The 144,179-nt window shown below is 41.6% G+C and overlaps 2 protein-coding genes across 3 annotated transcripts; one reads left to right on the top strand and one right to left on the bottom strand.

The window, feature by feature from the left end:
- The first annotated feature begins 17,434 nt into the window (after window positions 1-17,434).
- pck1 (phosphoenolpyruvate carboxykinase 1 (soluble)) lies at window positions 17,435-21,861 on the top strand. The gene is made up of 8 exons (NM_001140449.1): window positions 17,435-17,510; window positions 17,985-18,247; window positions 18,636-18,820; window positions 19,072-19,275; window positions 19,461-19,648; window positions 19,834-20,221; window positions 20,361-20,588; window positions 20,733-21,861. The coding sequence occupies exons 2-8, from the start codon at window positions 18,024-18,026 to the stop codon at window positions 21,191-21,193; spliced, it is 1,878 nt and encodes a 625-aa protein (NP_001133921.1). The 5' UTR covers window positions 17,435-17,510; window positions 17,985-18,023; the 3' UTR covers window positions 21,194-21,861.
- Window positions 21,862-40,434: 18,573 nt separating this feature from the next.
- pmepa1 (prostate transmembrane protein, androgen induced 1) lies at window positions 40,435-133,590 on the bottom strand. 2 transcript variants are annotated; one of them, XM_014131694.3, is made up of 4 exons: window positions 133,194-133,590; window positions 67,202-67,356; window positions 48,358-48,411; window positions 40,435-47,896 (listed from the first exon to the last, which is right to left on the bottom strand). In XM_014131694.3, the coding sequence occupies exons 1-4, from the start codon at window positions 133,297-133,299 to the stop codon at window positions 47,306-47,308; spliced, it is 906 nt and encodes a 301-aa protein (XP_013987169.1). In that variant the 5' UTR covers window positions 133,300-133,590; the 3' UTR covers window positions 40,435-47,305. The 2 variants fall into 2 exon arrangements, with proteins under 2 accessions (XP_013987169.1, XP_082815120.1); XM_082958994.1 differs by lacking the exon at window positions 133,194-133,590 and adding an exon at window positions 73,906-74,223.
- Between the last annotated feature and the right edge of the window lie 10,589 nt (window positions 133,591-144,179).

Here is a 144,179-nt window from a genome sequence, read left to right as displayed (position 1 = left end):
AAAAACGAGCTACATATGGACAGTACCAAAATAAATGATCTAATGACTCTGCCGCAAAATCTGCAGAGCTGGGAAGATTATATCCCCCATATATATAGAATGTTACCAATAGAATGTTATATATATATATATATATATATATATATATATATATAAAACATTCTATTGGTTGCAAGAATTTTGTATAATTTGAAGTTTTGAATCCGGTGTTTTGCGTGTCAATTCATAAACCATGTGCCATGGAATAGGTACAGCACAAATCTCCCAACTATTTAGCAATTTATGTGGCACAGCTGTCAATTTTTCGGTCTTTAAATGAAATTGGTATGTTTTTATTTAACACAATTTTCTTTAACCATTTATGATCTTTAATGCAGGGCCGAAAGACAAGTTCCTTACTTTTCCCCCTTCTACCTGCCTCTTCCATTTTTGTGGTAATGCTGCAATTAGTTGGTTGTAATTTTGGGTAGAGCAGACATGTCTGTGTTAGCTGCATGTGTGACATAACTCCACCAGTCCTATTTATGATATAATTTAAAAAAATTATACCTTTTAAAAAGAAGAATTTGAAAAATACAATTTTTTTATCAATTAGTATATTTGAGTTTAACCACAATATTTGTTGTACTATTTGTTCTGTCTTTTCAGGTGGATTCAATTGAAATTGCAACCAACTTTATATGTCTTGTTTAAAAAAAATATAGATATTTTGGAGATTTCATTTTCAAACAACCGAAAGTGCGCAATTTTAATCTGAATAAAGGGGAAAAACCCAGTTCTTGAACATGGAGTGAGACATTGCTACCAATTTACTAGAGAACCATTTCGGATTTAGGTATAACTTTTGCATGAGTGATGCCTTTAGTGAGAGGGCTAATACTTTAATATTTAATCATTTCTGCCCTCTGAATTCATATTCGTTATAAAAATAGGCCCTTTCAATTTTGTCTGGCTTGCCATTCCAAATAAAATGTACATTTTTTTTGGTTCATATAATTAAAAACAGGTCACTAGGTGTAGGCAAAACCATAAGCAAATAGGTAAACTGTGATATGACTAAAGAGTTAATCAGGGTGATTTATCCACACATAAACAGGTATTTTCCTTTCCATGGTAGCAAGTTCTTATCTATTTTTGCTAACTTTCTATAAAAATTGATTGGAGTGAGATCATTTCTTTCTTTCTGGATTTGTATACCGAGTATGTCGACATACCTGTCAGACCATTTTTATTGGTAAACTACAACGTAATGTAGAAGTTGCATTTGTTTTGTGATCCAATACACTTATCATAATTTGGTTTTAATCTAGAGAGGTTAGCAAAAGTATCTAGATCCTCTATGAGGCTGTGGAGGGATTCTAATTGTGGTTTTAAAAGAACATGAATCAGTGTACAATGACACCTTTGATTTTAAGCCACAGATTTCTGATCGCTTAATATTGTTGTTGGATTTCATTTTAACAGGTAACATTTCGATGGCAATAATAAATAGATATGCCGACACTAGACAACCCTGTTTTACTCCTCTTGACAGTTTAAAACTTTCTGAGATGTAAGACCGTATTTACTATTTTACATCTAAGGCTACTATACATAACTTTAACCCATTTTATAAGAGATTCTCCAAAATGGAAATATTCTAGGCATTTATATATAAACTCCAGTCGTACTTTATCAAAAGCCTTTTCAAAATCAGCTATGAAAACCAGGCCTAGTGTCCCCGGTATTTCATAGTATTCTATTGTTTCCAGTACTTATTTCATCTCCAATGTATTGTCAGAGTAAAATAAAAACCTATCTGATTAGGATGAATAATATCTGACAATACCTTTTTAATTCTATGCGCCAAGCATTTAGATAGATTTTTTGCATTACAACATTGAAGTGTACAATGAGGGAAAAAAGTATTTGATCCCCTGCTGATTTTGTACGTTTACCCACTGACAAAGAAATGATCAGTCTATAATTTTAATGGTAGGTTTATTTGAACAGTGAGAGACAGAATAACAACAAAAAAATCCAGAAAAACACATGTCAAAAATGTTAGAAAGATTTGATCAGAAAGATTTCTGGCTCCCAGGTGTCTTTTATACAGGTAACGAGCTGAGATTAGGAGCACACTCTTAAAGGGAGTGCTCCTAATCTCAGTTTGTTACCTGTATAAAAGACACCTGTCCACAGAAGTAATCAATCAATTAGATTCCAAACTCTCCACCATGGCCAAGACCAAAGAGCTCTCCAAGGATGTCAGGGACAAGATTGTAGACCTACACAAGGCTGGAATGGGCTACAAGACCATCGCCAAGCAGCTTGGTGAGAACGTGACAACAGTTGGTGCGATTATTCGCAAATAGAAGAAACCCAAAAGAACTGTCAATCTCCCTCGGCCTGGGGCTCCATGCAAGATCTCACCTCGTGGAGTTGCAATGATCATGAGAATGGTGAGGAATCAGCCCAGAACTACACGGGAGGATCTTGTCAATGATCTCAAGGCAGCTGGGACCATAGTCACCAAGAAAACAATTGGTAACACACTACGCTGTGAAGGACTGAAATCCTGCAGCGCCCTCAAGGTCCCCCTGCTCAAGAAAGCACATATACATGCCCGTCTGAAGTTTGCCAATGAACATCTGAATGATTCAGAGGACAACTGGGTGAAAGTGTTGTGGTCAGATGAGACCAAAATGGAGCTCTTTGGCATCAACTCAACTCGCCGTGTTTGGAGGAGGAGGAATGCGGCCTATGACCCCAAGAACACCATCCCCACCGTCAAACATGGAGGTGGAAACATTATGCTTTGGGGGTGTTTTTCTACTAAGGGGACAGGACAACTTCACCGCATCAAAGGGACGATGGACGGGGCCGTGTACTGTCAAATCTTGGGTGAGAACCTCCTTCCCTCAGCCAGGGCATTGAAAATGGGTCATGGATGGGTATTCCAGCATGACAATGACCCAAAACACACGGCCAAGGCAACAAAGGAGTGGCTCAAGAAGAAGCACATTAAGGTCCTGGAGTGGCCTAGCCAGTCTCCAGACCTTAATCCCATAGAAAATCTGTGGAGGGAGCTGATGGTTTGAGTTGCCAAACATCAGCCTCGAAACCTTAATGACTTGGAGAAGATCTGCAAAGAGGAGTGGGACAAAATCCCTCCTGAGATGTGTGCAAACCTGGTGAGCAACTACAAGAAACATCTGACCTCTGCGATTGCCAACAAGGGTTTTGCCACCAAGTATTAAGTCATGTTTTGCTGAGGGGTCAAATACTTATTTCCCTCATTAAAATGCAAATCACTTTATAAAATTTTTGACATGCATTTTTCTGGATTTTTTTGTTGTTTTTCTGTCTCTCACTGTTCAAATAAACCTACCATTAAAATTATAGACTGATCATTTCTTTGTCAGTGGGAAAACGTACAAAATCAGCAGGGGATCAAATACTTTTTTCCCTCACTGTAAGAGGCCTCCGATTTTTTTAAATGGACTGGATCTTTATATATGCCACTTGGATCCTGTTTCAGTAATAATGAAATCAAACCTTGTTGTGTGTCCGATAATCTACCGCTTATATAGGAGTGGTTAAAACATGCTCATAATGGTTCTCTGGGTATATCAAAAAAAAGTTTGGTATACTTCCACTGGTATGATATCCAGCCCTGGACTTTTCCCAGCCTTAAAGGCTTGAATTGCATCAAGAAGTTCCTCCTCTGTAATTTGGCCTTCACATGAACCTTCCTGTACAGATGTTAATTTTACATTATTAATAGGAAAAAAATCCATACAATTTGCTTCGGTTAGTGGAGATGGAGGAGACTGAAACGAAAACATATGCTTCAAGTACTTTACTTCCTCTTTCAAAATATCATTCAGTGAATCATGCGTGACTCCATCATTTGTAACAAGTTTCAATACATTTTTTTGGTAGCATTTCTATGTTGAAGATTGAAAAGGAATTTAGTGATTTTTTTCCCATATTCCATCCAGTTCGCTTTATTTTTTATAATATATTACACTGGATCTTTCTTGAATAAGTTCCTCCATTTCTTTTAGTTTTTCCTCTAACTTATTCTGTGCCTCTATGGTTGTAATGAACATGATGGGAGACAGAGAGCTGGTTTCAAGCACAGAGCGCAGCAGGTGTTTATTTATAGAGGACCACAGGAGGAGGCAGGTAGCTGGGTCCAGGGGCAGGCAGAAGGTCATACACAGGGGGTCCAAAAAGGCAACAGTGCAGGCAGGGAAAAGGCTAGTAATGTCATCCGGGAGATCAGGCAATAGGCTGATAACAGGAAATCCGATAGGCTAAAGTACAGGCAGGGAATAGGCAAAAGGCGTCGTTAGTGATGCAGGCAAACTATCATACACGGGAGGATTAAATTAAGGGAAAAACAGAGCTCTGAATAGAAGTGTCACAAAACAAACAATACCTCACAATGATGGGGTGCAAGGAACTGAACTACATAGTGTGATAATGACATACAGGTGATTGTGATCTGGAGAGTGAGCTGCGTTCAGGGATCTACGTGTTTGAGAGTGTGAGTTGGAAGCAGACGTTAGTGGTACAGTTTTTATTGCTATCTAACTGTACTGTTAGTCCTTCAACTTCCTTTTGTTAATATGGACTCTTTTGATCTAAATTGCTTTTGTTTTATAAACGAGTACTGAATTGCATGGCCCCTAAAGGCACATTTAAAACTGTCCCATACAATAAGGGGATCTGCTGTACCTATGTTATGTCTGGGATTTAAAAAAATATTATATATAATATTTTTTTTAAATTATATTATATATTATAAATTCTTCTGTCCTAGTTATAAACAAGTTATCATCCAGTAGGCTTTGATAAAATTTCCATTATCCTTTCCCATGTGGAAATTCTGTAAGAGTTATATATATAATTATATATATATATAATATATATATATATATATAATATTATATATATATATATATATATGCCAATTATGTGATGATCCAACCGCATTCTGTCCCCTATCAACACTTTAACTTTTGGTGCCAGAGAGAATGACATAAAGTAATCAAGACGACTAGCTTGATTAAGCTTCCGCCATGTATATCTCACTAGGTCAGGGTATTTAAGCCTCCATATATCCACTAATTCCAATATATCCATGACATTCATGATTTCCTTAAGTGCCTGAGGGTGATAGTTTGTAGTGTGATTTCCTTTACGGTCCATAGAGGTATTTAAAACCATATTAAAATCCCCCACCATAATAATTGAGTCTAGTGTTGCTTGTAGAGTTGATAAATTCTTATATATTTTCAAAGAAGCTTGGATCATCATTATTTGGACCTTATAAGTTAATAAGACATATCTGTTTATTGTCCAATAATATATATAAAATAATCCATCTACCTTGATGATCTGTTTGGACAATTTGCACATTTAGATCACCCCTTTTGAATTTCTTTGTCCATGGGAGAAATATATTTCGCCCCACCCAGTCCTTTTTCCATAACTTCATCTAAAATTGTTGAATGAGTTTCCTTCTCTTTTAGCCAGGTAAATACTGATCGTCTTTTCTTATTATCTGCTAAGCAATTACAATTATAACAGGCTATACTTATTTCACCACTTACCATAATGAGACACAAGTTTCAATTCTATTTATCAAAATATACGTTTGTAAACGTACCATTAAAAAGTAACATTATGATGTGTCGATGTAGCTGTGCCATGATATTTGCATTGCTACTAAGTAAACCTCCAATTGGTCCCCACTATTCCATCTGCTAAAAGCAGAACCTCATCCCGAATTGGGTTGTCATCCCAACGCCCGGATTACCCCCCCCCCCCCCCCCCCCACTGCTCCAAAAAATAAAGGGAACACTTAAACAACACATCCTAGATCTGAATGAAATAAATAATCTTATTAAATACTTTTTTCTTTACATAGTTGAATGTGCTGACAACAAAATCACACAAAAATAATCATGCCTGGGCATGCTCCTAATGAGGCGGCAGATGGTCTCCTGAGGGATCTCCTCCCAGACCTGGACTAAAGCATCCGCCAACTCCTGGACAGTCTGTGGTGCAACGTGGCGTTGGTGGATGGAGCGAGACATGATGTCCCAGATGTGCTCAATTGGATTCAGGTCTGGGGAACGGGCGGGCCTGTCCATAGCATCAATGCCTTCCTCTTGCAGGAACTGCTGACACACTCCAGCCACATGAGGTCTAGCATTGTCTTGCATTAGGAGGAACCCAGGGCCAACCGCACCAGCATATGGTCTCACAAGGGGTCTGAGGATCTCATCTCGGTACCTAATGGCAGTCAGGCTACCTCTGGAGAGCACATGGAGGGCTGTGCGGCCCCCAAAGAAATGCCACCCCAGACCATGACTGACCCACCGCCAAACCGGTCATGCTGGAGGATGTTGCAGGCAGCAGAACGTTCTCCACGGCATCCCCAGACTCTGTCACGTCTGTCACGTGCTCAGTGTGAACCTGCTTTCATCTGTGAAGAGCACAGGGCGCCAGTGGCGAATTTGCCAATCTTGGTGTTCTCTGGCAAATGCCAAATGTCCTGCACGGTGTTGGGCTATAAGCACAACCCCCACCTGTGGACGTCGGGCCCTCATACCACCCTCATACCACCCCCAAAACAACCCCTACTAGTCTGTTTCTGATCATTTGAGCAGACACATGCACATTTGTGGCCTGCTGGAGGTCATTTTGCAGGGCTCTGGCAGTGCTCCTCCTGCTCCTCCTTGCACAAAGGCGGAGGTAGCGGTCCTGCTGCTGGGTTGTTGCCCTCCTACGGCCTCCTCCACGTCTCCTGATGTACTGGCCTGTCTCCTGGTAGCGCCTCCATGCTCTGGACACTACGCTGACAGACACAGCAAACCTTCTTGCCACAGCTCGCATTGATGTGCCATCCTGGATGAGCTGCACTACCTGAGCCACTTGTGTGGGTTGTAGACTCCGTCTCATGCTACCACTAAAGTGAAAGCACCGCCAGTATTCAAAAGTGACCAAAACATCAGCCAGGAAGCATAGGAACTGAGAAGTGGTCTGTGGTTACCACCTGCACAACCACTCCTTTATTGGGGGTGTCTTGCTAATTGCCTATAATTTCCACCTGTTGTCTATTCCATTTGCACAACAGCATGTGAAATTTATTGTCAATCAGTGTTGCTTCCTAAGTGGACAGTTTGATTTCACAGAAGTGTGATTGACTTGGAGTTACATTGTGTTGTTTAAGTGTTCCCTTTATTTTTTTGAGCAGTATATATATATTTTAAAAATCATGTATCTTATTTTCCATAAAAATAGCTATTCATATTTGTAGTAATGTAGTCAATTTATGCAAAGGATTTTTACCTCTCGCCATTAACAAAATTACATTATGGCAAGCAATTATTATATTAGCAAACAATTATTGTGAATCATCCTATATTGTCCCTAACATCTTTTACTCCCTCAAAACAGTTGTGGGATACACACTCAACCCCTTTCCCCCACAACAACCATAGACTCAGATTCTCAACTGCTGCACCATCCCAGGGCCCTACGAATGCATATACAGTTGCAGCTGTATGAGAAGGCCTGTAAAAACGGTGCAAAAACAAATGGGCAGAAATGGGGAGATTTGATTAACCATTGTCACGTCCTAGATGATGGAGATCAGATATACCCCCTTCCCCTGAAACACCCACAACATGGTCCCCCGTATTGGCCATATTCCCAAGCATCTCCGTGCAGTCAGACCTTTGATTTTGTGCCACCAGGGCCACAATAATATGCCCCCTCTCTGAATGTCTGAGTGTGACGCCCTCCCTATCTGCATTTGAAAGTTGGCTCACCAATAGGATATTATTTCAGAACCAATATTCTTAAAAACAAAGTGTTTTTATACAATGTCCCGATTATTCCATATATAATGGTCCCGTGTGACTCAGTTGGTAGAGCATTGTGTTTGCAATGCCAGGGTTGTGGGTTCGATTCCCACGGGGGACCAGTGGGGGGGAAAGAAGAAAAAAATGTATGCATTCACTACTGTAAGTTGCTCTGGATAAGAGTGTCTGCTAAATGTAAAAAATGTAATATGTCTGGAGAAAAATTATGCTTATAAATTAAGGACCATGACAAGAACCTGCCAATGAAAAGCAGAGTTTCATTGGAACTTTGTCTGTCACACCCTGATCTGTTTCTCCTGTCCTTGTGCTTGTCTCCACCCCCCTCCAGGTGTCACCCATCTTTCCCACTTATCCCCTGGGTATTTATACCTGTTTTCTGTCTTGTTTTCTAAGTCAACCAGCAGTTTTCTCTGAGCTCCTGTTTTTCCCAGTCTCTTTTTCTCTTCCTCCTGGTTTTGACCCTTGCCTGTCCTGAGTCCGCCTACCTGACCACTCTGCCTGCCCCTGACCTCGAGCCTGCCTGCCGCCCTGTACCGTTTTGGACTCTGCCCTGGCTATGAACGCTTGCCTGTCCCCGACCTTCATTTTGTTTATCCCTTGGATTATAATAAATACCAGAACTCAAACCATCTGCCTCCTGTGTCTGCATCTGGGTCTCGCCTTGTGTCGTAATATTGTCAATATTATAATTGCAAACCAACATGAGGTTGAGGCCACCAAAAGTAAAGACATGATGAGGAATAAAGTTCCACATAGAAGTGGGTCTTCTTAGGAATTGTTTTATCCAATTAATCTTAAAAGTATTATTTAAGGTTGTAAACTCCAGAAAATTCAGCCAACCATACTCATAAGTGTTCATTTCAACAGTTTTCCTAATGTAATGGGTACGGTTTCTCCACATAATGTTGAAAGCATCTGTTCTCTCTTTGATAATTTTATCATCGAGATATAAAGAAATAGCGGCATATGTTAGTCTAGAGATACCTTCAGCCTCGGTTATTAGGACTCTTCCCTTTTAAAGATTAACTTAACTTCCAGTGTTGTGAGAGCGGCTTTCTCAATGCTACGTCATACCGGCTGAATTTCTGCCTGCTTGAACAGCAATATCTCAGATGCACATTAACACATGAATTGACCCATGAAATCGATAGAACATTGCTCAGAGATGCACAAAAACAATAACATTCAAAATGGGTGACTCTTTACTTTAAGTATTAAAAGTAAAAGTATAAAAAAATTCAAATTACTTATATTAAGCAAACCAGACAGCACCATTTGTATTTTTTTTTTTCTCAATTTACGGATAGCCAGGGGCACACGCCAACACTCAGACATCATTTGTGTGTTTAGTGAGTCCATCAGATCAGAGGAAGTACAAATGACCAGGGATGTTCTCATGATAAGTCTGTGAATTGGACTATTTTCCTGTCCTGCTAAGCATTCAAAACGTAATGACTACTTTTGGGTGTACATTATTTTCTTAAGGAATGTAGTAAATTATCAGTTGTAAAAAATATAAATAGTTGTAACGTCCGTTGTTGGAATGAGACTAAGGCGCAGCGTGGATTGGGTTCATCATACTTTAATATCAATGGTGAACCAGCAAAAACCAAAACAAGAAGCAACACAACGAACTAACAGTTTCGCAGGCTTCTCACAGCAATGCAAAAACAACTTCCCACACCAGACAGGTGGAAAAAAGGGCTACCTAAATATGGCTCCCAATCAGCGACAACGATGTACAGCTGTCCCTGACTGAGAGCCATACCAGGCCAAAACACAGAAATACAAAACATAGATAGGGAACATAGAATGCCCACCCCATCTCACGCCCTGGCCAAACCAAAATAGAGACATAAATAGGAACCCGTAAGGCCAGGGCGTGACAATAGTAAAGTAAAGATACCCCACAAAAAATGACTGAAGTAATACTTAAAAGTATTTTACTTAAGTACTTCACACCACTGACTCCTAAACAACACCATTGTTTGAAACTGTTAGTAACAGATTCTAGTTTTGGGAACAGGAATCTGTATTGAGATCAAATGTTTCATCAATGAGAAAATGTGCAGAATGTCGGCCAAAATCCATCTCGCTCCATCTTCTCCCACTGCGGGCCAGTGGGCTTCTCTCATCACATATTTGGTGGTGAGAGGAAATGCCAACCGGATGCTTCAGATGTCTATATCCGGTGAAACATGTAGCTCATTGTTCTTTCTGTGATTGTGTCTTTCAGGAGTTCTACCTGAAGCTTCATGAAGACTTTTTTACTTTTTATTTGACTTTTATCAGGCATCATGGGCAATTAAACATAAAATGATGTAGTTTAAAGAGAGAGTTTTACTTTTGACAATTGAAATTACTTAGGCTATTTGAAAATAGTAGAATATTATATTCACGCTATCGTAACGGCTTGCATGTAACGTTCACATGTTGCACACTATCAACCTTCATCATTAACTTTCCACACCATCAATCATCACAATACAACACTTTCATGTATGTTTCCCTTACATATTTGTAAATATAGAGAAGTAATATTATTAGTATCCCAGGCTTTTAAGACTAAGACTGAACTTGGCATAACCAGAGGTGATGGTTTTGTGAGTTGCAAAGCCCAGACCTACGTCATCGTTGACACTTGACACTTTGACTCCAGCCTTCTATCAAAGGGCATGTTTGCTGTTTGAGGTGCACTTCCATGACGTGCATGCTCAATACCTCACTTCTGTCCAGTTACACAAACCCAAACTCTCAGGTCAAAAAAAACGTGTTTTAATAGCAAAACACCCTCAAGGTGTTTTTTAACCTGTGGAACAAAGAGATAATAGACACAGAGATTCTCAGAGAACAGTTAATGTTTACTGCTGCGCTTCAAATTCAAACCCATATACTTATCCTCGTGGATATCTTTACTTTGCAGAGTCCGTAAAGTTCTTCAACCATAAACTTTAGGAGGAAAATAATTTACTGAGATGATATGGATAACATGTACTTTATGTAATAAACAAGAAACTAAAAGCACTGCATTGAATACTATTGGACGTTCCTCTGCCACGTTTGTTCTTGTTGTAATGACAGCGAAGTTTATGATAGGTGAGAGAAAAAGCTAGATTTTTTATGTGAATTTAGAATCGGTTTGTAAAGAGATGATCAAACAGTCAAGACATTATTTGTTTATATATGATATATATATGTTATATTGTAGGCCTATTTGATGTACACCGTACACAGTATTGCTAGTGTGGTTGTGTATGGGTCGCTCTTAATTTTAAGCAAAAAAGTGTCATTTTTGGTCATGTTACAATCCACAGTCTAAATTTGACTTGGGTTAAAAATGTTGACACCTAAAAAGAAGAAAACTATGCATCCAGCACACAAACAATACATAATCAGTAGTTGTTGAGCAAATAGTCATGAAACCCATCCGGTTAACTTATTATCAGCTGTTAATGTTCTGTAACATCTGTAACACAGTAACAAGGATGTGTAAGGTTTATCCCTTTCCGAATGATAACAATAGGGTTTCTTGTTTTTATTTTCTTGATTGCACGGCATTGTGAGTTTGAAATAAATATGTTGTGTAGGTTTTAATGTCAGATAACTGTTCCTGGAAATCTAACGTCAACATGTACATGTAGTGGAGCAGCTGAGATGAAATTTCTAGAACAATTGTTTGTTTAGTGATAAAATCATCAAATTTGGCAGATGTAGATTTAGATGTCATGAAAAGATTTAGATATCAGGCCATCACAGATTTGGCTCATGGAGGGCGTGGCACCCATTTTACAAAATAAAGGTCGAACAAAATAAATAAAAATGTAATAAAATAAACACTTCCAGGAAGGAGCAGCATTACCCTTGATGCACAGGACTGACCGGAATGACTCCTGGTTAAATTTTCTGATATGGGGAAATGTTTTGATGGTATGTGATGAAGACATTGACACTGCACTAGCTAAAGCATGTGAGCTGCTAGATAACGACACTGATACATTTCACTTAGCACATGCTGCAAATATTGTTCATTTGTAACAGAGTCAGATTGTATCGGATAAACTTACCCACAGCTTTAAATGGCGCAAGTGAATAGTATCCTTTTCAGTGTCCCAACAGGTTAGTACATTATCAAGCAGGGTGGTCATGTGTGTTGGCGAGGCAGAGGGCACGATATCAAGTACTGTAGGGTAACAATGTTGTGAGTGAGGAAGCAATACTGCTAAGCAGCACATTGACACCTGTTGTAGTGGTGTCGTAAAGACCCAGATTAATTCATTTACATCTGTGCCAAATTTGGTACTCATATAAAAAAATATGATGTTTAGCCACCTAAATAATATGACAGACTCATTGTCTTTAATTTTAGAATAAATCAACTTCATTTTCAGAATAGTCATGGGGCATAGTTTTGTCGAGATACTGACTTGGTAGCATTTTGTGATATGTGCAATTTACCTAGTTGACATCAAATCATGGAAATGACTCCAGTACCATAAATGCCAAGAACAATCATCTTTAATCATGATGCAATTGGTGCAGAATAAATGTACAAAATGTCTGTTTACCACTTTTGTTTGTTTTTAATTGTGAACAATTTGATTGATCCACATTAGCTGTACAGGCAACATTTCCCTATTTGATTTATTCCTACCAAAATCATAATTTTTAACAAGAATAGGCCCAACGGCAGGGCACTGATGCAAAAACAGGCACATCTGTGTGAATAGCCTGGGTTATAAAACATACATATTTTTATACTGTACTTGATGTTAAACATAACACTCTCTCAGATATTCACTCAGATAGTTTGCCTACCAATTCCTTTGAAATGATGATGTCAATATAAAATAAATGTATCATCTACTATTCTTAAAACATATATTATCCTAAAAATACATTTTTCAGCTGTTGTCTAGCCTAGTGTATTGTCACGCCCTGACCATAGAGAGCCATTGTTTCTCTAGGGTGAAGTAGGTCAGTGCGTGACTGGGGGGTATTCTAGTTTATTATTTCTATATGGGGTTCTAGGTTACTATTTCTATGTTGGTGATTTGTATGATTCCCAATTAGAGGCAGCTGGTAATCGTTGTCTCTAATTGGGGATCATATTTAATTTGTTCTTAAATTACTTGCCTAAAGGTAAAAAATATATATAATTAACGGCACACATTCACATACGCTGCTGCTACTGTTTATTATCTTTCCTGACTGCCTACACGCTTACAATTTTTTTTGTTATAGAACCAAAAAGGTTTCTATTGCTTGATTCATATATGAAACTCCTAAAAGTTATATTTAGAACCTTTGTATAGGGTTCTTTGATCAGAGCCCTAGAGGTTCTTCTTCACTGAACCAAAATGGTTCCATATAGAACCATGCATGGTGCCATTTATGACATATGGCTATTACTATTAAATAGTCATATTTTGAGCTAAGAATATACACTGAACAAAAACATAAACGCAACATGCAACAATTTTAAAGATTTTACTGTTACAGTTCATTTAAGGAAATCAGTCAATTGAAATAAATTCATTAGTCCCTAATCTATGGATTTCACATGACTGCGAATACAGATATGCATCTGTTGGTCACAGATACCTAAAAGAAAAATAGGGCATCATGCAGTGCGACACATTTCCTTCGCATAGAGTTGATCAGGCTGTTGACTGTGGCCTGTGGAATGTTGTCCCACTCTGTGGCCTGTGGAATGTTATCCCATCGACCAGAGTATCCCAAACATGCTCAATGGGTGACATATCTGGTGAGTATGCAGGTCATAGAAGAACTGGGACATTTTCAGCTTCCAGGAATTGTGTACAGATCCTTGCGACATGGGGCCGTGCATTATCATGCTGAAACGTGAGATGATGGCGGTGGATGAATGGCACAATAATGGGCCTCAGGATTTCGTCACAGTATCTCTGGGCATTCAAATTGACATCAATAAATTGCAATTGTGTTTGTTTTTATGTGTTCTATTTATAGCTTATAACCACTGGTATAGGGTATGTGTGTGCACTGCTGAGGCCCGTTGGAGGCTTGACCACTTTGGCCAATCAGAATGTAGAAAATAAATCTAAATTCACAGTGTGTCTCTGCCTTAATGTTTATAAAACTCCATGGACTAACTCCCTCTAGTACAGTGGAACCCAGAACTATAGTCTATTCAGACCCCTTTAATTTTCCACATTTTGATACTTTACAGCCTTATTCTAAAATGTATTAAATAGTTGATTTCCCTCATCAATCTACAAACAATACCACATAATGACATTTTAGAAATGTTGGCAAAAAAAAAATAACGGAAATATCACATTTACATAGGTATTCAGACCGTTTACTCAGTATTTTGTTGAAACACATTTGGCAACGATTACAGCCTCGAGTCTTCTTGGGTATGACGCTACAAGCTTGGCAGACCTGTATTTGGGGAGTTTCTCCCATTCTTCTCTGCAGATCCTCTCAAGCTCTGTTAGGTTGGATGGGGAACGTCACTGCACAGCTATTTTCAGGTCTCACCAGAGATGTTTGATATGGTTCAAGTCCAGGCTCTGGCTTGGCCACTCAAGGACATTCAGAGATTCGTCCCGAAGCCACTCCTGTGTTGTCTTGGCTGTGTGCTTAGGGTCATTGTCCTGATGGAAGGTGAACCTTCACCCCAGTCTGAGGTCCTGAGTGTTCTGGAGCAGGTTTTCATCAAAGATCTCGCTGTACTTTGCTCCGTTCATCTTTGCCTCAATCCTGACTAGTCTGCCAGTCCCTGCCGCTGGAAAACATCCCCACAGCATGAATCTGCCACCACCATGCTTCACCGTTGGGATGGTGCCAGATTTCCTCTAGATGTGATGCTTAGCAAACAGGCCAAAGAGTTCAATCTTTGTTTCATCAGACCAGAGAATCTTGTTTCTCATGGTCTGAAAGTCCTTTAGATGCCTTTTGGCCAACTCTAAGCGGGCTGTCATGTGCCTTTTATTGAGGAGTGGCTTCCATCTGGCCACTCTACCATAAAGGCCTGATTGGTGGAGTGCTGCAGAGATGGTTGTCCTTCTGGAAGATTCTCCCATCTCCACAGACAAACTCTGGAGCTCTGTCAGAGTGACCATTGGGTTCTTGGTCACCTACCAGACCAAGGCCCTACTCCCCCGATTGCTCAGTTTGGCTGGGCAGCCAGCTTTAGGAAGAGTCTTGGTGGTTCCAAATCTTTTCCATTCTTAAATGGAAGGCCACTATGTTCTTGGAGACCTTCAATGCTGCAGAGAGTTTTTGGTACCCTTCTCCAGATATCAAGTTGTAGAAACATCAAGGATGATCAATCGAAACAGAATGCACCTGAGCACAATTTCAAGTATCATAGCAAAGGGTCTGAATACTTGTGTAAATAAGGTATTTTTGTCTTTTATTTTTAATACATTTGATGAAAATTCTAAAAACCTGTTTTCGCTTTGTCATTTTTGGGTATTGTGTGTAGATTGATGAGGAAAAAAATGTATTTAATCCATTTTATAATAAGGCTGTAACATAACAAAATGTGGAAAAAGTCAAGGGGTATAAATACTTTCAGAATGCACTGTATTTGGAATTTACATTAGGCTATAGCATACAAATAGCTATACCACATAGTTGTAAGCTTATTAGGCTATACTGCAAATTATTGTTACTTGTTCCTTAACTGTCTGAATGTCAGCACTGTCCTTCAGCACCACAACACCATCCCATCCTTTCAGTACCACGACGGGAGCTCCAATTGCTTAAACTGTCATTAAGATCTGTTGCCTACGCCTAATAGTCATACTCATCTCTTAATACTATTATTACAAGTAGAAGATTTGTGCTTTTTTAGTAAAGTTAGATCAAAGCTGAATCAATGTCTCGCAAGATAACATAATGATTAATTTGCATTTTACATAACAGAACCGAAAATAATACCATAGCATTGTCAGCCTATAACATTACTGAATATCTAAATGCATGTCCCCATAAAACTGATTGAGATCAAGCAATTGATTGGCATGGAGATGCAGTTTGGACGTTTCATTGGTAAAACGTGAAGCATTATCATCTAAGATTGACAGTGATGATGGCCTATTTTGAAATTAGGTAGACTATGCCTAACTTGGTGTTTGAGGATATTAAAAATCTAACATTTTCTTTAGTCAATGTGTGTGGGCATAGGCAGAAGTTGCAATTGGAGGATGCCTTTTATGCATGTTCTATAATTCAACGGTCAGTGCAAACTTCGACATCATAAAAAAATGTATTGCGCTCCCTCACCTAAACAAATAGCACTATACCACTGGGCATATCCCATAATAAAAAATAACATTTATTTTGTAAAATGTTGAATTAAGGTAGCCTAACATTTTCTGTTTAGCTAGCTAAGCTAGCAAGTTTACAAACGTGCTCAAATTCTAATAACGTTTCAACTTTAATTACCTACCCTTACCATGGTGAAGTTATTAATTACACTTTGGATGGTGTATCAATACACCCATCAATTCAAAGATACAGGCGTCTTTTCTGAGGAAGGAAACCACTCAGGGACATTTGTGACTTTAAAACAGTTACAGAGTTGAATGGCTGTGGTTCAACAATATTGTAGTTACTCCACAATACTAACCTAAATGACAGAGTGACAAGAAGGAAGCCTGTACAGAATACAAATATTCCAAAACATACATCCTGTTTGCAATAAGGCACTAAAGTGAAACTGCAAAAAATGTGGGAAAGAAATGACCTTTTTGTAATGAATACAAAGCGTTCTGTTTAGGGCAAATCCAGCACATCATGTTAACATGGCTGCATCATGTTATGGGTATGCTTGTCATCGGCAAGACTAGGGCATTTATTAGGATAAAAAGAAAAAGAATAGAGCTAAGCACAGGTGAAATCCTAAAAGAAACCTGGTTCAGTCTGCTTTCCAACAGACAATCTTTCTTATTTTTTAACTCTGCATTGTTGGGAAAGGGCTCGTAAATAAGCATTTCACGGTAAAGTCTACACCTGTTGTATTCGGCGCACGTGAAAAACAATTTTTATTAAATGTTTCATATTTACATCCACAATTATAAGTTACATTTATTTTGACATGTCAAAAATATGCAGAATTTTTAGAACTTCAAGGATCGGCACGTTCCTTTATAGTCTTGCAGTGTCAGCATTTAGATCATTGTCCATCTTTGGCAAACATCCACAATGTGCCAATCGCAAGAGTCAGCCAAAGATCAGCACACCAAATGATGCTCAGAGCAAAACTGTTGAATCACTTGCAATATGGATCAAAGTTCAACTCGAGAGATGCACGGTTGTGTGCAACTATCACTTTGAAAGAACAAGATGCTCAGTTGAATGATTAACTCCCCCAACTACGTATTTTCTTAGGATTAATGATTCACTGAGGACTGTCAAAGAGTTTTCCAAGAGCTGAACATAAGGTATTATAAGTTCATGCAAATAACTTTGAGGACGGGCCACCTTTGGTCATCCCTTCCCCCAAAACATTCCCAAAGTATAAAAAGACAGACTTCTCCTAACAGCCCATCAGGGAACAGCAAGCATCAAAACCTCATCATCAAGACTAAGCTGATGAGGCAAAGCTAACTCCTTCTTTATAACAAAGAAGAAAAGGTACTGCAATATTATACATCATATTTTTTGTAGGATTTCATTATCCTGTTTCCATGCATTTCATTTGTGAAGAGACGTGGTGCAAGGAGATGTTGTCATCTTGTTTTGCTACAAAATAGTTCTATTAGTTTTAGAGGAATATTTTATTAAAATGCAAACACATGTAAAATAAATCATCCACTTATATATTTGTTTATTAATATTATGCAGTCTCTATTCAGGACCATGGGTTCATAATCTACACTCTACTCTGAATACATATGAGGAAATTAAAAATCATACTTCATTGTAACATTATGGAATTGTGATCGTACCATTGAACAGATAAAAATGAATCTTGGACAATATGTTTTCCTGACAAACACTCAATACCAGTATTTTTGTGGTGTGTGGCTTATTTGGCAACTGTACACCAACCAGAAAGGTCAAACTGCCAATTTTTTTGTTCAACATATCCCTTCCTCTCTCCTCTAGTTCTCCAGTGACATCCACTTCCAGCCAACAGAACCAACCATGCCTCCTCAGCTGCAGTCCCAGAACAAGGCAGGCGTCCGGGTTGTCCAGGGGGACCTGGGGGCACTGAGCCCGGCCGTCAAGGAGTTTGTGGAGACTAACATCAACCTGTGTCAGCCCGAATCACTGCACATCTGTGACGGCTCTGAAGAGGAGAACCACACCATCCTGGCCAAACTGGAGGAGCAGGGCATGATCAAGAAGCTGACCAAATATGAGAACTGGTAGGTCACCTCACCATCCAGTTTCAGTGGACAGATGTCATGTTGAGTTGGGGACCCTGAGATATTTGAATGTTTCTGATAACTGTGGTTGTGTAGTGTGCTGGTCTGAGCATGATGAAGAGGCAGACAAAGTTTAAGACCTGTTATAATATTTAATGGATGTTGCAAATGTTGCTCTAGTATTATAATGGCATATGACCACATATATACAAGGATATGTACGATATACTTTGATATTATTTCTAATAACTTATGGGCTGACCACTCCACATATAGTTATAGCTACAGCCTCCATTTCAAACTTTGAAAAAAACAATGTGACAATGGTGAGAGGTGGCCATATTATGAGTCTTGATCCAATGTTCTGTTTTATTCTTCTCTCCTTCAGCTGGCTTGCCCGGACAGACCCCAGAGACGTGGCCCGCGTGGAGAGCAAGACGGTCATCGTGACCCAGGAGCAGAGGGACACGGTTCCGTCTCCACGAGCAGGTGGGATCAGCCAGCTTGGGCGCTGGATGTCTCAGGAGGAGTTGGACAAGGCTATGGACCTGCGCTTCCCAGGCTGCATGAAAGGTAGTCTAAAATCAACTGGGATGTTTTGCTGTATTACTGGTACATTGACACAAAACAATGTTAAGACTGAGAGTAGCATTATCTTCTCTTGTATTTACATGTTAATGGTGTTTATATTTTTGGGAGCATATTTATATGATGACTATCTTTATTTATTTATTTTTACACAATGCTTTACCAGAAGGACATACACTAGCTGCACCTGCACCATGTGTCCTAAAATCACTTCTGTTCACTCCTCTTTATTTTAGGTTGTACTATGTACGTGATCCCCTACAGCATGGGGCCTGTGGGCTCCCCCCTGTCTAAGATCGGAGTGGAGCTGACTGACTCACCTTATGTGGTGGCCAGTATGAGGGTGATGACCCGCATGGGCAAGGCTGTGCTGACCGCATTGGGAAACAGAGACTTTGTGCGCTGCCTTCACTCTGTTGGCTGCCCCCTGCCACTCAAAAGTAAGTCAGGCACAAGGGTATGCTTTCAACATGTATGGAAAACTCTGAAAACTAAGAAACAAATTACATAATTTTTATGTTCAATGCCAGTTATATTTAAATGTAAAATGTACGTAAGCATAAAGTCCTACAATACTACCGTTATCCATTCAAATCTAAGATATCTCTCTCTCTCTTTCTCTCAGAGCCCCTGGTCAATAACTGGCCATGCAACCCTGAGCTCACCCTGATCGCCCACATTCCTGACCGTAGAACAATTGTGTCCTTTGGCAGTGGCTACGGAGGGAACTCCCTGTTGGGAAAGAAATGCTTCGCACTCCGCATTGCCTCCCGCATCGCCATGGAGGAGGGCTGGCTGGCCGAACACATGTTGGTAAGGGCAGAGTAACAATAAACATAACCCAATAGGTGCATAGTGTACCGTGAGAACAGCTGAGGTGCACAAGTACAGCATGGTTTCACTTGATTGTTTTAATTCCACATTGCAAAAAATCTATACATTTGTCAGTTACTTCTGGAATGGAAATGTAAAATGCACTATTCTTTGTTGTTGTTCAGATCCTGGGCATTACTAACCCTGCTGGTCAAAAGAAGTATATTGCAGCTGCGTTCCCCAGTGCCTGTGGCAAAACCAACCTGGCCATGCTCAGTCCCACACTCCCTGGCTGGAAGGTGGAGTGTGTTGGGGACGACATTGCCTGGATGAAGTTCGATGACGAAGGCAACCTGAGAGCCATTAACCCAGAGAACGGCTTCTTTGGCGTGGCACCTGGAACCTCAGCAAAGACCAACCCCAACGCCATGGAAACCATTTGCAAGAACACCGTCTTCACCAATGTGGCCGAGACTAGCGATGGTGGTGTCTACTGGGAGGGCATGGACCAGGAACTCCCTGAGGGAGTCACGGTGACCTCCTGGAAGAACAACCCCTGGACATCCCAGGATGGTAAGTCTCCGCAAGGCTGGTCATCACAAGGCTGGCTGTTCCCCACAAGGCTGGTTCTTCATTAAACACACTACTTGAAACACACTTCCCTTGATTTGTATACTGATGTTTTCTCCACTCTTGTTTTGTCTTCCCATAGGAGAGCCCTGCGCACATCCCAACTCCCGCTTCTGCACTCCAGCTAGTCAGTGTCCCATCATTGACCCCCAGTGGGAGTCCCCTGAGGGCGTCCCAATTGAGGCAATCATCTTTGGGGGACGTAGACCTGAAGGTGTCCCCCTGGTTTACGAGGCCTTTAGCTGGCAACACGGCGTGTTTGTCGGAGCTACCATGAGATCAGAAGCCACAGCTGCCGCAGAGCACAAAGGTAAGTTAAACTCCCGAGTGTAACCTGCTGCATTGATGACTAAAGCAACTTTTAGAAACGTATGTCAAGACGACAGCGGAAATGACATGGAGCTGAATTGAAGAATGATATTTACCAAACTCTCTTCTTCTTCCGATCCACTAGGCAAGTTGATCATGAATGACCCCTTCGCCATGCGGCCCTTCTTCGGCTACAACTTTGGCCGTTACCTGTCCCACTGGCTGAGCATGGCCGGGCGGCCCAAAGCCAAGCTGCCGAAGATCTTTCACGTCAACTGGTTCCGCAAGAGCCAGTCCGGCAGCTTCCTGTGGCCTGGCTTCGGGGACAACATCCGCGTGCTGGAGTGGATGTTCCGCAGGCTGGATGGAGAAGCCGGAGCCATGCCCTCCGCCGTGGGCTACCTGCCCTGCAAGGGCTCCCTGAACCTGGAGGGCCTGGGGGAGAACCAGGTGAACCTGGAGGAGCTGTTTGGTCTGTCTAAGGACTTCTGGCAAAAGGAGGTGGAGGATATCAGGGCCTACTTTGACATCCAGGTCAATGACGATCTTCCCAATGAGGTGGCCAAGCAGCTAGAGTGTCTTGAGCACAGGGTGAGGCAGATGTAGGGAGAGATAGAGACGGAGAGAGATAAAGAGAAATGTGGCACTTCTGAGCCCAAAAGCCCTTAGACCTCCACAGACTAGAGAATAGAGATCATTCTAGAATATTTAACAGAGCTAGTTAGCCATTTTCAAAAGACACTTTAGAAACCTGCTGTGTAGAGAACTTAAATTTTCCTCAAAGTTGTTTTCTAAATCTCTTGTAAAACAGAAATCCTCCACTGTCACATTAGCATATTTACCTAGTTAAAATAGAGGTGAATTACACTTGAAACAGATTAGCGATGAATTTAAGAATATCTGGGAACAGTCTTTGTAGTCCCAATTGATCAGTTGCTCATCTCTGTTTTCAAAGCATATGATGCAGTCCAAACAACTGATGTCTGTGTTATTTAACAATAACTTATTAACGCACAATATCCAAAGCCATATGCTTATATGGTAAATCCATGTTGGTACAGCGGGTTAAAGGTGAACATTGCTGTACCATGGATCCAACCATCTACATGTACTTCACCCCTTCACATCTCAAATGTGTGTAGGTCTTCACTGTTTCTGTTTTGTTATGTCCTAATTTATTTTTGTACTCTATCGTATTGCCTTGTTGTTTCTTTGTTGTAATCTGAAATCTCAAAAGGAAGACAACAATAAACTTTATTTAAACTTTAAATTCACTCATGATTCTTCTGGTTTTTACACGTGGGATTTCTTATGATAGAAGTGGTTGAAGTATGACTGTCTTGCCTGATTTATACGGTGGGATTATATGCATGGTAATGATAACTACAAGCGCATGTACTGAAACAAAACCCTACTGTACCTCACACACAAATCCCCCCAAAAATGAACCATGACCCAAAATCTAATTCTCCTGCCACAAGATAGTAAATTAGAAGTTGATACTGGGTGCATGCTGGGTGGACAACTGAGCAAAAGGACAAGTACATTAGAGTGACTAGTTTGAGAAAGAGACGCCTCACAAGTCCTCAACTGGCAGCTTCATTAAATAGTACCTGAAACATCAGTCTCAACGTCAACAGTGAAGAGGCGACTCCGGGATGCTGTCTGTGTTCTTTTGCCCATCTTAATCTTTTATTTTTATTGGCCAGTCTGAGATATGGCTTTTTCTTTGCAACTCTGCCTAAAAGGCCAGCATCCCAGAGAAGCCTCTTCACAATTGACGCGGAGAGTGGTGTTTTCCAGGTACTATTTAATGAAGCTGCCAGTTGAGGACTTGTGAGGCGTCTGTTTCTCAAACTAGACACTCTAATGTACTCTGTATGTAGATATTGCATGAAAAATCTGCTGTTTCCAGCTACAATAGTCATTTACAACGTTAACAATGTCTACACTGTATTTCTGATCAATTTGATGTTATTTTAATGGACAAAAAAATGCTTTTCTTTCTAAAACAAGGACATTTCTAAGTGACCCCAAACTTTTGAACGTAGTGTATATATAATTTATAAATCCAAAAATGGATGTAGCAACTACAGATTGCCCCTTTAAGTCTATCAAAAGTGTGCAGGTTTGAGCATCTGTCCATTAGGCCTATGGATTTCTTTTTTTTTTTATCAGCATGAATTAGGTTGAGCAATAAAAGCCCCATTTTTATTCCATAGGCTTGGATCTGCACTATACAGCTGTTGCAAGAGCGCTGTAACGTCTGCGTCCAACTCATACTCCCAAACACCCTGGAACGCAGCCCACTTTCCAGCTCACTCTCCAGATTCCAATCACCGAATTCTAATCGCCTGGGGCCCGATTCACAAAACCTTCTTAATAAGAAGAAATTTCTTCTTAACTGCCATTTTTTCCTTAAAAGAAAGTTAAGCAAAGTTGCTATTCCTCAATAAAGTTATTGGAAATGTTCTTAAGGTTTTTTAAAGTTTTTTCCTAAGAAAGAAGTTAAGAAGAAATGGGATTCTTGAAAATAATGCTTTAGGATTTCTTCTTGGAAATTTACTAAACTTTAGGACAGCTAAACCCTTGTCTTGAGACGAATGAATACTTTTGTAAACATGAACGTTTTCTTACGCCACAGGCACAGTTGGTTACCGGATATTTAAATACATCAAGAAAACAAATAAAACGTGCATTATCTAGCTAGCTAGTAATGACCAATATATTACAATATTCTAGAAGTGTTAAATAGCTAGCGTTATCTCGTCAATTTGCAAAGAAGAACTTGGCTAATTTAGCTAACATTAACGTCGTTAGCTATGTTGTTGGCTATAAGGTCAGGACGCGTTGGCTAGCTACGGTAGCTACCCAACTTACCGGTTGCTCAGTCCCTCTACCACCATCTCTCCTATCATGTACGACACCTTCAACTCCAGCTGGTCCACATTAATGGTCTCTCAGCTCCCTTCTTCTTAGCAGCCGACTTGATGTCGGACCACTTATTTTTTACGGCGTCACTGTCCTTTGCCATACCCGCGATGGCAGAGACAGACTCGGCCACTCTCGCCCATCCTCTGCTTTTGGTGTCTGCGGTGACACCGCAGTTATCAAGTCTCCCCAACAGCAACCCTTTCCTGGCTGCTATTTCCTCCACCATCACTTCAAGCTCTTGTTTGCTGAAGTTTTTAATTGCGCTTTCCTTGGTTATCCATTTTTGATTTTGATGTACAGTAGCTAACGTTAGTCTGGCTATAATATGTGAAAAATACAGTTTTTTGTGTGTATAAAGGGTTCGCGAGCCAACTAAAACATTTTAATTATCGAGACATAAAGCAAAAAAATTAATGTAATAAAATGTAAATATCAACACTTTATTATAGTGGGCCAAATCCTATCATCCCTGTCACATAGGCTTATTTATTAGTTTCAAGCGCGTAACTAATGTCAATTCCACATAAGAAGATATTTACGAAGTTCCTAAGAAAACTACGAATTCCTAAGAACATTTTCAGGAATTGCATTTACGAACTAACTATCTTATGAACTTTTTTTTTTGTCTTAAGCAGCTTCTTAAGTTTTTTCGTAAGTAATGTTATGTGAATCCGGCCCCAGTTCTCACACCTGCATGTCATCATCCCGTCATTTAGTTCAGTTCCTTGCACCCCATCGCTGTGAGGTATTGTTTGTTTTTAGACACTTATTCGGAGCGCTGGTTTTTCCCGTCCTTCTTGGATGATAGTTTTTGCCTGCCTCACTCACGACGCCTTTTGCCTACTCCCTGCCTGTACTGTTGCCATTTTTGGACCTACCGTGTATGACCTTCTGCCTGCCCCTGGACTCAGCTACCTGCCTCCTCCTATGGTCCCTTTCATTAAACACCTGATGCGCCCTGCACTTGAAACCAGCTCTCTGTCTCCTTCGTGTTCAATACAAGCACATTTTTCACTGGCTGTCCACTGGTTTCAAAAACAATGATTGATAGGCAGCTTAAACTTCTTGAATTCAACCATTATTGGGTTCAAATACACATTTACATTTGTGAACAGCCATTCACAACAACCACAATCCGTACGGCGCAAATAGCTAAATGAGAGAGCAGCAGTGTGATTCACATCAATATAGATATCAATAATAAGTGATATCCGTATCGCCGTAGACTACACCACTACTGTCACTTTCTGGCCCTTGTAAGAGGTCATTTTCCATAGTAGAGTGGTCAGGGCGTGACAGGTGGTTGTTTTGGGTGGTTTTGGGTTTTCTGTTTATATGTGGGCTTTTTCTAGATTTCTATTTCTATGTTTTGTTTTCTATGTTTTGGCCGGGTATGGTTTCCAATCCGAGGCAGGTGTCTATCGTTGTCTCTGATTGGAAGCCATACATAGGCAGCCTGTTTTTCCTTTGGGTTTTGTGGGTAGTTGTTTTCCGTTTTGTCAGAGTGTACCTTACGGAACTGTTGTCAGTCCTTTCATTGTTTTGGTTCAAGTGTCTTCATTAAAAGTTTAAATATGAGCACTATACACGCTATGCCTTGGTCTACTCATTTCGACGCATGTGACAGAACTACCCAACACCAACGGACCAAGCAGCGTGCATTCTCCAGGAGGATGAGCAGGACCAAGCAGTATGGCTCAGAGGAGTGGACCTGGGAGGAGATCCTAGATGGGGCAGGAGCGTGGACAAGGCCGGGAGAATATCGCCGCCCGCCAGAGGAGATAGAGGCAGCGAGGGCGAAACGGCGATACTGGGAGGAATGGCTAGGCAAGCAACTGGAGGCCGAGAGGCAGTGGCAAAAAAAATGTTTTGGGGGCACATGGGTAGATTGGCTAAGGCGAGGTTAAGACCTGAGCCAACTCCCCGTGCTTACCGTGGGGAGCGAGTAACTGTAGAAGCACCGTGTGATGCGGTGGTGCGCACAGTGTCGCCCATGCGCACTCACAGCCTGGTGCACTCGGTGCAAGCTCCTTACCGCTGCCATGCTAGAGTTAGCATTCAGCCTGGAAGGAGTGCGCCGGCTCAGCGTTCCTGGTCTCCGGTGCGTCTCCTCGGCCCAGGTTATCCTGCGTCAGCTCTATGCACGGTAACCCCAGTTCGCCAGCTCAACCCAGTGCGGCCTATTCCAGCTCCCCACCCTTGCCGGGCTATGGTCAACATCGAGCCAGGACGGGTTGTGCCAGCCCTCCAGTGCGCCTCCAAGGCCCAGTACGTCCTGTGCCTGCTCCTCGCACTCTTCCTCCAGTGACGCTCCTCAGCTTGGAGACTCCAGCGACGCTCCTCAGCCCGGAGCCTCCAGCGACGCTCCTCAGCCCGGAGCCTCCAGCGACGCTCCTCAGCCCGGAGCCTCCAGCGACGGCCTGCAGCCCGGAGCCTCCAGCGGCGGCCTGCAGCCCGGAGCCTCCAGCGGCGGCCTGCAGCCCGGAGCCTCCAGCGGCGGCCTGCAGCCCGGAGCCTCCAGCGGCGGCCTGCAGCCCGGAGCCTCCAGCGGCGGCCTGCAGCCCGGAGCCTTCAGCGGCGGCCTGCAGCCCGGAGTTGTCAGCGGCGGTCGGCAGTTCAGAGCCTCCGGTGCTGATCCACGGTCTGGTTCCTCCGGCGACATAGAAGCGGGGGGATCAGTGGGCCGTGTGGGTGCTACGCCCCGAACCAGAGCCGCCACCATGAGTAGATGCCCACCCGGACCCTCCCCTATAGGTTCAGGGTTGCGGCCGGGAGTCCGCACCTTTGGGGGGGGGGGTACACGCCCTGACCTGAGAGAGTCGTTTTTCTCTGTTTGGTTAGGTCAGGGTGTGACATGGGGTGGGCATTCTATCTGTTGTATGTCTGTTGTTTTTGTATTTCTTTGTTTTGGGCCGAGTATGGTTCCTAATCAGAGGCAGCTGTTAATCGTTGTCTCTAATTAGGAATCATACTTAGGCAGCCTGTTCCCCACCTGTGTTTGTGGGTTATTGTTATTTCTGTGTGAACGGCACAGTGCGTTACGTTTCTTGCTGCGTACCTGTTTATTGTTTTGGTTTTGGTTTTCCTTCAATAAAGATGTGGAATTACCGGCACGCTGCGCCTTGGCTCCTACATGACAGGGAATTTGAAGATTCAGAACGTGACAACTATTTCTAATGTATCCATGATCTTTGTAATCTCCTTGAGGGTGATAGTTTGTAGAATGATTTCCTTTACGATCCATTGAGGTACTTAAAACCGTAATATAATCTCCCACCATAATAATAGATTATTTTGTTGCTTGTGAGCTCAAAAGATTATTATATATACTGCTCAAAAAAATAAAGGGAACACTAAAATAACACATCCTAGATCTGAATGAATGAAATAATCTTATTAAATACTTTTTTCTTTACATAGTTGAATGTGCTGACAACAAAATCACACAAAAATAATCAATGTAAATCCAATTTATCAACCCATGGAGGTCTGGATTTGGAGTCACACTCAAAATTAAAGTGGAAAACCACACTACAGGCTGATCCAACTTTGATGTAATGTCCTTAAAACAAGTCAAAATGAGGCTCAGTAGTGTGTGTGGCCTCCACGTGCCTGTATGACCTCCCTACAACACCTGGGCATGCTCCTGATGAGGTGGCGGATGGTCTCCTGAGGAATCTCCTCCCAGACCTGGACTAAAGCATCCGCCAACTCCTGGACAGTCTGTGGTGCAACGTGGCGTTGGTGGATGGAGCGAGACATGATGTCCCAGATGTGCTCAATTGGATTCAGGTCTGGGGAACGGGTGGGCCAGTCCATAGCATCAGTGCCTTCCTCTTGCAGGAACTGCTGACACACTCCAGCCACATGAGGTCTAGCATTGTCTTGCATTAAGAGGAACCCAGGGCCAACCGCACCAGCATATGGTCTCACAAGGGGTCTGAGGATCTCATCTCGGTACCTAATGGCAGTCAGGCTACCTCTGGCGAGCACATGGAGCACTGTGAGGCCCCCCAAAGAAATGCCACCCCACACCATGACTGACCCACCGCCAAACCGGTCATGCTGGAGGATGTTGCAGGCAGCAGAACGTTCTCCACGGCGTCTCCAGACTCTGTCACGTCTGTCACATGTGCTCAGTGTGAACCTGCTTTCATCTGTGAAGAGCACAGGGCGCCAGTGGCGAATTTGCCAATTTTGGTGTTCTCTGGAAAATGCCAAACGTCCAGCACAGTGTTGGGCTGTAAGCACAACCCCCACCTGTGGACGTCGGGCCCTCATACCACCCTCATGGAGTCTGTTTCTGACCGTTTGAGCAGACACATGCACATTTGTGGCCTGCTGGAGGTCATTTTGCAGGGCTCTGGCAGTGCTCCTCCTGCTCCTCCTTGCACAAACGCGGAGGTAGCGGTCCTGCTGCTGGGTTGTTGCCCTCCTACGGCCTCCTCCACGTCTCCTGATGTACTGGCCTGTCTCGGGTAGCGCCTCCATGCTCTGGACACTACTCTGACAGACACAGCAAACCTTCTTGCCACAGCTCGCATTGATGTGCCATCCTGGATGAGCTGCACTACCTGAGCCACTTGTGTGGGTTGTAGACTCCGTCTCATGCTACCACTAGAGTGAAAGCACCGCCAGCATTCAAAAGTGACCAAAACATCAGCCAGTAAGCATAGGAACTGAGAAGTGGTCTGTGGTCACCAACTGCAGAACCACTCCTTTATTGGGGGTGTCTTGCTAATTGCCTATAATTTCCACCTGCTGTCTATTCCATTTGCTCAAGAGCATGTGAAATTTATTGTCAATCAGTGTTGCTTCCTAAGTGGACAGCTTGATTTCACAGAAGTGTGATTGACTTGGAGTTACATTGTGTTGTTTAAGTGTTCCATTTATTTTTTTGAGCAGTGTATATTTCTTAATTCCATTTACTTTTAGATTTGAGTGTATTGTTGTAAATCATTTTAGATAAAACTGCACTAATTTCGATAGAGATGCAACAGAAGGACTACAAATTGTCAGACAGGCCAATTCCTGCTTGGAATCTTCTCAGGTTTTTGCCTGCCATATGAGTTCTGTTATACTCACAGACACCATTCAAACAGTTTTTGAAACTTTAGCGTGTTTTCTATCAAAATCTACTAATTATATGCATATTGTAGTTTCTGGGCAAGAGTAATAACCAGATTAAATCGGGTACGTTTTTTTCACCCGGCTGTGAAAATACTGCCCCCATCCACAACAGGTTAAGAGTATCATTGACCAATGCTTAGAAGACTGCTGGTGTGTTCGATAATCCGAATGGTATGACTAAGTACTCATAGTGGCCACTAGGGGTGTTAAAGGCAGTTTTTCATTCATCTCCCTCCCTGATTCTCACCAGATTGTAAGCGTTGTGGAGGTCCAGTTTGGTGAAGAATTGGGCCCCCTGGGCCAGCTCCAAGGCGGTGGATATCAGGGGTAGGAAGTAACGATTCTTAATCGTGATCCTGTTCAGCAAAGAAGAAACGTGCACCAGCTGGGGATGTTGAGGAGTGAATGAAACCTGCCTCCAGCGACTCCTGGATGTAATTGTCCATGACTGCATGTTCAGGGATCGAGAGGGAGTAAAGACAGCCCCGGGGAGAGCTGGAGCTGGGTATGAGTTCTATGGTGCAGTTGTATGGACGATGAGGAGGGAGAGTGGCTGCTTGCCTTTTACTGAAATCCTCCCGTAGTTCGAAGTATTCGGGAGGGAGAGAAGAGAAGTCTTGGTCTTCAATGAATGCAGGGGCACGTGGCGAGGCTCTAGATGTCCCAGTGGAGGGTTGCGGGTAGTGACAGATGATGACTGGTAGTAACTGCACAGCTTGGCAGGATCTCCCCTTGTCCAGGCGAAGACTCATCGCAGCTCAGCAGTGAAGGCTAATATGAAGCTGCAGGATGGTGGCTGCTATTCCTACACCGCCATTTCCCACGCCAGGACCTTGCCCGAGAGTAGAGATATGATGTTGGCGATCATGGCCCGATCGGTGTGGAACGAGGAAGACTGTAGCTCGAACACCAGAAAGCACTTGGTGAGGAACGCCTTGCATCTTCCCGGGTGTTCGCCATACCGCTCATGGGCTGTGATCTTGGGTTCCCGGTGCAGGTTCCCTGGAAGAACTATGGCGATGCCTGTAGCACTGGGTGATGAGACTTGGGCATTGGCTCCTCCTGGGTTGGGGTTGGACTGTGGTTGGAGGGAGTCGGTAAGTGCCCGGATGGTCTCTGATATCTGGAAGAGTTGTTCTTGCTGTCGCTCCAGCAGTGCTCCTTGGTGGATTACAACATTCTTGATCTGGATGATCTCTGCTGGGTCCATGTTGTTGGCAGAAGCTTGCTGTGACGTGGTGAGGTTGGACCCAGATGCAGAGAAGAGACCAGATGAGGAATCAGTGGTTAAGGATAAACATAATACTTTACTGAGAAACGGTATACCTTCTTTCTTTTCAAAACAATGGCGCGTGCTGTCTCTGACCAACTCTCTCGCTATTTCTCTCAGAACAATCTTCATGACCCTAACCAGTCAGGCTTCAAGACGGGTCACTCAACCAAGACTGCTCTACTCTGTTTTACGGAGGCTCTCCACATGGCCAAAGCTGACTTTCTCACCTCTGTTCTCATCGTCCTTGATCTATCTGCTGCATTTGACACCATGAACAATCAGATCCTTCTCTCCACCCTCTCGGGGCTGGGCATCTCAGACACTGCACACTCTTGGATTACATCCTACCTGGCAGGCCACTCCTACCAGGTGACATGGAGAAGATCTGTGTCTGCACCACATACTCTCTATTGGTGTCCACCAAGTCTCGGTTCTATGTACTCTCCTATTCTCTTCATACACCAAGTCACTCGGCTCTGTCATATCGGGTGACACTCAACAACTTGGGCGAAACGCATCTCTGCGTGCCTGGTAGATAACTCCGCACCTCAAACTTAACATTAATAAGACGGAGTTCCTCTTCCTCCTGGGGAAGGCCTGCCTGCTCCAAGACCTCTTCATCACGATTGACAACTCCATGGTGTCCCCCTCCCAGAGTGCTAAGAACCTTGGCGTGATCCAGGAAATAGGACAGACACCATTCAAACCTTACTCCTCTTTTTTTGCTATTTATGAATGTGTTATTCAATGCCTTTCTATGGGCCAAAGTAGTAAAGGACCAATTCAATATTTTATCAAATTATTTTATATACAGTGAGGGAAAAAAGTATTTGATCCCCTGCTGATTTTGTACGTTTGCCCACTGACAAAGAAATTATCAGTCTATAATTTTAATGGTAGGTTTATTTGAACAGTGAGAGACAGAATAACAACAACAAAATCCAGAAAAACGCATGCCAAAAATGTTAGAAATTGTTTTTCATTTTAATGAGGGAAATAAGTATTTGACCACCTTTCAATCAGAAAGATTTCTGGCTCCCAGGTGTCTTTTATACAGGTAACGAGCTGAGATTAGGAGCACACTCTTAAAGGGAGTGCTCCTAATCTCAGTTTGTTACCTGTATAAAAGACACCTGTCCACAGAAGCAATCAATCAATCAGATTCCAAACTCTCCACCATGGCCAAGACCAAAGAGCTCTCCAAGGATGTCAGGGACAAGATTGTAGACCTACACAAGGCTGGAATGGGCTACAAGACCATCGCCAAGCAGCTTGGTGAGAAGGTGACAACAGTTGATGTGATTATTCGCAAATGGAAGAAAGACAAAAGAACTGTCAATCACCCTCGGCCTGGGGCTCCATGCAAGATCTCACCTCGTGGAGTTGCAATGATCATGAGAACGGTGAGGAATCAGCCCAGAACTACACGGGAGGATCTTGTCAATGATCTCAAGGCAGCTGGGACCATAGTCACCAAGAAAACAATTGGTAACACACTACACCGTGAAGGACTGAAATCCTGCAGCGCCCACAAGGTCCCCCTGCTCAAGAAAGCACATATACATGCCCGTCTGAAGTTTGCCAATGAACATCTGAATGATTCAGAGGACAACTGGGTGAAAGTGTTGTGGTCAGATGAGACCAAGATGGAGCTCTTTGGCATCAACTCAATTCGCTGTGTTTGGAGGAGGAGGAATGCTGCCTATGACCCCAAGAACACCATCCCCACCGTCAAACATGGAGGTGGAAACATTATGCTTTGGGGGTGTTTTTCTGCTAAGGGGACAGGACAACTTCACCGCATCAAAGGGACGATGTACGGGGCCGTGTACCGTCAAATCTTGGGTGAGAACCTCCTTCTCTCAGCCAGGGCATTGAAAATGGGTCGTGGATGGGTATTCCAGCATGACAATGACCCAAAACACACGGCCAAGGCAACAAAGGAGGGGCTCAAGAAGAAGCACATTAAGGTCCTGGAGTGGCCTAGCCAGTCTCCAGACCTTAATCCCATAGAAAATCTGTGGAGGGAGCTGAAGGTTTGAGTTGCCAATCGTCAGCCTCGAAACCTTAATGACTTGGAGAAGATCTGCAAAAAGGAGTGGGACAAAATCCCTCCTGAGATGTGTGCAAACCTGGTGGGCAACTACAAGAAACGTCTGACCTCTGTGATTGCCAACAAGGGTTTTGACACCAAGTACTAAGTCATGTTTTGCAGAGGGGTCAAATACTTATTTCCCTCATTAAAATGCAAATCAATTTATAACATTTTTGACATGCGTTTTTCTGGATTTTTTTGTTGTTATTCTGTCTCTCACAGTTGAAATAAACCTACCATTAAAATTATAGACTGATAATTTCTTTGTCAGTGGGCAAGCGTACAAAATCAGCAGTGGATCAAATACTTTTTTCCCTCACTGTATATTTTTTATACCCAAAATCAAATAGCTAAATGATCCATGGTATGACCATCTTAAAACAATTCCATATGAGCCACAACAGCTTAGACTTGTGATTAGTGATGAAAATATAATTGTCCCTCAGGTATAAGGTCAACCCCGTAATGTGAACTGAACACAATTTTTTATATGGTAAAACTATTCTGTAGAAACAGGAGAGCTGGTTTTACTCTTTTGGACATTTTCTGGTGTTTTGTTGTGGAAAACTGAGCGAGTTGAGCATAACACATCAATGCTGTTACCCATGCATAGATAGGCTAGAAATGTTTAGCAAGTTAAAAAAAATGTATTAAGCTTTCCTTCAATTGCCCCTCCTTGTTGCATACATGGGGAATTATGGTTGATTTAAGATGAAACAGTCAACCCTGTTATGGTCAACCTTGTAACTTTAATTGTCACCTTTATAAGCGTCCCACTGGTCACAGACGTCAGTTCAACGTCTATTTTTATTTACATTTGATTGAGTTGTCAACTAGTGTGTATTCAAAGTGAAATCTACAAAAAAATGTCACCATGTCATTGGATTTAAGTTAAAAGTTGATTGAAAAGAAATACGAAATTCCCTTACATTGATGACTTTTTGCAAATCCAATCAGTTTTCTACGTTGTTTCAACATCATCACATTTAATTTTTTGGTTGAAATGATGTGGAAAAAAACGCTGATTCAACCAGTTTTTGCACAGTGGGATTTTGCTTAATTGAATCTTTTATCAGGTACCAAGGTAAGACCCAAGTGCAGACTGTGTGAAATAACAATGTTTATTGTAACAACAGGGGCGGGCAAACAACGGGTCAAGGCAGGCAGGGGTCGATAATCCAGAGTAGTGGGGCCAAGGTACAGGACGGTAGGCAGGGTCAGGTCAGGCAGGGGTCGGTAATCCAGAGTAGGGGCAAAGGCACAGGACGGCAGGCAGGCTCAGAGTCAGGACAGGCAAGGGTCAAAACAGGAGCACGAGAAAAAGAGAGACTTTGAAAAGCAGGCACTGAGACAAAACACTGGTTGACTTGAACAACAAGACGAACTGGCACAGACAGACAGAAAACACAGGCATAAATACACAGGGGATAATGAGGACGATGGGCGACACCTGAAGGGGGTGGAGACAATCACAAAGACAGGTGAAACAGATCAGGGCGTGACACCTCTTGAGATGAGAAAACATGTTTGTTATGCTCTTTATGACAGAAGGATACAATTACGTGAAAAAAATAGTTATTATAGAAAAAATTACACTACTCAAAAGGCACTCTATTCGTGGAATAACGGGAAATTAGTCTAGACAGCCTACCTAAAACTTGTAGTAATCGTGGACAAATTGCCGACCGGCACACAGAGCATATGGCCAGGGGCCCTGACCTCCACAGGGCCCCAATTCATTTCGTTAGTCACTTTCACTCATATAAACATGGCATAGTCATGTCAAAATGTGTAGAATTGCAGGAATGAAGGGAATGAATTGTAAGGGTTACTTAACTTTACAATGTATGATTGATTGGAATGATTTGTCTGGATGCTACAATGCTTATTGACTGATTTAAAGTAACAGTGCAAACTTTATTTTATGGACGAAATGAAAATAGGACATCCTTTTGTGTCAATCTTCTCAAAATGATACACAGTTGAAGTCGGAAGTTTACATACACCTTAGCCAAATACATTTTCACAATTCCTGACATTTAACTCTGGTAAAAATTCCCTGTTTTAGGTCAGTTAGGATCACCACTTTATTTTAAGAATGTGAAATGGCAGAATAATAGTAGAAAATGATTTATTTCAGCTTTTATTTATTTTATCACATTCCTACTGGGTCAGAAGTTCACATGCTACCAAATACTAATTGTGTGTATTTCCTTTAAATTGTTTAACTTGGGTCAAACGTTTCGGCTAGCCTTCCACAAGCTTCTCACAATAAGTTGTGTGAATTTTGGCCCATTCCTCCTGACAAAGCTGATGTAACTGAGTCAGGTTTGTAGGTCTCCTTGCTCGCATACGCTTTTTCAGTTCAGCCCACACATTTTCTATAGGATGGAGGTCAGGGCTTTGTGATGGCCACTCCAATACCTTGACTTTGTTGTCCTTAAGCCTTTTTGCCACAACTTTGGAAGTATGCTTGGGGTCATTATCCATTTGGAAGACCCATTTGCGACCAAGCTTTAACTTCCTGACTGATGTCTTGAGATGTTGCTTCAATATATCCACATCATTTTCCTCCCTCATGATGCCTTCTATTTTGTGAACTGCACCAGTCTCGCCTGCCGCAAAGCAACCCCACAACATGATGCTGCCACCCCGTGCTTCATGGTTGGGATGGTGTTCTTCGGCTTGCAAGCCTCCCCCTTTTTCCTCCAAACATAACAATGGTCATTATGGCCAAACAGTTCTATTTTTATTTCATCAGACCAGAGGACATTTTTCCAAAAAGTATGATCTTTGTCCCCATGTGCAGTTGCAAACCGTTGTCTGGCTTTTTTATGGAGGTTTTGGAGCAGTGGCTTCTTCCTTGCTGAGCGGCCTTTCAGGTTATGTCAATATAGGACTCGTTTTACTGTGGATATAGATACTTTTGTACCTGTTTCCTCCAGCATCTTCACAAGGTCCTTTGCTGTTGTTCTGGGATTGATATGCACTTTTCGCACCAAAGCACGTTCATCTCTAGGAGACAGAACGCGTCTCCTTCCTGAGTGGTATGACGGCTGCGTGGTCCCATGGTGTTTATACATGTGTACTATTGTTTGTACAGATGAACGTGGGACCTTCAGGCATTTGGAAATTGCTCCCAAGGATGAACCAGACTTGTGGAGGTCTACAATTGTTTTTCTGAGGTCTTGGCTGGTTTCTCTTGATTTCCCCATGATGTCAAGTGAAGAGGCACTGAGTTTGAAGGTAGGCCTTGAAATACATCCACAGGTACACCTCCAATTAACTCAAATGATGTCAATTAGTCTATCAGAAGCTTCTAAAGCATGACATCATTTTCTGGAAGTTTCCAAGCTGTTTAAAGGCACAGTCAACTTAGTGTATGTAAACTTCTGACCCATTGGAATTGCGATACAGTGAATTATAAGTGAAATAATCTGTCTGTAAAAAATTGTTGGAAAAATTACTTGTGTCATACACAAAGTAGATGTCCTAACCAACTTAACAAACTATAGTTTTGGCAAGAAATTTGTGGAGTGGTTGAAAAACAAGTTTTAATGACTCCAACCTAAGTGTATGTAAATGTCTGACTTCAACTGTAAGAACATTTAGCACCTCTAAAAAAACACGCTTATCAATTGACCTTATTGGACAGAAAGGAGCACACCTCCCCACATGTACGCCATGCAGCCAACATTCAACATATTTTCATAAATATGAATGCTGGCTGTATGGTGTGTTATCTAACATGAAAAGCAAAGGGGCACACCTCCCCACACTCATGAGAAACAGCATACAATGCTTGCATGAAACTGAAAATGTTTCATGAGATAAGAAATGTATTCAACAATCAAGTAAACATTTTATATAAACAATTAGCATCTAACCTTCCATAGTGTGTCTTTAAATCAGAACTTTGAATAAGAAAATACTTAATTAAGGCCTAATACATTGCTAATAACACAGAATAAAGACCTTATTAGCTACTTATATACAGATGTACAAACTAGTAATTAGTAGCTAATATGTGTAGTTTAAAATACAAATGTACCTAATAAGTCCCAGCAGATTCATGCAGGGTAGTAACGACATGATTTGGCACTATGTTCATTGTTGTTTACCTCGCTAACGTTAGCTGGCTGGCTCATTAGCTAATGTTATGTGATGTGTGTGATCTTACAAGTTTACCTAGCTAGGTTCATTGTTTACCTAGCTAGCTAGCTAACTAGCTACATGTCTTAAGCTAATGTGTACTGTTAGCCAGCTAGCTAGGTCTCCCTAGCTGACGTTATTATTCGTATCCCAGAGCCGTTTGATTTGCTAGTTAGAGTCTAATGTTAGCTTGAGCCTAATGTTGGTTAGCTCCCAGCAGATTCATGCAGGATAGTAACAACATGATTTGGCACTATGTTCATTGCTGTTTAACTAGCTAACATTAGCTGGCTGGCTCGCTAGCTAACATTTCGTGATGTGTGTGATCTTACACGTTGTTTACCTAGCTAGGTTCATTGTTTATCTAGCTAGCTACATGTCTTAAGCTAAAGTGTACAACACCCGATGAATATGGGCGGTGTCGGTAAATGTTGGCAAAAAAACGTAATGAAATTGTTGCCAGCAGAGGCTGTTTTTATGTTATCCAGAGGTAAACAAATCATTGGCCAGAGTGTCAAGTGTGCGCTCTGAATGCTCCGAGAGCGAAACGAGATGGGTGGGGCTAAAGCTTAAGAGGGTGTGAATGAAGCTGAATGGATGTAGACAAATTAGAGCTCTTCACTTGATACGAAAACATTCAAAGGCCATTTTCTCAAGTGTGAGTTTACAAGTTTATCAACTTTTAAAGCAGAATTACTTTTCCATTGTTCCTCAAAAATGCCGTGTGTGATATACCATTTTGCACCGGTGCGTCAATTTAAGTAACATATTAGAATGATTTGACTGGATGCTACAATCGTTATTGACAGATTTAAAGCAACAGTGAAAAGTTTATTTTTTGAAGGGAATGAAAATAGTACATCCTTTTGTGACAATATCATATAAATTATAGAAGTAAATTTAGCAACTCTATTGTGTACAATTGCCTTCTTGATTACAGGTATAAACTATTTAACACACAGCCCTATCATTCACTATCACCCAATATGTAAATATACTTTATAATATAACCTAAATGACCTTTGGGTGTAATCCAGTGCAATATTCAGCCTACATTTTATTCATAGGAGAAGTTTATTACTTTGCAACCCTGTCAACACAATGTTTTTTATGCAAAGTGAGCAATTAAATTATGTAAGAGCCTGCGGGATCCTAAATAATATTTGCTCAGGGGAGATAGCGTGGCGATAGCATTAGCCTGCGCACAGCTGAATTGCTCAATGCTAAAAACATACAATGTACGCACCAAAGTTGAGAGCTTATCTAAAAGGTTTGAATGGTTTGTATTGTAACTGATATGGCTTTTCGTTTGAATCATTCTTTAGCAGAGGTTTTGCAAGACACATTTGAGTTTATAACTCTTCGGTACCCTTTAACTACCGCATAAGATATGGCTGAACTACGGAACATGACGACAGGTTGCCATAAAAGGAAAACCAGGGTTGTATTAATTAGGCACCAAACTGAAATGGATGGAAAATGGACTGAAAAAGGGAGGGAACCTGGTTTTCCATTATAAAACATTTTCCTTTGCATGTCCTAATCTATATGATCAAAGTCTCATATTCTCTTCTCTTTTCTAGTCCCAATGTATTTCACGTTTTGAAAGCATTTGTTAAAAGAAAAGAGAGACCTGCAAACTGATCTTGCCAATATAATTTTGTTTATTAAGCTTTGAAGGAGCACATTTTGGGACTTTTAAATGCACGTTTTAAAGGCAATGTACCACGGAGACCATCATTCACGGTAAACGCTGCATAATATGGCTCAATTGGAATTAGTTTTAAATGGCACATTGTCTAAATCAGAGATCGGATTGAAATCCCGGTCCATGTTTTGAGGCTACAGTGTTTGTTTACAGTTACATTGTTAATAAACAACGGAGTAAAACAATCTTATATTTGGGGTTCTGATGGGGTATGAAAGTTTAACTAAACTCATGAGGCATTTATGTTATATTCGTCAAGAATCAATCGGTATACACAGAGAGGTGCAAAAGTATTTGGACAGACACATTTTTGTTGTTTTGGCTCTGTACTATAGCACTTTAGATTTGAAATGATACAATTACTATGACGTTAAAGTGCAGCTTTAATTGGAGGGTATTTTCATCCTTATCGGTTCAACCGTTTAGTAATTACAGCACCTTTTGTACATAGTCCCCCATTTTAGGGAACCAAAAGTTTACACTTATATGTGTATTAAAGTAGCCAAAAGTGTAGTATTTGGGTCCATGTTCTTAACATGCAATGACTATACCAAGCTTGTGACTCTACAAAATTGTTGGATGCATTTGCAGCTTGTTTTGGTTGTGTTTCAGATTATGTTGTGCCCAATTGAAATTAAATCGTAGATAATGTAGTGTCATTTGACAGTCACTTTTATTGCAAATAAGAATATAATATATTTCTGAACATTTCTACATTAGTATGGATGCTACCATGATTACGGATTATCCTGAATGAATCTTGAAAAAGGATGAGGGAAAAAGTTAGAGGCACAAAGATCATACCGCCAACACATGCTAACCTTTCATCATTACCAATATCAGGGGAGGTATGTTTGGGGGAGGAATGCCATTTATATCTCTGTAACTGTACAATTAATGTAGAAATCACAGATTTTACCTTTAAAATAGTTTAACATTATTTATTTGAACCTTATTTTCACAGACTGAAATGTGAAGTATTATTTGGATTCAGAGTTCTATTCTAATCAAGGACTTGCTTCAAAAACAAGTTAATACCATGGCATTTGTTGGTACCAAAACATAATTATTTTTGCCCATGTCATACAACATTACAAGAATACACCATCACCAGACAAAAAGGGAGAGCTGCTTCTAACAGACTATATTGTCGGAGGAAATGAATGCTAAATGTTGACCTATTTGATACTGTGATGTTTAATCATAAACTCAATTCCCTCGATTCCTCTATCAAGAACCGTTACATAAGTCTTGAGTGAGAGAACTGACTTGTAGGAAACAGTGTTCACTCTGTTCCACCCTTTGTATCATTCATTAAACAGGATAATGTGGGATTCCTTAAAGCCACAATCCTGAGTTTGTGTTTCACCTTAACAGCAGCCCCACCATTTTGTTTGGTATTAAGCTGAGGGATGGGTCTGGGAAACTCATATGCACAGAGCTATGCATGCAATGATTGACAGTCATTGAGATCAAAATGGGTTTTAAACATATTTTGAAGCTATTCATTTGACAACAAAAACATACAAATTTGAGTTATACAACTTTAGATTTAGGGTTACAATAGGGTGATAATCTTCTAAGACAAATTCCTTATAAAGTGAAATAATAAGTTATATTATTTAAGAATCAATGGTATATTGTCAATTGAAATGACCATTAACAACTGGAAATCTTGTGTATTGTGAATTTGAATATGCTGTAGGGCAGGGGTATTCAACTCTTACCTTACGAGGTCCGGAGCCTGCTGGTTTTATGTTCTACCTGATAATTAATTGCACACACCTGGTGTCCCAGGTCTAAATCAGTCCCTGATTAGAGGGGAACAATGAAAAAAAGCAGTGGAACTGGCTGCAATGTCCAGAGTTGAGTTTGAGGGCTATAGGGGGTCAGTTGGGGGTCAGTTGGGGGAATTCAAAACTTAACCTGTACTGCAGCTTAGTAAAATAAATCATATGCTTCTGTGTAACTGTAACTGCAAGTTTGTCACATTAAAAGATATAGTTCAGTGCAATTACATATTTATATATTTGTTTGGTTGGCTAGGGAGTAGGGGCTAGGGGTCGATTTGGAATATAGCATTAGTATATAGCTAGTACTCAGTTTCGTATACTGTGTGTGGTCTAGTAATAAGAATAAATTATAAAAGCCTACCTCCTGCTGGATACTGAGTGTCACTGCCTACAACTGGTATACACTAGCATGGGGGGAAAGCTGCAGCGGAGCTTTGCTCCAACAGTTGTGTACAACTGCCATCTTGTGGTAGTAACCAATATCACTGTCAAATAAGCAAGACTGATTAAACTGGTAAAGTATCAGTAACTGACCATATACAATGTTAGGACTTTACTTATATTGTACATCCTCAGAGCAGTGAAACCTGTGATTGTCAGTTATACACTTACAACATGCATCATAAGAAATTGTGTAGTTTCTAGTTTTATTTGTCATATGTACAGGATACACGTGGTATACATCATCCAACTAAATGCTAACTTGCAGGTTCTTGTCTAATTCTCGACAATGCAACAATGAGAAATAATAAACTAAATACGTTGTGTTTTAATGTCTATGTTTTATTCTTCAGGGTGAGTGAGTAAAAAGACAAAAAGCAGACAGTTTTTATAAAATCTTTTTACTTGTTTAATTGGGGGCTAATTGAAATGTATCAGATTCATAGCATGTTCTGTTATAGACATGGTCTCCTGTTCTTATCAAATAGAGATACAAACCCAGTAACACTTTAAGGATCCAATATAAATTTAAATAAACAATGTTGATACACATAAGCAATTATTGTCGACAACAGTAGGCATCTATATATTTACTGCAATACATCTCGGCATAGAACATGTTATAGAATAGAACTGATTTTATATAGACAGTACAACATTACCTCTTCATCAGTACACAAAGCGTCATAACAAAATAAGCACCAGGATAGTCGGTTTTTCTGTACAGTTAATAAATTGCTTAAGAGTTTGATAAATATGCTTATACTACAACCATATATTTTTTTTTATCATCGCTCATTTATTTATTTCAAAAAAGAAAAGACTCAAAGCAATGCTAATTTGAAGGGCAAAACAAGCAAAGCAACAGAACAGTAAAAAAAAACTGTCAAAACAAAGGAAAATAACAAAGTTCAAGTCATTTTGACTCTTGAGTCTTGACAGTCTAAAAGAGTCTGGTTAGGATGATTCCTTCTTTGGAAATGCTTTTTTCCCCCACACTGAAACCCTCAACAGTAACTTATTGAAAGAAATATCGGAATCTAAAGCAGACGATGATTACAATGCAGCAAAGTACGAACCCTTGTTTCATAATGCAGTAGTGGGACATGTACTGCATAATAGGACAGGTTCTGTTTGCTATGTTCTATATTCATAGACCTGGGCCTTTAGAAACCTCTCCATCCCATGCTTCACCCATTTGGTTTACTTTAGTGCTTCAAGGTTGATATTTACTCTTATCGGTATGCATGCAGCAAAGTTGGAAATTATCATCATATGATAGAACATGGGAGTCAATTCTCTATTGTATTTTTTTGGTATTGTAAATAACAAGGGCGATTTGTTTCATGTGAAAAAGGCAACAGAATCCAGAGGAAGAAAATTGCGCTATAACACATTACAAAAAAAGTCTCAACCACAAAATCCTCAAAGGCACACATCTAGAAACTGAGCATGTAGTGGTGAAGGGAATCTATAGTGATTTGGGTATATAGACCAATAGGTAATATGGCAGAATTTAACCCATCCAGGTCCACTCTACGGTGTCCATATTAGGATGGCTTTAATCTCAGCTGTCCTAATATGTTCTCCGTAAGGTTCACACTGGTCAAGGATGCTGAAGTTGGGAGGGTGGACGAAGGTAAAGAAGGTTCTTGCCCAGGGTGATGCCTTTGAGCCTGTCCCCATCTGGTTGCTCCTTGTACTCGTCTTCAAAATGGTTCCGCCAAAAGCTAGAGGCATATATTCCACATTAAGTACTATAGGGCATGTTGAAGATGACTAAAGGGTTCTCTAATAGTGAATAGGAGCAAAGGCATCGTTCTGGCACTTGGTCACCTAAAAGTACTTCCCATCAACTCTACCAGTTTAAATAAAGTGCAGAAACCTGTGGTACTGGCTGCATTGAAACAAAGTGATGCCCGACCTGGTTTGGGCTATTGTCTCCAAAGCCTGATTCACTATGGTTGACAATATCGTTAGTGAAGACACCTGGTGGTCAAACCATGGAATAAATGTTCTGTTATTCATACAGCAAAATCCTTATATGCGTGTACAATGAATTGGAGCAAAAATATATTTGTTTAAAGAAAAAAAAAGAAGAAAAAAAACCCATTACATTTCTCTAAGTTAAACAATTACTACATTATCAAAAGGCAAATAGTAGGTATATTGCAACACTCTCCGCGACACCTCTGTCAACATTATCATCCATATGTCTGTCATTTTGTGAGTCAGTCTAGGGCAAGTCTAGGCAGACTGACAGCACAGACGGAGCCTAATCTGTCATCACAGGTAGGCACACATAAACACTGAACATTTCCAAGGGGACCAACACCCAGCCAATGGCAGCACGAGGAAGGTCTATGTGGGTCTCCATCATTGGACACAGGCATCTCTCTGGAACAGTAGGAGCTCATTTCAGATGGGGACAGGGGGTGATGTAAGGTACCAACCCTAAGGGAACACCATTTGGAATATTCAGTATTATTTGTTTTGTCTGAGTGGTTCTGTTTGCTTTCATCTGAGCACCCAGTCTAGACGGTAAGAGGTCATTAGATGGGTAAGGTAGTGTACAAAAACAAAGCAACCAAATATGTTAGGGGAGAATGAGAATTATTGGAGCTTGCAATGCCTTCAATTTATGTACGAAGTGCATTGTATTAACAGAAATGTTGAAATGTTTAAAGTTTGGAGGAAAATGTAGCTCTTCACTTCATGCAAATTGACAGGATACCCACATTATGTAGTTGTCATTAGCATGTCTGTCGTCATTATACATGACATTTAATTTCAAGTACTGATTTGCTTTATTGTAATGAACAGTCATAAAATGTTACGACAGGCATAACGCCATGAAAGTGTTATGTCAAGGTTAAACAGCGACATGGTTTAGTACGGTATGCCAATAGTGGTTGCTTTTTTTTTGGTTCGTAATGTGCCACTTCCCCACCCTGCCTGCATTGCAATCAGTCAGCACTGGTTTCCCTGAAGCAAAGACTGAAATCGAACCAGGAAACCTGCGAAGCTCCCCTCTGAGGTCATCAAACTGCATCATGAGTCACTAGGGGTCAGAGGTCAAATGGCCACGCCACTTAGATCAATCCTTTGGCTGCTCGCTTATGAAGGGTCATTCATTTTTATTTTAATTCAGGTATTTGTCCTAAAATGAAATGTAAACAAAATAAATAAATAAATAAATAAAGTGGGGCCAACTGGAAGAAAGCGCAAGGGGCGAGCAGACATCCTTGTCAGGTGTCTTACACATATAGACATACACTACATGACCAAAAGTATGTGGGCAACTGCTTTTTGAACATCTCATTCCAAAATCATGGCATTAATATGGAGTTGGTCCCCCTTTTGCTGCATTAACAGCCTCCACTCTTCTGGGAAGGCTTTCCACTAAATGTTGGAACATGGCTGCGGGGTCTTGCTTCCATTCAGCCACAAGAGCATTAGTGAGGTCGGGCACTGATTTTGGACAATTAGGCCTGGCTCACAGTCAGAGTTAAAATTCATCCCAAAGGTTGAGGTGAGGGCTCTGTGCAGGCCAGTCAAGTTCTTCCACGCCGATCTTGACAAACCATTTTTGCATGGAGGCATTGTCATGCTGGAACATGAAATTGCTTTCCCCAAACTGTTGCCACAAAGTTGGAAGCACAGAATTGTCTAGAATGTAATTGCATGCTGTAGCGTTATGATTTCCCTTCACTGGAACTAAGGGGCCTAGCCCGACTATGAAAAACAGCCCCAGACCATTATTCCTCCTCCATCAAACTTTACAGTTGGCACTATGCATTAGGGCAGGTAGCGTTGTCCTGGCATCCGCCAAACCCAGATTCACCAAATGGTGAAGCGTGATTCATCATGCCAGAGAATGTGTTTCCACTGCTCCAGAGTACAATGGAGTCCAACACTTGGCATTGAGCATGGTGATCTAAGGCTTGTGTGCGGCTGCTTGGCCATGGAAACCCATTTAATGAAGCTCCCAAAGAACAGTTATTGTGCTGACGTTGCTTCCAGAGGCAGTTTGGAACTCGGTAGTGAGTGCTGCAAATGAGGACAGACACTTTTTTACTAACGATATGCCAATATACCTACGATATATTGACCAAGCAGGTGAGTGTTGGCGTGCTGCATCTGATGGTCTGGCCTCCACAATCACCTGACCTTAACCCAGTTGAGATGGTTTGGGATGAGTTGGACCGCAGAGTGAAGAAAAAACAGTCAACAAGTGCTCAGCATATGTGGGAACTCCTTCAAGACTGTTGGAAAAGCATTCCAGGTGAGGCTGGTTGAGAGAATGCCAAGAGTGTGGAAAGCTGTCATCAAGACAAAGGGTGGCTTCTTTGAAGAATCTAAAATACACTTTTTTGGTTACTACATGATTCCATGTGTTTTGACTATTATTCTACAATGTAGAAAATAGTAAACGTAAAGAAAAACCCTTGACTGATTAGATGTGTCCAAACTTTTTACTGGTACTGTATTTGTGAGCTCCAAATGTATTGGGACAGTGACACATTTTTGTTTTGTTTTAGCTCTGTACTCCAGCACTTACTCGGTATGGATGAAATTATCCTCAAATTAAAGATGACAATCTGCACTTTAACCTCATAGTCATTATTTAAATTCAAATCCAAATTGCTAGAGTACAGAGCCAAAATGTCACTGTATCAATTTTTGGAGCTCACTGTGTGTGCACGCGTATGTATGTATGTATGTATGTATGTATGTATGTATGTATGTATGTATGTATGTATGTATGCATGTATTATTTGTATTTTATTATTGTCACATACACATCACTCTTCTTTGCTGTGATACCATCTTAAGTTGGGCCCCTTGCAGTTTGAGTCTCACCTCAGAGGGAGCAGTTGCATAATATCAATATTGAAGTGAGACCAATGCTGACTGAGAGAGATTGCATCTCTCTCCTTCTTCATTAAAGTGCTAAGAGATGCCTGTTGGAGAAAAGCCCAGACGGTAGGAGGATGTGTGCAGCGTACAGTTGCCTGTTAAATGCTCAGTCATGCTCTCTATTGACAAAGCACTCTCGTGCTCTCACTCTCACCTGGCCGCTTCAAAGGCCTGACATTCAGATACAAAGCTTAGAGGAAAGTGGTGAAGGTCACCACTCCAACTTCAGTTTCCTGATTAATATTTTTCTGTTCCAAACCTACACATGGTGGAGGCTTGCATTAAAAACTAAAAATCTATGAGTTGAAATTCAATATGGGCACTAACCATGAAAATATCTGAAGGTAGGTGAGACTACGTGCTTCACGTGTTGCTTGTTGAGGTAGTTTGTCAAAATAAATGATTTGACAAATACATCTTGAGGTTAATGGAGTTGTGTTGATTTTGTCTTTCTAAAGGCCTAGAAAGGTGAAAGAGAGTTAAGCATATGGAATAGGGCCTACGAGCAGAATCCTGAATTAAAATCTGCAACTTTAACTCTAACGTTTGCCTAAAATCAATAGGAGATCAATTTGAAAGTCACGCACAAAATGTTTTAAGTCAGATTTTGACCCTACAGTACTGCTGTTTTGTGTAGTAGGCTACTGTACGCTGCAGTCCTATGAAATGGTGGTCAGATGCAGTTTCCCCTAGGTACAGATCTAGGATCAGCTTCTCTTCCCCAATCCTTACCTTAACCATTAGTAGGGAAAAAGCAAAACTGACCCAAGATCAGCGTCTAGGAGCAACTTCACCCTACTTCTGGTCAGACATCTGGGGGCTCTGCAGATAATAAACTTGAACTGGAGTTCAAAGTTGGGGGTTCAAAGGTTGAGGGCTCTGTCACTCATGATCACACATGCACGTAAAACGCCAGGTCTCTTTTTCCTCGTTCCATTTCGTTATATAAAAAAATAGTGCAATTATTTTCAACAATTATATAAATAACTCTAAAATCGTGCTTTGTAACTTTTTTTTCAGTTTCTATATACGTGTATATATGTTTACACACATACATTGATACATATACATACAGATGTATATGTATAGATAGCACAATGTTAAACACATTTGAGTTGGCACCCCAACAGATGACCGTTTTCACTTTTATTTCTAGAGCAAACAAAAAATAAAAAAAACAAAAATGTATTTTTCTCTTTAGAATCCATGTTTACAAAAATACCCCTGCTCACACTCTTCTCTCTTATGATACATATTGCAGACTTCTTTTCTTTTTCTCCAGATAAACAGTCTTGAATCTTGTGCAAACATCTCTTTAAAAAAGATCAAGAAAAAAATGAAGAGCATTTGCACACGGGAACTCCTGAACTTGTCTGTCCAAAGACCCAAAGACAGTACTAAAATCGACTGGACAAGACTCAAAGTACAGTACTAAACTCAGACGGGTCCAGATAGTACAGCAAGATAGCCATAAAGCACTACAGTGGGCAAAGTACTGTACTCAATTGACCTCAAAGGACTCTCTATTCCAGTGCTCATGATGATACACAGACCCAGTCAGCTGTCAATCATGTGTTTCCATGGATGCCAACACTGACCACCACATCGCTAAGCTTACTCACCGTCTGATGTGGATTGATGAGCGACGGGGGTGTCGGAACTGTGGCTAACTGGGTCATGAGCTTGGCTAACTAGGGCTAACATATGAGCTTCAATCTGGCAACCCGTGAGAGCCTGAATCTGGCAACCTGATACAAGATTGCTATCAATGCACTGTACAAGCCTGTACACGGACAGTACACAAAGCTAGACGGGGTTAGGTGGCGGCTCACTAAAAGAGCCATCTGCATCTAAAAAAAGGAAGACCTGGTCATTCTAAAAGACTCTCGGAGCAACTAAGGATAAACTACAAGGAGATAAGTGACTAGAAATGATGCAAAAGGGATACAAAAACAAAATAAACCTAAATACAAAATAAAATAAAAAAATGTAACTCTTTTTTTGTTTTCGCATTTGTCAGTATAGAAAAAAAGCTGTAAGCACGGAGACAACAAAGAACAAGTAAATATTTATACAAAGTAAGTCAGGGGCGACGGTTGTCAGTTAAGACGGTGACCGGGGGGCTAAAGTTCAGAGTGGAGGCATTTCTTTTTTTTGCGTCTGCCTCCCCCTGCCACCCCATGTCGACCTCCCCTCCCCAACCCTGCCTGACACCAACAGTTCAGCTGAAGTGCGCAGAGAAAGAAATAAACAGCCGACACCAACACCGCCGTCACACTTGCCGAGGCTTCTGCTTCTCCTTTTTGTTGCATGCGTTCCTGCTCTCCAAGCTGCCCAGGTGGGCCTGCTGGAGTATCCCGTGGAGCAGCGACGGACCCGGGCTTCCTAACCCGCCTCCGCCCCCCATGCCCCCACTGCCACTGGAAGTCTGGTGGTGGTGCCTGGGCAGGGAAGAGGGGTGGTAGTAGTGCCCTATAACCTCACTATAAGTCGGCGGCGCCCCTTCCACTCGGCTGGAGTAGGCCTGTGCGGATGTGGCTACCGTGGTAGCACTGATACCTGCATTGAGGCTGGGTGGCGGGCACAGGGAGGTATCGAGGAGGTGGCTGTCGTAGACAGTGCGGTTGGGGGGCGCGCGGACAGACTCCCTGTTAAGCTCCAGCTGCTGCTCGGGGTCGCGAAGCTGCAGGGTGCAGGGGCCCTGGTAGGGCGGGGGCTCCTCGCCGTCCGACAGCGATATGGTGGGCGGCAGGTCAATGATGGCATGGGGCAGGTAGGGGTAGGTGGGCTGGAAGCGAGCCAGACGCTCCCTCTGCAGGTAGGAGGGGCCGCGGTCCGGGGGCCGGGGAGTGTACACCTGCTGCTGTAAGGGAGGAGTAGAGGGAAAGTTAGCACAAACACACATATTTGGTCATTCATATTTGGTATTTAATTTGATGAAATTGACAACTTGTATTTGGATGCAACGCACTTAAAATAATTCAGGATAACACAAAAAAAGTTGAACAACTTATTTCCATTGTGGTCCTCTTGTTCAGAACACTCTTTTTATCCACAGTGACAAAAAGTGTGTGAAGGTATATTGAGTGAGGGTATGTTGACAGGGGGCCGAGCAACCATACAAAACAATACAGCACCATCTTTGTCATCTCTTTGCTATGAACATCCATAAACACTCATAGCCCCTCTGCTCTTATATCAGAGGACAAATCCATAATACATTTCCGTCCATTTGGGGATGAATTTTAGGTCCCTGGGTTTAGGGATGACCCCTATAGACGAAAGTCTTAATGGCTAAACAAGACTACCCATAATCCCCCTTACCTCGCTCATTCCACTGGTGGACCCTGGGCCATCTGAGGACCACAGACTCCCATCCTGAGAGAGCGATGGTGGGGTGCAAGGAGAGGGAGAGAGAAAGAGAGAGAAGAATGTATCATGTCACTGGATACCATGTTGTGCAACTAAGCGGAGTACTTACCTTTCCAGCCAAAGAGCCAACCACCTTAGAGCATAGGGTGAAGGTGATGAGATCAACCCCAGAGCCAGACAGAGTAAGGTATACTTGTATAGCATCTCTTAATAGGCAGAACCCAAGGACTAATACTGGAGTGCCTTTGTAAACTTCCTGTCCTTCTATCTGAGCCTTGTTCTCTACACCTAGATGGGCTGTGAATTGGACAAGAGCTACATGTACTGTTCAAGTGCTCTTCACACAAGCAATCCTAAACAAACACACAGCCAGACACTGACCGTGACACAGAAAGCTCTGTCATCTCTGACTCATACCCCCTCCTGCAGAGTACACAGACGTCTGCCTAGCCCAAAACACACACACGCACGGCATCATTCCCCATATCTCCTAACGAATGAATCACAGGCTAGGTGATTCAGAAAGCAGCAGTGTGTGTGGGTGATTCAGAAAGCAGCAGTGCAGTCATATGGTTTAGGAATCTTCAGATTACTGCACTGGGCGATGTGTCAGACATGTGGCAGACAACGTGTCTCCCATAAGCCTCTGACTGTCTCACAAAGACACACAAAGAAAGAAACACCAGACATTAAAACGCTGAGAATACAAAACATTACATAGACTGACCAGGTGAAAGCTATGATCCCTTATTCACTTGTTAAATCCACTTCAATAAAAAAAAGATTTTTAAGCCTTGAGACATGGATTGTGTTTGTGTGCCATTCAGTGGGTGAATGGGTGAGACAAAATATTTAAGTGCCTTTGAACGGAATATGGTAGTAGGTGCCAGGCGCACTGGTTTGTGTCAAGAACTGCAACGGTGCTGGGATTTTCACGCTCAACAGTTTCCTGAGTGTATCAACAAAGGTCCTGCAAACGAAGGACATCTAGCCAACTTGACACAACTGTGGGAAGCATTGGAGTCAACTAGGGCTGTCTACGACTAAAACAAATCTTGTTCAATTGTTCAAAATTTTAAAACGTGTATTTTTCCATATTGTTATGTTACAGCCTTATTCTAAAATGGATTAAATTGTTTTCCCCCCTCATCAATCTACACACAATGCCCCATAATGACGAAGCAAAACCTTTTTTTTTTTTATATACATTTTTGCAAATGTGTGAATATATATATAAATAAATAACGCTACAAACTATCATCACCATGCCCTTAAGGAAATCACAAATATTATGGACACATTAAAAATAATGGATATTTGAAAACTAAAAAACCCTGACCTAGTGAGATATACATGGACGAGACTTAATCTAGCCATGTCGTCTTGACTACTTTCTTTTCTCTTTCTTTCTTGCGTCAAATGTTAAAAAAGTATTGATAGGAGACAGAATGCAATCGGATCATCATCTAATTGGCCTTCACAATAACTGTTACAGAATTTCCACATGGACAGGAATATTGGAAATGTAATCAAAGTTTACTGGAGGACAATTTATTTTTAACTAAGACAAAATTACTTGTAACTGAATTTTCTTAGTATAATATAGGTTCAATAAATCTCCTTATTGTTTGGGATACCTTTAATTGTAGGTGCAGAGGTCATTCAATTCAAAATTGATCAATAATAAAAAAGTGGTTTCTGTCTAAAGGGCCAAGACTAACAAGGGAAATACATGAAATAATAGTACAGGTAGATCAAAATAAAAACGATACTAGAGATCAAAATAAGTTAGAGGAAAAACAAAAAGAACTGGAGGAACTTATTCAAGAACGATCTAATGTAATTTATTACAAAAATAAAACAAACTGGATGGAATATGGAGAAAAATGCACCAAATTCTTCCTGAATCTCCAACACAGGAATGCTACCGAAAAGAATTTGCAGAAACTCGTTATTATGATTCTCCAAATTATATTTTAAAAGAGGAAGCTAAATATTTGAAGCAGATGTTCTCTATTCCGTCTCATCCTCAACCTCTGAATGACGATTACTGTAAGGAATTATTTGCAAATACCAAAAAATGTAAATAAAAAAAAATGTACAAAAAGATCAGTGCGAAGACTAAATTATAGATGAAGAACTTTGAGGCTATAAAATCCTTTCAGTCTGGAAAAACCCCAGGGCCTTTTCTGATATTCTCAAAGCTTCATAGTTAGCTTGTTTTAACTACTCCTATAGAAATGGTAGTCTGTCAGGTACTCAGCAGAAAGGTCTGATTTCACTATTATTAAAACAAGACCCAGATGGAAAATATAAAGATCCAGTCTAAAAAACTGGAGGCCTGTTACCCTGCAATGTTGATGCAAAAATACTAGTGAAATGCATAGCACTCAGAATTAAGATTTTTTTTTTACCAGGTATTGTTCATCCTAATCAGACCGTTTTTTTACATGGACAATACATTGGAGATAATATACGACAACTACTAGACATAAAAGAAAAACATGAAACATCTAAGACGACAGGCCTGGTATTTATAGTGGATTTTGAAAAGGCCTTTGATAAAGTAAGAACTGAATTTATTTATAAATGCCTGGATTTCTTCAATTTTGGTGATTCTCTTATATAATGGGTAAAAGTAATGTATAACAACCCCAGATGTAGAATAGTAAATAGTGGCTACTTCTCAGAGAGTTTTGAATTATCAAGAGCAGTTAAACAAGGGTGTCCGCTGTCACCATATCTATTCGTTATGGCTATCGAAATGTTAGTTAATAAAATCAGATCAAATAACAACAACTCTCCTTCCATGGCCTCCAACTGCTCTTAAATGCAAGTAAAACTAAATGCATGCTCTTCAAACGATCGCTGCCCAAACCTGCATGCCCATCCAGCATCACTACTCTAGACGGTTCTGACTTAGAATATGTGGACAACTACAAATACCTAGGTGTCTGGTTAGATTGTAAACTCTCCTTCCAGACTCACATTAAGCATCTCCAATCCAAAATGAAATTTAGAATCGGCTTCCTATTTCGCAACAAAGCATCCTTCACTCATGCTGCCAAACATACCCTCGTAAAACTGACTATCCTACTGATCCTTGACTTCGGCCATGTCATTTACAAAATAGCCTCCAAAACTCTATTCAGCAAATTGGATGCAGTCTACCACAGAGCCATCCGTTTTGTCATCAAAGCCCCATATACTACCCACCACTGCGACCTGTATGCTTTCGTTGGCTGGCCCTCGCTTCATATTCGTCGCCAAACCCACTGGCTCCAGGTCATCAAAAGTCTTTGCTAGGTAAAGCCCCGCCTTATCTCAGCTCACTGGTCACCATAGCAGCACCCACATGTACAGTGGGGGGAAAAAAAGTATTTGATCCCCTGCTGATTTTGTACATTTGCACACTGACAAAGAAAGGATCAGTCTATAATTTTAATGGTAGGTTTATTTGAACAGTGAGAGATAGAATAACAACAAAAAATATCCAGATAAACGCATGTCAATAATGTTACAAATTGATTTGCATTTTAAATGAGGGAAATAAGTATTTGACCCCCTCTCTATCAGAAAGATTTCTGGCTCCCAGGTGTCTTTTATACAGGTAACGAGCTGAGATTAGGAGCACACTCTTGAAGGGAGTGCTCCTAACCGCAGCTTGTTACCTGTAAAAAAGACACCTGTCCACAGAAGCAATCAATCAATCAGATTCCAAACTCTCCACCATGGCCAAGACCAAAGAGCTCTCCAAGGATGTCAGGGACAAGATCGTAGACCTACACAAGGCTGGAATGGGCTACAAGACCATCGCCAAGCAGCTTGTGAGAAGGTGACAACAGTTGGTGCGATTATTCGCAAATGGAAGAAACACAAAAGAACTGTCAATCTCCCTCGGCCTGGGGCTCCATGCAAGATCTCACTCGTGGAGTTGCAATGATCATGAAAATGGTGAGGAATCAGCCCAGAAATACACGGGAGGATCTTGTCAATGATCTCAAGGCAGCTGGGACCATAGTCACCAAGAAAACAATTGGTAACACACTACACCGTGAAGGACTGAAATCCTGCAGCGCCCACAAGGTCCCCCTGCTCAAGAAAGCACATATACATGCCCATCTGAAGTTTGCCAATGAACATCTGAATGACTCAGAGGACAACTGGTGAAAGTGTTGTGGTCAGATGAGACCAAAATGGAGCTCTTTGACATCAACTCAACTTGCCGTGTTTGGAGGAGGAGGAATGCTGCCTATGACCCCAAGAACACCATCTCCACCGTCAAACATGGAGGTGGAAACATTATGCTTTGCGGGTGTTTTTCTGCGAAGGGGACAGGACAACTTCACCGCATCAAAGGGACGATGGATGGGGCCATGTACCGTCAAATCTTGGGTGAGAATCTCCTTCCCTCAACCAGGGCATTGAAAATGGGTCGTGGATGGGTATTCCAGCATGACAATGACCCAGAACACACAGCCAAGGCAACAAAGGAGGGGCTCAAGAAGAAGCACATTAACCTCTATGGGCTAGGTGGGACGCTAGCGTGCCACCCGTGGTGCACTCCATCAACAGCAGGTGCATTTCAAGAGCGGCAAATTTGAATCCAAATAAATGTCAAAATTCAAATTTTTCAAAAATACAACTATTTTACACCATTTGAAAGATAAACATCTCCTTAATCTAACCACGTTTTACGATTTCAAAAAGGTTTTACGGCGAAAGCATAAATTTAGAGTATGTTAGGACAGTACATTTACAAGAGTTGTGTGTAATGTTTTGTCAAGTCAAAGACAGGGTCACCAAAACCATAAAACCAGCTAAAATGATGCACTAACCTTTTACAATCTCCATCAGATGACACTCCTAGGACATTATGTTAGACAATGCATGCATTTTTAGTTCTATCAAGTTCATATTTATATCCAAAAACAGCGTTTTACTATGGCATTGATGTTGAGGAAATCGTTTCCCTCCAATAACCGGCAGTCAAGTCAGCGTCACAAATTAAATAATTAAAATTAGAAAACATTGGTAAAATATTATATTGTCATTTAAAGAATTATAGATTTACATCTCTTGAACGCAATCAACTTGCCAGATTTAAAAATAACCTTACTGGGAAATCACACTTTGCAATAATCTGAGCACTGCGCCCAGAAAAATACGCGTTGCGATACAGACTAGACGTCATGTTGGGGAGATCTAAAATCGAAAATACTATGTAAATAATCCATTACCTTTGATTCTCTTCATCAGATGTCACTTCCAGGTATCACAGGTCCATAACGAATGTAGTTTTGTTCAAAAAAGCTCATCATTTATGTCCAAAAATCTCCGTCTTGTTAGCACATGATCTAAGCCAGCCGGACTTCTCGTCATGAACGAGGGGAAAAAATATATTTACGTTCGTTCAAACATGTCAAACGTTGTATAGCATAAATCATTAGGGCCTTTTTTAAACAGAACATGAATAATATTCAAGGTGGACGAATGCATACTCTTTTATAACGTATTGGAACGAGGGTACCCAACATGAACTCGCGCGCCAGGTGTCTAATGGGACATCATCGTTCCATGGCTCTTGTTCGGTCAGATCTCCCTCCAGAAGACTCAAAACACTTTGTAAAGGCTGGTGACATCTAGTGGAAGCAATAGGAAGTGCCAAAATATTCCTCAGCCCCTGTGTTTTTCAATGGGATAGGTTTAAAGTCAATACAACACATCAGGTATCCACTTCCTGTCAGAAAATGTCTCAGGGTTTTGCCTGCCAAATGAGTTCTGTTATACTCACAGACACCATTCAAACAGTTTTAGAAACTTTAGAGTGTTTTCTATCCATATATAATAAGTATATGCATATTCTAGTTACTGGGTAGGATTAGTAACCAGATTAAATCGGGTACATTTTTTTTATCCAGACGTGCAAATGCTGCCCCCTAGCCCTAACAGGTTAAGGTCCTGGAGTGGCCTAGCCAGTCTCCAGACCTTAATCCCATAGAAAATCTGTGGAGGGAGCTGAAGGTTCGAGTTGCCAAACGTCAGCCTCGAAACCTTAATGACTTGGAGAAGATCTGCAAAGAGGAGTGGGACAAAATCCCTCCTGATATGTGTGCAAACCTGGTGGCAAACTACAACAAACGTCTGACCTCTGTGATTGCCAACAAGGGTTTTGCCACCAAGTACTAAGTCATGTTTTGCAGAGGGGTCAAATACTTATTTCCCTCATTAAAATGCAAATCATTTTATAACATTTTTGACATGCGTTTTTCTGGATTCTTTTGTTGTTATTCTGCCTCTCACTGTTCACATAAACCTACTATTAAAATTATAGACTGATCATTTCTTTGTAAGTGGGCAAACGTACAAAATCAGCAGGGGATCAAATACTTTTTTCCCCCACTGTAGCACGTGCTCCAGCAGGTATATTTCACTGGTCACCCCCAAAGCCAATTCCTCATTTGGCCGCCTTTCCTTCCAGTTCTCTGCTGCCAATGACTGGAACGAACTGCAAAAATCACTGAAGCTGGAGACTCATATCTCCCTCACTAGCTTTAAGCACCAGCTGTCAGAGCAGCTCACAGATCACTGCACCTGTACATAGGCCATCCAAATACCTCATCCCCATACTGTTATTTATTTTGCTCCTTTGTACCCCAGTATCTCTACCTGCACACTCATCTTCTGCACATCTATCACTCCAGTGTTTAATTGCTATGTTGTAATTTTTTCGCCACTATGGCCTATATATTGCCTTACCTCCCTTATTTGCACACACTGTATATAAACCTTTTCCATTGTATTAATGACTGTATGTTTGTTTATTCCATGTGTAACTAACTCTGTGTTGTTTGTGTCGCATTGCTTTGCTTTATCTTGGCCAGGTCGCAGTTGTAAATGAGAACTTGTTCTCAACTATCCTACCTGGTTAAATAAAGGTGAAATAAAAATAAATAAATTAGAGGATTAGAAATCCAAGGCATAAAAACAAAAGGTGTCCATGTATGCCAATGACTCAGGTTTTATATTAAGTCTGCAAACTAGATCGCTGCAATGTCTCATTGAAGATCTAGATAACTTTTCTGGACTCTCTGGAATAAAACCTAATTATGATAAGAGTACAATATTACACATTGGATCTATAAAAAATACAACTTTTACATTACCCTGCAGTTTACCTATAAAATGGGCTGACGGTGAAGTAGACACACTTGGTATTCATATAACAAAAGATATAAATGAGCTCTCTACAATGAATTTCAATAGAAAACTTGTAAAAATAGACAAGATCCTGCAATTATGGAGAAGTATATACCTCTCTATTTATGGAAAATTTGCCCTGATTAACTCCTTAGTCATATCTTAGTTTACTCACTTACCTATGGCGCTGCCTACTCCTGATGATTGATTTTTCAAATCATATGAGCAAAAAATATTACTCTTTATCTGGGATGCTAAACCAGGCAAAATAAAGCGTGCCTTATCTATATAATGAATATGAACTGAGTGGGTTGAGATGATTAAATATAAAAGCACTAAACCTCTCTCTAAAAGCTTCACTTATACAAAAGTTTTACTTGAACCCTAATTGGTATATTACTAAGAAAAGCCATGTATTGCCATGTCTCATTTTCGATTAATTGAAACATTTTTCAAAGTATCTCTCTTTTTCAAACAAGCATCGCAGAGCTGGCTACAATTCCAAATTAATTCCCTTGAAAAGATAGAACAAATATTACAACAAATATTATGGCTGACCTCAAATGTGCTGGTTGATAAAAGACGTGGGTTTATGAATGTTTGAAAAGGGTATTTTGTTTTTAAATTATATTGTAAATTGGAATGGTAGAGTTATGTCTTTCATGGAGTTATTAGAATTGTATGGGAAGGTCTGCTCAATCCAAGATTACAACCAATTGATTACATCATTACCCCAAAACTAGGTAGGTGCCAGCGGGAGGAGGGAGGGAATGCTCATCCAGAAGCGGCGCTCCTAGTGGCTGGGGATATTAATGCAGGCAAACTTAAGTAATTTCTAACAGCATGTCACTTGTGCAACCAGATAAAAAAAAAAACTGTAGACAACCTTTACTCCACACACAGGGAAGCATACAAAGCTCTCCCTCGTCCTCCATTTGGCAAATCTGACCATAATTCTATTCTCTTGATTCCTGCTTACAAGCAAAAACTAAAGCAGGAAGTACCAGTGACTCACACAATAAAGGAAGTGGTCAGATGACACGGATGCTAAGCTACAGGACTGTTTTGCTAGCACAGACTGGAATATGTTACGGGATTCATCCAAAGGCATTGAGGAGTAAACCACATCAGTCATCAGCTTCACCAATAAGTGCATTGACGATGTCGTCCCCACTGTGACCGTACCTACAAATCCCAACCAGAAGCCATAGATTACAGGAAACATCCGCATCGAACTAAAGCTGATGCTTTCAAGGAGCGGGACACTAATCCGGACGCTTAGAAGATATCCTGCTATGCCCTCAGATGAACCATCAAACAAGCAAAGTGTCAATACAGGATTAAGTTTGAATCCTACTACACCGGCTCTGATGATAGAAAAAAGCTTGGAGCACCTTAAATGAAATTCTGGGGAAAAAAGGCAAACTCAGCTCCATCATTCATTGAAACAGATGGCTAATTCATCACAAAACCAACTGATATTGCCAACTTCTTTAATGATTTTTTTTCATTGGATTAGCAAATTTAGGCATAACATGCCAGCAACAAATGCTGACACTACACATCCAAGTATAACTGACCATATTATGAAAGACAAGCAGTGTGGAAGAGGTGAAAAATGGATTGTTGTCTATCAACAATGACAAGCCACCGGGGTCTGACAACTTGGATGGAAAATTACTGAGGATAATAGCGGATGATATTGCCACTCCTATTTGCCACATCTTCAATTTAAGCCTACTAGAAAGTGTGTGCCCTCAGGCTTAGAGGGAAGCAAAAGTCATTCCACTACCTAAGAATAGCCCCCTTTACTGGAAAAAGACGTGTTTGACCAGATACAATGCTATTTTACAGTAAACAAATTGACAAACTTTCAGCATGCTTATAGAGAAGGACATTAACAAGCACAGCACTTACACAAATGACTGATGATTGGCTGAGACAAATTGACGATAAAAAGATTGTGGGGGCTGTTTTGTTTCAGTGCGGCCTTTGACATTATGGATCATAGTCTGCTGCTGGCAAACCTTGTGTTATGGCTTTACACCCCCTGCTATATTGTGGATAAAGAGTTACCTGTCTAACAGAACACAGAGGTTGTTCTTTAACCTGTTATGGATAGGGGGCAGTATTTTCACAGCCGGATAAAAAACGTACCCGATTTAATCTGATTATTACTCCTGCCCAGAAACTAGAATATGCATATAATTATTAGCTTTGGATAGAAAACACTCCAAAGTTTCTAAAACTGTTTGAATGGTGTCTGTGAGTATAACAGAACTCATTTGGCAGGCCAAAACCTGAGAAGATTCTGTACAGGAAGTACCCTGTCTGACCATTTCTTGGCCTTCTTTGCCATCTCTACCCATTACAAAGGATCTCTGCTGTTACGTGACACTTCCTACGGCTGCCATAGGCTCTCAGAAGGCGGCAAAAAGCTGAATCGTGGCTTTGCAGGCTCTGGCTGAAACAAAGTAGCGCGTTTGGGTAGTGGCTGGTTACAGTAATGTGAGACTCAGGCTCGTGCCCGCGTCGACCGAATGCTTTCTTTTCCTTTGTCTGTTTACCTAAACGGAGATTCCCGGTCGGAATATTATCGCTTTTTAACGAGAAAAATGGCATAAAAATGGATTTTAAACAGCGGTTGACATGCTTCGAAGTACGGTAATGGAATATTTTGAAATCTTTTGTCACGAATTGCGCCATGCTCGTAACCCTGATTTACCATTTCGGATAGTGTCTGGAACGCACAAACAAAACGCCGCTATTTGGATATAACGATGGATTATTTTGGACCAAACCAACATTTGTTATTGAAGTAGCAGTCCTGGGAGTGCATTCTGACGAAGACAACAAAGGTAATCAAACTTTTGTAATAGTAAATCGGAGTTTGGTCAGGGCTAAACTTGGTCGGTGTCTAAATGGCTAGCCGTGATGGCTGGGCTATCTACTGAGAATATTGCAAAATGTGCTTTCACCGAAAAGCTATTTTAAAATCGGACATATCGAGTGCATAGAGGAGTTCTGTATCTATAATTCTTAAAATAATATAATTGTTATGTTTTTTGTGAACGTTTATCGTGAGTAATTTTGTAAATTCACCGGATGTTTGCGGGGGGTATGCTAGTTCTGAACGTCACATGCTAATGTAAAAAAGCTGGTTTTTGATATAAATATGAACTTGATTGAACAAAACATGCATGCATTGTATAACATAATGTCCTAGGGTTGTCATCTGATGAAGATCATCAAAGGTTAGTGCTGCATTTAGCTGTGGTTTTGTTTTTTGTGACATTATATGCTAGCTTGAAAAATGGGTGTGTGATTATTTCTGGCTGGGTACTCTGCTGACATAATCTAATGTTTTGCTTTCGCTGTAAAGCCTTTTTGGACAGTGTGGTTAGATTAACGAGAGTCTTGTCTTTAAAATGCTGTAAAATAGTCATATGTTTGAAAAATTAAAGTTTTCGGATTTTAAAGGAATTTGTATTTCGCGCCACGCCCATCATTGGATATTGGAGCAGGTGTTCCGCTAGCGGAACGTCTAGATGTAAGAGGTTAATGGAAGCCTCTCCAACATAATCCAGGTAGAATCAAGAATTCCCCAAGGCAGCTGTCTAGGCCCATTACTTTTTTCAATCTTTACTAATGAATTGCCACTGGCTTTGAGAAAAGCCAGAGTGTCTATGCGGATGACAACACTATACATGTCAGCTACTACAGCGACTGAAATGACTGAAACACTTAACAAAGAGTTGCAGTTAGTTTCAGAGTGGGTGGCAAGGAATAAGTTAGTCCTAAATAGTTCTAAAACTAAAAGCATTGTATTTGGGACAAATCCTTCACTAAACCCTAAACCTCAACTAATTCTTGTAATAAATTGAGCAAGCTGAGGTGACTAAATTGCTTGGAGTTACCCTGGATTGTAAACTGTCATGGTCAAAACATATTGATACAACAGTAGCTAAGATGGGGAGAGGTATGTCCATAAGACGCTGCACCTACCTTCTTGACAGCACTGTCAACAAGGTAGGTCCTACAGGCTCGAGTTTTGTCGCACCTGGACTACTGTTCAGTCGTGTGGTCAGGTACCACAAAGAGGAACCCCAGATAACTACAATTGGTTTAGAACGGGGCAGCATTTAGAACATATGCATGTAAATCTCTCATGGCTCAAAGTGGAGGAGAGATTGACTTCATCACTACTTGTTTTTGTAAGAAGTGTTGACACACTGAATGCACTGAGGTGTCTGTTTAAACTACTAGCACACAGCTCGTACACCCATGCATACCCCACAAGACATGCCATCAAAGGTCTCTTCACAATCCCCAAGTCAAGAACAGACTATGGGATACGCACAGTACTACATAGAGCCATGGCTACATGGAACTCTATTCCACATCAGGTAACTAATGCAAGCAGTACAATCTGATTTCAAAAACACCTTATGGAACAGCAGGGACTGTGAAGCAACACAAACATAGGCACAGACGCATGCATACACACGTAGAGATGGATTTTGTACTATATATGAGGTAGGGGTAGAGTAGGGGCCTGAGGGCACACGGTCTGTGAATGTTTTGTAATGTTTTTAAAATTGTATAAACTGCCTTAATTTTGCTGGACCCAAGAAAGAGTAGCTGCTGCCTTGGAAGCAGCTAATGGGGATCCATAATAAATACAAATACCTTCGTTGGATGTGGCAGGGCTTGAACACTATTACAGACTACAAAGGGAAACCCAGCAGCAAGCTGCCCAGTGACGCGGCAAGCAACACTGAAGCATGCATTAGAGCACCAGCTGTTCTGGATGACTGTGTGATCACGCTGTCCATAGTAGATGTGAGCAAGACCTTAAACAGCTCAACATTCACAAAGACGCGGGGCCAGACGGATTACCAGAAAGTGTACTCAAAGCATGCCCGGGCCAACTAGCAAGTGTCTTCAGTGACATTTTCAACCTCTCCCCGGCTGAGTCTGTAATACCTATGTGTTTCAAACAGACCACCATAGTCCCTGTGCCCAAGAAAGCAAAGGTAACCTGCCAAAATGATTACCGCCCTGTAGCACTCACGTCGGTAGCCATGAAGTGCTTTGAAAGGCTGGTTATTGCTCACGTCAACACCTTCAAGGCAGAAACCCTAGACCCACTCCAATTTGCATACCGCCCCAACAAATCCATAGATGACGCAATCTCAAACGCACTCCACACTTCCCTTTCCTACCTGGACAAAAGGAACACCTATGTGAGAATGCTGTTCATTGACTTCAGCTCAGCGTTCAACACCATAGTGCCCACAAAGCGCATCACGAAGCTAAGGACCCTGGGACTAAACACCTCCCTCTGCAACTGGATCCTGGACTTCATGACGGGCTGGCCCCAGGTGGTAAGGGTAGGAAACAACACATCTGCCACGCTGATCCTCAACACTGGGAAGGAGGTCAGAGACCTGGCAGTGTTGGGCCAGGACAACCACCTCTCTCTCAATGTGAGCAAGACAAAGGAGCTGATTTTGGACTATAGGAATAGGAGGGCCGAAAGGCCCCCATTAACATCGTCAAGACTGAAGTGGAGCACATCGAGACTTTCAAGTTCCTTGGTGTCCACATCACCAATAAACTATCATGGTCCAAACACATCAAGACAGTTGTAAAGAGGGCATGACAACATCTTTTCCCCATCAGGAGACTGAAAATATTTGGCATGGGTCCCCAGATCCTCAAAAAGTTCTACAGCTGCACCATCGAGAGCATCCTGACCGGTTGCTTCACCACCTGGTATGGCAACTGCTCGGCATCTGACCGTAAGGCGCTACAAAGGGTAGTGCATACGGCACAGCATATCACTGGGGCCAAGCTTCCTGACATCCAGGACCTATATACTAGGCGGTGTCAGAGGAAGGCCCAAAAAATGGTCAAAGACTCCAGTCACCCAAGTCAGACTGTCCTCTCTGCTACCGCACGGCAAGTGGTACCGGAGCGCCAAGTCTAGGACCAAAAGGCTCCTTAACAGCTTCTACCCCCAAGCCAAGAGACTGTTGAACAACTAATCAAATGGCCAGCCGGACTATTTACATTATACCCCTTTTACATACCCCTTTTGTTTTCACACTGCTGCTACTCACTGTTTATTATCTATGCATAGTCACTTTACAAATTACCTCGACTAACCTGTACCCCTGCACAATGACTAGGTACCGGTACCCCCTGTATATAGCGTCGTTATTGTTTTGTACATTTATTGTGTTACTTTTGGATTGATTAGATTTTTTGAACTCTATTTCTTGAACTGCATTGTTGGTTAAGGGCTTGCAAGTAAGCATTTCATGGTAAGGTCTACACCTGTTGTATTCGGCTCATTTGACAAATAGAATTTGAGTTGAACTGGTCTGTCTGCCCAATATAAAAGGATCAAAACGAGTGGAGGAATAAAAATAGCATAAACATCCTGGTTTCATTTGAGGACCAGGATGTTGACAGCTGTGCAATAAGGATTGCTAAATAGAGATTTTTTATGTACCGATTCCATGGTACAGGGTGTATGAGTTGATATAGGATGTTGCTATGGATGGTTACAATGTGTTTAGGGATGATAGGAAAGGCAAAGGTGGTGGTGTTGCTATTTACACAAATAATATTCTTTGTGTGTCTCTGTTAAAGGCTACTTCCAATCCTAAACAATTTTAATTGTTGGCTTTAAATCTGCAGTTGTGTTCCAACTCAAGAATAACAGTTATAGGAATCTATCATCCACCTTCTGCCAAGAAGTGTGTACTAAACAAACTCACTGATTTAATTGCCATTTCTATTACACCAGAGGTGTTGATTGCTGGAGATTTTAATCTTGCATGGGGAACGCAGGATGCTGATTGTCTAAATAATGTTTGTACTAATCTAAATTTTACCCAGCTGATTACAAAGTCCACTCATTCAAACTTAAAAGGACCCTACAAAGTCGACTTCGATTGACCTCATAATTACAAATACTCCACAGAAATATGCTGGGAGTGGGGTATTTGCTTTGGATATTAGTGACCACTGTCCTATTGCATGTGTCAGGGATATACGGATGCCTCGATCCAAACCTTGTTTTATCAACAAGAGAAATTTTAAACTTTTCAATGAACAGGCCTTTTTTGTGACCTTTATTTTGGTGATTTTGATTGTATTGCATCTATACCTGACCCAGAGTTGGTTCTTAACCACTTTTCAAATGTATTGTAGATTAACATGCTCCCTTTAAAAAAATGTAGAATTAAAAATTGGTCTTGCCCTTGGTTCAGTCCAGAGCTATCTGAAGTCATACACAACAGAGATGCTGCCTGGGCCAAAGCTAGATTCACAGACTCCCAGACCGGCAGTCTTTTAGGCAGTTGAGAAATCTGTGTGTAAAACTAGTTAAAAAAGCAAAATCAGATTATTATGTTAATACACTATCTGAATGTACAGGGAACCCAGCTAAATTTTGGAAATCTGTTAAATGACTGAAGGGTTGTAAACCCCTCTTCTCTCCCCCAATAAATTAATTTAGATTCTGTCCCTATTACTGACAAAATTGATATCATTAATGCATTTAAATCGCTATTTTATCTCTGCAGGCTTTATACTTGAATGTATTTCATGCCTTAGTATTAAAAATAGGAGAAATATTGTTAAAGCAACGCTTCTGCCTGTATTGGATTTTGGTGAAATCGTTTACATGCATACGGCAACCTCCGTTTTAAAACCCTTGGACGCAGTCTACCATTCCGCAATATGTTTTATCACAGGGACAATTTTAGGACTCATCATTGTAGTCTGTATAAAAATGTGGGATGGACCTCACTGTCTGTAAGAAGAGAGCTGAATTCTCATTTATTTATTTACAAAGCAATCTTACAGAAACTCCCTCCATATGTAACTTAATTAATTAAGATAACAATAATAAGTTACCAAACCCGTTCACAGGAATGGATAACACTAGAGATCCCTTCAGTCTCCACAGACTTAGGAAAATCTACATTTAGTTTTTTGCACCTAATTTGTGGAACAATAAGCAGAGTTCACTGCAGCTAGATGTACACGTGCCACTCAGGCAGTTTAAATTATTGATTGAGGACCTCTATGTAGTTGAATGTGATTGCTTTTATTAAATGTTTATTTTTGTTAATTGTGTGCTGAATTATATTGTTTTATACACGTGTATGTTTTAATATTCTGTTTTTATTGTAATGTGTACAGGGCTCTCTTGTAAAAGATTTTTAATGTCAATGTGCCTTCCTGTTGAAATCAAGGTTAAATAAAAAAATAAAAATGACAAGATTCAAGACATCGTGCTTTTCAGCAAAGATTATTGTACAGAATTCTTGCCACCAACAAAATGTTGAATATTTGGGGCATGCACTTGGGGCATGCAATCATCGCAGCTCTGCAGATTTTGTTGTGAGGATACAGAATCAATAGACCATTTGTTTTGGTATTGCTGAAAATGCATATCATTGATCTAAAATTGACCCTAGAAATAGTATTGTAGGGTCACCCCTGTGCTTCACGGTTGGGATGGTGTTCTTCGGCTTGCAAGCATCCCCCTTTTTCCTACAAACATAAATTATGGTAATGACGGCCAAACAGTTCTATTTTTGTTTCATCAGACCAGAGGACATTTCTCCAAAAGGTACGATCTTTGTCCCCATGTGCAGTTGCAAACCGTAGTCTGGCTTTTTTATGGCGGTTTTGGAGCAGTGGCTTCTTCCTTGCTGGGCGGCCTTTCAGGTTATGTCGATATAAGACTCGTTTTACTGTGGATATAGATACTTTTGTTCTGGGATTGATTTGCACTTTTCGCACCAAAGTACGTTCATCTCTAGGAGACAGAACGTGTCTCCTTCCTGAGCAGTATGACGGCTGCGTGGTCCCATGGTATTTATACTTGGGTACTATTGTTTGTACAGATGACCGTGGTACCTTCAGGCGTTTGGAAATTGCTCCCAAGGATGAACCAGGTGTACAATTTGAGGTGTACAATTTTTTTTTCTGAGGTCATGGCTGATTTCTTTTGATTTTCCCATGATGTCAAGCAAAGAGGCACTGAGTTTGAAGGTAGGCCTTGAAATACATCCACAGGTACACCTCCAATTGACTCAAATTATGTCAATTAGCCTATTAGAAGCTTCTAAAGCCATGACATCATTTTCTGGAATTTTCCAAGCTGTTTAAAGGCACAGTCAACTTAGTGTATGTAAACTTCTGACCCACTGGAATTGTGATACAGTGAATTATAAGTGAAATAATCTGTCTGTAAACAATTGTTGGAAAAATTACTTGTGTCATGCACAAAGTAGATGTTCTAGTCGACTTGCTAAAACTATAGTTTATTAACAAGAAATTTGTGGAGTGGTTGAAAAACTAGTTTTAATGACTCCAACCTAAGTGTATATAAACTTCCGACTTCAACTGTATATTATCTTTTCTGCATACTTTATATCTGGCATAGTCATTTAAATATGCACTATGCAGAAATAGTACTGTGTCATGACGTTGGCCTCTGAGTACAGGGAGGACAGTTGACGCCCTCCCCCTTGCACCATCCCCCAACCTACCTCCCCCCACCCAGGCCCTGTGTGAAGGGGTTGTAAAACTCTAAGAGGAGAATCTCTTGCCACATGGCCCATAGAGAGACACAGGAAATTCTTCCAACTCACAGAATTGGGGAGCCAAGCGACATTTGTGTTCTGGAGAAGGTATGGAAGACTGGTGAAGAATCCAGCTACGAACTGGTCCGCTTGGTACAATTTTGTGATACTCAGAAGAGACAATATAGCCATATTACCATAAAACTGTTTATATAATAGCCTCAGCGATGGGACTTGCATCCAAATGGTTGTATAGAATGTATTAATAAGGATAAAGCTATTTGTAATACATTGAGATGCTATGTACTGATGTTAATGTGATAGAATTGTATTTCTGTACCAAGCTTAACTCAGTCATCGGCACGCCCCCAGGGACACAGACAGGACCAGGCGTCATGTGACAAGCCTGTTCTATGTTCACTATAAAACCCCACCCTGATTTACTTTCTAATAGACCAGGCCTCCACTCCATTGCGAGTTGGCCAATAGGTTTGACCATCCAATCCATCTACTGAAAGTGAACCATACCACGTGGTTAACTTTTAGACTATTGATACCGACAGAATAAGAACAAGTCTTTGATATTAATTAATAGTCTGCAGCTAGAAATTATATCATTGAACGCGAAGACCGACGAAACATCCATTCTATAACGACATTAATGAATGTCGCTTTGAAAGATCCATTCTAACCGAGAGAGAGAGAGAGAGAACGCGGACAAAACTCTCCAACAGAACGACGCTCCAACAAGGATCCCGACGACACACTGAGTGTAAATATATATTGATTGCAATATAGATTGTTCCCGAATGAGTGAGCGTTCATGTGCAAAGGATTAGCATATCAATTGTTAATATTAATGAACTCTGTAGGGTCTTCTCAGCTGCCCTTTATGACCCTTTGTCTAACAAGACACCAGCCATGCCTGTTTAGCCCACTAGGGCACATTACTTTACCAATTCTTTGTAACGATAACCAACTGTTTGTATGCTTTCTGTGAATTACTTAGTTTAGTAAATAAATGATTTTAAGACAATTGATGTATGGATGACTCTTAGTAAAGGCTGGGTTCGTGCAGATACAACAATTTACGACGTTTGGAATGAGACTGGACGCGAGGTAAAATACACCATTTAAACCAGAAGATAATCGGCCTATACTATAATAGAATATAATATATAATGTTATAATATAGGAAAGTTATATTAGGAAAATTATAACTTTGTAATCTGAATATTTTCCTTGGTGCCCCGATCTCCTAGTTAATTACAATTAAACGATTAATCAGTTTAATCGCGTGATAATAATTACAGGGAGTTAATTGATAAACATGTCTTCAGTTTAATGGTGACCCAAAGACACGACAACTGCCATTTCCTGGTTGCAAAAAAATGTAATAGTTCGCCTAATTTTTGTTTATGCTACAAAACATGTAAGTATAGTGTAGAGAATCACTGTACCATCTAAACAGCTGTGAAATATATTTTCCACAACCAAAAATATTGTATTTTCAGCTGTTTGAAGCTGGTGTAGAAAACCGAAAGCATAGAAGTAGCGCACACAGAACAGATCTACAGCTTCTTAGACTGGCTTTCAATGAGAAGGACAGATCTATAATACACATTTCTATGTAAATTTGGCCAGGTCGCCCAAAACGTTACATATTGCAGCTTTAAGTTAACACTGAAAGTGTTATGTTCATCCGGAAAATGTGCAATCCACCAAAATGTGTATGCCGCGACCTTTATCTCTTTCCCTGCCTTGACCCACAGTTTGGGAAGCACTGGTCAAGGCTGCATACTGGTCTGTGTGGCGGCTGTCAAGTAAAGTATATTCCCTGGTCAGTGAGATGTAATTATGAAGTACTTATAGGGGCTGTAAAATAGTCTACACCCTTGTCTGTGTGGAGGCTGTAAAGTAGACTCCACGCCCTGGTCTGTGTGGAGGCTGTAAAGTCTACGTCCTGGTCAGTGTAGAGTACTTACTGAGGCCAGTGGTAGGTGGCGCCTGCGAGCCTGGCTGTGCCTGGAGATGAAGGAGCGTGCTGACAGGCGGTAGTGGTTGAGCAGGCAGGTGATCACCACCACCATCACCATCATCACCACCACGATCACCAGGATCTGCACAAACTCCAACTGGGCTGGAGAGAGAAGGGAGAGGTCAGAGCTAGTGGAAGTGGAATACTTGATGATTGTATCACCTAAGCTTCATCAACATATCATGTTTGGGAGCAGCAGAAGTGAGAGGATACTATGTATTGGACCCTCTTTTAGTCTAGCTCCGGTTATTATATTGGATGTGCATGAAACTCCCTTCATTCATAGAAAGTTGAAGAACCCTAGAGGACAGATAGGATGATATGTACATTGCACAGTTTTTTGGGAAAGTGTGTTTGGGACATTTTGGGACCATGGTAATTGAAGACAACTTAGTCCGATGTTACAAAAAGCAACTTGCATAGGTCTATAGTGCATTCGGAAAGTATTCAGACCCCTTAACTTTTCCACATTGTTACGTTACAGCCTTACTCTAAAATTGATTAAATGTTCTCTTTTCTTCTCATCAATCTACACACAAAGCAAAAATTGGTTTGTAGAAATGTTTGCAAATTTGTACAAAATTAAAAACTGAAATATTACATTTACATAAGTATTCAGACCCGTTACTCAGTACTTTGTTGAAGCACCTTTGGCAGCGATTACAGTCTCAAGTCTTCTTGGGTATGACACCACAAGCTAGGCATACCTGTATTTGGGGAGTTTCTCCAATTCTTCTCTGCAGATCCTCTCAAGCTTTGTCAGGTTGGATGGGGAGCATCGCTGCACAGCTATTTACAGGTCTCTCCAGATATGTTAGATTGGGTTCAAATCCGGGTTCTGGCTGGGCCACTAAAGGACATTCAGAGACTTGTCCCGAAGCCACTCTTGCATTGTCTAGGCTGCATGCTTAGGGTCATTGTCTTGTTGGAAGGTGAACCTTAGCCCCAATCGGAGGTCCTGAGCGCTCTGGAGAAGGTTTTCGTCAAGGATCTCTCTATACTTTGCTCCATTCACCCTTCCCTCAATCCTGACTAGTCTCCCAGTCCCTGCTGCTGAAATACATCCCAACAGCATGATGCTGCCACCACCATGCTTCACTGTAGGGATGGTGCCAAGTTTCCTCCAGACGTGATGCTTGGCATTCATGACAAAGAGTTCAATCTTGGTTTCATCAGACCAGAGGTGTGTGCCTTTGAAAATCATGTCCAATCAATTGAATTTACCACAGCTGGACTCCAAGTTATAGAAACATCTCAACGATTATAAATGGAAACAGGATGCACCTGAGCTCAATTTCGAGTCTTATAGCAATGGGTCTGAATACTTATGTAAATAAGGTATTTCTGTTTTTTATCTTAATACATTTGCAAAAATGTATTAAAACCTGTATTCCCTTAGTCATTATGGGGTGTTATGTGTAGATTGATGAGAAAAAAATAATATTTGTATCCATTTTAGAATAAGGCTGTAACGTAAAAAAAATTTGGAAAAAGTCAAGGGGTCTGAATGCTTTCCGAATGCACTGCATGTTTGGTAACCCTTCATTTTACAGCCCGGTAATTACTAGACAATAACTAGATAAATACCTATTAACAAAAAGTAAACACATGGTAACTATTTGGTCTCAAACGTACTTACTAGGTACCAAACAAGTAGGTACTACATACTTACTTAGTAAATACAAAGTGACAAAATGTAATTATATAGTAGTCCTCTTAAGTCCCAAAGGTTAGTATTGAGGACCTTATACTTATAAGGTCCTCTATACTTACCTTTGACCAAAAGGGGACTGCTATATAATTCACTTTAGTTATTTTTCATTTACTAATGTAGTACTTCCTTGCTTGGTTCCTAGTAAGTATGTTTGGGTAGAGCGGGGATGATAAAGCAAAAATTATCGACACCGACATTGCCCTCCTCCTACCGAAGCATTTGGCTTAGGTCAGTAATATTCCGTGATTTTGCTAAACAATGTTCCTGACCATTTTTTGTTGTAAAACCATTATTTTTGGTCAACAGTAATAGCCTATGCATTATGTTCATTCCTGCTATGAAAGTATCTGCCTGTCCCTGTTTCACTGTGGGCTGCCCTCTCACGACTGTGCGCACGGAGGAGGGACAGCTGCATTCTGATAAACACAAGCATATGACCATTGCTCAAAATGCAATTGCAAGAAAAATATGCTTTTCTTGTTACATAGAGGAGAGTCACAGCTCTCTGAGTATATCATTTACTTCTCACCTCTCAATATTGAGTTCATGGCACCACTTTCCAACCGGAGTAGGCTACGTAGTATGATTTTGATGCGCACGCAGAGCCGAGTGGAACATGCCATTTGCACTGAATAGGCCCACGTCAAGTAGCTTAGGCCTAGCACTGGAATGTTTTGTAGGACATTACATTTACTGATATATTAATCAATTAGTATACATGGCTATCTAGCAACAAGATCTTAGAGTTAGCAATCTACTAAGTGTTTTGAGTTTGCACTTTCTCAGGTGGTGAATAGGCTAATATAGCCTTTGCCAATAGGCCCATGCACAAAGATGTCGGCAAATTAATCTCTCAAGAGCCCAAAAATAATTTCATCATTCTGGATCCTATTATGACAGGTTGCACATCAAAATATCAGTGATGCATTCCCGGGATATGTTAGATGAAATAGCTTACTTTTTATAACATAGCATACCATCTCAGTTGTCTTACTTGGCATAAAAATAAATCCTGCTGCTAATATTTTTTATTTTATTGATGTATTTATCATTAGAGTAAAATAGTTACATTTATCTCTATAAAAAATGTTGTCCATATCGCCAAGCTATATATTTGGGACCAATATTGTGAAAATTATTTTGAAACATACCCTTAGTATTCATAACAACTCTTAAAGTAGGCACATATGATATACTACTCAATAGAAAAGCCAAACAGAAACTATTTTAAGTACCACATCATCGAAGATATGCAAGACATCTCAAGTATTATGACAGGTATGATGTCATTGATATGACAACTTATACTGTCATCATGACTGGCTGCTTCCAGTCTTATGACATGTTTGAATATTATCACCATAGCGCACGTGTGCGCATGTAGTAAAATGAGTAGAGTTATTGGTCAGCTCAGAGGCTCTATTGATTCCGAGACGATGGGAGCTCTTATCCCAGAAGAGTTCACAACAGTGTCGAGGTAGACAGAGTAATCTTTGTTTGGAGACAGGGCAGGACAGCCTGACCTTCCCCTCCCCCCACGTGACCCTGGCAGACGGAGCACACAAACAGACCCAGAAGCAGACAGAGAAATACAAATGTAGGACTCCGCACGCGCACACACTTTCTAACTCAGACATACTTTGTGTTCTTCTCACACTTCAACAGTCAGAGAGAGAGAGAGAGAGAGAAAGTTCACGGACAGCCCCACATAAAAAAAATCCAGCAGGGACTTCTGCCCCAAGCAACAACTCAAACCAAACACAGACAGTCTAACTGAGCAGATAAGCAAAGCATAAGCTAACACAGTAGCTTCCTCTGTGAAACAGCCTAAAGTCATTTCCATGTAAAAGCACCAACATATGAAGTTCATAGGAGCATATCAAATTACGTGACAAAATAAAGCTGAGTCTATATCTTGGGTAAATGAAGGCATAGATACAAATTTCAACCATTATCCATCTTAAAAATTAGGCATAACTAACGGCTTTGATTTTTGTTCAAACAGATTGAAAAAGCTTCTTAGAAAATACCTACCAGAAAATAGGTATTACAATTCATCAAAACACAATAATGTTGAAGACCCCTGCCAGCTAATATCACCACTTATATTTAGTTTTGGAGAAATGAATTGCCTTCTGTAAGTTTAAACAACATTGCCTTGTACCTTGTAATTCTGTTACCAAAAACCCACATACAGTGCCTTCAGAAAGTATTCATAACCCTCGACTTATTCCACATTTTTTTGCGTTACAGCTTGAATTCAACATGGATAAAATATATTTTTTTCTCCATCACCCATCTACACACAATACCCCATAATTACAAAGTAAAAAATAAATGAAAAACAGAAATATCTCTAACATAAGTATTCACACCCGAGTCAAAACACGTTAAAATCACCTTTGGCAATGATTACAGCTGTGAGTCTTTCTGGGTAAATCTAGAACAACTTTTCACATCTGAATTGTACAATATTTGCACATTATTATTAAGAAAATTCTTCAAGCTCTATCAAAGTTGGTGTTTCATCATTGCTGGACCACCATTTTCAAGTCTTACCATAGATTTTCAAGCTGATTTAAGTAAAAACTGTAACTAGGCCACTCAGGAACATTCAACGTTGTCTTGGGTAGGCATCTCCAGTGTATATTTGGCCTTGTGTTTTAGGTTATTGTCCTGCTGAAAGGTGAATTTGTCTCCCAGTGTCTGTTGAAAGCAGACTGAACCAGGTTTCCTCTAGGATTGTGCCTGTGCTTAGCTCTATTCTGTTTCTTTTTATCCCACAAAAACTCCCTTGTCCTTGCCGATGGCAAGCATACCCATAACATGATGCAGCCACCACCATGCTTAAAAATATGAAGAGCGGTACTCAGTGATGTGTTGATTTTGCCCCAAACATAACGCTTTGTATTCAGGACATGAAGTTAATTTCAGTGCCACGTTATTTGCAGTTTTACTTTAGTGCCTTATTGCAAACAGGATGCATGTTTTGGAATACTTTTTATACTGTACAGGCCTCCTTTTCACTTTGTCATTTAGGTTAGTATTGTGGATAACTACAATGTTGGTGATCTATCCTCAGTTTTCTTCTATCACAGCCATTCATCTCTAACGGTTTTAAAGTCACCATTGGCCTCATCGTGAAATCCCTGAGCGGTTTCCTTCCTCTCTGGCATCTGAGTTAGGAAGGACGCCTGCATCTTTGTAGTGACTGGGTGTATTGATACACCATCCAAAGTGTAATTACTAATGTCACCACATATTTAATGCCTGTTTTTTTTTAGGTAGTCATTCAAAAATAATGTAAAACACAGTCCATGCAACTTATTATGTGACTTGTTAAAGCTGCAATATGTGACGTTTTTGGAAACCTGACCAAATTCACGTAGAAAGGTGAGTTATAGATCTGTCAATCTCATTCAAAGCAAGTTTAAGAAGCAGTAGATCTGTTCTGTGTGTGTTATTTCTATGCTTCTTGTTCTTAAGTTTCATTTTTGCGTCTTTTACTTTTGGTTTTGTACACCAGCTTGGTTATGGAAAATATATTTTACAATGGTTTAGATGGTACAATGATTCTCTACACTATACTTGCTTGTTTTGTCACAAACTGAAATTAGGCAAACTATTCAAATTTTAGCAATTAGAAAAAGGCGTAGTGCATCATTAAGCACATTTTTACTCCTGAACGCATTTAGGCTCGGGGTTGAATACTAATTGACTCAAGACATTTCAACTTTTCAATTTTAATTAATTTGTAAAAATGTCAAAAAATATAATTCCACTGACATGGGGTATTGTGTGTAGGCCAGTGACACATCTCAATTTAAACCCATTTTAAATTCAGGCTATAACACAACAAAATATGGAAAAAGTGAGGGGTGTGAATACTTTCTGAAGGCACTGTATGTTAAATATATTTTCTAATGTCTATCCCCATGAGGAGAGAGGATAACAAAAGTTCACAGAAGTAACAAGTAATTAGTAAAACATTATTTAAGTGATTAAAACTCATAATTCTGTTACCAAATCCGTAACAGAATTACCAACAAATCTGTAACAGAATTACTGCAATTGAATTGGCTACAATGGGAAATCATAGTAGTCACAAACCAGAGTTGGGTCACCTGCTACTGTCCTTCCTTCCACTGGCATACTGTTATGTTCAGCTCATACCTCATTCTTTCTGCAGACATCTTTGAATCTTCATTTTGAGAAGATATTTAACAGTATTTAAGAGTTTTTGGAAAACATGGTCGCATAAACGGAGGGAGATTTTACTGTAATTCTGTTACCAAACTTTGCATCTGCACTGTTCTTCCAGTAAATGTGTTTTTGTGAAATGTACTGTGTAATTTCTTCAAAGTAGTTATTGTGCATAGAGTTGCATAGTTTGTTAATCTTTGAAAACAATGTTTTTGTTTTGTATACATTAAAGTGAAAAAGCTGAGTCTCAGTGTAATTCTGTTGTCATGGATTTGCCCCTAACCTATTCTATTCAAAACAACAGAGACCAAGCTATGCAGTGTGCTCATAACCCAGATACTGAAATGTTCTCGCAGGCTAGAGAGACTTGATAATAGTTTGTTCCAACATTCCAGAAGTCTTACCAGCGACTATTACACAACCATGTCTGACCTGCAGCTGCATTAAAGGAGAGTTTGCCGTCCTCACACAACAACAAAGGCTTTTATCACGCTAGTTATACACAGACAACCACACAATTGGCAAAGAAACTCAAATTCAAGATGGTCTAGAAAACGAGATCAATGACTCATCGCATTGGACTTTTGACTTGGAAATAAAAAAAACTAATGCATGAAGAGAAAAAAACTAATGCATGAAGAGAAGAATAACTCCTGCAGATTTTACCCAATGATTAAAATCCAAGATAGACAAATATTAAAATCCAAGATAGTAACGATTAATGCACAACTCACCGCTACATTGAGTTTGTACGCAGTTATGGTGGTGGTGGGGACCCCCTGAGACTGGCTGCATCGTGTTAGGCGAGAGCCCCAACCTGTGTGCTCACTGAGCAGAACGACACACACTGCGGCCCCCAAAGGTCTGCAGCCTTGTCCCCACTTTCTCACACACATTACTCGACACACACACAAAATTATTGTCCCCTACTGCTCCGAACAATGGGGTGAGAAAAAAAATGTTTTCCAAAGGGAGAGGGAGAGTGGTGGCACAATCCAAAGAAAGACAGATGGGTCAAAGATGAAGAGAATAATGATGGGAGCGAGACAGAAAGAGGGAGAGAAAGACTAGACAGAATTACCAGAATTACTACGGCAAAGCACATTCATATATATACACACACACACACACACACATATACATATATATATATACACATATATACACATATACACATATATATATACACATATATATACACACACACACACATATATATATATATATATACACACACACACACACATATATATATATATATATACACACACACACACACACATATATATATATACACACACACACACACACATATATATATATATATATACACATACATATATATATACACACATACACATACATATATATATATACACATACACATACATATATATACACATATATATACACATAAACACATATACGTATATACGTATATATGTATATACATACGTACATACACACACACACACACACACACACACACACACACACACACACACACACACACACACACACACACACACACACACACACACACACACACACACACACACACACACACACATACATAGTACCAGTCAAGGATGTCTTTATTTTTACTATTTACTACAATTCCACAAATTTACTTTTAACAAGCCACACCTGTTAATTAAAATGTATTCCGGGTGACTACCTCATGAAGCTGGTTGAGAGAACGCCAAGAGCATGCAAAGCTGTCATCAAGGCAAAGGATGGTTACTTTGAAGAATCTCAAATATAAATATCAAATATCTCAAACACTTTTTTGGTTACTACATGATTCCATGTGTCATTTCATAGTTTTGATATCTTCACTATTATTCTACAATGTAGAAAATAGTACAAAATAAAGATAAACCCTTGAATGAGTAGGTGTGTCCAAACCTTTGACTGGTACTTTATATACACATGCCACATTCATTCACGGCCTAAAATACACAAACCGGAGGATAATACGAATGTATGTTATGAGAAATCCTCGTTTCTCGGCCTCATTCCTCAATATTGACTTAAGGTAAATTCACGCTCATAAAACCAAAACACACCCCAACCCTAACCCCGGCTCCCACAAACAAACTGTGTTCTTGCTAGGGTCTCTCTACTAAAGCATCAGGGTTAATATATGGCCAGTGGCCTGTGCCAGCGACTATGCAAACCCACTGTCTGGAACGGCCCTGTCAGCTGGCGCACAGCCTTATTCCCTGACATGGTGCCCGGGGGCACGGACACACCAGCATGCACACACAGGGATGAGGCTCCACACAGATGGCAGGGCTAGCAGCAGGGCGACGTAGTGGGGCCAGTGTGTGCCAGGCAGGCAGAGAGGGTGGTAGGACTGCGTAGCTGGGCACATCACTCTCTATTGCCATACAGGCCTATTTTTTCGAACTGTTAACAACGATGACATAGTGGTTGAGAGTATACTACAAAATAATTGATTCCTCAACTCCTTACACAGACTCCCGGTGCTGACTCCCATTTCTGAGTGTCAAGAGTAGAATCGACTCCTAGATTCAGTATTTTTGGAACAGAGCAGACTGTCCTTCCGAAAACACAATCAAACTCGCATCTTTCATTGTTAGCGAGGGACGGCGAGAGAGGGGAGGGGCACAGTAGGTCGGCACCAGGCAGACAGTCAGAAGTGTGCACTAGGCGTATCTATTTGCAATCAAAAGCTGTCTCACAATTTCTTGTTTCTTCTTTCAATGTCTTGTAACTTCAGTAAAGCAGTGCCTATCATCAATGAATAGGCTAGGATATTGAGATGAGCGAGATGCAACGCTATCACATAGTCACACCCTGTATCTGCTCATGTGCACAGGTTCGCTTCACACTGTTGACAGCATGGTAGCCAGGTACCAAAACAGTAGAGAAGTTAAGCCTTGTGCTTCAACACTCTTAGTTGTTGCGGAAATTGACCCACTATGCTGTATACTTTCTGCATCTACTTTATATCGCTGAGTGTACTTTTTAAATTACAGAACTTTTCCCAGGCCTTTATAGCTAGTCGTGTAATGGAGGCTATATACGCAGGTATACCCACTTTTATTTCAGTGGGCATTGCATCTACTCACTTCTTAATGCCCTCTGATGCGTATTAAAATAAACTGAAACCTGTGATTTGTTTTATTTTTACTCCTTTTTCTCCCCAATTTCATGGTATCCAATTGGTAGTTACAGTCTTGTCTCATCGCTGCAACTCCCGTATGGACTCGGGAGAGGTGAAGGTCTAGAGCCGTGCGTCCTCCAAAACAGAACCCAACCAAGCCGCACTGCTTCTTGACACAATGCCCGCTTAACCCGGAAGCCAGCCTCACCAATGTGTTGGAGGAAACACCGTATACAGGAGTCGCTAGAGCGCGATGGGACAAGGACATCCCTGCCGGCCAAACCCTCCCCTAACCCGGACGACGCTGGGCCAATTGTGCGCCGCCCCATGGGTCTTCCGGTTTTCCACACAGGGCGCCTTTCCTTCACCAAGTGGGTCGTTTGAAGAATTTGAGTATACCCACTTCTCCAGGTACCCCTGTTTCTAGCCTATTGTCTAGTTCAACTATTACATGGAAAATAATATGTTTTGTAATAACTGCACCGTGATTTAAATTTTGTGGGGGGGATTTTAATTAATGTTAAGGATCCCAATTTCTTTAATTGTTTTAACGGTTAAACATTCACACCACCACCAGGGTCATGGTGTTATTGAGTACCATATATCATAAGGTAGACCTACATCATATACTAGGCCTAACCTATATCATAGGCTTTCATAGAAACAAATGAAAGCCGCTACATTGTCCACCACCAACATAGTGTCTTGTGAGAACTATTTTTTGTATTGCTATTAACAGCCTTTTTAATTATAGACATGAATGCACTTTATTCAAGTAGTCCATCTTCTATCTTCTCTGGGTATTTTTAATAGAGAAAGCATTGCAAGAGAGGAGAGGAATGTTGTTCTGAGAAAAGCAAGCCTTCATGCTCCTGAAATGGCTTATCTTAAGGAATGCAAATTGTAACATTCAAAAAGGGATAGTCAGGGTTGAGGAGAAAATGGCCTCTGAGCGGTTGCTGCCAGACCAAACAGAGAAGTTTACCAAAGCTTTCCAACAAAGCTTCCAGAATAAATCCCTAGGAACAGATTGTGGAAAAAACTGCGCAATGAGGAGACTTTGCAGTGGTCCTGAAAAAGGGAAACAACAGCAACAACAACTAAAGCCCGGGCTAAATTTAAACACACGCACACAAACAGATACACACACTGTTTAACGGTTCAAGAGTTGCTCATAATGCCAGCAGCAATACCACCCTGCATCCCACTGCTGGCTTGCTTCTGAAGCTAAGCAGGGTTGGTCCTGGTCGGTCCCTGGATTGGAGACTAGATGCTGCTGGAAGTGGTGCTGTGGAGGGCCAGGAGGAGGTACCCTTTCCCAATGGCCCAGGGCAATAATTTGGGACATTGCCCTGTGTAGGGCGCCGTCTTTCGGATGGGACTTTAATCAATCAAATGTATTTATAAAGCCCTTTTTACATCAGCCGATGTCACAAAGTGCTATACAGAAACCCAACCTAAAACCCCAAGCAGCAAGCCATGCAGATGTAGAAGGACGGTGGCTAGGAAAAACTCCCTAGAAAGGCAGGAACCTAGGAAGAAACCTAGAGAGGAACCAGGCTCTGAGGGATGGGCAGTCCTCTTCTGGCTGTGCCAGGTGGAGATTATAACAATACAAGGACCAAGATGTTCAAACGTTCATAGATGACCAGCAGGGTCAAATAATAATCATCACAGTGGTTGTAGAGGGTGCAACAGGTCAGCACCTCAGGAGTAAATGTCAGTTGGCTTTTCATAGCCGATCATTCAGAGTTAGAGACAGGTGCGATATAGAGAGAGCCGAAAACAGCAGGTCCGGGACAAGGTAGCACGTCAGGTGAACAGGTCAGGGTTCCATAGCCGCAAGCAGAACAGTTGAAACTGGAGCAGCAGCAGGTAGACTGGGGACAGCAGGTGGACTGAAGACGGGTGTCCTGACTCTCTGTGGTCACTAAAGATCCCATGGCACTTATCGTAAGAGTAGGGGTGTTAATCCTGGTGTCCTGGCTAAATTCCCAATCTGGCCTTCATACCATCATGGTTACCTAGTCATCCCCAGTTTACAATTGGCTCATTCATCCCCCCTCCTCTCCCATGTAACTATTCCCCAGGTCGTTGCTGTAAATGAGAATGTGTTCTCAGTCAACTTACCTGGTAAAATAAGGGTTAAATAAAAAATATATAAAAAATTTATTATCATTCCCCAAAACTAGGCCTGTGTGCACGCGCACACACACACACACACACACACACACACACACACACACACACACACACACACACAAGCCAGCTGACATGGAGGATGTTCAGGGGAGGGTCCTCTTTTGTGTGATTTTCAAATGTAAAAAAAAATTGTCACATGCTTTGTCAACAACACGTGTAGACAAAAAGTGAAATGCTGACAAAAAGTGAAATGCTGACTTACGGGCCCTTCCCAACAATGCAGAGAGAAATAATAGAAAAGTAATAGTAAATACACAATGAGTAACAATAACTTGGCTATATATACACAGGGTACCAGGTAATTGAGGTAGATATGTACATGACTAGGAATAAAGTGACAGATAAACAGTAGCAGCAGCATATGTGATGAGTCAAAAAGGTTATTGCATAAAGGGTCACTGATTTTGTTTGTGTGTGTGTGTATGTGTGTGTTCGAGCTCGAGAGCAACAGCACCCCAGCCGCTCTCTCTCTCTCTCTCTCTCTCTCTCTAGACAATACAGCCTGTGGAGATACTCACTCGCCCCCAAATGGGGAAGATGAGGGGGGGGGGGGGGGGTCGAGGGAGTCCCCTGTCAAAGAAGGAAGACAACCCCCCCCCCCCCCATCTCTTTTTCCCTCCCTTGCTCAGTGTCAGGCCGGGGCATTCGCGGTCACTGCTGAGCCAGACAGCGCTAAGCACACAGACAGACAGCGGGACGAGGGGGGGGATGGGGGAAGGGTTAGCACTCCACTCTCTCATCTGTCTCTCCCTCCCTGTTACTGACTCGACACACTGTTAGTCTAGGGAATTTGGGAGTGGCCAGATAGCGGGGTGTGTGTAAGGAAAGGGGGATATATCAGTCTGTAAAACTGTCTGCTCACATGGGTGTGTGCGCTTGTGTGTGTGTGTGTGTGTGTGTGTGTGCGTGTCTGTGCCGCCGGCTGGTTGTAGGTCAGAGGTGCACAACATTTGCTTGCCAATTTCCATTAAAAAGGCTGGGTTGGATGAGGTGCAGCGCTCAGAGCAAACAGGGCAGGCCTGCATTGCGCAGAGTCACTGAGAAGGGCAAAGCAGGGCGAGACCGAGACAGCGGGGAGCAATAGTGAGACAGAAGGGGGGGGAACAAAGCAACCCGTTTTCATTGACTTTGGAGCCACGGTCATACAGCCACAACCAACAAGTGTGGGAACTTTAGATCGTGACACTCACACTATTGATACGGGTGGGAGCTAAGTGAATTATTAGCTATACCTTATATGTTAAAATGATAGCACTAGATGCTAATGCTAACTAAGTGGAGTAGGCTCAGCCTAAACGCTAGGAACTTTTAGTTAAACACAGTTTTATAGCAATAGGTGGTGAAAAACAGGAGGTGAGTAAGCGAGTTATTAGCTTTTGCTAACTTGGTGTAACCATTAGCACTGATGCTAACACTAAGTGAAGTCTGTTCAGTGACAATTCTGAGACTGGTTTTATTTTATTTAGCAGAGCAAATTTAACCACAAGCAAACCATGTACCACCCACCCAGTTTAGAACTGGAGCTTTGGTGAAGTTCAAGGGTGTTTGAGTGTGTGTGTGTCTGTGTGTTCACACATGTCTGGTGGGTTAAGGGGTGGGAGTGAGAGAGGGTGAGGAGAAGGCCCAAAGTAATGGGAAACCTTCCTGGAGTCTTTGTTTGAACAAGTCTTGGGGGAAGCAACTGTTCAATAAACAAAGCCGACTGTGCTTTAATCAAAATCAAGTTATAGTAATTATTTCAACCCAAACAACAAGGGCACACATGGAAGAGTCAAGGTAGATTTGATAGAATGAACGGCGAGTCCGGGCAAGAGCTGTCGGAAAACAGGTCTAGTGGAAATATGGTTGTCATCTAGTCGGGAGGAAATTTAGACAAACAAAACCGGAATTGTTGCTCTTTAAAATCTCCGCCTCTCTACATTTTGAGCTCTCAGGCGTAGCTTAACATCTCGGAGCAAGTTTCAATTGCTGCTCGGCGTGTCTCTAAAGCATTGCCAGACACAACAGCAGATGCTCGGGATGCGCACCCCCCCCCCCCACACAGTTTTGCAGAGATGCTGAATATGAGACTCCTAGGCCAGGTTTGAGACATTAACAAATATATGTGCACATATGGGAATGCACACACACTAAGTGGACATAACACACACAAACACTATAAGAGAGATACACAGGCAGACTTGACATAATGATACGTGCAGCGCTATTTTAATTGTACCTTTATTTCACCAGTTTGTCCCATGAAGGGATATAAAATGTATTTCAGACCAAAACATTTTAACAAGAGCTGCATTGCAAAAGAGAGAAAAAACTAAAGCCACTGTAGTGAAGCACCAGGAAGGGACTCGAGCCATCATGCCATTAGTGTGTGTGGAGGACACTTGGTTATTGAGATGCAGGGGTTGTACACTGAGCCTCATGCAACTCTGCCAAAGTACACCAGGCAACACACAGTCCCAGCCCAATGTAGGACAATGAATTACCTCGAGAAGCAAATGAATTGCAGAAAGCAACTGTGCTCCAAACAGTGCAATGTAGTCCACTGTAGAGACATACAACTCTGAACTGATCTTACACAGGGGATGAAGGAAATTAATAATCTCACTGGAATGACGAGACAGGTCAACTGGGCACACATTTGGTGACTAGATAGATTGTTGGCTGGGAGGTACACCTTGAGAAAAAAAAAAGCTGAATAAGCACAGCCAATGTTTGTCCCAGTGCACAGCTTGTGCTAACCCACTTTCGATCTGCGACAGCGGCCGATGATGCTCGTCAAGCAGACTGGAGTGAATCTGACAGACTTCGAATACGTGCCATTTTTTTTGGGGGGGGGGGGGGGCTGGAATCTCATCGTAACAAGGTCAAGGTGCCAAAAAACTAGAACCACGCCATCTTTACCAAGCCTGTGCCCCATCGAACTCATGAAATATGTTGCATGTCTGCTGGGATTGACCACTCCCTGAACGTGTGTGAGTCATTCAATGTCATTTCAGCAAGCCAACTGCCATTCCTGAAAAATTATTTTGTTTAAATTAAAATGTATCTTCAAGAAAATTAAGCTAATTGATTGCACCCAAATTGGCCATTTCAATTTATAGGATTCAGATAATATTCAATAAATATAGTAACCTACATCCGATTTGGAACAAACTTCTTTCTACCAATGAGTAACTCATGAGGAATCCCCAAAAATTGGCTAAAGTCAACCACGGACCCCCACACCAATTGACCCCAACAACCAGTATGCACTATCAGTTCTCTATTTGAGTAGAATGAGGCTTGGAATATTGCTTCTCCATACTATGTAATGTATTCCCTGTGAATCTGGTGATGTTTCTCACCCCCCCACCGCGTTCAGAGAAATGTGTAATATAAGTTGCTTGCATTATTTACAATACAATAGTGTAAAAGTACCACGTTTTGACCACTAGATGCCACTGTTCCTTCTATAACACCAGACTCTTTTATACAGTTTGCTGGTCTCTTGTGTTCATTAAATATATTGATATACTGAAGAAAAATATAAACGAGACATGCAACAATTGAAAAGACGTTACTGAGTTACAGTTCATATAAGGAAATCAGCCAATTTAAATAAATTCATTAGGCCCTAATCTATGGATTTCACATGACTGGGAATACAGATATGCATCTGTTGGTCACAGATACCTTTAAAAAAAGGTAGGGGTGTGGATCAGAAAACCAGTCAGTATCTGGTTTGACCACCATTTGCCTCATGCAGTGCAACATCTCCTTTGCATAATGTTAATCAGGCTGTTGATTGTGGCCTGTGGAATGTTGTCCCACTCGTCTTCAATGGCTAAGCCATGTTGCTGGGAACTGGAACACGCGGTCGTAGACGTCGATCCAGAGCATCCCACACATGCTGAATTGGTGATATGTCTGGTGAGTATGCAGGCCATGGAAGAACTGGGCCATTTTCAGAATTGTGTACAGATCCTTGCATTATTATGCGGAAACATGAGGTGATGGTGGCGGATGAACGGCACGACAATGGGCATCAGCATCTCGTCACAGTATCACTGTGCATTCAAATTGCCATCGATAAAATGCAATTGTATTCATTGTCAATGGCTTATGCCTACCCATACCATAACCCCACCGCCAACATGGGGCACTCTGTTCACAACATTGCCATGAGCTCGCCCACACAATGCCATACACATGGTCTGCGGTTGTGAGGCCGGTTGGACGTATTGCCAAATTCTCTAAAACGACGTTGGAGGCGGGTTATGGTAGAGAAATTAACATTTCATTCTCTGGCAACAGCTATTGTGGACATTCCTGCAGTCAGCTTGCCAATTGCACGCTCACTCAAAACTTGAGATCTGTGGCATTGTGTTGTGTGACAAAACAACACAATGAGTGGCCTTTTATTGTCCCCAGCTTCTTGGTATGTCACACCTGTCAGGTGGATGGATTATCTTGGCAAAGGCGAAATGCTCACTAACAGGAATGTAAATAACATTTGAGAGCTTTTTGTGGGTATGGAACATTTCTGGGATCACACCTGCCTCTTTTCGAACCAGTGGAATCATGAACAGTGGTTTGTTTGTTATGTTCGCCTGCGTCCCCCTGGATTTGCAGCACATTCACCGCTCTCTCAAACAGCTGAGGCCCTGAGACGTGAAATGAACTACCCCAGCTCAGAGTCGGCTCAACTAGAGTTTATATTTGGTCCCATATTTCTAGCACGCAATGACTACATTAAGTTTGTGACTCTACAAACTTGTTGGATGAATTTGTGTTTGCTTTGGTTGTGTTTCAGATTATTTTGTGCCCAATAGAAATGAATGGTACATAATGTATTGTCATAATTTTATTGTAAATAAGAATAGAATGTTTCTAAACACTTCTACATTAATGTGGATGCTACCATGATTAAGGATAACCACGATTCATTCAGGATTATCCATAATCATGGTAGCATCCACATTAATGTAGAAGTGTTTAGAAACATATTCTATTCTTATTCACAATAAAATGATGACAATCATATGAGAACTGCATAAGGATAACCCTCTGATAGCGACCACTTGTTGGACTATTCAAGGAGAGTTGGGTTGAAGCATTGGGTTGCTATTAGGACAAACTGAATTGCTTTCATGGAGGACTGGCTTGAAATGTGAGGATGACCATAATTTATTTTCATAATGTGACAAATCTATTGGTTTTCTACCCAAAGTTGCAAAGGAAATGTGATCTATTTAATAAACACAAGAGACGAGCATAACGGATAAAAGAGTGTGGCAGTATAGCAGGAACAGCGGCATCTAGGTGGTCAAAACCTGGTACTTTTCCACTACTTTATGGTAAATAAGCGATGCAAGCAATTTCAGTGGCTTATTTCTCTGAACAGATGGGGGGGGGGGGGAAACATCACCAGATTCACAGGGACTACATTACAGAGTATGGAGAAGCAATACTCTAAGCCACAGAGTCATACTACTTGTCAAACATAGAAAACTGAAACTGTATACTGGTTGTTGGGGTGTGATTGGTATGAGGTCTTGGGGGGTCCGTGGGTGGCTTCTGACATTTTTTTTGGGGGGGGGGGGGGATTCCTCATGTCTTACTCATTCGTAGGAAGAAGTTTGTTCCAAATTGGATGTTGGATACTATATTTATTGAATATTATCTGAATCCTATAAATGAAAATGGCCAATTTGGGTGCAATCAAGTAGCTTAATTTCTCAGAGATCAAATTATATTTTAACCAAATAATTTTTCCGGAATGCTAATCGTATCTGTTACTAACTACAGAAATGATTTCAGAACAATCTGATATGGTGGGCATCGAAAACCTCTTTCTTATGCTTTTTGAGGTGGAACGACCCTGTTAGAACATAAATAGAATAAACACACTCATTTTCTCGCTCATCTCGGATTCGTCCCAAGGGAGGGGGGTGACAGACATCGCCCCTCCTTCTCCTCTCCCTGACTAGACAGAGTTGGCAGCTTCAGGGAATCCTAGACTACATCCCCCCTCTACCGCCCCACCTACTCTCGCCACTAAATCCCACCCCCACCTATTAGAACCCACAGGGGAGGCCTGGCTGGCGAATTACTGAAACAGACAAGTGAAGGGAAGAACAAAGGATGAGCAGGACTACTGGATTAACTTGAGTACTTCCACATTGCTAGAAGAGTGTCCTAAAGCAAAGGAGTTGTATGGGTGAAGGAGCTCTGAAAATAGGAAGAATAGATCTGTTCGATTCTGTGGCTACAGGACAGGAAAGGGAGTTTCGAAAGGTCCGGTTTTGGCTAGACAGATCATGGGATGGGAGTGTGGGAGGTTGCAGGTTAACGCCTTTACAGTGTGTGTGGCCTAAGGTATAGTCCTACTGTACATACCCTCCTTGTGATTCACCACCCTTGAAACAATATGGAGGAAAAGTAAGCAACGTCACAATACGGAGCACAATAGTGGTGTTAAACACACAAAAAGAAACATCCCTTCTAAAGATTGAAAAGGAAAGCCGGCAGAACAGCTTGAGAGCCGTCTGCCGCGTCTGTGCCCAGTGTTTTAAAAGAATCATGGCAGAATCTCAAATTGAGTTTCCTCCTCCGTGCCATCATTCACAGCTCAGCGGACGATTAGCGCACTGCTCACTGTGGGACTGAGCCTGCCTCACCCACCGGCATGTACCCCCGGACCTGACTGTCTGACTGTCTGTAGCTTATGAAAATCTAACCTTGTTATCAGCTGGCCTGTCTGCGGGCTGAGCGGGGTGACGCTCATTGTTATTCTTGCCAGCGGGAGCTAGCCTAGACCTCGTCTCGCACTCCCCCGGTCCCTGGTTTGCCACCTCATTTATCTGTTGTCACCAAGGGCACACAGCCACGCTCTCCTTCATTTGAATAAGAAAACATGAGGAGCCAGACTGGGGAGCAAAGAGCAAGTCATCCAGCGCTTGGCTAACTCCAATAAGGACGCACCTCTCGCTCTGTCTGACAGTCATTCCCGTTTTGAGCTGGAGTGGTGCTAGACATAATTATTATCTAGGCTACAGTCTGAATAGGGTGGGATGTGCTTTGTCTCCCCCCTAACAACATCCATATACACAGACATACAAACCTAGAAGCTGTCCACTGTGAATTTCTCCCTACAGTTAATCTTGCCAACGGGTGTCCAGACATAAGAAATTACATTGTAGGGAAAACTATTAAATATAGCCTGGCCGTATATAGGAAGGGATTCTAATGAGAATAGAAAGTTCAAGAGTTCAAGCGAAAATGTTTCGCGTTCACCTTGATAATAAAAAAACAACAGTCTGCACCAGTGTTGACTTTAAGAGCTTGTGGGAACAGACGAAACGGCTAATGACTGGAGGCCTTGGAGGCCGATAAAGAGAGGACATTTCCAGGTGCTGGGTTTTATGTTCCAGGTCTGCGCTGTGTAAACTGTCTCTTGGAGGGAACACAGACGTTCCCCAACATGGCAGCCTCATCTATAAACAGATGGCTGCCAAGTTTTTCCAGAGCTGAAAACTTGCCATACCCGTCAGCCGCAGCTGCAGACAGACTCAACACTCGTCCAGACATAACAGTGTCTGTCTAGAGAGAGAACACCACTTCCACCACCACCACAGTCAAACTCGTCTAACTACCCTGGCAGGAATCTGGTTAGTTTTCATCTGGGGAGGGAACTAGACAAAACAAACCCCAGCTACACAAATCCCACTTAATGAATGTATGCTCGGATGAGTGAGGTTGAATGAAGATGAAGATCTGAATTGGGGTTGGAATCATAGACACTGCCCAGACATTAAAAGGAACAATGTATTTTTTCCTTAAACATAGACAAGAGATTAGAGGAGAAAAGTCCAGTAACCTCAACATTTACTTTACTGAAATATTCCCACAGCTCTGACGACTAAGGGCTCGCCCAATGGAAAAAATTACTTGGCTCAGGATGAGGCACATTAGTCGGCTGGTTTCTCAAATCCAAAAAAGTGGACTTTGGTTCAACATCCGACACAATTTCCCCCTGGGCTCTGTATAGTCAGTGTTTACACCATGACTCATCGATATTGTTTCGAACATTAATTTTATGAGCTAAAGCCCTCTAGGTATATAATGAAACGTGTCTCAAATCCAGTCATTTGTGGTGGTGTACTGCTGGGACTTGGATGGACTTCTCATCTTTGCACATAATCAAGCTTGGAGATATACACAACAGCCCTCCATGCTAGCGCTAACTGGGAAGGCTAAATGGTGCAGATGTGTAGGAAAAATAAAAGCAGAGTTGTTTGCTTTGGTCAGGAAACATAGCGAGCTGAACACATGTGGCAGGCAGCCACAAGGGCTGCTGAGACTCATAGGGCATTAGTCACAACATCAAAGCAACTAGCTTAACACCTAATGTGGAAACTAGTCATTATATGCCAAGGGCTTTACAACATTTATTCTACAGATTTATGGTAGCTTGAACAAGTCTAACATGTCTGAAATGTGTTTAGATTACAAGGTCAATGGTGTTAAACAACACAACCGGTGTGGTTAAGCTTTGTTCAATGTTATGAAGACATTTCTGGTATTTAGTTGGGGTTGTGTTGGTTCTTGAACGTAGCCCCATAAACCCCTTCTAATAACTGGTTGAACCTCGGCCGTGAAGCATGTTGCACTTCATTACGTGCTCTTGCCCAGCGCTGCGGAGGTCCAAATGAGTCGTTTCAGGAGATGAAGACATCTGCCAGGATTGAGAAATAACAATAACAACAGCAAGAGCTCCATGTGCCAGGTTATAATTATGGCTGTAGGTGGGAGTAGGGGGGAGGAGCAGAAATGGAATGAGTGATGAAGGAAGCACAGCAGACCCCACTGCCAGCGTGAAGTGAACACAGGTGCACGGGAGCCAGTGTGTGGCCAACACTCGTTCGTTCCCTCACTCCCTATGATCGCGTTCTCTCTAGGCCTCTGTTGGGAGAGCCAATACATGACCCCAGGAAAAAGGCAGCTCTCGAAACTCACTTCCAAGAAGAGATTTGCTGTTCTGCAGAGGCCTGGATTGATGGTTTACAGCTGCTCTTAATTGCCCATGCTGAATTCAGTCTAGGTGAGGCATTACTTTGTCTGAGCCCTCCTTTTTTGAGATTATGGAATCACAACCCTTTTCAACCCAAAAAGACAAGAGGAAGCCGTTTGGCGGGTTTAAGCTCTCTGTTATGTCACAACACCCGTTCCAAGGTTTTAGGTTGATGAACCCGCGGAAGCATTACAATCATCAGCAGGTGGTTGTGATTTACCTCAGAAACAATTTGTCAAATATGTTCTGTGCGGGGACTAGCGATAACTGTACAGGAATCAATAATGAGGACTTCTGAAGTTTCACTACGGGTGCTGCCTTTTCTGGCAAATAAGAGAGAAAGCTATGAAAAGAAAGGGAAGGACAAATTAACAAATTGCATTAAACATCTGCAAAGGGCACCAGACACCCGCCCCCTGCACCCTATAGACAAACAATAGTGAACAATTCAGATGAGTGTGTATGGTATTTAGACAGTCCCAGCTGTTTCCTATTTTGAGGGTGGGAGGAGAGACAGACACACCCCTTTCTCTAAATCCGTGTCAGCATATATATATATATATATAAATAATAAATAAATAATAATATAAATATAAATATATATGTGTGCGTGTGTGGTCAGTTGTCCCTGCCGGGCAGAGGGGGATTCCTTTATGGGGCACACACATACATTCAGCAGCTTGCCGCATTGTTTGCTGCCTGCATCAGCAAGTAAGCCCGGTCGGCAGCCAGTCTAGACCACAAACAATGGCCACTTCAGACCAGACGGGAGCACACACCATCACCAACATAAAAGTTTGACATGTGGTACTATGCTTAGCAGGCAAATTGACTGCAGCCAAACTCTTATAAAAATATTTCAAGATGCACTGTAGAAATCGCTCTGTCTTTTCCTTGGTTGTTCAAATTCTAATAGTTCGCCTAATTTCCATTTATGTGACTAAACCATCAAGTGTAGTGTAGAGAATCATTGTACCATCTAAACAAGTGTGAAAAGTTACATATTGCAGCTTTAAAATCAACAATGTTTGATCAAAGCATGAAGTGACATTTTTAACTTCACAGAGAGAATAGGAGTGACAGGTGTTGACTTGATTCAATTTACTTCAAATTCAAAATCCTCCTCAACCACAATCATCAGGAAAGCTTAAAAGGACCCCCATCTAATTTCTCTCCCATTGTGACTGTCTGGAAAGTCTACAGGCATTTCCATGTAAAAAGCCCCACGAGCACTAACATGTGAAGTTCATACGAGCACATCAAATTTGTTGTCAAATGAAAGCTAAGAGGATTTAACTTCTGTTCAAACAGATGGAATTTTAAGAAATATTGCCTAGTTTCTTGTCATGCTGTTAGCAAAAACCAACACATCTAAGATATTTCGAACTTCTCACCCTCATGAAGAGGGAGGATAATGAAAGTGCACAGAAGTAACGAGTAAAGGTAGACCAACCAATTACTTAGTGTTTTTACTGATACATTTTAGATGACTTAATAAGTGATTAAAACACGTCATTATGTTACCAAATCGGTAACAGAATGAACAAATGGGAATTAATACTAGTCACAAACTTCAGTTGGGTCACCTGCTACTGTCCTCTGTTCCACTGGCATACTAGTTATGTTCAGCACATAACAACTATCTTTCTCTTTGTCGCGTGGGGGTCAAAGCAAGAGTGTGAAAACAGGTAAACCATTCTCTCTCTCGCCCTCTCGTTAATGTCACCTCTCCTGGCTCTTACTGACACCTACCCATGAGCCCCCTCTCTTCCATTTACTGTAACCAACCCTCTCACCCACTGATCACCGGACGTCCATGGACCTTGAAAAGTAGTTATGGTCCGTACAAATCTGAACCTATCATAGACGTCTGTTTCACAAGTTTGGACAGCACAGTAGAGTAAAGAAGAGCAGAGTATACGTCAGCACAAAACAGTAAAGTAGAGTTTAGTATAATACAATAGAGCACACTAGAGGTATAATTTACTGTGTTGCACTGTACTTTACTGTATTGAAATATGCTCGACTGTTTTACCTTACTGAACTTTACACCACATCAGTCACTGGCTTTATCAATAAGTGCATCGAGGACTTCGTCCCCACAGTGACTGTACGTACATACCCCAACCAGAAGCCATGGATTACAGGCAACATTCGCACTGAGCTAAAGGGTAGAGCTGCCGCTTTCAAGGTGGGGGACTCTAACCCGGAACCTTACAAGAAATCCTGCTATGCCCTGCGACGAACCATCAAACAGGCAAAGCGTCAATACAGGGCAAAGATTGAATTGTACTACAACCGGCTTCGACGCTCATCTTATGTGGCAGGGCTTGCAAACTATTACAGACTACAAAGGGATGCACAGCCACGAGCTGCCAAGTGACACGAGCCTACCAGACAAGCTAAATCACTTCTATGCTCGCTTCGAGGCAAGCAACACTGAGGCATGAATGAGAGCATCAGCTGTTCCGGACGACTGTGTGATCACACTCTCCGTAGCCGACGTGAGTAAGACCTTTAAACAGGTCAACATACACAAGGCTGCGGGGCCAGACGGATTACCAGGACGTGTGCTCCGGGCATTTGCTGACCAACTGGCAGGTGTCTTCACTGACATTTTCAACATGTCCCTGTTTGAGCCTGTAATACCAACATGTTTCAAGCAGACCACCATAGTCCCTGTGCCCAAGAACACAAAGACAACCTGCCTAAATGACTACAGACCTGTAGCACTCACGTCCGTAGCCATGAAGTGCTTTGAAAGGTTGGTAATGGCTCACATCAACACCATTATCCCAGAAACCCTAGACCCATTCCAATTTGCATACCGCCCAAACAGATCCACAGATGATGCAATCTCTATTGCACTCCACACTGCCCTTTCACACCTGGACAAAAGGAACACTTATGTGAGAATGCTATTCATTGACTACAGCTCAGCGTTCAACACCATAGTACCCTCAAAGCTCATCACTAAGCTAAGGATCCTTGGACTGAACACCTCCCTCGGCAACTGGATCCTGGACTTCCTGACGGGCCGCCCCCAGGTGGTGAGGGTAGGTAGCTACACATCTGCCACACTGATCCTCAACACTGGAGCTCCACAGGGGTGCGTGCTCAGTCCCCTCCTGTACTCCCTGTTCACCTACGACTGCATGGCCAGGCACGACTCCAACACCATCATTAAGTTTGCAGATGACAACAGTGGTAGGCCTGATCACCGACAACGACGAGACAGCCTATAGGGAGGAGGTCAGAGACCTGGCCGGGTGTTGCCAGAATAACATCCTATCCCTCAATGTAACCAAGACTAAGGAGATGATTGTAGACTACAGGAAAAGGAGGACCGAGCACACCCCCATTCTCATCGACGGGGCTGTAGTGGAGCAGGTTGAGAGCTTCAAGTTCCTTGGTGTCCAAATCAACAACAAACTAGAATGGTCCAAACACACCAAGACAGTCGTGAAGAGGGCACGACAAAGCCTATTCCCCCTTAGGAAACAAAAAAGATTTGGCATGGGTCCTAAGATCCTCAAAAAGGTTCTACAGCTGCAACATCGAGAGCATCCTGACTGGTTGCATCACTGCCTGGTACAGCAATTGCTTGGCCTCTGACCGCAAGGCACTACAGAGGGTAGTGTGTGGGGCCCAGTAGATCACTGGGGCTAAGCTGCCTACCATCCAGGACCCCTACACCAGGCGGTATCAGAGGAAGGCCCTAAAAATTGTCAAAGACCCCAGTCATAGACTGTTCTCTCTACTACTGCATGGCAAGCTGTACCGGAGTGCCAAGTCTAGGACAAAAAGGCGTCTCAACAGTTTTTACCCCCAAGCCATAAGATTCCTGAACAGGTAATCAAATGGCTAACCGGACTATTTGCATTGTGTGCCCCCCCAACCCCTCTTTTTACGCTGCTGCTACTGTCCGTTTATCATATATGCATAGTCACTTTAACTAGTGAGTGTAACGAACATGCTACCTCAATTGGGCCGACCAACGAGTGCTCCCACACATTGGCTAACCGGGCTATCAGCATTGTGTCCCACCACCCACCAACCCCTCTTTTACGCTACTGCTACTCTCTGTTCGTCATATATGCATAGTCACTTTAACCATATCTACATGTTCATACTACCTCAAATCAGCCTGACTAACCGGTGTCTGTATGTAGCCTCACTACTTTTATAGCCTAGCTACTGTATATAGCCTGTCTTTTTTACTTACCTATTGTTCACCTAACACCATTTTTGCACTATTGGTTAGAGCCTGTAAGTAAGCATTTCACCGTTGTATTCGGCGCACGTGACAATTAAACTTTTGATTTGCTGTCCAAACCTGTGAAACATAGACGTCTATGATTGGTACAGATTTTGGTGCAGTCTAGAACAACTACATTTGGTCTTGTCTGGGAGCAGAGCTCATTAAAATAATAGCTAGTATGTAGAATAAAACCCAAAAGAAGGATATTTCATTTTTCGACCTTTGTGTTCCTATTCAGGATACATCACCATGAAGAGAATGACATTCATAATTATGCATCTCTGTATAGCACAGATCAGGGACCCATGATGTCATTCTGTTACCATCACTCTGTTACCGGGTGTTAATCAACTTCACTTACAGTAGTTCAATAACCAAAATATATTTTTCCAAACTCAACGTGTCATATCATTGCTGACACCCCAATCCTTCTGCAGACATCTTTGAATCTTAATTCAGAGTAGATATCTAAGAGTTTTTAGAAAACATGGTCACAAACCAAGGAAGAGTTTACAATCATTCTGTTACCAAACTTCACATCTGCAATGTTTTGTGTAAAATGTTCTGTGAGAATTGTAGTCCTTGTATAGTTTAACTTTGCAATCAATGTTTTTTGTTTGGCATACTTTTAAAGTGAAAAATCTGAGTCTTAGAATCATTCTCTTACAGTGGAATTGCCCCTATTCTAGTTGGAAGCAACAGACTTACCGGCTTAAAAGGAAGGGGAAATAAGTCCTCAATAAGCTTTAGGCCTTCGTTAAATCATGAAAGTCAAAATACATAAAACCAGGTAAAAATATCTTCGAGAGATTGTCTCCTAAATAAACTGTAGAATGCTATAAGAATTTCAAGTTTGAGGGAAAAAACAGAGGGGGAATTTTACCTCACTCTGACCTCTTTAGGCCGCACATTAGCCGCTGACGCTAACTGCAGACAGCCTAATGGTAATTAAAAAGGAAATTAATTTAGACAATTGCAAAGCCGGCTGTGCTAAAAAGCAATGCATAATACATGTCCAATCGTCAAGCTAGGACCTTGGGGAGCCAGGGTTCTGCAAATATTATTACACTTGCCATTTAAGATTTCAGAGGACATTATCCTTGGGCGGTTGAACTAAACTTCATTAGGTTTGAACAGCCATGTTGCCCTTAATGAATAATGCAGGGTTAAGGTTTACGCATCTCTCCGCTTCACTATTCTCCCATAGTTTTGGGCTATAATAAACAAGGCGATTTGATTGCAATATAAAGGGTTATGGTTTTGTCGCATCACTGGAAAGAGTCAAAATCTCTGCAAATGGTCCATGTAAGCTACCCAAGTTAGCCACATAGGGCAGAGAACACAGGAAGCAGATGTGTATGACTATGGTTAATGAGATTGATCCGTCACACTGGACACAGACAGCTAAGCGTTCTGTACTGTGCAGGATGGTCTGGGTGAGTCTGTTCAGCTGCACTCTGCACAATGCCCCAGCTGGGAGGTTAGGAGCTGGGACATGCACACTCCCACAGACACACACACACAAACCTCAGCCAGCAGCCCCTCTCTGCTCCATACGGAGGCAAATCAAGCAGCCATGAGTCAGTTTCAGGAAGAGCACATCGGGCCCAGAGGGCTGCTTCCTGGGTTTAAACTTTTATAGCTCCGTTCGAGGGGAGGAGAGAAAGGGCTTTACTTTCAACTCTGTCAGCGCTTACTCATGCCTGAGCCTCAAGTTCAGATGACTTCCGTCTGGATGGTTCTGGGCGAGATGTTGGGGTAGGACAAAACTTGAGCAACTGAAACCATCTCTCGCAGACTAGTATCGAGGAACATTTTGTGTCATGTCATGTATTCCTGGCAGCCACTGGGAGGACAAAATCGAAAGGAAATGTTGTGGGTTTAAAACGATTGTGGGGGATGTGGGAAAATACTTTTAAATTAGAGTATTTCTGAAATGATTGCTGCAATTGTGAGTGTAATATTAAAGAACAGGGGTAGAGAACAGAGGGGGTGGTAGGGCTGATAAGGCTAGCTCTGTGGTGTTAGGGCAACAAAAACTACCCCCACCACAAAAGCACTGCTCACCCCCAACCCCCAGTCATTCTGACAATGAACCCTTTGCTTTGATTGCAGGGGTGCCACCCCATAATAACCAATGACCTTCCCCCCGAGACACAGCCAGGTTGCCAGGAGACACCCTAACCCCACCCTTTTTCAATTTCCCCCAGACCTTCCCATTTCCCCTCTGATGCACGGCAAGCCTGGTTTCATATGCAAAACTTAATTTACATACATCAGAATTCCTAAGCCAATCGTCATAGAGGGAAAGGTGGATGGGACTGGGAGGTGGGACCTGGGGCCTCTTGCTCTGGTCTGTGTGACCAGTTGGGTTTTATTAGGTGACAGCCCTCATAGCCACACATAGGAGAAGAATGTTCACAGACAATACAACCTACTACACAATATAAGAGGACTGGAAAACTGGTTAGGCCTTATAACTCTCATCTTTGTTATACGTGTTATTACTACCACTGAGTTACATGGAGAGAGGAATGTGACTTGTTCAGGCACACCACTGTCCTATAGTGTATACAGTGCATTCGGAAAGTATTCAGACCCCTAGACTTTTTCACATTGTAACATTACAGCCTTGTTCTAAAATTGATTAAATAGTTTTCCCCCCTCAATCTACACACAATACCCCATAATGACAAAGTAAAAACTTTTTTTTTTATGTCTGCAAATGCATAAAAAATAAAAAATGAATTATCACATCTACATAAGTATTCAGACCCGTTACTCAGTACTTTGTTGAAGCACCTTTAGCAGCAATTACAGTCTCGAGTCCGCTTGGGTATGACGCTACAAGCTTGGCACACCTGTATGTGGGGAGTTTCTACCATTCCTCTCTGCAGATCCTCTCAAGCTCTGTCAGGTTGGAAGGGGAGCGTTGCTGCACAGCTATTTTCTGGTATCTCCATAAATGTTCGATTGGATTCAAGTCTAGGCTCTGGCTGGGCCACTCAAGGATATTCAGAGACTTGTCCGGAAGCCACTCCTGTGTTGACTTGGCTGTGTGCTTTGGTTCGTAGTCCTGTTGGATGGTGAACCTTTGCCCCAGTCTGAGGTCCTGAGCGCTCTAGAGCAGGTTTTCATCAAGGATCTGTCTGTACTTTGCTCTGTTCATCTTTCCCTTGATCCTGACTAGTCTCCCAGTCCCTGCCGCTGAAAATGATCCACACAGCATGATGCTGTCACCACCATGCTTCAATGTAGGGATGGTGATAGGTTTCCAGAGACGTGACGCTTGGCATTCAGGCCAAAGAGTTCAATCTTGGTTTCATCACACCAGAGAATCGTGTTTCTCATGGTCTGAGAGTCTTCAGATGCCTTTGAAAAACTCCAAGCGGGCTGTTATGTGACTTTTACTGAGGAGTGGCTTCCGTCTGGCCACTCTACCATAAAGGCCTGATTGGTGGAGTGCTGCAGAGATGGGAGAACCATCCAGAAGGACAACCATCTCCACAGAGGAACTCTAGAACTCTGTCAAATCAAATCAAATTTTATTGGCCACATACACATGGTTAGCAGATGTTATTGCGAGTGTAACGAAATGCTTGTCAGAGTGACCATCGGGTTCTTGTTCACCTCCCTGACCAAGGCCCTTCTACCCCGATTGCTCAGTTCGGCCGGGAGGCCAACTCTAGGAAGGGTCTTGGTGGTTCCAAACTTATTCCATTTAAGAATGATGGAAGCCACTGTGTTCTTGGTGACCTTCAATGCTGCAGAAATGTTTTGATACCCTTCCCCAGATCTGTGCCGACACAATCCTCCAAATCAAGTTCTAGAAACATCTCAAGGATGATCAATGGGAAGGATGCACCTGAGCTCAATTTCGAGTCTCATAGCAAAGGGCCTGAATACTTATGTAAATAAGATGTCTGTAAATTTTTTATACATTTGCAAAAAAAATCTAAAACTTTTTCACTTTGTCATTATGGAGTATTGTGTGCAGATTGCTGTTTTTTTTTTTTTTTTTTTAATCAATTTTAGAATAAGGCTGTAACGTAACAATATGTAAAAAGTCAAGGGGTCTGAATACTTTCCGAAGGCACTGTACCTTCTATTCATTCCTACAAAATTATATTAGTCACAAAACAGAATTGTAGTTCTGTGTGTGTAGCCATTGTAAAGTTATATTGAGAGTCATGACACAGATACGGTTTTTACCTCAGTCGTTGCTGTAATCTAATGCAGTAACCATTTAACCATTTCAAAGGCTAAAATATCACACGGGCAGTAACAACAAAAAAAACCTGAATGGCTGAACTCAAATTTGTGGGAAAAACTTGGCTACGCCACCAGTCCAATGCTTGGGGCCCCTCTATAACCTCATCTAGTATGCAGATTATGCATAGCACATATACGGCCCAATTTCCCATGTCCCTGCCCCCTACACACATACATGAATATATTAGGCCCGGACGACTTTTGGGAGTGACAGGCAGGGGTTAGGAGGTCTCAGTGTCTGTCTGAGTCGTGGTACTACTGTATTCCCCTTTGCATCATGTCTAGACTGCTAAACAAAGGCCAGTCGAGAGCAGCTAGGGAAGGAGACTCACTCACTCACTCACTCACCGGTCGGACACCATTAACAGCTCAGGTAACGGAAAATCTGTTTCAGGTTCACCTGCAGTGAGGGGAACTAGCAAGCTAGCCTCTAAGCTAGTGATAAAGCCAAATATTGCACTGGCTGAGCACTAAGCTACCATAGGGCTCAACATACAATTGTAATAGACTAGAAATAGAGCTAATTACTGCACAAAGATTCAAGACTACTAAAAAAGCTAGGCCTAAATGGTGAAGGATCTACTTTGGAGCTAGCAATGGCGCAAGCTAAATAATACACTGTAATGCTAGGTTAGTCATGTTGCCTGGTGCTAATAGCTCGAGTCACTAATAAAACACTAATTATAATACACTACCGTTCAAAAGTTTGGGGTCACTTAGAAATGTCCTTGTTTTTAAAAGGAAAGGACATTTTTTGTCCATTACAATAACATCAAATTGATCAGAAATACAGTGTTGACATTGTTAATGTTGTAAATGACTATTGTAGCTGGAAATGGCTGATTTGTAATGGATTACCTACATAGGCGTACAGAGGCACATTATCAGCAACCATCATTCCTGTGTTCCAATGGCACGTTGTGTTAGCTAATCCAAGTTTATAATTTTAAAAGGCAAATTAATCATTAGAAAACCCTTTTGCAATTAAGTTAGCACAGCTGAAAACTTATTTTGATTAAAGCAACAAAACTGGCCTTCTTTAGACTAGTTGAGTATCTGGAGCATCAGCATTTGTGGGTTCGATTACAGGCTCAAAAATATCCAGAAACAAAGACCTTTCTTCTGAAACTCGTCAGTCTATTCTTGTTCTGAGAAATTAAGGCTATTCCATGTCAGAAATTGCCAAGAAACTGAAGATCTCGTACAACGCTGTGTACTACTCCCTTCACAGAAGAGCGCAAACTGTCTCTAACCAGATTAGAAAGGAGTGGGAGGCCCCGGTGCACAACTGAGCAAGAGGACAAGTACATTAGAGTGTCTAGTTTGAGAAACAGATGCCTCCCATGTCCTCAACTGGCAGCTTCAATAAATTGTACCCGCAAAATACCAGTCTCAACGTCAACAGTGAACAGGTGACTCAAAGATGCTGGCCTTCTAGGCAGAGTTGCAAAGAAAAAGCCACATCACAGACTGGCCAATAAAATTACAAGATTAAGATGGGAACTGTGCCTAGAAGGCCAGCATTATGACACTTCCTGAATGTGATGTCATTCTGGGAAGGGGCTATTTTTTTAAAAAGTGGAATAAAAAATAAAAACATGGTGGAAAGTGAAACCAAGAACACAGAAAATCTTAAATACAATAATCATGAACAAATATTTCCTGGGGACAGAAAAGGCACCGCATTGTAGCAATGCTGCTGCAAAAATTATATAAATTGGGCAAATAACGTAAACTAGCAACGAATATCAACAAAGGTGCACACGAGGCTACATGCAGCTCTGTGATTTGATCTCAAAAGGTAATTGGTGATTTGATCTCAAAAGGTAATTGAAAAAGACTGCTCATGCCTGTCAATGCAATCTGCAGAAATAGTAGAACACGGTGCAAAACATTGCATCTGGAGGACACTGATCCAATTCTGATCAGAGTAATTGTTTTATATTGTATGATTTGTATTTACTTGCCCATTCGGACAGCTTAAATCTAAATTCTGCTTGCCCAACAATTTTTTTTTTTTTTTTTACGTGTCCGGACAAGCGTTAATGTCATGCCCTGCCGTACATTCAAATCAAATAAAATTGTATTGGTCACATACACATGGTTATCAGATGTTAATGAGTGTAGCAAAATGCTTGTGCTTCTAGTTCCGACAGTGCAGTAACATCTAACAAGTAATCGAACAATTCTCCAACAACTACCTAATACACACAAATCTAAAGGGATGGAAAAATAATATGTACATATAAATATATGGATGAGCGATAGCCGAGAGGCATAGGCATGATACAATAGATACATATGACATGAGTAATGTAAGATATGTAAACATTATTAAAGTGGCACTGTTTAAAGTGACTAGTAGACTATGTAGGCAGCAGCCTCTCTGAGTTAGTGATTGCTGTTTAACAGTGTGATGGCCTTGAGATAGAAGCTGTTTTTCAGTCTCTCGGTCCCAGCTTTGATGCACCTGTACTGACCTCGCCTTCTGGATGGTAGAGGGGTGAATAGGCAGTGGTTCGGGTGCTTGTTGTCCTTGATGATATTTTTGGCCTTCCTGTGACATCGGGTGCTGTAGGTGTCCTGAGGGGCAGGTAGTTAGACCCCGGTGATGCGTTATGAAGACCGCACCACCCTCTGGAGAGCCTTGCGGTTGAGGGTGGTGAAGTTGCCGTACCAGGCGGTGATACAGCCCGACAGGATGCTCTCAGTTGTGCATCTGTAAAAGTTTGTCAGTGTTTTCGGTGACAAGCCCAATATCTTCAAGCCTCCTGAGGTTGAAGAGGCGCTATTGCGCCTTCTTCACCAAACTGTCTGTGTGTGTGGACCATTTCAGATTGTCTGTTCGCCGAGGAACTTAAAAAAAAAAAAAATGTCCACCTTCTCCAATACTGTCCCTTCGAAGAGGATAGGGGGGTGCTCCCTCTGCGGTTTCCTGAAGTCCATGATCATCTCCTTTGTTTTGTTGACGTTGAGTGAGAGGTTGTTTTCCTGACACCACACCCCGAGTGCCCTCGCCTCCTCCCTGTAGGTTGTCTCGTAGTTTTTGGTAATCAAGGCCACTACTATTGTGTCGTCTGCAAACTTGATGATTGAGTTGGAGGCGTACATGGCCATGGAGTCATGGGTGAACAGGGAGTACAGGAGGGAGCTGAGCACGCACTCTTGTGGGGCCCCAGTGTTGACGGTAAGCTTAGTGGAAATGTTTCCTACCTTCACCACCTGGGGGCAGCCCGTCAGAAAGTCCAGGACCCAGTTGCAAAGGGCAGGGTTTATACCCAGGGCCTCCAGCTTAATGATGAGCTCGGAGGGTATGATGGTATTGAATGCTGAGCTGTAGTCAATGAACAGCATTCTTACATAGGTATTCCTCTTGTCCAGATCGGATAGGGCAGTGTGATGGCGATTGCATCGTCTGTGGACCTGTTGGGGCGGTATACAAACTGAAGTGGGTCTAGGGTGACAGGTAAGGTGGAGGTGATATGATCTCAAAGCACTTCATGATGAGTGAGTGCTACGGGGCGATAGTAATTTAGTTCAGTTATCTTTGCCTTCTTGGGTACAGGAACAATGGTGGCCATCTTGAAGGGGACAGCAGACTGGGATAGGGAGCGATTGAATATGTCCGTAAACACAACAGCCAGCTGGTCTGCGCATGCTCTGAGGACACAGCTAGGGATGCCGTAAGGGCCAGCTGCCTTGCGAAGGTTAACACGTTTAAATGTCTTACGTCGGCCACGGAAAAGGAGAGGGGGGGCCCGCAGTCCTTGTTATCGGGCCGCGTCGGTGGCACTGTATTATCCTCAAAGCGGGCAAAGGTGTTTAGTTTGTCTGGAAACAAGACGTCGGTGTCCGTGACGTGGCTGGTTTTCTTTTTGTAGTCTGTAATTGCCTGTAGACCCTACCACATACGTCTTGTGTCTGAGCCGTTGAATTGAGACTCCACTTTGTCCCTATACCGACATTTCGCTTGTTTGATTAAATTAATTGCTACCCATGTCAGATACATTGAGCTCCAGTGCAAGTTGTGCTACATATTTTCATGGGAAGAAAAATCTCCCTCATCAACTATAATTCCATTCTCAAGACATTTTCAATTGCAAACCTGGGCAGCATTACATACAAAGACACACACACACACACACACACACACACACACACACACACACACACACACACACACACACACACACACACACACACACACACACACACACACACACAAAACCAATGCAGATGACAGATGCCAAGAGTTTACATAACACACAGTCGAAGAGGATTGCCAGCACTTAGCTAAGATACATAATAATTTCATTTCCATGACTCCGCTGTGTTCTGCCAGGGCCCAGGATGTGAAAGAGAAATTTTCTGCCGAAGTGCTGGACATTGTTCTCTGGGCTTTCCCAGAAGTGAACATATGCACTATTCAGGGCCAATATGGCTCAATACAACACAGAATGTGAGAGAGAGGGAGACAGAGAATGAGGGACAGATAGCTACCCCACCCCACGGCCCAACCCCAACCTTTCTGCCACAGTGGGGGCAACCAGACATGGGTAGTGATTAGCAGAATGACTAATGAAGGCCTGTTTGTGGCTTTGGGTTGGTTTGTTCTGATGGGGAGTTGCCCTCTTCTGTGCCAACATATGTTCCTCCCATCTCCACTTATTCCCATGCCCCACTCCACTGTCCAGGCACTGCAGTGAATAACCCCTTTGTGAGGAGAAACTACTATGGTTTAAGATAATATTTATTTAGATATGAGAATCTTTAAAATCATGTTTTCAATCAAGAGTGACTGACCAAGATCAATTATGTCCTACAGCAAAAAATGTAGATCTTCACCAAAAGCCTTGCTAAGAAAACAGAACTTCAAGCTCTGTTTAGATGAACGGTATAACTTACAAAAGACACTATACAAAAATTAGAACATCTGAGTTTAGTGTCCTATCAAAGATGAATATCAAATAATATGTTGTCTTTTTTTAAACCAGAGCCAAAAAAAGACCCCCCCAACACCAGCCTGTAAAAACATACTGGGTTTGCCATCAAATTGACTTTGACTGTAAATCCATAGGCGGATGCCAACAGCCAGCTCAAAGTGCTGAATAGCTCAGAAACAAAGCTGATCTCCTTGGAGCTTTCACACTGGATGCCAAGAACCAAAGTCACTGGGAGAACAGCAAGGGGGATCTGCTACAGGGAGGGTAGAGGGGGACAGGACGGACACTGACAGAGAGAGAACAAGAGAGAGAATAAGAGAGGTGGTGTAATGAATGAGTGCTCAATGGTGATAGCACCACTGGGCTCTATTTGCAACACATGGTGTTCTGTTTATAGCAAGGCTAGCTTGACTCTGGGACCTGCAAACCACTGATTGAGAGTCATTGTGGCCGGCTAACATTCAAAAGAGGAAAGCTGGAGAGTGTAGCTACACTTAGCCTAGCCATGCTAACTTTATGGAACCTACTACTGTAAGGGCATAGGTTGTGAACATACAGTGCCTTTGGAAAGTAATCTGACCCCTTGACTTTTTCCACATTTTGTTACATTACAGCCATATTAGATAATGGATTCAATTGTTTTTTCCCCGTCATCAATCTACACATTATACCCTATAATAGTTATTTGACATTTTTGCAAATGTATTAAAATAAAAATAAAAAACATGAGTATTCAGACTTTGGTTCTTGGCATCCAGTGTGAAAGCTCCAATGAGATCAGCTTTGTTTCTGATCTATTCAGCACTGAGCTGGCTGCTGGCATCCACCTATGGATTTACAGTCAAAGTCAATTTGAAGGCAAACCCAGTGGGTTTTTAGAGGCTGGAGTTGGGGTCTTTTTTGCCACTGGTTTTTGTTACTCAGTACTTTGTTGAAGCACCGTTGGCAGCGATTACAGCCTTGAGTCTTCTTGGATATGATGCTACAAGCTTGGCACACCTGTATTTGGAGAGTTTCTCCCATTCTTTCTGCAGATCCTCTCAAGCTTTGTCAGGTTGGATGCGGAGCGTTGCTGCACAGCTATTTTCAGGTCTCTCCAGATATGTTCGATGGGGTTCAAGTGCTCTGGCTGGGCCACTCAAGGACATTCAGAGACTTGTCCTAAAGCCCCTCCTGCGTTGTCTTGGATGTGTGCTTAGGTTCGTTGTCTTGTTGGAAGGTGAACCTTTGCCCCAGTCTGAGGTCCTGAGAGCTCTGGAGCAGGGTTTCTTCAAAGGGTCTCTCAGTACTTTGCATCAATCCTGACTAGTCTCCCAGTCCCTGTCACTGAAAAACATCCCCAAAGCATGATGCTGCCACCACTATGCTTCACTGTTGGGATAGTGCCAGGTTTCCTCCAGACATGAAGCTTAGCATTCAGACCAAAGAGTTCAATCTTGGTTTCATCAGACCAGAGAATCTTGTTTCTCATTGTCTGAGAGTCCTTTAGGTGCCAACTCCAAACCGGCCGTCATGTGCCTTTTACTGAGGAGTGGCTTCCGTCTGGCCACTCTACCATAAAGGCCTGATTGGTGGAGTACTACAGAGATGGTTGTCCTTCTGGAAGGTTCTTCCGATGGTCACTCTGTCAGAGTCAGGTTCTTGGTCACCTCCCTGACCAAGGCCCTTCTCTCCTGATTGCTCAGTTTGGCTGGGCAGCCAGCTCTAGGGACAGTCTTGGTGGTTTGAAACTTCTTCAATGTGTTCTTGGAAACCTTCAATGCTGCAGACATTTTTTTGGTACCCTTCCGCAAATCTGTGCCTCGACACAATCCTGTCTCGGCGCTCTACAGATAATTCCTTCAACCTCATGGCTTGGTTTTGTTCTGACATGCACTGTCAACTGTGGGACCTTATATAGACAGGTGTGTGCCGTTCCAAATGATGTCCAATCAAATGAATTTACCACAGATGGACTACAATAAAGTTGTAGAAACATCTCACGGACAATCAATGGAAACAGGATGCACCTGAGCTTAATTTCGAGTCTCATAGCAAAGGGTCTGAATACTTACGTAAATAAGGTATGTTTTTTATTTTTTATACAGTACAAGGCAAAAGTTTTAGAACACCTACTCATTCAGGTTTTTCTTTATTTTGACAATTTTCTTCATTATAAAAGAAGAGTGAAGACATTAAAACTATGAAATAACACATACGGAATCATGTAAACCAAAAAAAAGTGTTCAACAAATCAAAAATATTTTATATTTGAGATTCTTCAAATAGCCACCCTTTGCTATGATGACAGGTGTGCCTTGTTAAAAGTTAATTTGTGGAATTGATATCCTTCTTAATGCGTTTGAGCCAATCAGTTGTGTTGTGACAAGGTAGGGGGGTAGTAAGAAGAAAGCCCTATTTGGTAAAAGACCAAGTACATATTATGGCAAGAACAGCTCAAATAAGCAAAGAGAAACAACAGTCCATCATTACTTTAAGACATGAAGGTCAGTCAATACAGAAAACGTCAAGAACTTCATTAGAGTTACCAGCCTCAGAAATTGCAGCCCAAATAAATGCTTCAGAGTTACAGACACATGTCAACATCAACTGTTCAGAGGAGACTGTGTGAGTCAGGCAGGCCTTCATGGTCAAATTTCTGAAAGGAAACCTCTACTAAAAGGACACCAATAAGAAGAAGAGCCATGCTTGTGTAACAGTGTAGGTTCCGTCCCTCTCGTCGCCCCAACCTGGGCTCGAACCAGGGACCCTTGCACACATCAACAACTGACACCCACGAAGCATCGTTACCCATCGCGCCACAAAAGCCGCGGCCCTTGCAACGCCCTTGCAACTTCAAGTCTCAGAGCGAGTGACGTCACCGATTGAAACGCTATTAGCGTGCACCACCGCTAACTAACTAGCCATTTCACATCGGTTACACTTGGGCCAAGAAACACAAGCAATGGACATTAGACCGGTGGAAATGTTTCCTTTGGTCTGGAGTCCAAAATTTGAGATTTTTGGTAACAACCGCTGCGTCTTTGTGAGACGCAGTGTGGGTGAACGGATGATCTCTGCAAGTGTATTTCCCACCGTAAAGCATGGAAGAGGTGGTGTTATGGTGTGGGGGTGCTTTGCTGGTGACACTGTGATTTACTTAGAATTCAAGGCTGTTTAACTGTCTTAACCAGCATGGCTACCACAGCATTCTGCAGTGATACGCCAACCCATCTGGTTTGGGATTAGTGGGACTATCATTTGTTTTTCAACAGGACAATGACCCAACACATCTCCAGGCTGTGTAGGGTCTATTTTGCCAAGAAGGAGAGTGATGGGAGTGCTGCATTAGATGACCTGGCCTCCACAATCCCTCGATCTCAACCAAATTGAGATGGTTTGGGATGAGTCGAACCGCAGAGAAGGAAAAGAAGCCAACAAGTGCTCAGCATATGTTGGAACTCCTTCAAGACTGTTGAAAAAGCATTCCAGGTGAAGCTGGTTGAGAGAATGCCAAGAGTGTGCAAAGCTGTCAAGGCAAAGGGTGGCTACTTTGAAGAATCTCAATTATATAATATATTTTGATTTGTTTAACCTCTATGGGCTAGGTGGGACCCTTGCGTCCCACCTACTCAACAGCCAGTGGAATCCCGTGGCGCGATATTCAAATACCTTAGAAATGCTATTACTTCAATTTCTCAAACATATGACTATTTTACACCATTTTAAAGACAAGACTCTCCTTTATCTAACCACACTGTCCGATTTCAAAAAGGCTTTACAACGAAAGCAAAACATTAGATTATGTCAGCAGAGTACCCAGCCAGAAATAATCAGACACCCATTTTTCAAGCTAGCATATAACGTCACAAAAACCAAAACCACAGCTAAATGCAGCACTAACCTTTGATGATCTTCATCAGATGACACTCCTAGGACATTATGTTATACAATACATGCATGTTTTGTTCAATCAAGTTCATATTTATATCAAAAAACAGCTTTTAACATTAGCATGTGACTAGCATGTGACTAGCATTCCCACCGAACACTTCCGGTGAATTTACTAAATTACTCACGATAAACGTTCACAAAAAACATAACAATTATTTTAAGAATTATAGATACAGAACTCCTTTATGCAATCGCTATGTCCAATTTTAAAATAGCTTTTCGGTGAAAGCACATTTTGCAATATTCTGAGTAGATAGCCCGGACATCACAGGCTAGCTATTTTGACACCCACCAAGTGTGGTACTCACCAAACTCAGAATTACTATTAGAAAAATTGGATTACCTTTGCTGTTCTTCGTCAGAATGCACTCCCAGGACTTCTACTTCAATAACAAATGTTTGTTTGGTTCCAAATAATCCATAGTTATATCCAAATAGCGGCGTTTTGTCCGTGCGTTCAAGACACTATCCGAAGGGTAAAGAAGGGTGACGCGCCCGACGCGTTTCGTGACAAAAAAAATCAAAATATTCCATTACCGTACTTCGAAGCATGTCAAACGCTGTAACCTGTTGGGGCTAGGGGGCAGTATTGAGAATTTTGAAAATAATATGTGCCCATTTTTAACTGCCTCCTACACCAACTCAGAAGCTAGAATATGCATATTATTGTTCAGGTTTGGATAGAAAACACTCTGAATGTTCTAAAACTGTTTGAATGGTGTCTGTAAGTATAACAGAACTCATATGGCAGTCAAAACCCTGAGACATATTCTGACAGGAAGTGGATACCTGATGTGTTGAAATACCTTTAAGCCTATGCCATTGAAACATACAGGGGCTTATTAATCTTTGAGCACTTCCTATGGCTTCCACTAGATGTCACCAGTCTTTACAAAGTGTTTTGAGTCTTATACTGTGAGATCTGACCGAACAAGAGCCTTGGAACGGTGGTGGCCGATTAGACTCTGGCGCGCGAGTTCATGTTGGGTACTCTCGTTCCAATACGTTTTAAAAGAGAATGCAATCGTCCGCCTTGAATATTATTCATGTTCTGGTTAAAAAAGGCACTAATGATTTATGCTATACAACGTTTGACATGTTTGAACGAACGTAAATATTTTTTTCCCCCTCGTTTATGAAGACAAGTCTGGCGGGCATAGATCATGTGCTAACAACACGGAGCTTTTGAACATAAATTATGAGCTTTTTCGAACAAAACTACATTTGTTATGGACCTGGGATTCCTGGAAGTGACATCTGATGAAGAGAATCAAAGGTAATGGATTATTTACATAGTATTTTCGATTTTAGATCTCTCCAACATGGCGGTTAGTCTGTATCGCAAAGCGTATTTTTCTGGGCGCAGTGCTCAGATTATTGCAAAGTGTGATTTCCCAGTAAGGTTATTTTTAAATCTGGCAATCCGGTTGCGTTCAAGAGATGTAAATCTATAATTCTTTGAATGACAATATAATATTTTACCAATGTTTTCGAATAGTAATTATTTAATTTGTTGTGCTGATTGACTGGCGGTTATTGGAGGGAAACGATTTCCTCAACATCAACGCCATAGTAAAACGCTATTTTTGGATATAAATATGAACTTGATAGAACAAAAAATGCATGTATTGTCTAACATAATATCCTAGGAGTGTCATCTGATGGAGATTGTCAAAGGTTAGTGCATAATTTTAGCTGGTTTTCTGCTTTTGGTGACGCCTGTCTTTGAATTGACAAAACATTACACACAGCTATTGTCAATGTACTCTCCTAACATAATCTAACTTTATGCTTTCGCCGTAAAGCCTTTTTGAAATCGGAGAACGTGGTTAGATTAAGGAGATGTTTATCTTTCAAAGGGTGTAAGATAGTTGTATGTTTGAGAAATTTGAATTATGACATTTAATTGTTTTCAAATTTGGCGCTCTTGATATTTCACCTGTTGTTGATAGGGTGTACCAGGGGTGGGACGCTTGCGTCCCACATAGCCCATAGAGGTTAAAATCAATTTTTATGCGATTTTTCTCGTAAAAAAGCGATAATATTCCAACCGGGAAACCCTGTTTTCATTCAAAGACGAAAAAATAAAAACATGGTGTCGGCTCGTGCACGCGACCCAGTCTCATTGTTCTCAGATCGACCACTATCCAAATGCACTACTGTTTTTCAGCCATGGCCTGCAAAGTCACCATTCAACGTTCTGGCGCCTTCTGAGAGCCTATGGGAGCGTTAGAAAATGTCACGTTATGCCAGAGATCCCCAGTTTGGTTAGAGATGATCAAGAAGGCCAAGAAATAGTCAGAGAGAGCGCTTCCTGTTTGGAATCTTCTCAGGTTTTGGCCTGCCAAATGAGTTCTGTTATACTCACAGACACCATTCAAACAGTTTTAGAAACTTTAGGGTGTTTTCTATCCAAATCAAACAATTATATGCATATTCTCGTTACTGGGCAGGAGTAGTAACCAGATTAAATCGGGTACGTTTTTTAACCGGCCGTGCAAATACGGCCCCCTATCCCCAACAGGTTAACACTTTTTTGGTTACTACATGATTCCATATGTGTTATTTCATAGTTTTGATGTCGTCACTATTATTCTACAATGTAGAAAATAGTACAAATTTAAGAAAAACCTTTGAATGAGTAGGTGTTCTAAAACGTTTGACCGGTAGTGTACATTTGCAAAAATGTCAAAAAACCTGTTTTCACTTTGTCATTATGGGCTATTGTTTGTAGATTGATGAGGAAAAACATTCATTTAATACATTTTAGTATAAGGCTGTAACGTAACAAAATGTGGAAAAAGTAAAGGGGTCTGAATTAGAGGTCGACCAATTATGATTTTTCAACGCCGATACCGATGCCGATTATTGGAGGGCCAAAAAAGGCCGATACCAATTAATCGGACGATTTTTTGGTTGTTTATTTGAAATAATGACAATTACAACAATACTGAATGAACACTTATTTTAACTTAATATAATACATCAATAAAATCAATTTAGCCTCAAATAAATAATGAAACATGTTCAATTTGGTTTAAAATATGCAAAAACAAAGTGTTGGAGAAGAAAGTAAAAGTGCAATATGTGCCATGTAGAAAAGCTAACATTTAAGTTCCTTGCTCAGAACATATGAAAGCTGGTGGTTCCTTTTAACATGAGTCTTCAATATTCCCAGGTAAGAAGTTTTAGGTTGTAGTTATTATAGCACCATTTCTCTCTATAGGATTTGTATTTCATATACCTTTGACTATTGGATGTTCTTATAGGCACTTTAGTATTGCCAGTGTAACAGTATAGCTTCCGTCCCTCTCCTCGCTCCTACCTGGGCTCAAACCAGGAACACATTGACAGCAGTCACCCTCGAAGCAGCGTTACCTATGCAGAGCAAGGGGAAGAACTACTCCAAGTCTCAGAGCGAGTTACATTTGAAACGCTATTAGCGCGCACCCCGCTAACTAGCTAGCCATTTCACATTGGTTACACCAGCCTAATCTCGGGAGTTGATAGGCTTGAAGTAATAAACAGCACAATGCTTGCAGCATTGCGAAGAGCTGCTGGCAAACGCACGAAAGTGCTGTTTGAATGAATGCTTACAAGCCTGCTGGTACCTACCATCGCTCAGTCAGACTGCTCTATCAAATCATAGACTTAATTATAACATAATAACACACAGAAATACGAGCCTTTGGTCATTAAAATGGTCGAATCCGGAAACTATCCTTTCGAAAACAAAACGTTTATTCTTTCAGTGAAATACGGAACCGTTCCATATTTAATCTAACGGATGTCATCCCTAAGTCTAAATATTGCTGTTACATTGTACAACATTCAATGTTATGTCATAATTAATTACGGGCTTTGTTAGGAATAAATGGACTTCACACAGTTCACAATCAGCCAGGCGGCCCAAACTGCTGCATATACCCTGACTGCTTGGCATGGAACGCAAGAGAAGTGACACAATTTCCCTAGTTATACGAAATTCATGTTAGCAGGCAATATTAACTAAATATGCAGGTTTAAAAATACTTGTGTATTGATTTTAAAGAAAGGCATTGATGTTTATGGTTAGGTACATTGGTGCAAAATCATCACCCGTTTGTCGAAGTAGGCTGTGACTCAATGAGAAATTAACAGGCACCGCATCGATTATATGCAACGCAGGACACGCTAGATAAACTAGTAATATCATCAACCATGTGTAGTTAACTAGTGATTATGTTAAGATATCTTTTAAAAAACTAAGTTTAATGCTAGCTAGCAACTTACCTTGGCTTCTTGCTGCCCTCACGTAACAGGTAGTCCAGCCTGCCACGCAGGCTCCTCGTGGAGTGCAATGTAAGGCAGGTGGTTAGAGCGTTGGACTAGTAACCGGAAGGTTGCAAAAACGAATCCCCGAGCTGACAAGGTCAAAATCTGTCGTTCTGCCCCTGAACAAGGCAGTTAACCCACCATTCCTAGGCCATCATTGAAAATAAGAATGTGTTCTTAACTGACTTGCCTAGTTAAATAAAGGTATATATATATATATATATATATATATATATATTAATAATAATAATAAAAATAATAATAATAATAAATATTTTTTTTTAAATATCGGCAAATCGGTGTCCCAAAATACCAATTACCAATTGTTATGAAAACTTGAAATCGGCCCTAATTAATCGGCCATTCCGATTAATCGGTCGATCCTCTAGTCTGAATACTTTCCGAAGGCATGGTACAAGTAGAAAGGACCCTTAAAACAGAGATCTACAGTAGCCTACACTCAGTTTAGATCTATTCAATCCTAACCCTCACCACTAGGCCATAAAACTCTAACCTGAACTTAGGTCAGCTTTAGCCTTCATTGCTAAAGTAGTAGCCATTTGTCCAAGACAGTCTGGCTCAGTGTCAGACAAGAGCCCGGGGCTACTAGCCAGCCAGCCACTGTAGTTAATAATTAAATTACAAAGAGACACCACCTGTAAATGGGTATAAAAATAGAGAGGGCCCTCATGTGATCTAAGTTGCTTTTACAATGGAACGCTCCGTTTGCCTTGCAGCATTGTGTTGCAGAGGCAGTTGCAGTGCGTTCTGTGTGGTGCATACTTTGGATTTATTGAACATATGATTCAAATTGTATGTGCAGACGGCTTGACAGAAAGGGGTAGCAGCAGGTGAATGTTGAACTTTTGTTGCACACATATCCAGATGATGCTACATACCATTTTGAGCAATGACGCTGAAGGTGTGTTTGAGGCCTTCGGTTAACGAATCCAAAGCAGAAAGACGGCCATTTCCAAATAATCTGGGGGACAATAAAAATATTTTCATAGCAAAGTTCTGTCTGAATGCCCACTCCCACCCGCAGCATGAAAAATGCAGACCGTGTCGCAATGATCTCTATCAGGACCCGCAGGTCCTGTGGGCATCCCACGGGAATGCAGGCCTCTACCCCCATGTGATCTGTGACTTTTATACTGGGCGGCGGGAGAAGGTTAGTGTGACTACAAGTGTATGCTGTAGAAGAGGTAGGGGTGGCAGGGAGGGGGCTTGGAGTGACAGGGGAGTTTGTATTTATAGAGGGAAAACCTCTGCTTAACAAGTGTGAGAACTCGTGCCAGATGGGCAGTGAAGGATCCTTTGGTTTTAAATTGGGAAGAGAAAGGGGTGGTCAGTCGCTTAACAAAGGGGTACCATATTGAATACTCAGTGGGGTCTGAAATACTGACACCCTTGTCACAGGATTCCCTGTGGCTCAGTTGGTAGAGCATGGTGTTTGCAACGCCAGCATGGTGTGTGCAACGCCAGGGTTGTTGGTTTGATTCCCACGGGGGGCCAGTACAAAAAATAAATGTTTATTTTTTTTTTTATTAATGAAATGTATGCATTCACTACTGTAAGTCGCTCTGGATAAGAGCGTCTGCTAAATGACTAAAATGTAAATGTAAAAATAAAGACTAGCAAAAATGACTGTATAAAATAAATGTTTCAAATACTGAACTATATTGTATGCTCCAAAAACATTGCCAACTATATTATTTTATATGAATACAATTGCTCTTAGAAAGAGATTTTGTTTAACCTGTTATGGCTAGGGGGCAGTATTTTCACGGCCGGATAAAAAACGTACCCGATTTAATCTGGTTACTACTCCTGCCCAGTAACTAGAATATGCATATAATTATTGGCTTTGGATAGAAAACACCCTAAAGTTTCTAAAACTGTTTGAATGGTGTCTGTGAGTATAACAGAACTCATATGGCAGGCAAAAACCTGAGAAGATTCCATACAGGAAGTGACCTGTCTGACAAGTTGTGTTTCATCTTGGCTCTTTTTATTGAAGACTGAGGATCTTTGCTGTAACGTGACACTTCCTACGGCTCCCATAGGCTCTCAGAACCCGGGAAAAAGCTGAATGATATCGAGTCAGCCTCTGGCTGAAACACATTATCGCTTTTGGCAAGTGGCCGATCAGAGGACAATGGGCTTAGGCGCGTGCACCAGTCGACCCCATGCTTTATTTTCTTTCGTCTTTTTACCTAAACGCAGATTCCCGGTCGGAATATTATCGCTTTTTTACGAGAAAAATGTCATAAAAATTGATTTTAAACAGCGGTTGACATGCTTCGAAGTACGGTAATGGAATATTTAGAATTTTTTGGTCACGAAATGCGTCGTGCTCGTCACCCTTCTTTACCATTCGGATAGTGTCTTGAACGCACGAACAACACGCCGCTGTTTGGATATAACTATGGATTATTTGGGACCAAACCAACATTTGTTATTGAAGTAGAAGTCCTGGGAGTGCATTCTGACGAAGAACAGCAAAGGTAATAACATTTTTCTTATAGTAAATCTGACTTTGGTGAGTGCTAAACTTGCTGGGTGTCTAAATAGCTAGCCCTGTGATGCCGGGCTATCTACTGAGAATATTGCAAAATGTGCTTTCACCCAAAAGCTATTTTAAAATCGGACATAGCGAGTGCATAGAGGAGTTCTGTATCTATAATTCTTAAAATATTTGTTATGTTTTTTGTGAACGTTTATCATGAGTAATTTAGTAAATTCACCGGAAGTTTGCGGGGGGTATGCTAGTTCTGAACGTCACATGCTAAAAAGCTGGTTTTTGATATAAATATGAACTTGATTGAACAAAACATTCATGTATTGCATAACATAATGTCCTAGGGTTGTCATCTGATGAAGATCATCAAAGGTTAGTGCTGCATTTAGCTGTGGTTTGGATTTATGTGACATTATATGCTAGCTTGAAAAATGGGTGTCTGATTATTTCTGGCTGGGTACTCTGCTGACATAATCTAATGTTTTGCTTTCGTTGTAAAGCCTTTTTGAAATCGGACAGTGTGGTTAGATAAAGGAGAGTCTTTGTCTTTAAAATGGTGTAAAATAGTCATATGTTTGAAAAATTGAAGTTTTTGTATTTGAGTAATTTGTAATTCGCGCCACGCCCATCATTGGCTATTGGAGCAGGTGTTCCGCTAGCGGAACGTCTAGATGTAAGAGGTTATTAACAAGTAATAAAAATCGAATCAAAAAATGTAGGGGTCAAAATGATTGACACCCCTGTTTTCAATACCTCACCTTGCGAGCAGAACGGCACTAAGCCTTTTTCTAAAATGTTTAAGAGTTGGAAAACACATTGGAAGGGATCGTCGACCAGTCCACCATAGATAATCCTTCCAGATCCTTGATATCATTTGTCTGGGCTTATGGACTACCCATGTCAATTGAAACCACAGGTTTTCAATGGGTTTGGAGTCTGGAAACTGAAATGGCCATTGCAAAATGTTGATTTTGTGGCTAATTAAGCATTTCTTTGAGGATTTTGATGTGTGGTTGGGGTTGTCTTGCTGGAAGCTCCACTGGTAGCCAAGTTTTAGCCTAAAATATCCTGGTAATGAGGAAAGTTGATGCCGTTGACCCTAATAAGGGTCCCAAGATTTTATTTTCTGCTCATTTCATTCTCATTTCGATGCCAAACCCACCACTGGTGTGCGTGGCCAAAGATATCTATTTTCATGTCATCCAACAAAAGTAAACACCTGTAGTTTGTTAAAAATCATTCTCTCCTGCAGGTGATTATGTTTTCTTCTGAAAATATTGTTTCCATCTGGCATCTTCAAAAATATTGTTTGGGAATAATTGCAACCGAGTGATCGAAGAAACCCTTCCTTTAAAATGTTGATCTTTTCCAAATTGGCCAGATGTGCTGGTGGACCAATCTAACTTTCACAGAAGACTCAGGGGGAAAGAGACATACAAAACTCAAGCGGTTGATTCAATAACAGACAACTGCATTCGCTAATGCGAGCAGACATTTAGCCTCTACTCACCCAGGTTGCTCACATGCACATGCTCCCACACAAGCACACACACACACACCACTGTTATTAGTGCCAGACAGTGTCTGAGTCGCCTCCCACTGTCTGCAGGCTCCATTCATGCACCGCAGTCGTCAAACAGGGACGACCCAGTCACACTTGACGCATCGACTTCTCTCCTACATTATTTTAGGGGATCCACCATGTTAATCCGCTTCTCTCACTGGGGTGTGGGTCACAAAAAGAGGAGCAACAGTCTCTTAATATTACGGATTTCTTCCAAACGGGTTGGCGAGCTTCTTCGTAGTGTGTGTGTGTGTATGTGTGTGTGTGTGTGTGTGTGTGTGTGTGCGTGTGTGTGTAGGCAGGCTAAATAAAGCCAGGGTTGCAGAGCAGAGAAGCTGTGTGCAGCAAGCAGAGGGCCTAGATACCGTCGCTGGGGTGAGTCTGCAAAAGCCTGTGATGTGGTTTGCGCACACATATTGATATAAAAATATATGAATCCAAAAATGAACATGGTAAAATGGATGCCCTCGTATAGCAGAACAATAAGGTGCCGTCTCCGTTGGGCTCCAGGCAGGTTTATATCTTTCATTCTGTTTCATCCTCCCCTCTTCTTCTGTTTGGATGTTTGGGTGGGAGATAACAGCTCTCTTCTCTCTATGTAATAGTTAAGGTTTCGAGTGGGCTATGTAAAATGGAGAGAGGGAGGGGCAGCTGGTGGAACAGAGAAGCACACAGCCGAGTGCTTCTCATTGTTGTGGTTACAGTGTTGATGGTACAGTCCTGTATCCCGCAGACCCCCAAAAATTCACAAAATGTTCAGAGTGGATAGGAATAAGCGAAACACAAAACAGAAGAGGGCGAGTGAGTGAGTGGCTTAGTGAAAGAGGAAATCGTGTTTTTGTTTGGGATAATTTGCTGAGCGGCAGAACACCTGTGTTCGCGGCAGGCACGTGCACAGACAGGGCTCTACCTTTGCAGAGCACACGCCCCTTTGCCCTTCCTGTCTTCTTAGTGCCCTTTACGATGGTGGTATAATTTTCACCCAATTTTTTTTTTAGGAGTATACATTTTTTTGGTTGTTGTTCTTGTTGTTCTGTTCTGGCCTGCAATCATTGTTCAATTCTCATCTATGCTTCAGAACCAAAAAGTTGCACATCTTGATTGTTGACCATTGACCAATCATCAGCATTGGCACGCAAAGGCGGGCGCACATATCCAGATTAGTGACTAGAAAGAACTTGTTAATTTCCCCCAGTTTTGCCTGGCAACGTGTATCATCCATATAAAATAGTTTAGCAATCTACTACTAGCCGATTTTATTGATCATTTTCAGATTCGCCTAATTAGGGTGGCTAATGACTAAAGAAAAGCGGCTGTAAAATTGCACTGTCTTCAATATTATGGGAGGAATATACACACACACACACACACACACACACACACACACACATATATATACACTGCTCAAAAAAAATAAAAGGAACACTTAAACAACACAATGTAACTCCAAGTCAATCACACTTCTTTGAAATCAAACTGTACCCTTAGGAAGCAACACTGATGGACAATAAATGTCACATGCTGTTGTGCAAATGGAATAGACAACAAGTGGAAATTATAGGCAATTAGCCCCCAATAAAGGAGTGGTTGTGCAGGTGGTGACCACAGACCACTTCTCAGTTCCTATGCTTCCTGGCTGATGTTTTGGTCACTTTTGAATGCTGGCGGTGCTTTCACTCTAGTGATAGCATGAGACGGAGTCTACAACCCACACAAGTGGCTCAGGTAGTGCAGCTCATCCAGGATGGCACATCAATGCGAGCTGTGGCAAGAAGGTTTGCTGTGTCTGTCAGCGTAGTGTCCAGAGCATGGAGGCGCTACCAGGAGACAGGCCAGTACATCAGGAGAAGTGGAGGAGGCCGTAGGAGGGCAACAACCCAGCAGCAGGACCGCTACCTCCACCTTTGTGCAAGGAGGAGCAGGAGGAGCACTGCCAGAGCCCTGCAAAATGACCTCCAGCAGGCCACAAATGTGCATGTGTCTGCTCAAACGGTCAGAAACAGACTCAATGAGGGTGGTATGATGGCCCGACGTCCACAGGTGGGGGTTGTGCTTACAGCCCAACACCGTGCAGGACGTTTGGCATTTGCCAGAGAACACCAAGATTGGCAAATTCGCCACTGGCGCCCTGTGCTCTTCACAGATGAAAGCAGGTTCACACTGAGCACGTGACAGAGTCTGGAGACGCCGTGGAGAACGTTCTGCTGCCTGCAACATCCTCCAGCATGACCGGTTTGGCGGTGGGTCAGTCATGGTGTGGGGTGGCATTTCTTTGGGGGGGCCGCACAGCCCTACATGTGCTCGCCAGAGGTAGCCTGACTGCCATTAGGTACCGAGATGAGTTCCTCAGACCCTTTGTGAGACCATATGCTGGTGCGGTTGGCCCTGGGTTCCTCCTAATGCAAAACAATGCTAGACCTCATGTGGCTGGAGTGTGTCAGCAGTTCCTGCAAGAGGAAGGCATTGATGCTATGGACTGGCCCGCCCGTTCCCCAGACCTGAATCCAATTGAGCACATCTGGGACATCATGTCTCGCTCCATCCACCAACGCCACGTTGCACCACAGACTGTCCAGGAGTTGGCGGATGCTTTAGTCCAGGTCTGGAAGGAGATCCCTCAGGAGACCATCCGCCACCTCATCAGGAGCATGCCTAGGCGTTGTAGGGAGGTCATACAGGCACGTGGAGGCCACACACACTACTGAGCCTCATTTTGACTTGTTTTAAGGACATTACATCAAAGTTGGATCAGCCTGTAGTGTGGTTTTCCACTTTAATTTTGAGTGTGACTCCAAATCCAGACCTCCATGGGTTGATAAATTGGATTTCCATTGATTATTTTTGTGTGATTTTGTTGTCAGCACATTCAACTATGTAAAGAAAAAAGTATTTAATAAGATTATTTCATTCATTCAGATCTAGGATGTGTTATTTTAGTGTTCCCTTTATTTTTTTGAGCAGTATATATATATATATATATATATATATATATATATATATATATATATATATATATATATATATATATATATATATATATATATATATATATATATATATATATATATATATATATACACACACACACATATATATACACACACACATATACATACATGCATACATATACAAATACACATACATACATGTATACATATACACACACACAAACATACATATACACATATACAAATACACATACATACATGTATACATATACATACACACACACATATACATATACACACACACACAAACATATATATACACATATACATACATGTACACACACATGTATATACACGTACACATACATGTATATACACGTACACATACACACACACACACACACACACATACATACATACATACATACATACATACACACACACACACACATACAGTGAGGGAAAAGTATTTGATTCCCTGCGAATTTTGTACTTTTGCCCACTGACAAAGAAATGATCAGTCAATCATTTTAAATGGTAGGTTTATTTGAACAGTGAGAGCGAATAACAACAAAGAAATCCAGAAAAACGCATGTCAGAAATGTTATAAATCGATTTGCATTTTAAATGAGGGAAATAAGTATTTGACCCCCTCTCAATCAGAAAGATTTCTGGCTCCCAGGTGTCTTTTATACAGGTAACAAATTGAGATTAGGAGCACACTCTTAAAGGGAGTGCTCCTAATCTCAGTTTGTTACCTATAAAAGACACCTGTCCACAGAAGCAATCAATCAATCAGATTCCAAACTCTCCACCATGGCCAAGACCAAAGAGCTCTCCAAGGATGTCAGGGACAAGATTGTAGACCTACACAAGGCTGGAATGGGCTACAAGACCATCGCCAAGCAGCTTGGTGAGAAGGTGACAACAGTTGGTGCGATTATTCGCAGATGGAAGAAACACAAAAGAACTGTCAATCTCCCTCGGCCTGGGGCTCCATGCAAGATCTCACCTCGTGGAGTTGCAATGATCATGAGAACGGTGAGGAATCAGCCCAGAACTACACGAGAGGATCTTGTCAATGATCTCAAGGCAGCTGGGACCATAGTCACCAAGAAAACAATTGGTAACACACTACGCCGTGAAGGACTGAAATCCTGCAGCGCCCGCAAGGTCCCCCTGCGGGCGCTGAATGATTCAGACAACTGGGTGAAAGTGTTGTGGTCAGATGAGACCAAAATGGAGTTCTTTGGCATCAACTCAACTCGCCGTGTTTGGAGGAGGAGGAATGCTGCCTATGACCCCAAGAACACCATCCCCACCGTCAAACATGGAGGAGGAAAGATTATGCTTTGGGGGTGTTTTTTTGCTAAGGGGAAAGGACAAATTCACCGCATCAAAAGGGATGATGGACGGGGCCGTGTACCATCAAATCTTGGGTGAGAACCTCCTTCCCTCAGCCAGGGCATTGAAAATGGGTCGTGGATGGGTATTCCAGCATGACAATGACCCAAAACACACGGCCAAGGCAACAAAGGAGTGGCTCAAGAAGAAGCACATTAAGGTCCTGGAGTGGCCTAGCCAGTCTCCAGACCTTAATCCCATAGAAAATCTGTGGAGGGAGCTGAAGGTTCGAGTTGCCAAACGTCAGCCTTGAAACCTTAATGACTTGGAGAAGATCTGCGCAAACCTGGTGGCCAACTACAAGAAACGTCTGACCTCTGTGATTGCGAACAAGGGTTTTGCCACCAAGTACTAAGTCATGTTTTGCAGAGGAGTCAAATATTATTTCCCTCATTAAAATGCAAATCATTTTATAACATTTTTTACATGTGTTTTTCTGGATTCTTTTTTTGTTATTCTGTCTCTCACTCTTCAAATAAACCTACCATTAAAATTATAGACTGATCATTTCTTTGTCAGTGGGCAAACGTACAAAATCAGCAGGGGATCAAATACTTTTTTCCCCCTCACTGTACATACATACATACATACATACATACATCCCTTCAAATGAGTGGATTCGGCTATTTCAGCCACACCCTTTGCTGACAGGTGTATAAAATCGAGCACACAGCATTGCAATCTCCATAGACAAACATTGGCAGTAGAATGGTCTTGCTAAAGAGCTCACTGACTTTCAACGTGGCACCGTCATAGGATGTCACCATTTCAACAAGTCAGTTTGGCAAATGTCTGCCCTGCTAGAGCTGCCCCGGTCAACTGTAACTGCAGTTATTGTGAAGTTGAAACGTCTAGGAGCAACAACGGCTCAGCCGCGAAGTGGTAGGCCACACAATGTCACAGAACGGGACCGCTTAGTGCTGATGCATGTAGCGCGTAAACATTGTCTGTCATCGGTTGCAACACTCCCTACCGAGTTTCAGACTGCCTCTGGATACAATGTAAGCACAATAACTGTTAGTCGGGAGCTTCATGAAATGGGTTTCCATGGCTGAGCAGCTACACACAAGCCAAAGATCACTGTGCGCAATGCCTTTCCTGTTTCAGCAAAACAATACCCCATGCACAAAGCGAGGTCCATAAAGAAATGGTTTGTCAAGATCGGTGTGGAAGAACTTGATCGGCCTGCACAGAGCCCTGACCTGGGATGAAAGCCTAATTGCCCAACATCAGTGCCCAACCTCACTAATGCTCGTGGCTGAATGGAAGCAAGTCCCCGCAGAAATGTTCCAACATCTAGTGGAAAGCCTTCCCAGAAGAGTGGAGGCTCTTATAGCAGGGGACACCAACTCCATATTAATGCACATGATTTTGGAAGGAGATGTTTGAAAAGAGCAGGTGTCCACATACTGTATATTACACACACACACACACACACACACACACACACACACACGACGAAAAGTATGTATATGATAGTAGGTATAAACAGTATATGAATAGCAAAAGGTGTACAGCAGTAGTTATACAATATGAGCCTTGACTAGAATACAGAATCTACATATGAAGTAGGTAAAACAGTATGTAAAAATTGTCAAAGTGACCACTGTTCAATGACTATGTACATTACCTTCAGAAAGTATTCATACCCCTTGACTTATTCAAAATGTTGTTTTACAGCCTGAATTCAAAATGTATTAAATATATTTTTCCACCCATCTAAACACAATACTCCATAAAGACAAGGTGAATTTTTTCGTTGGTGATATTTTAGCAAATTTATTGAAAATTAAATACATTTATATAAGCATTTAACACACCCGAGTCAATACTTTGTAGAATCACCTTTGACGGCGATTAGTCTTTAAGAGCTTCGAGCATCTGGATTGTACAATACTTGCCTATTATTCTTTCAAAAATTCTTCAAGCTCTCAAGTTGATTGCTGATCATTGCTAAACAGACATTTTCAAATCTTGCCATAGATTTTCCAGCTGATTTAAGTCAAAACTGTAACTACGCCACCCAGGATGATTCACTGTCGACTTGGTAAGCAACTCCAGATTTGGACTTGTGTTTTAGGTTATTGTCCTACTGTCACATGCACCGAATACAACAAGTGTAGACTTTACTGTGAAATGCTTACTTACAAGCCATTAACCAACAGTGCAGTTCAAGGTGAGTTAAGTAGACTAAAATAAAAACTAATAATAAAAATAACACAATGAGAATAACAATAACGAGGCTATGTACAGGGGGCACCGGTACCGACAAATACATTCTCCCAACTTTAGCTCTTCATTGTACGTGTATAAATCATTATAATTTAAATATTACGTTTTGAGTTAACATTGAGGGGAGGGGATTCTTCACACTTTTTTCACCTAACAGCAGGATCAGCACCATCTAGTGGTTAGAACCTGATATTATCAGGTTGTATGATAGGTCTATGTCCCAACAACTTCAATTACAAGTTTTTCTGAAAAGGGAAAAATAAACAGCACCAAATTCACTGAGAATACATTACATAGGTTGAATAAATATTTATCCAAGCCGCAGTGTCATACTATTTGTCAAACCATAGAGAACATATACTGTATACTTGCTGTTGGGTGGGCTTGGTATGGGGTCTGGGATGTTCTTGGCTGGCTTTTGAACATTTATTTTAATTCTTCACGTCTTAATCATTAAGAAGAGGTTTGGTCAAATTCAGACGTTGGGTACTATATTTGCTGAATATTATATGAATCCTATAAATGAAATGGCCAATTTGGGTGCAATCAATTAATTTCAAAGAGGTCAAATTGTCTTTGAACAAAATAATGTTGGAGGAATGCTTATCTTTATCTGTTTCTAACTACAGAAACCATTTCAGAACAATTTGAGATGGTGGGTGTCATAGCTTGCTGAAATCACATGGAATGACCCAAAATGCTATTGAAATATCCTTTGCCATCGCACCCATGTTGATTTTGTCCAGTCACAACAGACGTGGTCAGGACAAGCAGGTTGAAATATAAAAACGAACTCTGAACCAACAATATTAATTTGGGGACAGGTCAAAACATTATGAAGTATTCATGGACATTTAGCTAGCTAGCTTGCCATTGCTAGCTATTTTGTCCTGGGATAAAAACATTGGGTTGTTATTTTACCTGAAATGTACAAGGTCCTTTTATCTTTTGCTGGATCTTTGTAGAATTTTGAGCCATTTTCAGTCACACAAAATCGTGTGTTCTCTACTCCGACAATTCAACCACAGATAAAAGGGGAAACATAATTTCTAGTAATCTCTCCTTGTTCAGTCTCCTTCTTCTTCTGTGGATTTTATATGGCGGTTGGCAACCAACTTTACGGTGCATTACTGCAACCAACTGGACTGGAATGTGGACCTTTCAATCACCCACATGGGTATATGCTCCTAAAAACCAATGAGGAGATGGAAGAGGCGGGACTTACAGTACGTCAAGCATCTAAAAGAGAACCAAGTTCTATGTTAGCACCTAGCTACGCAGACGATCGTTGACGTGCAAGCAGTTTGAATTAAATTATTGAATAACATATGTGTAAATGTATTTTGCAACACTTGCGCATGCAAGGAGACCGGTGTGGTCAGCATGTAAGAGTTTCCTGCACCAGTGAGCTCGGGACAGACACAGCTGTAGGCTATCTGCCCAAGGGATAAGTAGTAATCAGGTAGGCCTATTTTATGACATTACCATTGGATCAGAGCATGACATTTTTCCCTTTCACGCTGAGTGGTTATCGAAAGGGAAAGAACTGGAAAGATTTTTCAAATATATTGAGGATCTATTGTCAATTTCAATGGATGTAAAAACAGACTTTTTTGCTTGCTGTTTGAGGTGAAGAAAACATTACTTTGAGAAGCTCCACAGCTCATTAGTGGTGGTGTATTAAATCAATAAGAAACACTATCAGATCCACAAGTGGGCACATTTATATGCCTACACTTGCGTGCAAGCCAGGTAGCCTATAAGCCTACTTCTATGCCTGGGATGCAAACTGGTGAGGGCCCAAACTGGTGAGGGCCCTGCTGGGGGAAATGCAGGTTCTAAGTAATTAAACAAAGAATATGATCTACATGATCCATCACTGTGTGTAAAATAAAGTGGTTAATGTGAACCTAACACACAGCTAAATAAATGTAAGAAAGCAATCCAATGTTAAAAACAATACAATAATACTGTAGTTAGCCATGACAGCCTCTATAATAATAGAGTGCTTGTAACCACACACACTATGGGGGAAAAAAAACATCTTAAAGTAGAAATAGAATGAAACAAACAGGCATTCTATTTTTGCTCTATTATAGTGCCCACTATAGTAGACATCGATCAAGTGCACAAGGCTACATGTGTGCAAAAATAACAATCACTGACTAACATTTTTTATAATCCCCCCTCACTCTCACACAGGTGTTACTGTCAAGTTCAACACAACAAAAACAATATCTTTAGGCTACACATTATTACATTGCACACTTTCTGCCCGTGGACATCTGTTCTACAATGTGCCAGCAGAGCATGATACCCTTTGAGTACACCTGGCATACCACTTTTTATCTACGTACTGAAAAAAATTAGAAAGAGGGAAAGTGTGTGGTGTTCCTTTCACCTCTATAGTGGCATCCAGCTTAAGCCAGGCCCAGCTCCAGCTACACTTGATCCCTGAATCCACTTGTTTAACAAGCAATGCCTCATTTTCATCTAATTCTCTCATTCTGAAAGTTAACTAATGTTTTCTCTTAACAGTATGTGGTTAATATAGTGGTTAGTTCGTTAGCTAGTTAATATTTCACACGGATTGCCAGGGTCCAGTAAGCAACTAATGAGTTAACTTGAGGAACAGCAAGGAGTCGTATACCAGTTAATACTATAGCAAATTGGTTAGGTTACTAATGTTAGCTCATCTGAGGTTGCAACGTAAGCTAGCTAATATTAGCTGTCTGGCTTTATTAGCAAGCTAATTTTCACACTATAAACTCAATTATTTGATCAGATGAGTTGGATAATGTTGCTCAACATTTCTCTGGCTAGCTAACGGAGAATTCGATCCAGCTAGCAAGATACTTAACAATGCTAAAACATGTTCCACCACACTTTCTTCCTCAACTCAAACTTTCCAAATGCCAGTTGTTTTTTGGTTACAGCTCATGAAGTATGCTTCATCACCTTCTCACCCCGTCTCCGTGGTCAGGCTTCTCACCTCAACTCTTCGTTATCGTTCAGGGGACACACTGCTGTAACTGGCAAGCTGCCTTTCCAGAGCGAGCGCTGATGCTGTAACTAGCAAGTTGGTTGTCTCTTCTTTCTAGTCACGTGCTGCGCTGCATTGTTGTTATGTGAACGATTGGCTGAGCCTTGGATACAGCCAGTATTGCTCCAAACGCACATCACTCGTTCGCTTACAGCCAGTAGTGACCCCCCCCCCCCCCCAAATGTTTCTCATCGGATCTACACGAATCACGTAGGTCACCTATTTTGGATTCAAAATGGTGAATGTTGCCAGAAGGTGACATCCCTGCTATGCGTAATCAGGTGCACGTCCTTACTCAATATTGACTGGAACACTCCAAACAAAAAAGACAATGACTAAAGGGACAAAACTCGTAAACAGAATAAAATAAACCAAAATATGTTTCTCACATTTGTAGGATTGGTTTTGTGCTCTGCAACCAACGTGTCAACTCCGAACAATGAAAACGGTAAAATACTGGAATAATAATATATTGAAACCATTCACATAACCAAACAAACATTGTAGATGACAAATTATAGGAATTAACAGTAAATGTACTACTGGTAAAATATATAATGGGGAATTGATAGACACAAACAATCAAACGCAAACAATTCACACAATGAAGTTCTGAAACAATGAACATGCACAAATTGGCAGGAGAGCGCGGATTTCGGAGAGAGACGTGCATCTTAGCAATACACCTCTTCTTCTTGGACTGTGCCATCCCCGTGGCCTCCGCAATGGATTAGTTCACTGAGCGTGCCATAAAAAAATATATATATTTGCTACTGCTGGATAAAAAAAATATATATATCTCGGTGGACCAATAGCCTATCGACCAAACAATCGACCAGTCGACTAGTTGAACATGGACGTACACACACATGGCTTGTGTGTGTGCACTCAAACACACAATCAAAAATACAAACAAATAAACAAACAAGTAAAATGACATGAACACATGCACAAACATTATACACACACTAATATCCTCTCTTTCTTTTGGTCACTCTTTTCCCAGAACTGAATAACCCAAATAAATTCTAACTTCCAAAAAAAAGTCTCCCCAGTCTGGCATTCTGGCCAGCTTCAGACAACAAAGGACATGCATGTTAGTGCCTATCCCCCTAGGGCTGGGGGCAAGGGAGCAGGGGTAGAGGGTGGCAAGGGGGGGGGGGGTGACTGGGTGGGAATGGAGCCCGGAACTACACTGATAACAACTGAAGGGGGTGGGGAGATAAAGCATTATACAGCTCGGAGCTCGATCTGCTTGCTTGTGGACCCTTATTCCCTGTACTGTACACAGGCAAGTCCTCACAGGGGCCCAATGGTACCCACAGATAGAGCCGTAGGGGGAGAACTGAAGGGAGTTAAAGAATCTGATAGTCTTGATAAGTAGGGTCTGTGGTCAGGACTCACTTTGTGATTTTTCCCCTGTGTTGCTGGCAGGTTTTGCCAGGTCTTGTGTCTTCCACCTCATTTCCAATGCAAATGGATGCCGGTTGGCTAGCTAGCTCACGCACAGCCGGTGTGTCAGAGCAGATGAGCAAGGACTTCAAAGGGAAGAGTTCTGTGTTTTTTCAATGACTGGGCAGTGAGTGGTACTGATGAGATCATTGGTTTTGGCTGCGGCCTAGTTCGGTAACCCATGGAGATGGGGTTAGGTGGGTGGGGATGGTGTACACACAGGGTTATGGAGAGTGACTAAAATAATCTTACCCTGCAATTACTGTACATGCAGGATCCGGGGAGGGAGGTATGAGGGGAGGGAGGTAAATTTGAAGGTATGAGCAAATAGTAGACTCCCAAAGTTACATTCCTTCAACCTGAGTCAGAGATCTTGCCTCCTGGTAACAGTTATGATATAATATAGAAATGAGGGTTTGATTAAAAATGGTTTCACATGAGCTCTGGAATGAAATGGTGCAACACTCTTACTTTCACCTTGGCCTAAGTTCAGAAAGTATTGTACCTCCCCATTTCACATCTCTGTTTCAAAGTGTTTTCGTCCATTCCATGCCACTGAACATGACCCTGATGTTGCTTCATTAGGGTAATTATAATTAAACCCTCCATTAGGCCTCTGTAACCAGAATAGGTCACTTTTGACTTGCTCCTAATGAGGAAATAATTCCTCCATTTACAAAAGAACAACATGTGTAGAAGGCATAAGAACTAATGGTAGCCTAACCATTAACAGGTTACTAGCCACCTCAAAATTCCAATCTAACCACTTTGTCATTTCATTGAAGTAATTGTGTTGGATTAACGGTTCATTTTATCCAATTCTAAAATAATCTTAAAGGAAAGACTAAATGGCATAATCAACCAACCATTGTAATGTTTGCACCTGACTGAAAAAGAATGGAAAAAGGAGAATAGCACTGTGTGGGAACAAGTGATAGAGAGAAAGAAGAGTGAAGGAGGGAGGGAGTTACTGAACAAAACCTGTATCCTGTCCAAAGGAATATTCCTCATGCTCTCTTGAATTAGTAGCAGATTTGATTCTCTGTTTTCTTGGGTATGAGGAGAGGAGGAGTTGGGGTGGGGGGGGGGGCGATGTGAGCTAGACTTTCCTGGGTGGTCCGTCTTGTCACTTCCTAGGCCTGTTCTATGCCGGCCAGACGGTTACAAATCATAAATCGTTTGTTCTTCAAAACAAGTAAATAGGAAGTGCTATTCCAATAAACATAAAATGGTGGGGATTGTGTTAGCGGCACTGAAAAGAAGGTGCCTGATAGTTGAAATAACGCTTAGGATGACAATAGCTTCAGTATTCTATTTCTCACAGGACTGTACCCTATTTAGTACATTTTTAGTGTACCCTATGCAATAATAAAAAGTTGTTCAGTATACAAAAATGTGTCATAATTGGGGAATGCCTTGAGTGACAGGATGTCGTACTTAATTTAGCCTTTTCATGTAGTAGGAATTCACTGTACACTTTTCAGTAAGAGAATCACCCTTTTTAGACCAACAATTCAATGCAACCAGAAATGGGGACGAGTGTAAGAGCAAAAGTGAACAAATGGTGGTCGATAACATGATGGAGCAATAGAACATTTCCTTAATATGGATGAACAGATGCATGTCGGCCGTGTGTGTAACTGTAGTATGTAGGAGCTTACCGCATACATTATACATTAACAGTATGTTCTAAGTAGTAGGCTATATGTAGTACAAGGTAAATACTTTTAGTATGAGAAATCCGACACAGCCATTGGGGTGACGTTCCCCACGAGACACTGAAATGTATTTAGCCAGGATTTAAGAGATTTACAGCATGACAAGAAACACACCAAAATAGAGCTAGTGGTTTCCAAAAACAGAAAGCAATGAAGGACAGTCTTTGTTGCTCACCCAAGTCCAATTTGATCACAATCAAGACTGTACTTCACAATAAGAAAGAGCAGAATAGATTTTAATTTAAAATCACCTCAACCTCTAAGCTGCCGCGCTCTGATTCCAACAAATCTGCAGATGTGCTCTGTTCTCTAAAGAATGACAGTTACCTGAAATGCAGACCTACGAGAGCTAGTCAGACAGACCCTCTCCTTACCAACGAAAAGAGAGCAGAGAAACAAGAGAAAGCATGAACAAACACCTCTTTGGGGGAATATGGGCTCCTGTGCAGATTGCTCAACTGAAGACCTGCTAAGACAGGGAGAGAGAGAAAATGGTGTCGAACGCAGAACATTCCACGGTCTGTGGTTGGTTATGTTCCCCGATGCCCGTTTTCCCAACTGTCTTCAGTTTAAGTTGCGTGCCAGACTCCCAGCCTGGCTCACAGGTGTATGTGTGTGTAGGTGCACTGTGTGAATTCCCCTTTCAAAATAAAAGCCCTTGCTCTTAAAAACAGTATACAACCCTAACTGCAAATGGAATTAGAGCAGGCACAATACTAGGCCTATTTAAAAATGACATTCTTTAGCGACAAATGATTAGGCCCATCTTGACTGCACTGGATCCCTCCGTTCTTCAAACTTTTGTGTGAATAGCAAGAATATGGACAGAACCCACACCGTATCATATTATTCGTTATCAAATGTTACAATTGATTGAGAAATGAATTCCCCATGGAAATTAGTGAGACAACCATCCCTTGCCCAAGGCCCTTCCTTGTTTCCAATCCTTCTGAGAATTTAAGGTTGAATTAATGTTTGTAAGCCTCATTAGCTTTGGCGAGACTGACTGCTCTGTTGGTTTTACACCTCCAAGGCATTATTTTGACGTATACACCAAACTGCTATTAGTTAGTTGGTTGTAGAGCAGTGTTTACTGTGGCTTATACCCCGGATAGCATTGACATGCCTATTAGATTGTTTTCACATTGACAAGAGCAAAGGGACATTTGAGAGGTTCTCAAGAGGTATCAATTCTCGAGAGACAATACTGTTGTATAAAGTTGCAAAATTATAACGTCTCAAGAGCTACCTACGGAGGTTGTGCACGACACTCTACCAACAATTGCCCCCCTTCCGAGCAGGGTAGTGTATTGTCTTCATTGAGCTCAACACTCCTACAGTATAAATGATAATTGCAGAGCAATGTCTTTGAAACAGCTGAAATGTATAGACATTTTGGTTATATTTGAGACTTGTTTTATTGAGTTTTTACCTGAAATTGCAGTAACAGCCTGTTACATTCTGAAATTGTCACAGTAGCTGCCGCCTGCCGGCTGCATTGAGCTTACGTAAATCTATGGAAGCCCATTTCTCTCAATAGTTTTTTTTTATGTCAATACTATAATAAAAAAATGTTAATAGATCATACAAATCTGGAACCATATTTTTTCTAATCAGGACATATGTTGTTGTTTTTTTAACTCCTGGAAAAACTCCTGGCCATAGGGAGGATGAAAACAAAAACCCTGTTAAACAAATCATGAGGTGAATCAGTCAAAATAACAGTACTTTGTACCTCTTTCAACGCTTGTGTAAATATTTTTTTATTAAATCAAATGAAATAGTAATGGAGGCTTTTTGTAGACACTTACAGAAGCTAACTCCGCAATGGCTCGTTGGACAAAGCCTATGGAGAAATTGTTTGTTTTGGATAAACACCAAAAATAAGGTCTGCAGTAAACCAAGGTTTAGATCTTATACATTTTGTTTTATGAGAATCTCATCAGTTAATATTACTACTTGTTTTTATTACATAAATGCATCAAAATTCACAAGTAAAAAGGTTGTAGCCTGAAACAAACAATATAACATCCTTGCATTTTCCTTCGAGCTGGGAAGCAGAAAGCTCACTAAGCTAACTAGCTTTTTGGCGGACTGTAGCGTAGACTAATTTGCGTGGTCGACATAGTGACGTGAAAAAATGTATAATTAATGCTGTAGTTCCATTTCTCTGACAGTTAGCGACTTGTTAGCAACTGACATTTTGAGCACATAATGGCTTCATAATTCATAAAAGTCATGTTAACTGACTAATATTATCTCACAGAACAAAATGAAACATATAAGATCTCCTAAGCCTGTGTTAACCTCAGACCTTATTTTTGGCATATATCCCAAAACTCCATTCCTTTCCCTATTAATTTCGCCCATAGGAATGCTCAATGAACTAGAGGTAGAAAATGCTAACTCATATTTTATTATGGGTGGTGGGAAAGGGCTTCCATATACAACAGCTCAAGTCTCCAGTGAATTATACCCAAGTTTTCAGTCACAATTTGATTTGACCACATATAGCCTAATGAGTTGCATGATATTGATACAAATTATTGGTTGGTTGTAATGTTAAAAAGGTAAGTCTACTGTACTTGTATATTCGTACTAGCGGGGTAATCGTTCATTTTGATATGCTAACATTACTTGATGGCATGTTGTTGGCTTTAGCTAGCAGTAACTCTGTGCTTTGGTCTTGAAGTAAAAATGTGTACAGACAAAGAAAAAAAATGTATTGACATGCTTGTGAATTGTTGTATTATTCAAGAGATAAATATGGTTTTGTTGCAAAAATTAAGTGTAATATGGTAGACGCATGAAGAGTTGCTTGCATAACTTTAGCTAGTACCTAGGTATGTGAATAGTTTGCTTAGCCTCCTGGCTAGTGGCTACTGTGACATTTACAGTACTTTTGAGCTGTGACGCAAGAACGTATACCGAACCCTCTCTCGGCTCGTGACATTCCCGTCGCTAATGTGAATAGAAAAGTGTATAGTTGAAGTCGGAAGTTTACATACACCTTAGCCAAATCCATATAAACTCAGTTTTTCACAATTCCTGACATTTAATCCAAGTAAAAATGCCCCGTTTTAGGCCAGTTAGGATCACCACTATATTTTAAGAATGTGAAATGTCAGAATAATAGTAGAGAGAATGATTTATTTCAGCTTTAATTTCTTCATCACATTCCCAGTGGGTCAGAAGTTTACATACATTTAAATTGTTTAAGTTGGGTCAAACATTTTGGGTAGCCTTCTACAAGCTTCCCACAATAAGTTGGGTGAATTTTGGCCCATTCCTCCTGACAGAGCTGGTGTAACTGAGGCAGGTTTGTAGGCCTCCTTGCTCACACACGCTTTTTCAGTTCTGCCCACTAATTTTCTATAGGATTGAGGTCAGGGCTTTGTGATGGCCACTCCAATACCTTGACTTTGTTGTCCTTAAGCCATTTTGTCACAACTTTAGAAGTATGCTTGTGGTCACTGTCCATTTGGAAGACCCATTTGCGACCAAGCTTTAACTTCCTGACAGATGTCTTGAGATGTTGCTTCAATATATCAAAATCATTTTCCTTTCAAGTGATTGCAACTATTTTGTGAAGTGCACCAGTCCCTCCTGCAGCAAAGCACCCCCACAACATGATGCTGCCACCACCGTGCTTCACGGTTGGGATGGTGTTCTTCGGCTTGCAAGACTCCCCCTTTTTCCTCCAAACATAACAATGGTCATTATGGCCAAACAGTTCTATTTTTATTTCATCAGACCAGAGGACATTTCTCCAAAAAGTACGATCTTTGCCCCCATGTGCAGTTGCAAACCGTAGTCTGGATTTTTTTATGGCGGTTTTGGAGCAATGGCTTCTTCCTTGCTAAGCAGCCTTTCAGGTTATGTCGATATAGGACTTGTTTTACTGTGGATATAGATACTTTTGTACCTGTTTCCTCCAGCATCTTCACAAGGTCCTTTGCTGTTGTTCTGGGATTGATTTGCACTTTTCGCACCAAAGTACGTTCATCTCTAGGAGACAGATTGAGTCTCCTTCCTGAGCAGTATGACGGCTGCGTGGTCCCATACAGTTTGTACAGATGAACGTGGTACATTCAGGCATTTGGAAATTGCTCCCAAGGATGAACCAGACTTGTGGAGGTTTTGGATGATTTCTTTTGATTTTCCCATGATGTCAAGCAAAGAGGCCCTGAGTTTGAAGGTAGGCCTTGAAATACATCCACAGGTACACCTCGAATTGACTCAAATGATGTCAATTAGCCTATCAGAAGCTTCTAAAGCCATGACATCATTCTATGGAATTTTCCAAGCTGTTTAAAAGCACAGTCAACTTAGTGTATGTAAACTTCTGACCAACTGGAATTGTGATACAATGAATTATAAGTGAAATAATCTGTCTGTAAACAATTGTTGGAAAAATGACTTAGTAGATGTCCTAACCGACTTTCCAAAACTATAGTTTGTTAACAAGAAATGTAGTTTGTTAACAAGAAAGAGTTCTCATGACTCCAACCTAAGTGTATGTAAACTTCTGACTTCAACTGTACGCACATATTATGTAAATAGAAATTTCACCCGATAACTCTATTCAGTGAGAATAAGCCCTTAAAAGGCAAACTCATATTTCAGTTAACTTTTTTGGGGACAGAGAGAAACAGATTAAAAGAAAACCTAAACCTCTGCCCTTCGTGTTTGTATAATGGGAGAGTATCGTATTACGATTAATTAAAGTATCACACTCGCTATCTCGAGCAGAGTGAAGTCTTTTCTGATTCCTCTTGGAGTCTGTCTTCAAAGCACTTGCTGGGAAGGAACCAGAGCCTCGACAGAATCAAACGATCATCAACAGGAATTCATCACAAATCAAGAAACAATTCAGCCCTCTAGTCTGGGCAGAGAAAAATAGCCATAGAAGGTCACAGTTTTTATCAATGGCATTATTTAAGCTAGATAACTTGGTATAGTGCATCAAACGCTCTTTTCCACCAGTGTTTATTATCATTGCATCGAATAAATAGGGTACATTTGACATTTTTGTCATTTAGCTGACGCTCTTATCCAGAGCTACTCACAGGAGCAATTATGGTTAAACGCCTTGCTCAAGGGCACAGTAACAGTTTTTCATCTAGCCGTCTGGCCTGCTCTGGGATTCAAACCAGCGACCTTTCGGTTATCGCCCAACGCTCTTAACAGTTTAAAGGCTACCTGCCATGAAATTGTTAAGCAGTATTTGGAAGCTTAGAAATATACAGCTTCACTGAAGAAATAGGGGGAAAAGAGGAGCGTATGTACTGAATAAGTGCATTGTATAATGTTGTGACAAATATCATCTGAGATTGAGAGGAAGTAAGTGTGGGTTGCCGAATATCTTTCATTTCTGTCATCCCATGTAGAACTATAAATTCTATTGGCTTTCTGCTCTTTAGAAAACCAGACAGCACCAAATCGAAGCTTGAGATGAGCTCCCCACCACCACCACCCACACAGTCAGATAAGCGTTGAAATTGATTTCAACATATTCTTTTAAATGCTCAGAGATAGAGAGAAAGACAGAGCATTCCCAAATAGGCTGAGTTTTTGAGTAACAGAGAGAAACAAAGTGAATAACCTAATTTTGGCCGTGGTATTTAGATTTTCCATTTATCTGATTTTGAAGCTTTGTCATCCACCACGTCTCATTCTTTCGGTGGGCTGTCTAGACAAAACGCAGTGGCTTCCCAATGTATTTGTTTCTGATAATGGAAACACTTTCAGACATGCACCTTTTACAATTCATCTTCAGTCAAGACTGCCCTACCACAGAGAAACAAAGCACTTCAGACAGGATACAAGTATCATGGGGAAACCAAGATCAGATCACGTTCAAAATTCCATAATTGCACCGGGGGGGAAAAAATTGAATTTTGTCTCTTTCCTGGCTAAAAATATTTTTGTGTGGAAAAGAGGAGACTGTATGCAGGAGACATGAGCTCACAGTCCATTACTTTGAGGAATTCAATATGTCCAGATCAGTCCCTAAGATATTCAGACCGGTTGTCTCTTTGGGGAAACTCTCTTATCAAACCAGGGAGCATCTCTCGCTCTTTTTTTATCCCCTCCATCTCTAGACAAAACATCATGCAGTTCTTGCAGGCAGAGCTTAGCACGACTGTCATTATAGGAAATTCCACTTTACTCCTAAATGAGTTTGTGACTATGTCGAATATCTGTTATAACTAAATTACATTTCCGAGTGGATTTAGAAGAGATGATAATTGTATTAGTATTGTTAATGTCTAATAATTGCCCCTCTACTCTAACTATTTCATAAATAACTATAAATAAACATTTCTATTTGTAACCCTATTTATTGTTTTTTATTAATTCATTATGAATCCCTGGTAGAATAATCAGTCTACTGATTTAAATATGTAAAATGTTACTGTGATAAAGAAAGCCTCATGTCACCATTAAATATTTGGCCCACTGTCTGCATGGTATGATCAAGATTTAGGTTTACAAGATCACTCCAATAACCAGAATGAATTAATTTGCTTTCATTGTCCATATACATACACAATACATGTACACGGTTTGTATTATAAAATGTCTTCACTGAGCCACCTTTTATGGAAGTATAATTGACCTTATTTAGAGCCAATTACTGGAAATCAGAGATAACCAGACGTCTGGCCTGCACAAGAGTCAACTTTGTTATGACGACCAGCTAAGCTTTCATTTCATCATGTCAAACCACGGCAGACAGTCTAGACCTTTTTTAGTTGACAAAAATCCCCAAGACAAAAAGTAGCTGTGACATGTTATGGCTGAGAAACGTTGCACATAAAAACCGGGCAGTCAGCCAGACATTTTGCTGAATTTAAAGCAGAAAGAGCTTGGATAGATAGCTAAGCTACCTAGCCTACCAGCCACGCAATAGAAGAAGTCTGCGAGACCTAACAGACAGCTTAGCTTGGTTGACAAGCTTGGTCATTCGAAGTGGGAAAGAAAAGTACAGAAAAGTAGCAGCTTGAACATAACAAAAAGTACTTACTGATCTCCATGCTTTGGAATGAAGTCGAGCGTTTGCAGTTACATGTACAGGATACATTGGTCTGGATGGCCGCTGTACCGTTTATTAGACCCATGAAGTTGAACATTTAAATCTGGAAATGTAGGAGAAAAACGTATCGAAGATCTCTCTCCAGTTCACTTCTCTAGCGCGCGCGGCGGTGCATAAATCACATAAAAACGATATTCTCTTTCTTGGTAAATTCTTTGCTGGTGGAAGTCAGGGGTCTAGGGTCACAGTTGCCTTCGTCCACCCCCCCCTCCCCGGGCCGCAGCCTGCCGTCGGTACTCCAGTATCCCCGATGTTTGTGAACAGCTTGTGCTACTTTGTATCCGTCTGTCTGACGGGCTTCTGAGCTCATTCAAGTCCAAGTCGGCTGAGCTCCTTTTGGGGCGGGGCTTAGAGGCAGACAAGATTACGTCAACACCAGACTTGAACTGGCAAGAGTGACAGGATGTCTGGCCAATCGAATCGCAGTCTGAATGTCAACACAGTTTATTGTAGCCAATCTGCATTGGAAGCTGCATATTAGTTTCAGACAGTAATTTTCATTCGTTTTGGAAAAGAAAATCAAACTGAAACACCAGTCATACAATGATTAATTTCATATATTTTAATTTTAGTGTTCAAAAAGAGTAGTAACATGCGCTGTTTCAAGCATATGTACTGCACATGGGTGGGCTTACTGGTCTATAATTAAAATGTTCTTGCATTTAATATTATCTAACGCAGTACATTTTGTACTAACTTTACCACAGCCTCATTTGCTTGTTGTCTACTCTGATGCCAATAGATTAATGCCACCTTCCTGTGTTTGTAACGATGACATAACAATGTCTTGAAAGCCGCATGACTGTTCAGTGATTCAGAGAAAGAATAGCTTATTCTATGTCTGAAGGTATATAAAAGCCTATATGATTTTCTACAATGTACATACATTTCAGACTATCATTGCAGATCATGTTCATTTTTTTTAAAAAACATGTCTGTAATAGGTTGCAGGCCTTGTAGGCCTACTTGCTCAAGTTAAATATGATGTGTTACTTTAGACTAGAGCAGGTATTCACAAACTGGGGTACGTATTCCCAGGGGTACGCCGTCGGGGTACGCCAAATAAAAAAGTGATTTTTTTTCTTCACATTTTCCAACAGAGCTATACATTTGAGTGACTTTTTTTTCCTTGCCTGAGTAGCCTCGTTTCGCTTTCAAAAATAAAATGTAACCATCTAGTGTTCAGCGAAATAACAACACAATGTCAAATACAGGTAGCCTAGTGAAATAATTAACATCCAATCACATTAACCGTTACTCTCTCATGGGAATTCCACCAACGGTTCGTATGTAGCCAAACGTAGCTGCTGCTCATGTTGGTATCTGAACTGGTGGCGCAAAAGCCATGACAGGGAGACATAGTGCAGTGGTAAACACGTGTGCAAGCAGTTTCTCCCGATGCAACTGTGTACACTGCAGCATCCACCGAGAGGCTCTTGCTGCCAAGGGAATGCCTGACAGCTTGAAAGACTTCTTGGACACTACAGTGAAAATGGTTAACTTTGTTAAAGCAAGGCCCCTGAACGCTCTTGTAATTTCTGCACTATGCAATGATATGGGCAGCAACCATGTAACGCTTTTACAACATACAGAAGTGCGCTGGTTTTCAAGGGGCAAAGTATTGACAAGTTGTTTTGAATTGAGAGCTTAAAGTTTTTTTTACTGACCATAATTTTCACTTGTCTGACCGCTTGCATGATGACGAGTTTCTCACACGACTGGCCTATCTGGGTGATGTTTTTTCTCGCCTGAATGATCTGAATCTAGGATTACAGGGACTCTCCGCAACTATATTCAATGTGCGGGACAAAATTGAGACTATGATTAAGAAGTTGGAGCTCTTCTCTGTCTGCATTAACAAGGACAACACATAGGTCTTTCCATCATTGTATGATTTTTTATGTGCAAATGAACTCAAGCTTACGGACAATGTCAAATGTGCTATAGCAAAGCACCTGAGTGAATTGGGTGCGCAATTACACAGGTACTTTCCCGAAACGGATGACACAAACAACTGGATTTGTTATCCCTTAAATTGTATTTAAATCAGAAGCCACTGCCAGATTTCTGGATTGGGCTGCGCTCAGAGTATCCTTCCTTGGCAAATCGCGCTGTTAAGACACTGATGCCCTTTTGCAACCACATACCTATATGAGAGTGGATTCTCGGCCCTCACTAGCATGAAAACTAAATACAGGCACAGACTGTGTGTGGAAAATGATTTAAGACTGAGACTCTCTCCAATACAACCCAACATTGCAGAGTTATGTGCATCCTTTCAAGCACACCCTTCTCATTAACCTGTGGTTGGTTTTATATGTAAGATGGTTAAATAAAGAGCAAAATGATTGATTATTATATTATTATTTGTGCCCTGGTCCTATAAGAGCTCTTTGTCACTTCCTACGAGCTGGATTGTGACATAAACTCACACTCATTCTTATGTGTAATAAATGTATCATATAGTGTGTGTGTGTGTGGCAGGCTTACAATGATGGCAAAAAACAACATTTGAGAGTGCGCTGACCCTGGTGCTAGAGGGGGTACACAGCTTGAGGTTGAATGTTTGAAGGGGTACGGGACTATAAAAAGTTTGGGAACCACTGGACTAGAGGAATAGCTGCCCTACAAACAAATATGGAAATACAAGGCAAGTTCGCATTGATGTGCTCTTGGAACAGCATTTTTTTCTAAGGGGGAAAAATTGTAGTATGATGCACTTGATTCTTTTTATGGATTTAAATTAAATATGTAACATTTTGACTGCTGACAAAATACACTTGGGGTGTATTCACTAGGAACCAAATGTAAGAAAACAGGCAGAAACGGGGAGGGACTAACCTGAATTTGTCAAATAAGGGAAAAAAAGTTTTCCTTTGCAAAACATTTTGCTACGGTTTACAATGGTGTGCCCTAATGAATACACCCAAGCCCAGGGTCTGACAGAATGGAACGGCCATGTCTTGGTTGTATAGTATTTCCCAATTGATGTATCTGGGACGGACTGGGACGACAGGGTAGCCTAGTGGTTAGAGTGTTGGACTAGTAACCAAAAGGTTGCAAGTTCAAATACCTGAGCTGACAAAGTACAAATCTGTCATTCTGCCCCTGAACAGGCAGTTAACCCACTGTTCCTAGTCATTGAAAATAAGAATTTGTACCAAAACATTTGTGCAGCATTGAAAGTCCCCAAGAACACAGTGGCCTCCATCATTCTTCATTGGAAGAAGTTTGGAACCACCAAGACTCTTCCTAGAGCTGCCGTCCGGCCAAACTGAACAATCGGGGGAGAAGGGCCTTGGTCAGGGAGGTGACCAAGAACCCGATGGTCACTCTGACAGAGCTCCAGAGTTCCTCTGTTGTGATACGAGAACCTTCCAGAAGGACAATCATCTATGCAGCACTCGACCAATCAGGCCTTTATGGTAGAGTGGCCAGACGGAAGCCACTCCCTCAGTAAAAGGCACGGCAGCCCGCTGTGAGTTTGCCAAAAGGCACCTAAAGGACTCTCAGACCATGAGAAACAAGATTCTCTGGTCTGATGAAGCCAAGATTGAACTCTTTGCCTGTATGCCAAGCGTCATGTCTGGAGGAAACCTGGCACCATCCCCTCTGTGAAGAATGGTGGTGGCAGCATCATGCTGTGGGGATGTTTTTCAGCAGCAGGGACTGAGACAAGTCAGGATTGAGGGAAAGATGAACGGAGAAAAGTACAGAGAGATCCTTAATGAAAACCTGCTCCGGAGCGCTCTGATTGGGGCGAAGGTTCACCTTCCAACAGGACAACAACCCTAAGCTCACAGCCAAGACAACGCAGGAGTGCCTTTGGGACAAGTCTCTGAATGTCCTTGAGTGGCCCAGCCAGAGACCGGTCTTGAAACTGATCTAACATCTCTGGAGAGACCTGAAAATAGCTGTGCAGCGATGCTCCCCATCCAACCTGACAGAGCTTGAGAGGATCTGCAGAGAAGAATGGGAGAAACTCCCCAAATACAGGTGTGCCAAGCTTCTAGAGTCATACCCAAGAAGACTTGAGGCTGTAATCGCTGCCAAAGGTGTTTCAACAAAGTACATTTGCAAAAATGTCTACAAAACTGTTTTTGCTTTGTCATTATGGGGTATTGCGTGTAGATTGGTGAGGGGAAATCCTTTTTACAATAAGGCTGTAACGTGGAAAATGTGGAAAAAGTGAAGCGGTCTGAATACTTTCAGAATGCAATGTATATAGCGATTGAGCCTGGAGACGAGGTTATGTTCCCCACTGTTTTCTGACCAGGTAATAGTAGTTTCTCCTGTGATGTCAACAAACTCAACAAAAAGATGGTGTAGTAGAGTTAAAATGGTTATTCCAGCAAACTTCAAATTATTAGAATAGAACACAACGCAGAACAGAACAATCAGGTTGAGGGTCAGTGGCCAAAAGCCCGCGAACAGGAATATTCCAAGTTCAGACAGAAGGGGGGAGTCAGATCGCCAGGAACTTTACTTTTGGTTTCTAATTTTAATTGTTGCGCTACTGGTGATGCCTGTTGATGTTAGGTAGGCAGCTACAGTAGCTGAATGATGTTAACATCTTCAGGTTTTGTTTCATTAAATGTATTTTATTTTATCTGGGTGCTTACGTCACCTACTAACACCCTGGTACTACCCATAGATCCCGCTCTCCTCAGTCTGAGAAAACACTGAGAGAGAAAGGTACGGGTTGCAGATTACTCCTTTGTAGAAGTCCGTAACGTGAAATAAATAAACGTCCCAAGGTTAATGCTGTAGATATTGTTATAAGGGGATGTGAGACTATCGAAACACGTAACTTTCAGAGTTTTATTGTTGTTATTAATATAGTTACAGAGTGCTAAAAGTGTTGCTAGCTAGCATGACTTTCTTTCTGTGATGCAGACGGCTAGCTGAGCTGCCGACTAGTGATGGTGTTGGATTATGGGGGATGTAGTTTTTGCCCTCTAAGGCGATTTTACGTTGTAACTTGTTTGTGTTGCAGTGGTTTTGTACATGAGTTGTTGTATTTTGCTACTATCAACACTGAAAGCACCTAGCAATGTATTGGGGATGTGAGACAGGATATGTGTTTTACCTTTCTTCATGCTCCTGTGTAGAACAACTTGTCAGGTGGTGCATTGGAGACTGATGTGTTCCTGACCTGTCTTTTCATAATACTATTGCAGATCAACATAAAAGCCTAAAAGACAGCCGTGGTGTCGCTCTTCATTTCTTGGTTCTCCTGTGGTGCATAAGAAACCCGCTACAATGGCATACATAAACATATTTTGATACGGTTGTAATCTGCGACCGGATAACATTTCCCGGCCATCCTCACACTGTTGTTCCTACTGCACGGTTTTCACCTATGGAGCTCCGCCCAAGCAGGGCATTTGATTGGTTTGACGTATTGTGATGTGTCACTAATTTACAATGGTTTTCCACACCTTTTTAGATATTTTCTGCCAAATGATGTGTCCCTTTACTCAGTTGGTGGATTGTGCCGCCATAGTGCGTGTCCCCCCCACATGCGTGCCTCTGCTGCGACAGCTTTAGAGATTACAATAGTCTTTTGACAACCAAGACAGCCATGACTGCAATTATTTCACATAGAAGTTTACTTCCAATGAAGAAGACTTTGTTAATAACATGTATTAAATCATATGAAAGGATGTCATTCAAATAAATGTACTTACCCACATAAGTCTACCTGGATGCACATGTATCAACTTGGAAACATGGTTTGCTTTGTTTGGGCTAATGGCTATGTCTAATGGCTTCTATCTGAGCGTGTGGTAATTGTCTGCAATTCACACCTCCCAGTATAGATGGTGATGATTATCATAACACTCGGTTCTCTGCCCCTCTTTTCCGCCAAACATTCCTTTGTTCTTTGAGCAGCATTGCTGCATGAGCCAGGCGGGGGAGAGCAAATATAGCGCTGCTCAATTCATGGCTATGTCGCCGATGCAAGCAGAATCTCCACTTCAGTCTGCGGCATCATTATTCTTGACAGCTTGGAAAAAATGTGGCTATGAAACCTGTGTTAACAGAAAATAATTCGCCATTGGCTGATGAGTTGCCTTGCCTGAATTCCGAATGGGCAGCAGAATGTGCCCATAGACCTCGACGAAGCTAGTGTGTGTATAACATCCTGGGCTCTATTTTAAACAAACCTAATGCAATGGTAAATCTTAGCACTAGCGGTAGCGTTATAGGTTCAGGGATGTGTCAGAAATATTTGTGCTATTTTCACAACCGGAATTATGGGCGCAGTATTTAAAAAAATATATATATATATTTCACCTTTATTTAACCAGGTAGTCTAGTTGAGAACAAGTTCTCATTTACAACTGCGACCTGGCCAAGATAAAGCAAAGCAGTGCGACACAAACAAAAACACAGAGTTACACATGGAATAAACGAACATACAGTCAATAATACAATAGAAAAAGTCTATATACAGTGTGTGCAAATGAGGTAGGAAAAGGGAGGTAAGGCAATAAATGGGCCATAGTGGTGAAATAATTACATTATAGCAATTAAACACTGGAGTGATAGATGTGCAGAAGATGAGTGTGCAGGTAGAGATACTGGGGTGCAAGGAAATCAAATAAATAACTGTATGGGGATGAGGTAGTTGGCTATGCCATTTACAGATGGGCTATGTACAGGTGCAGTGATCTGTGAGCTGCTCTGACAGCTGGTGCTTAAAGCTAGTGAGGGAGGTAAGAGTCTCCAGCTTTAGTGATTTTTGCAGTTCGTTCCAGTCATTGGCAGCAGAGAACTGGAAGGAAAGGCCGCCGAAAGAAGAATTGGCTTTAGGGGTGACCAGTGAAATATACCTGCTGGAGCACGTGCTAAGAGCGGGTGCTGAGATAAGGCGGCGCTTTACCTAGCAAAGACTTAGAGATGACCTGGAGCCAGTGGGTTTGGTGACGAATATGAAGCGAAGGCCAGCCAAGGAGAGCATGTATGGTTCAGTGTTGCTTGCCTCGAAGCGAGCATAGAAGGAATTTAGCTTGTCTGGTAGGCTTGTGTCACTTGGCAGCTCATGGCTGGGTTTTCCTTTGTAATCTGTGATAGTTTGCAAGCCTTGCCACATCTGACGAGCGTCAGAGCTGGCGTATTAGGATTCGATCTTTGTCCTGTATTGATGTTTTGTCTGTTTGATGGCTTGTCGGAGGTTGTATCAGATCTTCTTATAAGTGTCCAGATCAGTGTCCTCTCCTTGAAAGCGGCAGCTCTAGCCTTTAGCTCAGTGAAGATGTTGCCTGTAATCCATGGCTTCTGGTTTGGATATGTACGTATGGTCACTGTGGGGATGACGTCATCGATGCAGTTATTAATGAAGCCGGTGACTCATGTGGTAAACGCCTCAATGTTATCTGAACATATTCCAGTCTGTGCTAGTGAAACAGTCCTGTAGTTTAGCATCCACATCCTCAGACCACTTACATTTACATTACATTTAAGTCATTTAGCAGACGCTCTTATCCAGAGCGACTTACAAATTGGTGGATTCACCTTATGATATCCAGTGGAACAACCACTTTACAATAGTGCATCTAAATCTTTAGGGGGGGTTAGGATTACTTTATCCTATCCTAGGTATTCCTTAAAGAGGTGGGGTTTCAGGTGTCTCCGGAAGGTGGTGATTGACTCCGCTGTCCTGGCGTCGTGAGGGAGCTTGTTCCACCATTGGGGTGCCAGAGCAGCGAACAGTTTTGACTGGGCTGAGCGGGAACTGTGCTTCCTCAGAGGTAGGGAGGCGAGCAGGCCAGAGGTGGATGAACGCAGTGCCCTTGTTTGGGTGTAGGGCCTGATCAGAACCTGAAGGTACAGAGGTGCCGTTCCCTTCACAGCTCCGTAGGCAAGCACCATGGTCTTGTAGCGGATGCGTGCTTTAACAGGAAGCCAGTGGAGAGAGCGGAGGAGCGGGGTGACGTGAGAGAACTTGAGAAGGTTGAACACCAGACGGGCTGCGGCGTTCTGGATGAGTTGTAGGGGTTTAATGGCACAGGCAGGGAGCCCAGCCAACAGCGAGTTGCAGTAATCCAGACGGGAGATGACAAGTGCCTGGATTAGGACCTGCGCCGCTTCCTGTGTGAGGCAGGGTCATACTCTGCGAATGTTGTAGAGCATGAACCTACAGGATCGGGTCACCGCCTTGATGTTAGTAGAGAACGACAGGGTGTTGTCCAGGGTCACTCCAAGGTTCTTAGCACTCTGGGAGGAGGACACAATGGAGTTGTCAACCGTGATGGCGAGATCATGGAATGGGCAGTCCTTCCCCGGGAGGAAGAGCAGCTCCGTCTTGCCGAGGTTCAGCTTGAGGTGGTGATCCGTCATCCACACTGATATGTCTGCCAGACATGCAGAGATGCGATTCGCCACCTGGTTATCAGAAGGGGGAAAGGAGAAGATTAATTGTGTGTCGTCTGCATAGCAATGGTAGGAGAGACCATGTGAGGATATGACAGAGCCAAGTGACTTGGTGTATAGCGAGAATAGGAGAGGGCCTAGAACAGAGCCCTGGGGGACACCAGTGGTGAGAGCACGTGGTGCGGAGACAGATTCTTGCCACGCCACCTGGTAGGAGCGACCTGTCAGGTAGGACGCAATCCAAGCGTGGGCCGCGCAGGAGATGTCCAACTCGGAGAGGGTGGAGAGGAGGATCTGATGGTTCACCGTATCAAAGGCAGCAGATAGGTCTAGAAGGATGAGAGCAGAGGAGAGAGAGTTAGCTTTAGCAGTGCGGAGAGCCTCCGTGACACAGAGAAGAGCAGTCTCAGTTGAAAGACCAGTCTTGAAACCTGACTGATTTGGATCGAGAAGGTCATTCTGAGAGAGATAGCAGGAGAGCTGGCCAAGGACGGCACGTTCAAGAGTTTTGGAGAGAAAAGAAAGAAGGGATACTGGTCTGTAGTTGTTGACATCGGAGGGATCGAGTGTAGGTTTTTTCAGAAGGGGTGCACTTCACTGGTACTTCTTGTTTGAGTTTTTGCTTGTAAGTAGGAATCAGGAGGATAGAGTTAGGAGGGCGAGGGTGAGATTTCTATGTGTATGTGTGTGTGAATTAAAGGTGTTTTACAATTTTCTTGCCTCTAGTTGCACAGGTGACATGCTGGTAAAAATTAAGTTTGACAGATTCAGTTTCCCTGCATTATAATCAACGACCACTAGGAGCGCTGCCTCTGGATGTGCATTTTCTAGATTTCTTATGGACCTATACAGCTCGTTGAGTGTAGTCTTAGTGCTAGTATCAGTTTGTAGTGGTAAATAGACAGCTACGAAAAATATAGATGAAAACTCTCGGTAAATTGTATGGTCTGCAGCTTATCATAAGGTATTCTAACTCAGGCGAGCAAAACCTTGAGACTTCCTTAAAATTAGAGATTGCTCACCAGCTATTGTTAACAAAGAGACACACACCTCCACCCTTAACCTTATCCGAAACTGCCTTTCGGTCTTGACGATACAAAAAAAAACAGCTAGATGTATAATATCCATATCTTTGTTCAGCCACGACTCCGGAACTCGTCCAGTTTGTTCTTTAAAGATTGTACGTTCGCCAATAGAACAGAGGGTAGAGGTGGATTACTTACTCGCCAAAGAGTAGAGGCGGATTACTTACTCTCGTCAGGGAGCCCATTCATTTTCCTCTCTTGCGCCATCTCTTCCTCTTTCGAGGCCCAGGGATAGGGTCTGGTCCAGAATGAGCAGTACATCCAAAACTGCCTACTCGTTGAAGTCGAAATGTTCATCCAAATCGAGGTTAGTGATCGCTGATGTCCAGAAGCTGTTTTCGGTCATAGGAAATAATGGTGGAAATATTATGTACAGAAAAAGTTAGGATCAGTGTGAAAAAACACACCAAATAGCAGAATTGGTCAGGAGCCCGTAAAACGGCAGCTATCCATTGCAGCGCCATAATCTACTCTTAATCCTAGTAGCACAGGAACTAGGGACGGGATTCTTCAAGGAAGTGTTTGTTGTCATTGAACGAGATGACTAGTTTTCATGCAAATGTTTTCACTTGATATAAACTGCACCAAACATCTTAGTTTGATGTAAAAAGACCGCCTCTGCAAAAACGTCAAAATTATTGAGTGATTTCTTGAGTTATCATAGATTAATTTGGACTATTTTGAGGAAGTGTATACTGGCTATTTTGTTTCCACAGTGTCTCAAGAGGAACATTAATATTGCCACTTTTGGATAGATAGCGTACTTGAAAAAGCGAAATGCAGGTATGTGAATTGTGAATAATTGTAACGGCTGTCTTCGTCGTCAGATGAAACAGAGAAGTCATCGTCTGAAAAAGTGGACCAATACGCAGCGGAGGATGTGTTCATCTTGAATGAATTTTAATTGAAAAAAGAGAACACTTGACAAAATAAACAAAATGACAGCCGACAGTTCTGTCAGGTACTAACAACGAAACCGAAAGCACTAAACAGAAACAAATACCCACAAAACCCAAAGGAAAAACATGCTCCTTATGTGTGACTCCCAATCAACAACAACGAACTTCAGCTGTGCCTGATTGGGAGCCACACACGGCCCAAAACAAAGAAATACAAAAAAACCTAGAAAAAGAACATAGAACGCCCACCCAATGTAACACCCTGGCCTAACCAAAAATAAAGAACAAAAAAAAAAACTCTCTATGGCCAGGGCGTTACAATAATGAAAAAGCATGAGGGCAAAAACCGACAAAAACATTTCAACACACACTCAGCAGACTATTTAAAACCCCTTCATTTATAGGGTGCTTTTGGCTAGTGGCCAGGATAAAAAGACACACCTATGTGATGCTGCTAAACCAGCCTTAATGAAGGTGAGGGTAGGCTATGCTTGGTTTTTAAATGGGGGGAAACCAATAGTTTTGTTTGTTTCTATAATAAATACGAGATTCAT

The sequence above is a fragment of the Salmo salar genome, chromosome 12, assembly GCF_965601325.2.
Source record: "Salmo salar chromosome 12, fSalSal1, whole genome shotgun sequence".
In the NCBI taxonomy this organism is placed as follows: domain Eukaryota; kingdom Metazoa; phylum Chordata; class Actinopteri; order Salmoniformes; family Salmonidae; genus Salmo; species Salmo salar.
This window is presented reverse-complemented; position numbering and strand designations above follow the sequence as displayed.

Coding starts and splice junctions, on each gene's coding strand:
- pmepa1 (XM_014131694.3), bottom strand. CDS start 133,299: ATGTTCAACTTCATGGGTCTAATAAACGGTACAGCGGCCATCCAGACC. Junction 67,357..133,193: donor ATTCCAAAGCATGGAGATCA/GTAAGTACTTTT, acceptor TTCTCTCTCCAG/CCCAGTTGGAGTTTGTGCAG. Junction 48,412..67,201: donor GCCACCTACCACTGGCCTCA/GTAAGTACTCTA, acceptor TCGCTCTCTCAG/GATGGGAGTCTGTGGTCCTC.
- pck1 (NM_001140449.1), top strand. CDS start 18,024: ATGCCTCCTCAGCTGCAGTCCCAGAACAAGGCAGGCGTCCGGGTTGTC. Junction 19,276..19,460: donor CTGCCCCCTGCCACTCAAAA/GTAAGTCAGGCA, acceptor TCTTTCTCTCAG/AGCCCCTGGTCAATAACTGG. Junction 20,222..20,360: donor CCCCTGGACATCCCAGGATG/GTAAGTCTCCGC, acceptor GTCTTCCCATAG/GAGAGCCCTGCGCACATCCC.